The sequence below is a fragment of the Rhinopithecus roxellana genome, chromosome 10 (assembly GCF_007565055.1).
Source record: "Rhinopithecus roxellana isolate Shanxi Qingling chromosome 10, ASM756505v1, whole genome shotgun sequence".
In the NCBI taxonomy this organism is placed as follows: domain Eukaryota; kingdom Metazoa; phylum Chordata; class Mammalia; order Primates; family Cercopithecidae; genus Rhinopithecus; species Rhinopithecus roxellana.
The window spans coordinates 37,221,856-37,366,034 of record NC_044558.1 but is presented as its reverse complement, the minus strand read 5'-3'; positions in this window follow the sequence as shown (position 1 = coordinate 37,366,034).

Below are 144,179 nucleotides of genomic sequence, written 5' to 3'. Positions count from 1 at the left end.
ATGCTGTAAAATAATTATATTTTGGGGCTATTTTTGCATTGAATTGATCATTTCTTGATAACATGATGGCAACTATTTGTTAACAGCTTTACTGAGATATAATTTATATATAATAAAATACATTTCACACATATAAGAGATAGGATGAACGGATTATTATATGTATCAAATTTATAATTGTGCCACTGTCATCGCAATTTATTTAGAAGTAGTTTTCAAAAATATACAAATGTGGGGGGGCGGAGCAAGATGGCCGAATAGGAACAGCTCCAGTCTCCAACTCCCGGCGCGAGCGACACAGAAGACTGGTGATTTCCGCATTTTCAACTGAGGTACTGGGGTCATCTCACTGGGGAGTGCCGGACAATCAGACAATTGGTGCTGGTCAGCTGCTGCAGCCCGACCAGTGAGAGCTGAAGCAGGGCAAGGCATTGCCTCACCTGGGAAGTGCAAGGGGGAAGGGAATCCCTTTTCCTAGCCAGGCGAACTGAGACACACAACACCTGGAAAATCGGGTAATTCCCACCCCAATACTGCGCTTTAAACAAACGGGCACACCAGGAGATTATACCCACACCTGGCCGGGAGGGTCCCACAGCCACAGAGCCTCCCTCATTGCTAGCACAGCAGTCTGCAATCTAACCGCAAGGCAGCAGCCAGACTGGGGGAGAGGCGCCCGCCATTGCTGAGGCTTAAGTAGGTAAACAAAGCTGCTGGGAAGCTTGAACTGGGTGGAGCTCACAGCAGCTCAAGGAAACCTGCCTGTCTCTGTAGACTCCACCTCTGGGGACAGGGCGCAGCTAAAAAAACAACAGGGAAAGCAGCAGAGGCCTGTGCAGACCTGAACAACTCTGTCTGACAGCTTTGAAGAGAGCAGTGGATCTCCCAACACAGAGGTTGAGATCTGAGAACGGACAGACTGCCTGCTCAAGTGGGTCCCTGACCCCTGAGTAGCCTAACTGGTAGACATCCCCGACTAGGGGCAGTCTGACACCCCACACCTCACAGGGTGGAGTACACCCCTGAGAGGAAGCTCCCAAAGTAAGAATCAGACAGGTACACTCGCTGTTCAGCAATATTCTATCTTCTGCAATCTCTGCTGCTGATACCCAGGCAAACAGGGTCAGGAGTGGACCTCAAGCAATCTCCAACAGACCTACAGCTGAGGGTCCTGATTATGAGAAGGAAAACTATCAAACAGGAAGAACACCTATACCAAAACCCCATCAGTACGTCACCATCATCAAAGATCAGAGGCAGATAAAACCACAAAGATGGGGAAGAAGCAGGGCAGAAAAGCTGGAAATTCAAAAAATAAGAGCGCATCTCCCCCTGCAAAGGAGCGCAGCTCATTGATAGCAATGGATCAAACTGGTCAGAGAATGACTCTGATGAGATGAGAGAAGAAGGCTTCAGTCCACCAAACTTCTCAGAGCTAGAGGAGGAATTACGTACCCAGCACAAAGAAACTAAAAATCTTGAAAAAAGAGTGGAAGAATTGATAGCTAGAATAATTAATGCAGAGAAGGTCATAAACGAAATGACAGAGATGAAAACCAAGACACGAGAAATACGTGACCAATCCACAAGCTTCAGTAACCGACTTGATCAACTGGAAGAAAGAGTATCAGCGATTGAGGATCAAATGAATGAAATGAAGCGAGAAGAGAAACCAAAAGAAAAAAGAAGAAAAAGAAATGAGCAAAGCCTGCAAGAAGTATGGGATTATGTAAAAAGACCAAATCTACGTCTGATTGGGGTGCCTGAAAGTGAGGGGGAAAATGGAACCAAGTTGGAAAACACTCTTCAGGATATCATCCAGGAGAACTTCCCCAACCTAGTAGGGCAGGCCAACATTCAAATTCAGGAAATACAGAGAACGCCACAAAGATACTCCTCCAGAAGAGCAACTCCAAGACACATAATTGCCAGATTCACCAAAGTTGAAATGAAGGAAAAAATCTTAAGGGCAGCCAGAGAGAAAGGTCGGGTTACCCACAAAGGGAAGCCCATCAGACTAATGACAGACCTCTCGGCAGAAACTCTACAAGCCAGAAGAGAGTGGGGGCCAATATTCAACATTCTTAAAGAAAAGAATTTTCAACCCAGAATTTTATATCCAGCCAAACTTAGTTTCATCAGTGAAGGAGAAATAAAATCCTTTACAGATAAGCAAATGTTTAGAGATTTTGTCACCACCAGGCCTGCCTTACAAGAGACCCTGAAGGAAGCCCTAAACATGGAAAGGAACAACCGGTACCAGCCATTGCAAAAACATGCCAAAATGTAAAGACCATCGAGGCTAGGAAGAAACTGCATCAACTAACGAGCAAAAAAACCAGTTAATATCATAATGGCAGGATCAAGTTCACACATAACAATATTATCCTTAAATGTTAATGGACTAAATGCTCCAATTAAAAGACACAGACTGGCAAACTGGATAAAGGGTCAAGACCCATCAGTCTGCTGTATTCAGGAGACCCATCTCACATGCAGAGACATACATAGGCTCAAAAAAAGGGATGGAGGAAGATCTACAAGCAAATGGAGAACAAAAAAAAGCAGAGGTTGCAATCCTAGTCTCTGATAAAATAGACTTTAAACCATCAAAGATCAAAAGAGACAAAGAAGGCCATTACATAATGGTAAAGGGATCAATTCAACAGGAAGAGCTAACTATCCTAAATATATATGCACCCAATACAGGAGCACCCAGATTCATAGAGCAAGTCCTTAGAGACTTACAAAGAGACTGAGACTCCCATACAATAATAATGGGAGACTTCAACACTCCACTGTCAACATTAGACAGATCAACGAGACAGAAAGTTAACAAGGATATCCAGGAATTGAACTCATCTCTGCACCAAGCGGACCTAATAGACATCTATAGAACTCTCCACCCCAAATCAACAGAATATACATTCTTCTCAGCACCACATCGCACTTATTCCAAAATTGACCACATAGTTGGAAGTAAAGCACTCCTTAGCAAATGTAAAAGAACAGAAATTATAACAAACTGTCTCTCAGACTACAGTGCAATCAAACTAGAAATCAGGACTAAGAAACTCAATCAAAACCACTCAACTACATGGAAACTGAACAACCTGCTCCTGAATGACTACTGGGTACATAACGAAATGAAGGCAGCAATAAAGATGTTCTTTGAAACCAATGAGAACAAAGATACAACATACCAGAATCTCTGGGACACATTTAAAGCCGTGTGTAGAGGGAAATTTATAGCACTAAATGCCCACAAGAGAAAGCTGGAAAGATCTAAAATTGACACTCTAACATCACAATTAAAAGAACTGGAGAAGCAAGAGCAAACACATTGAAAAGCTAGCAGAAGGCAAGAAATAACTAAGATCAGAGCAGAACTGAAGGAGATAGAGACACAAAAAACTCTCCAAAAAATCAATGAATCCAGGAGTTGGTTTTTTGAAAAAATCAACAAAATTGACAGACCACTAGCAAGACTAATAAAAAAGAAAAGAGAGAGGAATCAAATAGATGCAATAAAAAATGATAAAGGGGATATCACCACGGACCCCAGAGAAATACAAACTACCATCACAGAATACTATAAACACCTCTACGCAAATCAACTAGAAAATTAGAAGAAATGGATAATTTCCTGGACACTTACACTCTCCCAAGGCTAAACCAGGAAGAAGTTGAATCCCTGAATAGACCAATAGCAGGCTCTGAAATTGAGGCAACGATTAATAGCCTACCCACCAAAAAAAGTCCAGGACCAGATGGATTCACAGCTGAATTCTACCAGAGGTACAAGGAGGAGCTGGTACCATTCCTTCTGAAACTATTCCAATCAATAGAAAAAGAGGGAATCCTCCCTAACTCATTTTATGAGGCCAACATCATCCTGATACCAAAGCCTGGCAGAGACACAACAAAAAAAGAGAATTTTAGACCAATATCCCTGATGAACATTGATGCAAAAATTCTCAATAAAATACTGGCAAACCGGATTCAGCAGCACATCAAAAAGCTTATCCACCATGATCAAGTGGGCTTCATCCCTGGGATGCAAGTCTGGTTCAACATTCGCAAATCAATAAACGTAATCCAGCATATAAACAGAACCAAAGACAAGAACCACATGATTGTCTCAATAGATGCAGAAAAGGCTTTTGACAAAATTCAACAGCCCTTCATGCTAAAAACGCTCAATAAATTCGGTATTGATGGAACGTACCTCAAAATAATAAGAGCTATTTATGACAAACCCACAGCTAATATCATACTGAATGGGCAAAAACTGGAAAAATTCCCTTTGAAAACTGGCACAAGACAGGGATGCCCTCTCTCACCACTCCTATTCAACATAGTGTTGGAAGTTCTGGCTAGGGCAATCAGGCAAGAGAAAGAAATAAAGGGTATCCATTTAGGAAAAGAAGAAGTCACATTGTCCCTGTTTCCAGATGACATGATTGTATATTTAGAAAACCCCGTTGTCTCAGCCCAACATCTCCTTAAGCTGATAAGCAACTTCAGCAAAGTCTCAGGATACAAAATTAATGTGCAAAAATCACAAGCATTCTTATACACCAGTAACAGACAAACAGAGAGCCAAATCAGGAATGAACTTCCATTCACAATTGCTTCAAAGAGAATAAAATACCTAGGAATCCAACTTACAAGGGATGTCAAGGACCTCTTCAAGGAGAACTACAAACCACTGCTCAGTGAAATAAAAGAGGACACTAACAAATGGAAGAACATACCATGCTCATGGATAGGAAGAATCAATATTGTGAAAATGGCCATACTGCCCAAGGTTATTTATAGATTCAATGCCATCCCCATCAAGCTACCAATGAGTTTCTTCACAGAACTGGAAAAAACGGCTTTAAAGTTCATATGGAACCAAAAAAGAGCCTGCATTGCCAAGACAATTCTAAGTCAAAAGGACAAAGCTGGAGGCGTCACGCTACCTGACTTCAAACTATACTACAAGGCCACAGTAACCGAAACAGCATGGTACTGGTACCAAAACAGAGATATAGACCAATTTAACAGAACAGAGTCCTCAGAAATAATACCACATATCTACAGCCATCTGATCTTTGACAAACCTGAGAGAAACAAGAAATGGGGAAAGGACTCCCTATTTAATAAATGGTGCTGGGAAAATTGGCTAGCCATAAGTAGAAAGCTGAAACTGGATCCTTTCCTTACTCCTTATACAAAGATTAATTCAAGATGGATTAGAGACTTAAATGTTAGACCTAATACCATAAAAACTCTAGAAGAAAACCTAGGTAGTACCATTCAGGACATAGGCATGGGCAAGGACTTCATGTCTAAAACACCAAAAGCAACAGCAGCAAAAGCCAAAATTGACAAATGGGATATGATTAAACTAAAGAGCTTCTGCACAGCAAAAGAAACTACCATCAGAGTGAACAGGCAACCTACAGAATGGGAGAAAATTTTTGCAATCTACTCATCTGACAAAGGGCTAATATCCAGAATCTACAAAGAACTCAAACAAATATACAAGAAAAAAAGAAACAACCCCATCAAAAAGTGGGCAAAGGATATGAACACTCATTTCTCATAAGAAGACATTCATACAGCCAACAGACACATGAAAAAATGCTCATCATCACTCGCCATCAGAGAAATGCAAATCAAAACCACAATGAGATACCATCTCACACCAGTTAGAATGGCAATCATTAAAAAGTCAGGCAACAACAGGCGCTGGAGTGGATGTGGAGAAATAGGAACACTTTTACACTGTTGGTGGGATTGTAAACTAGTTCAACCATTATGGAAAACAGTATGGCAATTCCTCAAGGATCTAGAGCTAGATGTACCATATGACCCAGCCATCCCACTACTGGGTATATACCCAAAGGATTATAAATCATGCTGCTATAAAGACACATGCACAGGTATGTTTATTGAGACACTATTCACAATAGCAAAGACTTGGAATCAACCCAAATGTCCATCTGTGACAGACTGGATTAAGAAAATGTGGCACATATACACCATGGAATATTATGCAGCCATAAAAAAGGATGAGTTTGCATCCTTTGTAGGGACATGGATGCAGCTGGAAACCATCATTCTTAGCAAACTATCACAAGAACAGAAAACCAAACACCGCATGTTCTCACTCATAGGTGGGAACTGAACAATGAGATCACTTGGACTCGGGAAGGGGAACATCACACACCGGGGCCTATCATGGGGCGGGGGGAGGGATTGCACTGGGAGTTATACCTGATATAAATGATGAATTGAGGGGTGCTGACGAGTTGATGGGTGCAGCACACCAACATGGCACAAGTATACATATGTAGCAAACCTTCACGTTATGCACATGTACCATAGAACTTAAAGTATAATAAAAATATATATATATATATACAAATGGTAGTTTTAATGTTTTTTGTTATTAACTTTTAACTTATTTGTACTGAGATCAGAGTATGTGTTATGTACAGCAATGCTTATTTGAAATTTGTTGGAAATTTTTTTCATGAATAATTCAAACATACTTGAAGAGATTTTAATTTTTAGGTGCAGTATTCTATTTATGTCTATTAAGTTCAGGTTTATTAATTATGTTGTTCACATCATCTATATTCTTTTTAAAAATATACTGATATAACATTTCTAAAAAAGATGGTAGACATTTTCTAAAATAATAAACTTGTCATTCTGCTTATAATTTCATTAATTTTTACTTTACATCTATTGAAGTCACATTTGTAGGTACACACAGGTTTAGAATTGTTATATTTTCCTGGTCATCTAACCATTTTGCCAATATTTAGTAGCTTTTCAAGGATAGTAAAAAACATTTTTCCTTAAATTTTCTTTTGTTAGATTTTACTTTGGGTTAACAATACATGATATATAGTATTGCAAATATTTACTTTCAATTTTCCTATGTTTTTATTGTTCAAGTGCATATCTTGTAAATAGCTAAATTGTGTTTTTTATTCTGTTTGACAAATGTATTTTAACTAGAAATTTAGTTCATTTACATAATTGTGCCTATTGTATTATTTAGAATCATTTCTTCCAGCTTGTTATACATTTCTCTTTTGTTTTTTACATCTGTTTTTCCTTATGTCTTTCTATTTAAATTTTAATTACACTATATTCACTTAGTGGTTACTTAGAGATTTTTAAATGTTTATATAACTTCAAAAACCATACATTTCATCAATATGTCCTCATTGTAGATAAGGTGACCATACTAATGTTCAAACTTGTATTAGCCCATATTTGAATCTGTCCTATTGATGTTCACTATTTAGTTTCTCATTCTTTTCAGTCATGAACCACACACCATTATCATCATTATTTTTATTTTAAAAAGACAATATTGGTTTAAATGTGCTAAAGTTTACTATTTTCTTTGTTCATCATTTCTTCTGTTTCTTACCACTGGTAAGCAAATTAGATATATGTTAGAGCTTGTTACTTATTCTCCATGATTTTTAAATTATTTTAAATATTTTGTATTGGTTGTAGAGTCTCTTTATTTGGCGTTCTAGGTAATTTCATATCAGATTCATTTTCTGGTTTATTGAAAATGAGTTATGCCTGTCACTTCTGATACATAGCCCCTTCATTAAGATACTAATTATAGTTTTTAAATGTAACCATCTCAATTATAAAGTATAAAACACAAAAAGCAAAATATACAAAACAAAAAGTAAACAACTTAATAATATTGCATAAAGTATAGACATGTGTAATTAAACCCACATGTATTAGGTTCTTCTAAGAGGCAGAACTAAGAGGAGATAGATAGATAGATAGATAGGAGGTGATTTATTATGGAAATTGGCTCATACAATTATAGAGGCTGAGAGATCCCATGACAGGCCTTCTGTAAGCTAGAGGCCCTGGGATATGTGGTACCATGGCTTAGTCCAAGGCCAAAAGCTTCAGGACTGTGGAGGCTGATGGTGTAATTCTCAGTCTGAGGCCAAAGGCCTGAGAATCCCAGGTAGTGGGTGATGTTGGTATAAGTCCTGGAGTTCAAAGGCAGGCAAACCGGGAGTCCTGATGTTCAAAGGAAGAAGAATGTCCTAGCTCCAGGAGGCAAGGACACAGGGGTTGGGGCGGGGGGGTGGTGTCTACGTGTGGGGGTAGTGTTGGGGGGGAAGATTGCCTTTTTCTTGCCTTTTTTGTTCTACTAGAACCCAATTAGAATAAAAAGATTAGATAATGCCTGCCCACATTGAGGATGAATCTTCCTCACTCAGTCCTCTGACTCACATGCCAATCTTCTCTGGAAACACCCTCACAGATGCACCAGAAACAATGCTTTACCAGTTCTCTAGATATTTTTTAATCTAATCAAGTTGACTTCTAAAATGTACCATCATACCATGTTAGAAAAACAACATGCCAGCACCTCAGAATTCCTGTCAATCACAAACCCCTTCATTCACAAACTTAAACAATTTACTAATTTAATGATTTTCACTTGTTTGCTTTTATTAACATTTGAATATTTAAATAATCATCTTTAAAGACACATAATTTTGTCTGATTTTAATCATATATTTGGAATGTATTCTTTTGTATTTGGGTAATTTCATTCAACATTATGTTTTAAAAATTTACTTATACTTTTTAAAAATAGGTAGCTGTAGTTTTTTCCCTTGATACAAGATGATTCATTGTTTGAATATATCACAATTTGCCTATTCTATTATGAAGCAAATGATATTTTTGCATATTGAGGCTAGTATGAATAATTCTGTTATAAAGATTTATGTGCATTTCTCCTGGTGTTCCTGGATACATAGAGTTTGGGTACACATAACTAGCATTAGAATTCCTGGGTCAAATATTTGTTTAACTTATATTTATAACTATATTATTGTTAGGGACTGTAAAGGGTTTGACATTTTACCTTACCTGTGAATGAACAAGCTAGTGTGCCATCATTTCATGGATCTTGGCAGAAAACATCAGACTTTTGGGTCAGAGATAAAAATTTCAACAGCAGTGGCCACAGTACCATCATTGTTTAGCACCAACTTTCTAAGCCTAAATTCCTCAAAGATAACACGAGGAAAGCCAAGTGACACCTACACATTTAGTGGATTATATTACAAGGACAAAAACTGAACTTAGAAAACCTAAGTATTTTATAATGGGTAGTAAAAATGCTCGAATTATGTTTCAGCAGAAAACACTACCCTGTCATGACTTCTAACACTATACATTAATTGTATCTTTTTGTACTTCATATAAGGGGTATATATTTATATGTGTGTGTGTGTCTGTGTGTGTATACAGTCTACTACTTTGAGCTTCATTCACTCAATGTGATTTTTATAAGATTGACTTATAATGTTGCCTCTAGTAAAGAGTGCATTGTATTAAATTTTAAATCAAGTTTTTATTTTTATCAAACTTATCCAGGTACTATGATTTAAAGAGTCAACTGGATTCACACATGTTGCTAGGCACACAGCAGGGCAATGACAATTTTCAACCTACTTTCAAAGGTTTACTTCCATATTTCTAAATAATATTCTTATATCATTTTTCCTAGTTTTTCAGTTTGAGATATTGTCTATTGACTTCTTGCTATGGAAGATTAGAATTTAACCCTCTTTCATGCACTCCCAGACTCCTATTTTATTTACACCTCCCACCATCCCAAAAGTTATATTTTAATTTTGATTATATAGAAATTCACTATTTATAGTTACTTGACTATTTATAGCTAAACCAATAATGTATTATATTTCCTTTGTTTTATTTTCTATGTAGTGTTCACAAAATTAACCCTAAATTTGCTGTCTCACTACATTAGAAAACTTTAGATCGTCCGTCAATGTAATCATCTGAGAACCTTCTCCCAGATTATTCTGATTGAGTTTAGTCTTACCTGGCTATTCTTTAGGCCTGGTGCGTGGACATATTCCTTCACAATTTTCCTAAATATTCTCTGCTTTTTTTCTTAGATAAGATTCTCTGTTACTTGAATCATATATTAACTTATTTGTTATTTTAATCTCTTGTTATTACAAAGCACATACTCTAAGGAAGGTAAAATTATACACCTTGCATGTCTGTAAATATGTTGATTCTACCTGAAATGCTTAGGTGAAAACTCGATGAAATTTTAAGTTGGAAATAATTTTCCTTCAGAATTTAAAAAGTGAAGCTCTACTGTCTTCCAATTTTCAATATTGCTATAAAGAAAATTAGTGCCATTTTGATTTTTTTCGCTGAATAAAACCTTCCTCTTTTTGTCTTTCTCTTTCTGCATAATTACAGAAATATCTCCCTGTTTGGTATTCTGAAATATGAAAATGTGTCTTATTATAGGTCTAGTTTCATACAAGGTGAGATAGTCTCGCTAATTCATTTCAGTCTGAAAACTTCATTTATTTCAAGGATTTTTTTGAATTAGCTTTGAATTAGCTCTTCCGTCTTCTCTCTTTGACTTCTAGTCTTTTCACTTTCTGGGATTTACACTCCTGAAATATATTGTACCTAGGTTGTTGTTTATTTTTAAGTCTATGATTTCTTAATTTCTATTGCTTTCTCTTTGGCTATACTTTCAAGAAAATCTCCTTTATTTTCCAACTCTTAATTAGTTCTGTTATATTTTAAGTTTTTAAACAATTTAATTCATTTTTGTTTCAAGATTACAATATTATATATTATTTTTCTAAGGAAATGAATTACCTTTCATATTCTCTCTCTTTTTTAAATTATTTTTTGACTTTGCATAATTGATATATTATAAATTACTGTTTTATTTTGTTTTTATTACAAATTATTACATTATAATTTTTTCTTAAATGTGTATTTATCCTTGGCAGTATGAGAGCACCTGGCTTTATTAAAATTAAGGTGCTCTGTAAAAGACATTTTGTGAGTTAGCTATTGGAATTATATTGAGCTTTGCATTTCTTAAAAAGATCAGATTTCCAATTATAAATCTGATTAGTCCATCACACACTACTATGAAGAAATACTCATGGCCGGATCATTGATAAAGGAAAGACGTTTAATTGACTCACAGTTCTGCATTCCTGGGGAGGCCTCAGGAAATTTACAATCATTGCAGAAGGCAAAGCACAAGCAGGCACTTTCCTCATAGAGGGGCAGGAGGGGTGAGTGCAAGCAGGGGAAATGCCAGATGCTTATAAAAACATCAGATCCTGTGAGACTCACTCACTATCATGAGAACAGCATGGGAGAAACTGCCCCCATGATCAAATTACCTCCACCTTGTCTCCCCCTTGACACATGGGGATTATGGAGATTATGGGGATGACAATTCAAGATGAGATTTTGGGTGGGGACACAGCCAAACCATATCAGACAGATAGCTATTCTTAATCAAGTCACATATATGGGTCTTATCAAAGCAGTAGTATTAAAGTTAAACAAAAGTGCTTAAAGGAAAATTTGTAGTACAAATTTGTATGTACAAAATAAGTATGTACAAACTATGGTATAATAATACATTTGACAATTGAAATTCAGTTGTAAAAATATTTTGTAAATCAATTTACCAAAAATGACAAAAAGTAAATACAAATTCGGAATAATTTGGTATCTATTAAATAAGTTAGATATCATACAGGGATGCCCTCTCTCGCCACTCCTATTCACCATAGTGTTGGAAGTTCTGGCTAGGGCAATCAGGCAAGAGAAAGAAATCAAGGGTATTCAGTTTGGAAAAGAAAAGTCAAATTGTCCCCGTTTGCAGATGACATGATTGTATATTTAGAAAACCCCATTGTCTCAGCCCAAAATCTCCTTATGCTGATAAGCAACTTCAGCAAAGTCTCAGGATACAAAATTAATGTGAAAAATCACAAGCATTCTTACACACCAGTGACAGACAGACAGAGAGCCAAATCATGAATGAACTCCCATTCACAATAGCTTCAAAGAGAATAAAATACTTAGGAATCCAACTTACAAGGGATGTAAAGGACCTCTTCAAGGAGAACTACAAACCACTGCTCAGTGAAATAAAAGAGGACACTAACAAATGGAAGAACATACCGTGCTCATGGATAGGAAGAATCAATATTTGAAAATGGCTATACTGCCCAAGGTAATTTATAGATTCAATGCCATCCCCATCAAGCTACCAATGAGTTTCTTCACAGAATTGGAAAAAAACTGCTTTAAATTTCATATGGAACCAAAAAAGGCCCCACATTGCCAAGACAATCCTAAGTCATAAGAACAAAGCTGGAGGCATCACGCTACCTGACTTCAAACTATACTACAAGGCTACAGTAACCAAAACAGCATGGTACTGGTACCAAAACAGAGATATAGACCAATGGAACAGAACAGAGTCCTCAGAAATAATACCACACATCTACAGCCATCTGATCTTTGACAAACCTGAGAAAAACAAGAGATGGGGAAAGGATTCCCTATTTCATAAATGGTGCTGGGAAAATTGGCTAGCCATAAGTAGAAAGCTGAAACTGGATCCTTTCCTTACTCCTTATACGAAAATTAATTCAAGATGGATTAGAGACTTAAATGTTACACCTAAAACCATAAAAACCCTAGAAGAAAACCTAGGTAATATCATTCAGGACATAGGCATGGGCAAGGACTTCATGTCTAAAACACCAAAAGCAACGGCAACAAAAGCCAAAATTAATGAATGGGATCTAATTAAACTAAAGAGCTTCTGCACAGCAAAAGAAACTACCATCAGAGTGAACAGGCAACCTACAGAATGGGAGAAAATTTTTGCAATCTACTCATCTGACAAAGGGCTAATACCCAGAACCTATAAAGAACTCAAACAAATTTACAAGAAGAAAAAACAAACAACCCCATCAAAAAGTGGGCAAAGGATATGAACAGACACTTCTCAAAAGAAGACATTCATACAGCCAACAGACACATGAAAAAATGCTCATCATCACTTGCCATCAGAGAAATGCAAATCAAAACCACAATGAGATACCATCTCACACCAGTTAGAATAGCAATCATTAAAAAATTAGGAAAAAAGAGGTGCTGGAGAGGATGTGGAGAAATAGGAACACTTTTACACTGTTGGTGGGACCGTAAACTAGTTCAACCATTGTGGAAAACAGTGTGGTGATTCCTCAAGGATCCAGAACTAGAAATACCATTTGACCCAGTCATCCCACTACTGGGTATATACCCAAAGGATTATAAGTCATGCTGCTATAAAGACACATGCACACATATGCTTATTGCAGCACTATTCACAATAGCAAAGACTTGGAATCAACACAAATGTCCATCAGTGACAGACTGGATTAAGAAAATGTGGCACATATCTGCACTATGGAATACTATGCGGCCATAAAAAAGGATGCATTCATGTCCTTTGTAGCGACATGGATGCAGCTGGAAACATCATTCTCAGCAAACTATCACCAGAACAGAAAACCAAACACCGCATGTTCTCACTCACAGGTGGGAATTGAACAATGAAATCACTTGGACACAGGAAGGGGATCATTACACACTGGGTCTTATTGTGGGGGGATGGGGGAGGGATAGAATTAGGAGATATATCTAATGTAAATGATGAGCTACTGGGTGGAGTACACCAACATGGCACATGTATATATATGTAACAAACCTGCACATCGTGCACATGTACCCTAGAACTTAAAGTATATATATATAAAAAAGAAACTGTAGAAACTTCCCACCTGAAAAGGTAAAACATGCTTGAATGCTCTCATTGCTTGCATTCAACACTATATTGGATGACAATTAAAATGTCATTTAAATCCATCAAAATTAAAAAGAGAAGAGTGGAGCATAGAAAGACCACTCCAGAGATCTTTGGACTTTATCTGTTCAGTACTTATAAGTACAGGCTGATAAAGAAACTGCTTGATAGTGGAGAAAACCATCCAAAAAGACTAAACAGAACCATCTCCAGGGTTATCACAGGGCCAGGTCCCCACCTACCAGACTTGTAATTCAAATAAAGGCCTTACCTTAATAATAAGAAACAATTAGCCCTAGACTGAGAAATAGTTTAGACCTACTATTCTGAACAATACTTTAGACCTCCTTAACAAATCATAAGAAATGACCCAAAAGGATAAATTATTTCCAGATAACTTAACTGGACCTTGGGACAAAGGTTTAAAATTGTCATAGAGAAACAAAAATATCTAGCACTCAACAAGGTAAAGTTTACAATGTCTGGCATCCAATAAGATTAACAAGCATACAGAAAGGCAGAAAAATGCAAAATATAAGGTGAAAAAATAATAAAACAGAATTAACATAAAACTTAAAATTAAGAGAAAAGAACAACAAAAATAGTTATCATAACCATTCCCTATGTTCATTAATATTAGAGAAAGTCAAGACATGTAAAATATATATAAATCAATTGTGTGGACATGAAAACCACAATGTCTGAGATAAAAGATACACTATATAGAATTCAGGGTAGAATAAACATTATGGAAGAAAAGATAAGTAAACTTTAAGGTATAGCAATAAAATTAATCAAAAAAGAAACACAGAAAAAATACGTTTAAAAAAATAAAAATAACATTTTTGAGCCATGGAACAAATCCAGGTTGCTTAATATACTTATAATTTGAGTTCCTTAAGGAGAAGAGTAAGAAGAGGATACAGAAAATCATTTGAAGAAATAATAACCTAAAATTTTCCAATATTGATAAAAATTATGAACCCACAGATTCAAGAAACTTAAGAAAACTCAAAAACAAGAAACTAAAATATAACTATACCAAGGCACATTATAATAGCTTAAAACATATGTACTAGAATATGCATAACACCACTTTTCAAAAGAGCCTCAAACAGAGTTCAATCAGCAGTCAAGTAGATAGAAGATGTCACCACCGTGGTTGACTGGAGTCATGCAGAGCTTATCTCCTCCACAAAGAAGAACCAAAGCAGTGAGTAGATAACTACACATCAAATACTGTGTCTAAGAAAGAATATTGGTATTCAGCAGGGAAATGACATGCCCCTCTCAGTCATGGACACAAAAGATGGCAGTATAGAGGAGGAAGTGAAGCAGGCAGGAAGGCTCCCTACTGTGAGAGTAAGTTAAAGATCCCTACAGTAAATATTCTTACCATACAAACCCGAAATTCAAGCAACTGGACAGCCTCCCAGCCCTCTGATAGTACCTGAGTCTAAAACAACTAGCTGTATAGAATCCATGTAACTACACTGTCGCAAAGAGAGAATTCACACTGGATCTCCACCTCACATCCGTGGAGCCAGGGTGTTGCAATATGACGACATTTTGAGAGTGGACCCAATGCCAGGCTACATCCTGCTCAATAACCCCCGCATCACTGGGGGCCTGACATTTCCCAACATCCACTCAGGGTACTGCAGTGTTGTGGCACCAGCTGGACCTAGTAGTGCAGCCATATCCCCACCTAGGGATGCAACTGAAATAAAAGATACACTAGATACAATTTGGGGTATAATAAACTTATATAAGAAAAGATAAGTAAACTTTAAGATACAGCAATAAAAACAATCCAAAAAGAAGCACACAGCAAAAATAATTTAAAAAAATTAAAAATAGCATCATTGAGCTTGGCTCATGCAGTGCTCTATTCTCTAAGGAACAGATGATCCAGCACATGAGAGAGATTGCTCCCAGGACATAGGGAGTCAAAGCCTTTGCTTCCCAGAGTCTGAGAGCCACCTTTCTCAGGGCCATCAGCACTGCCAGCAATCCTACCTGCTCTAGCAGCAGGGGTGCAGTGCACCTGTGATCACCACCCAGGGACCCAAAATACTGCCTGATTGGACTACAGCTGCTACTGCAGGCACTCATACATGGTGTCAGGGGTCCCAAGGACAGGTCTGCCCAGCCCACCACCAGCACTTCTAGGACCTATATAAGCCACTTAAGGAGCTAAGAGCCTGTCTGTCTGGTACCCTCGGTCCCCACTGAGGGTGCCCATATACACCACTCAGAGGGCTGAGGGCTGGCCCACCTAGTGCCCTAGTCCCCAGCAAAGCCTCACTATAGACACCACAAACAACTGCCACCTAAGCCCTTGAGGAACTTGCAGATATAGCTTGCATTTATTACAGCTGAAGAAATTATGTGATGATTCTACTATGGTAGCCACTCAGAACCAAAGCAAAAATACCCTACCCAAATGGCACTATGGATACATACACAGGAAAAGGTTGTTTTCTACAAAAGCTGTTCCTAAAAGTGGAAGAAGCAACTGTGACACCAGATGCACAAATATCAGCATAAGGATTCAAGAAACATGAAAAAAAAAAAAGGAAACATACCTCTAAATGAACACAATAATTCTCCAGTATCAGACTGCAAAGAAAAAGAAACCTATGAAATGCCTAAGAAAGAATTGAGAAAAAATGATATTAAGGAAACATAGCAACATTCAAGATAACCTAGATAGATGATACAAAGAAATCAGAAAAATAATTCATTATCTGAATGAGAAATTTAATAAAAAGATACATATTATGGAAAGCAACCAAACTGGCCAGGCATGGTGGCACATGCCTGTAATCCCAGTACCTTGAGAGGTTGAGGCAAGTGTTGAGGTCTGGAGTTCAAGACCAGCTTAGACAACATGGCAAAACCTCATCTCTACTAAAAATACAAAAATTATCTGGGTGTAGTGATGTGTACCTGTGGTCCCAGCTACTTAGGTGGCTGAGGCATGAGAACTGCTTGAACCCAGGAGGCAGAGGTTGCAATGATCCAAGATCACACCACTTCACTCCAGCCTGGGTCACTGAACCACAAAGGAAAACACTGGAACTGAATAATTCAATGGATAAAATAAACATAAATACAATCAAATATTTCAACAATAGATCAAGCAGAAGAAAAAAATTCTGAACAGGAACACAGGTTTTCTGAAATAATTCAGTTAGACAAAAAATAATATTTTAATAAATGAAAACCTATGTGACATATGGGACACCATCAAGCGAACAAATATTTGGATTTTCGGAGTTCCAGAAGGAGAAGATATAGGAAAAGATGGACAAACTATTTAATAAGATAATACTTGAGGCCGGGCGCAGTGACTCACGCCTATAACCTCAGCACTTTGGGAGGCCGAGGTGGGTGGATCACGAGGTCAGGAGATTGAGACCATCCTGGTTAACACTGTGAAACACTGTCTCTACTAAAAATACAAAAAAATTAGCCGAATGTGGTAGCGGGCGCCTGTATCCCAGCTGCTCTGGAGGCTGAGGCAGGAAAATGGCCTGAACCCGGGAGGCGGAGCTTGCAGTGAGCCAAGATGGGGCCACTGCACTCCAACCTGGGGGACAGAGCGAGACTCCGCCTCAAAAAATAAAAAATAAAAAATAAAAAAGATAATACTTGAAAACTTCCTAAGTCATAGAAAATATATAAATATCCAGATACAAGAAACTCCAAAATGCTGCAATAAATTCAACCAAAAAGGTTTTCTTTGAAGGCTACTAAAGTTAAATATAACAAGGCAAAGACAAAGGGCAAATTCTAAAAGCAGCAAGAGACAAGTGTCAAATCACATATAAGGAACTCTTCATCAAACTAACAGCAGATTTCACAGTGGAAACATTACAGATTGGAAAAGAATGGAGTGATATATTGGAAGTGCTGAAAGAAAAAAAAAATGCCAGTCAAGAATACCATACCCAGGAAAGATAACCTTCAAAAATAAAGGAGAAAAAAAGTTTTTCTTAGACAAGGACAATCCAAGATAATTTAGTACCACTAGACTGGCCTTACAAGAAATCCTTAAGGGGGTACTACATCTTGAAGTAAAAGAATAGTACATGCCATGATGAAAACGTGCAGAGGTATAAAACTCAGTGGTGGAGCAAATACACAAATGAGGAAGAGAAAGAAATCAAACTTTATCATTACAGAAAACAACAAAACTACACAGAAAGACAATGAGAGAAAAAAGAAGGAAACAAAGGATACACAAAACAATAAGAAATGAGTTAAAATAATGGAAGTTCACACCTATCAATAGCAATCTTGGATGTAAATAATTTAATTTCTCCAATTCAAAAAATATAGAGTGCCTGAAGGAAAAAAACAAACAAACAAACAAACAAACAAACCAAAATCAAAACAAAAGCAAAAAAGCAAGACTATTTGCTGCCTACAAGAGATTTACTTCAAGTGGAAAGATACCCACAAACTAAAGGTGATGGGATGGAAAAGATACTCGATATAAACAGAAAGCAAAAGTGTGCAGGAATAGGAATCATACAAAATGACTTTAAGAAAAAAAAAAAAACATAAAAATAGAAAAAGAAGGTTACTACAGGCCATTATAGAATGATCAATGGATTAATTCAGCAAGAAGATATAGTAGTTATTAATATATATGCACCCAAAGCTAGAGAACCCAGATATGTCAAACAAATGTCACAGGATCTGTAGGATGTTGCTTTTCCAGCCAGAAACCTCTGGGGCTGGTGGCACCTTTGCCCAAGTTTTGCTCAATTCCCTGGGTTTATTCTGCCTATTCAGCCTGGCAGCTTGTGCTCAGCTTACACTACTGGCTCAGATCCTATACTCGTCAAGGGCAAGCCAGGCGCGGAGCAGCAAGGGGTATGTGAGCAACCATGGGGTCCAGCCACTGTGCTAGGCATGCGGGCTGCAGCAGGGTGGGCAGCTCCAGGGGCCAGCATAGGTGCTGGCTTCATTCAAGGCTGCAGCTGAACCTGGCGTACCACAAACAGCTTCCACTCTGGGCACTTGGGAATGTGGTGGTGCCTGGAAGCTTGGGGATGCCAGGAACCACAAAGCCCCCAAGAGGGTTTCACAGTCCTGACTCAGGAAGCCCCTAGGTCTGAGCTTCCCTAAGGGCTGTAGCTCTTCTCTCTTTCTTGTTGCCTACACGTGGCAAGTGGGGAGTGTGTTTCAGCCTTGTTTGCATTACAGCTCTTTCAGTCTCACCATTTGATGGGCCCTAAGTTCTTGTCCCACATCCAGAAAGAATGAGGTACTGAACAACTGGAGAGTGAGCAAGGTGGAGAAGAGCTTCATTGAGCAACAGAACAGCTCTCAGGAGACTCAAATGGATCAGTTCATCCCAACAAGTGTCCAGCTCTCAGCAGAGAGGAGACCCGTGGTGGGCAGCTCCTTTCTACAGGCAGGTCGTCCTGAAGAGTAGAGGAGACCTGAAGTGTGTAGCTCCCTTCTGCAGCTGATAGTTCCGATGTCTGTCTGAGTCTAGCAGAGATCAGGATTTTTACGGGCTCAGAAGGGAGGAAGTGTGTGCTGATTGGTCCATGAACAGTCAAAGGCGGGTCCAAAAAAAAAGCACCCTCAGTTCTCACTCCAGATCGTGGACTCCATCTGGAACTGATAGCCTAGCCTCTGGCCTTTAGGTGAACACTGACTTGAAGGTGGAACTTCACAGGGGACCCACCCCTTTCTGTCCAGGAATCTGACTCCTGCTGCCATTAAAATGTCATCCATGGCACGCAGTCTGTTTGTGCTAAGGGTCACTTGCAGGCTCACACTGAGCTGCACTCAGCACCCCACAGGCCTCCCTCCTACACTTGTCAGTACCCAAGGTCTGGAGGGGACTAGATGAGGGTGGGAGGGTGCTAGCGTGTCAGTGCTGCCCTGAGTGTGTGCACACCTGGCCAGGTTGTGACAGTGCCTGGGCTTGGCAACAACTTTGCTCCAAAATTGGAGCGGTCACCAGGAGCGGAGAGAGGCCAGTGAGAGGAAGCAGGCACTTATGACCCTGTGTGGGCAGAGGGGGTTCCCAGGCCCCCGAGAGCTCAAGGATGCCCAGGTAGGGAGCTGTGGCTGTGTGATTGCTGCTGTGCCTGGGACACCACCTCAGTAGCGGGAGGGGCTCCTGCCTGATCCCAGCTCCTATTGCCCTGTGGAGCCTGCAACACCAGCCGTGCCTCCCCAGCTGCAGCCAGCACCCTCCTGGCAGCTGCTCCCATCACAAATACCATCAGAGATAAAGAGAGAGTTAGACTTCAGTGTAATAATAGTTGGATACTTTACTATCCCACTTTCAGCACTGGCAGATCATCTATTTAAAAAATGAACAAAGAAACATTAGGATTAAACTGCACTGTAGACCAAATGGACCTAACAAACATTTTCAGAACATTTCACCCCACAAATGCAGAATCCACATTCTTCTTATCCATACATGAAACATTATACAGAATATCTTATAGGTTAGTACAAAAACATATTGCAAAAAAAAATTAAAAATCAAAATAATATCAAGTATCTTCTCAGACCACAATACAAGATTGATAACAAGAAAAAAATCTGAAAACAGCACAAACACATGGAAATTAAATAACGTGCACCTGGCTGACCTTTGGATCAATAAAGAAATTAAGAAGGAAATTTAAAAAATCCTGAAATAGAGAAAAATAGAAAAATGACATACAAAATCCATGGAATACAGAAAAAAAAGTACTAAAATGCACATTTAGAGCAATAAATGTCTACATTTTAAAAAGTAGAAAGATTTCAAACAAAAAACCTAGTGATACACTTCAAGAAACTAGAAAGAATAAACAACATCCCAAATTAGAAGAAAAAAAGAAATAATAAAATCAGAGCAGAACTATACAAAATGGAGACAAAAAATACAAAAGGTCAACAAATCAAGAAATGTTTTTTGAAAAGATAAACAAGTTGTTAGCTACACTAAGAAATAAACATAGAACGCCAAAATAAAATCAGAAATGAAAAAGAAGACATTACAACTGATACCACAGAAATGCAAATGATCATTTGAGACAATTATAAGCATCTATGTGCCAATAAATTGGAAAACCCAGAGGAAATGGATACATTTTTAGACACATGTAATCTACCAATATTGAAAAATGAAGAAATAAAAAATTAGAAAAGATCAATAACCAGTAATAAAATTGAATCATTAATAGTCTTCCAACAAAGAACAGCCCAGAACTTGATGGTTTCTGTCAAACTTCTAAAGAAGAACTAACACAAATTCCTCTCAACATATTCCAATAAATTGAAGGGAAAATTCTTCCTAAATCACTCTACAAGGCCAGCATTTCCCTGATACCTAAACAAGACATGGACAAAACAAGAAAAGAAAATGACAGGCCAATATCCCTGATAAATATGGATGCAAAAATCCTCAACAAATTGCGGAAAAACCAAATCCAGCAACACATCAAAAAAGATAATATGTGATGACCAATTGGAATATTTCACAGGAATACAAAGACTTTCAACATCTGCAAATCCATAAATGTAGTACTTCACATCAAAATAATAAAGTACAAATATTATATGATTATTTTCACAAATATAGAAAAAGTATTTGATGAAATTCAGCATCTGTACATGATAAAACCTCCCAAAAAATTAGATTTAGAAGGAACATACCTCCACACAATAAAGGCTGTATGTGAAAAACCCACAGCTAAAATCATACTGAATAGGAAAGAGCTGAAAAATATTATTCTAAGAACTGGAACAAGACAAAGATGGCCACTTTCATCACTTTTATTTTACATAGTACTAAAAGTCTAAGCTGGGGCAATTAGAGAAAAAAAAAAATAAACAAGTCACTCAAAATGGAAAACAGCAGGAAAGTAAATAATCTGATGAAAAACTGGGCATATGATCTGAATAGACATTACTCAAGAGAAGACATACAAACAGTACATGAAACACTGCTCAATATCGCTAATCATCAGGTAAACACAAAACAATACCACAGTGAGATCCCATCTCATCACAGTTAGAATGGCTATTATTAAAAAGAAAAGCAAAACAAAACAAATGCTGGCATAGATGCAGGGAAAGGGAATTCTTATATACTGTTGGTGGGGACATAAATTAGGATAGTTCTTATGGAAAACAGCATGTAGGTTTCTTATTAAACTAAAAATAGAATTACAATATTACCCAAAAATCCCAGTACTGGGGATTTATCCAAGGGAAAGAAAATCAATATATGAAATAGATACCTGTGCCCCATGTTTATTGCAGCTCTACCTACAATAGTTGACATATGGAATCAACAGATGATTAAAGAAAATGCGGTATGTATACACAACACAATATAATGTAGCTACAAAAAAGAATGCAATCTTGTTGTTCATGGCAACATATATGAACTTGGAGGACATTATGTTAAGTTAAATAACTTATGTACGGAAAAATAAATACCACATGTTTCACTGATATGTGGAAGCTAAAAAAAATGAACTCATGGATGCAGAGAGTAGAATTGTGGTTATTAGAGACTGGGGAAGGTAAGGGAAAGGAAAGGATAGAGAGAAGTTGGTTAACAGATACGAAGTTATAGCTAGATTTGAGGTAGAAATACTAGTGTTCTGTAGCACTGTAGAGTGAATAATGTAGTATATATTTTCACAAAGCTAGAAGAGAAAATTTTGAATGTTCGCAACACAAAATAATAACAAATGTTTGAAGTGATGGATATGCTAATTGTCCTGATTTGGTAATTGCATATTGTGTATGTCTATTGAAATATTACTCTGTATCCCATAAATAGGTATAATTATTACATGTCAGCTAAAAATAATAGGGGAAAATACAATCGAACAGAAAATTATGGTCTGTTTACACAATGGAATATTATACTATAATGATTATAAATGAAATACAACTTCAACGATATTTTCAAAAAATCTCATAACCATAATGTTGGGTGAAAGATGTTGGACACAAAACACAGTATCCTGTGCTGTTCCTTTTATTTGAATTTCAAATTAGGCATAGCAATACTTACGTTTAAAACTCAGGATATTAAATTATTCTCAAAGAAAAGTAATGGCTGAAAGGGGGTTGAGAGAGACTTAAGAAATGATGGTTAGACATTATTTATTGATATTATGCAAGAAAAAATAAAACTAGATATTATTCAAAGATTATCATATAAAATTTAAAACATCTATACACATGCTGTTTGAATTAATAACTAAATTGAGCATGATCATTAAATGTAAATGTACTAAAAGTATGTAAGTAAAACAATATGGGATTTCACAAAGGACTAAGAATTGAGCTACCATTCGATCCAGCTATCCCACTATTGGGTATATATCCAAAGAAAAAGAAATAATTAGATTAAAAAAATACCCACATCATACATTTATCACAATACTGTTCACAACAGCAAAGATATGGAATCAACCATATCTATAGATATATGTATATCTACAGATATATAACAAAAGCAGCCAGATTTTACATATGGTAGTCAAAAGACTTGAAAGTCGCTTCAGAAAAGATATTATTTAAGTGACCACTAAACAACTTTCTGGTTCTAGATCCTTGAGGAATACCTATACCTTTGGGTATAGGTATATACCCAAAGGAATATAAATCATTCAAATATAAAGACACGTGCACACGTATGTTCATTGCAGTACTATTCATAACAGCAAAGACTTGAAAGCAACCCAGATGCCTATCAGTGATAGACTGGATAAAGAAAATGTGGCACATATACACCATGGAATACTATGCAGCCATAAAAAAGATGAGTTCATGTCCTTTGCAGGGACATAGATGAAGCTGGAAACCATTATTCTCAGCAAACTAACACAGGAACAGAAAACCCAACACCACATGTTCTTACTCATAAGTGAGAATTGAACAATGAGAACACATGGACCCAGGGAGGGGAACATCTATCAGAGGGTGGTGGGGCCAGGGGAGCAGTAGGAGGGATAGCAGTAGGAGAAATTCCTAATGTTGACAGGTTGATGCGTGCAGCAAACCACCATGTGTATACTTATGTAACAAGCCTGCAGGTTCTGCACATGTATCCCAGAATTTAAAGCATAATTTAAAATATATATATATATTCTAAAAAAAAAAAAAAAAAAGGTACACAACTTTAGTCTATCATTGATGGGCATTTGTGTTGATTCCAAGTCTTTGCTATTGTGAATAGTGCTGCAGTAAACATGTGTGCATATGCCTTTATGATAGAATGATTTATAATTCTTCAAGTATACACTTAGTAATGGGATTGCTTGGTTAAATGGTATTTCTGGTTCTAGATCCTTGAGGAATTGCCACACTATTTTTCCACAACAGGTGAACTAATTTACATTCCCACCAACATTTTAAAAGCATCCCTATGTCTCCACATTCTCTCCAGCATCTGTTGTTTTCTGAATTTTTAATGATCCTCATTCTAACTGGCATGAGAAGGTATCTCATTGTGGTTTTGATTTGCATTTCTCTAATGACCAGTGATTACCAGGAAAGTTAAAAAATAAAATCATGAGCTAACACTGGATATCCACTGTTTTAGTCCCTTCAGACTGCTATAACAAAATACCATAAACAGGTTAGCTTATAATGAATAGACATTTTTAAGTCCAAGATTAAAGTACCAACAGATACGGTATCCTGAGATTTCTGGTTCTTAGTGTAATCATTTGGTGGAAGGGCTGAAGGAGTTCTCTCAAGATTCTTTTATAAGGGTATTAATTCTTTTCATGAAGGCTGGCTTTATAATCTTCTCACCTACCAAGGGCCCCTCCTCCAATACTATTAATATATGGATTTGGGGGGTTTAGATTTCAACATATGAATATGGGGAAGATACAAACTTTCAGACAATAGCACCCAGAAAATGTCTACAGTCAAAAACCAAATGACAATGCGAAGTGCATTCGTCAGTTAATACACTTCTAGAAAAAGAACCAATAAAGTGTGTATGTGTGCGTGCATGTGTGTGTGTGTGTGTGGTGTTGGAGAGAGAGAAAGAGAGATTTGGTTTATGTTACAGTGTGGCCTGGCAATCTAATATTTGGAGAGCAGGCATTCTTGTCCAGGGGACCTCAGTCTTTTTGGTTAAGGCCTTGAACTTAATGGATAATGTGCACCTACACTGTGGAGGGTAATTTGCTTTATTCAAAACCTACTTATTCAAACATTAATCACATCTAAAATATACCTTAACAGCAACAGTTAGACTCGTTTTTGACTGAACAACTAGGTGTCATTACCTAGGAAATTTGACACATAAAGTTAACCGTCACATTAAATTAAATGATATGTTACTGGTAGGAATATAAATGAACTCAGCCTCTTTGGACCTTTGGCAGTATTTACTAAAGCATACTTTATAACTCAGCAGTTACCATCACTCATGTATAACAGAAATATGTACATGAGTGAAACAAAAGATGTATACAAGAGTGATTACAGGAGTATTTGTTGTTCGAGATTGAAAGTGAAATAATCCAGATATCTGTCAAGAGTAAAATGAATAAATACATTATGCAATGAAGTCATGAAATACTGCACAGTAATGGAGAAGATCAAGAGGCTCAATAATGAATAATTATCATAGGCATGAAATGCAATGAAAAAAGATGTATTCAAAAGAGTACATGGTGAAAAAACTTTTAATGTACAGTATCTATTTAAGCAAAGCTAGTTTATGGTGTAAGAATCGAGAACAGTAGTTATCTTTAGGATTGATAACCACTGGAAACTTGCATGGAGGATACTTTGCAATTATGATAAACTATCATATGTTTAATTTGGTAGTGGTTACAATAGGGTGTTCACTATGAATAATTCATTAAATTATATACCTATAATAAGATCTATGGATATTATTGCATATATTCTAAAATTCCATAAAGTTTAAACAATAAGTAAAGTTATATCCTTACCTAATTATCTTTTATTTTAATTTATAACTGGCAATACACTGCAGGTTATAATTTATATATTATCTGATTCTTGCAGTCAAGAACAAATATGGTACATCTTTCTAAAATTTAATGTTGATTTATTTAAAATTACTTTTACATTGAAGATACTTCTATGTTACAAGACTGTGGTAAAAATGTTGCCTTACTCTTGAAGATTAAACATAAGACTTCAAAGACATTTTAATTAAGTCATCAGCTGCTTCAGGCTTTGCCCTCAGATGCCCAGAAGATAACATGCAAAGTCCTTCTGTCAAGTTTCTTTGTTAGGGAGATTTGAGACTCACTCCCCAATATTAAAATGAAGTTCAGTAGATAAGCTCTTTCAATGTTAAAATATAAAACAGAAACATGTAAGTATGAAGAAAAGTTTTACATATATTTTAGTAAAAAGAAAATATCCTATATTTAATACCAGACCAGAAAACATGGAGTAAAAGATCAATTGAGAATGAGAACACATGAACAAATAGAGAAAAACAATACACACTGGGGCTTATTGGAGGGTAGAGGATGGGAGGAGAGAGAGGATCAAGAAAAATAACTAATGGGTATTAGGCCTGATACCTGGGTGATGAAATAATCTGTACAACAAACTACCACGACATAAGCTTACCTATGTAACAAATCTGCACATGTACCCTGAACTTAAAATAGAAGTTGAAAAAAATTTAGTAACATTTAAAAAAGCCAAATATATTTTTTTAATTCTACAGCATTCTTTTATGTAAAATAATTCTTTTGATGGCAAATAAAGAGGGAAAGTTACTTGCAATGTATATATCCTATATTTTAGTTCTCTTAATCTAACAGGGACTCCTTTAAATCAATTTGATAACTAAAATAACATTGTTTAAAATTGAGACACTATGTGTACAGTCCCCAGAATTCAGATTCCAGAGAACAAAATATCTTCATAACTCAATTAGAAGGAATTTTGAAAAAATGCCAGAATTAGCTCTACTTGGAAATTAGAAGAGAACTTCAAATATCTAGGCACTCTGGTAAAGAAAACCTCTCACTTGGAATTCACATGAACAATAGAAAGAGTAAAACACTGGGTACAAAATCTGCATTTTCATATAGTCATCCTCCTCTGTTCCTTTCCTCTAAACTCATAGCTTCATGAACATTCCACTTGAGATCAAGTCTAATCTCATTTTAGCTTTTAGCCCTGGGTTGTAGATTCTTAAAGTAATAATGTGTGTTTGTTTTTCTTATGGATGAGAAGAGTGCCTAGCATGTTGGTGAGCCTCAGAAAGTATTTGTTGAATTGAATTGAACTTGCTAGTCACCACAAGAAATCTAGAACTCACCAGCCATCCTTCAACCTCCAGATTCTAATATTTACATAGGATCTGTACATTTACTTTTCCATTTTATATTGTGGTCCCTTCCTAAAACATACAGATTTTTTGTGTACTCTGCAATCCATTAACAAATGTCTTAATAACCTCACACTCCTTTTTTGGGAAATTCTTTCCTAATTCTTACATTTATTAAAATTGCCTTAGTACTGAGACATGGTACACACTGTTGTCATCTGAAGTAGTGACTATTTTTTTACCCTCTCTCTTCGTATTTCTAGTAACAGAGTAGGAGATGGGTGACTGACCTCTTTTCCGTACATTGTTGCTGCCTCTTCTCTGAAACTGCAGCTTTGACTGTTGTCATTAAACTATATCAATCATCACCTTTCTTGCTGCCATTTACTATTTAAATATTACCTTAATTTGTCTGTTAGAGACTTATAGTCATAGAAATTTTACCTATTTGTGCCCTAATTTTAAAATACATTGATATCCATATTGATGATCCTTCTAATACTTTTTCAATTACTTGATCTCTCTTTTGTTTCTCTGAATATTATGTATTCCTTCAAGTTAAACACTTACTCTCATGGTCATAAAACAGTTAAGTCAATTTATCTCCAAAATTCTCAGTTTTAGCCACTGTGAACAACAACCACTGTATTTTCAGTTCACTCCACTTTTTATACTCCACTGACAACTACCACACATCAATCTTATCAAATTTGTACTGTCCCCATCATTGTCATTTTATCACTTCCCTCTTAATCTAGCTTATTTTTCTTTGTTTTATCATTTTAGTCATTTCTTAGCTTACATACTCAAGCTCTTTGACTCTAATACGTCTTTCACTGAACTTCTCTGTGAAAATAATAACTTTGATTTAATAGATTTCTCTCCCTACCATTTTCTGAAACACCCACAGCCAGATGAACATTATTGAAAACACACACACACACACACACACACACACACACACACACACACACACAGGCATGTACAGGCATACTGATGCTTCTCAATTTATATTAATGATCACAAAAGGGCCCCATGTTTACTTCCAGTTATACTAAATTCCTTTGTTGATTCATAATTTTGCATCCCTAAAAGACAATTTTGTATTTTCTCTCTCCTGACACCTTCAAACCCTCTTCTCCTATCATTAACTTTAATGGTAAAAACAGCAATTACTTTTGCACCAACCTAGTACATGTTTCATTGAAAAGCAATGAGCAAAAAAAAAAAAAAAAAAAAAAAATCTGTTTTCATCAACACATCTATCAACCTTCCTGCCACTATATGTACATATTCTGTTGTCTTTCTCGTCTTCTTGGAAACATGACTTTTACTGCTATGTAAGATGAACACCTGCATTTGTACACTAGATACTAATCCTGCTTTCTTACTCAACAGCCCCTTTAGCTCTCCCCTTTATTTCCAATATCATCAATTCTCCACCTACCTTCCCCAGCTGAATATGCCCATCACAACACTCAAAGACTATGGTCATTTTCATTAAAAATAACGTATTTAAATTTTACATCTTTAGGTCATAATACTTCTTCATTATTCTATTTCTTTCTGTAGAAAATCTTCCTGAAATAGTTATTTATACCCACTATTCTCTTATTCATTTTTTGCCTTTGTCTCTTTGACCTTTCTAGTCAGGTTTTGGTCTTCATTGCTTCAATGAAATTGCTTATCTATGGCACAATGACACTAAATCTATTTGTCAATTCTCAAATTTTATTTTTCTAGACCCCTTGACAACATCTGATCAAGTTGATCACTCTCAGCCATAAAACACTATGTTCACTATTCTTCCATACTGTCACAATTTGTTGGCTGCCCTACTTCACTTTGCTATTTTTTAGTCACATTTAATATTGTTCCAACCTCTAAATGTTAAAGATGTCCGAGGACTCAGTCTTTGCCACTCTTCTTTACTTTATCTGTGCTCATTTCCTCCATGTTTTTGTCTTTGTTACAACTTTATGGTTTTAATTATAATTGATATACGAGAGATCACTAATTACATATTTTAAGCCCAGACTACCTTCCACTAAATTCATACACTTAACTGATTTTATTCCATTTTCATCTGATGTCTCATAGGCATTGGAATGTAACACTTTTAAATCCACATTTTTGTTCCTATACCTATTCTTAGCATCTTTTTCATCTTAAATAAATGGTAACTTTATCTTTCTACTTTCTTGGACCAAATAATTTTGGGGTTATCTTTAATTCCTGTCTCTCTCATTCCTAACATGCTTATCCACTTGTCTACAAACCCCACTGACTTTGCCTTTAATCATATTACAATCTGAACACTTCTCACCACTCTGTTTTATCTTCTTGGATCATGGCACCAGATGCCTCAAATATATGTTCAAATGTCATCTTCTCTGTGAGTCTTCACTGACCATCATATGCAAAACTTTAACAATCATCACATCTGAATATTTCCCTTCCATGCTATATATTTTCTTTTGCATTTAAAAATCACTCGTGTTTGCTGATAAAGACATACCATACCAATCACGGAGTAATTTATAAAGAAAAAAAGATTTAATTGACTCACAATTCCACGTGGCTAGGGAGGCCTTGCAATCATGCTGGAAGGTGAAGAACACATTTTACATGGCTGCAGACAAGGGAGAATGAGAACCAAGTGAAAGAGTTTCCCCTTACAAAACCATCAAGTCCATGAGACTTATTCACTACCACGAGAACAGTATGGGAAAAAGCGCTCCCCATTATTCAACTATCTGCCATTGTTTCCTTCCCAAAACATGTAGGAATTATGGGAACTACAATTCAAAATGAGATTGGGTGGGACACAGCCAAACCATATTATTTTGCCCCTGGCCCCTCCCAAATCTCATGCCCTCACATTTCAAAACCAATCATGCCTTACCAACTGTCCCCCGAAGTCTTAATTCATTTCAGCATTAACTCAAAAGTCCACAGTTCAAAGTCTCATCTGAGACAAGGCAAGTCCATTCCTCCTATAAGCCTGTCAAATCAAAAACAAGTTAGTTAGTTCCTAGATATAATGGGGGTACAGGCATTGGATAAATACACCCATTCCAAATGGGAGAAATTGACCAAAACAAAGTGGCTAAAGGCCCCATGCAAGTCTGATATCCAGTGGGGTAGTCAAATCTTAAAGCTCCACAATGATCTCCTTTGACTCCATGTCTCACATCCAGCTCACGCTGATGAAAGAGGTGGGTTCCCATGGTCTTGAGCAGTTCCACTCCTGTGGCTTTACGGAGTACAGCCTCCCTTCCAGCTTTTTTCACCAGCCAGTATTGAGTGTCTGTGGCTTTTCTAGGTGCACGATGCAAACTGTCAATGGATCTCCCGTTACGAGGTCTGGAGGACTGTGGCCCTATTTTCACAGCTCCAGTGGGCAGTGCCTCAGTAGTGACTCTGTGGCGGCTTCAACCCCACATTTCCCTTCCATGCTGCTCTAGTAGATGTTCTCCATGAGAGTGCTGCCCTGCAGCAAACTTTTGCCTGTATATTCAGGCATTTCCATACATCCTCCAAAATTTAGGCAAAGGTTTCCAAATTTTAATTCTTGACTTCTGTGCACCTGCAGGCTTGACACCACATGGAAGCTGCCAAGGCTTTTGGCTTGCACCGTCTGAAGCCATGGCTCGAGCTGTACCTTGGTTCCTTTTAGCCATGGCTAGAGTGCCTGGGACACAGGACACCAACAAAAGTTGCACACAGCAGGGGGGCCTGGGCCCAGCCCAAGAAACCAATTTTTTTTTCTCCTAGGCCTCCAGGTCTATGATTAGAGGGGTTGACACAAAGGTCTCTGACATGCTCTGGATACATTTTTAAAAATCTTCTTGGCAATTAACATTTGACTCCTTGTTACTTATGCAAATTTCTGCAACCAACTTGAATTTCTCCTCAGCAAAAGGTTTTTATTTTCTATCCGATCATCAAGCTGCAAATTTTCCAAATGTTTATGCTCTGCTTCCCTTTAAAATCTGAATGCCTTTAACAGCACCCAAGTCACATCTTGAATGCTTTGCTGTTTAGAAATTTCTTCTGCCAGATACCTTAAATCGTAGACCACAAGTTCAAAGTTACACAGATTTCTAAGGCAGAGGCAAAATGCTGCCCGTCTCTTTGCTTAAATATAGCAAGAGTCACCTTTACTCTCTTCCTCAAGTTCCTCGTCTCCATCAGAGACCACCTCAGCCTGGATTTCATTGTCCCTATCATTATCAGCATTTTGGTCAAAACCATTCAACAAGTCTCTAGGAAGTTCCAAACTTTCCCACATTTTCCTGTCTTCTTCTGAGCCCTCCAAACTGTTCCAACCTCTGCTTATTCCTCAATTCCAAAGTCGCTTCCACATTTTCATGTATCTTTTCAGCAGTTCCCCAATCCACTGGTACCAGTTTACTGTATTGGTCCATTTTCATGCTGCTGATAAAGACATACCCATGACTGGGTAACTTATTTTTTTTTGTTATTTATTTTTTTATTATACTTTAAGTTCTAGGGTACATGTGCATAACGTGCAGGTTTGTTTCATATGTATACTTGTGCCATGTTGTTGTGCTGCACCCATCAACTCGTTAGCACCCATCAATTCATCCTTTATATCATGCATAACTCTCAATGCAATCCCTCCCCCTTCCCCACTTCCCATGATAGGCCCCAGTGTGTGATGTTCCCCTTCCTGAGTCCAAGTGATCTCATTGTTCAGTTCCCACCTATGAGTGAGAACATGCGGTGTTTGGTTTTCTGTTCTTGTGACAGTTTGCTAAGAATGATGGTTTCCAGCTGCATCCATGTCCCCACAAAGGATGCAAACTCATCCTTTTTTATGGCTGCATAGTATTCCATGGTCTATATGTGCCACATTTTCTTAATCCAGTCTGTCACAGATGGACATTTGGGTTGATTCCAAGTCTTTGCTATTGTGAATAGTGCTGCAATAAACATACGTGTGCATGTGTCTTTGTAGTAGAATAATTTATAATCCTTTGGGTATATACCCAGTAGTGGGATGGCTGGGTTATATGGTACATCTAGTTCTAGATCCTTGAGGAATTGCCATACTGTTTTCCATAATGGTTGAACTAGTTTACAATCCCACCAGCAGTGTAAAAGTGTTCCTATTTCTCCACATCCTCTCCAACACCTGTTGTTTCCTGACTTTTTAATGATTGCCATTCTAACTGGTGTGAGATGGTATCTCATTGTGGTTTTGATTTGCATTTCTCTGATGGCGAGTGATGATGAGCATTTTTTCATGTGTCTGTTGGCTGTATGAATGTCTTCTTTTGAGAAATGTCTGTTCATATCCGTTGCCCAATTTTTGATGGGGTTGTCTGTTTTTTTCTTGTATATTTGTTTCAGTTCTTTGTAGATTCTGGATATCAGCCCTTTGTCAGATGAGTAGATTGCAAAAATTTTCTCCCATTCTGTAGGTTGCCTGTTCACTCTGATGGTAGTTTCTTTTGCTGTGCAGAAGCTCTTTAGTTTAATGAGATCCCATTTTTCAATTTTGGCTTTTGTTGCTGTTGCTTTTGGTGTTTTAGACATGAAGTACTTGCCCATGCCTATGTCCTGAATGGTACTACCTAGATTTTCTTCTAGGGTTTTTATGGTATTAGGTCTAACATTTAAGTCTCTAATCCATCTTGAATTAATCTTTGTATAAGGAGTAAGGAAAGGATCCAGTTTCAGCTTTCTACTTATGGCTAGCCAATTTTCCCAGCACCATTTATTAAATAGGGAATCCTTTCCCCATTTCCTGTTTCGCTCAGGTTTGTCAAAGATCAGATGGCTGTAGATGTGTGGTATTATTTCTGAAGTCTCTTTTCTGTTCCATTGGTCTATATCTCTGTTTTGGTACCAGTACCATGCTGTTTTGGTTACTGTAGCCTTGTAGTATAGTTTGAAGTCAGGTAGCGTGATGCCTCCAGCTTTGTCCTTTTGACTTAGGATTGTCTTGGCAATGCGGGCTCTTTTTTGGTTCTATATGAACTTTAAAGCAGTTTTTTCCAATTCTGTGAAGAAACTCATTGGTAGCTTGATGGGGATGGCATTGAATCTATAAATAACCTTGGGCAGTATGACCATTCTCACGATATTGATTCTTCCTATCCATGAGCATGGTATGTTCTTCCATTTGTTTGTGTCCCTTTGATTTCATTGAGCAGTGGTTTGTAGTTCTCCTTGAAGAGGTCCTTTACATCCCTTGTAAGTTGGATTCCTAGGAATTTTATTCTCTTTGAAGCAATTGTGAATGGAAGTTCATTCATGATTTGGCTCTCTGATTATCTGTTACTGGTGTATAAGAATGCTTGTGATTTTTGCACATTAATTTTGTATCCTGAGACTTTGCTGAAGTTGCTTATCAGCTTGAGATTTTGGGCTGAGACAATGGGGTTTTCTAAATATGCAATCATATCATCTGCAAACAGGGACAATTTGACTTCTTCTTTTCCTAACTGAATACCCTTGATTTTTTTCTCTTGCCTGATTGCCCTAGCCAGAACTTCCAACACTATGTTGAATAGGAGTGGTGAGAGAGGGCATCCCTGTCTTGTGCCAGTTTTCAAAGGGAATTTTTCCAGTTTTTGCCCATTCAGTATGATATTGGCTGTGGGTTTGTCATAAATAGCTCTCATTATTTTGAGGTATGTTCCATCAATACCGAATTTATTGAGCGTTTTTAGCATGAAGGGCTGTTGAATTTTGTCAAAAGCCTTTTCTGCATCTATTGAGATAATGATGTGGTTCTTGTCTTTGGTTCTGTGTATATGCTGGATTATGTTTATTGATTTGCGAATGTTGAACCAGCCTTGCATCCCAGGGATGAAGCCCACTTGATCATGGTGGATAAGCTTTTTGATGTGCTGCTGAATCCGGTTTGCCAGTATTTTATTGAGGATTTTTGCATCGATGTTCATCAGGGATATTGGTCTAAAATTCTCTTTTTTTGTTGTGTCTCTGCCAGGCTTTGGTATCAGGATGATGTTGGCCTCATAAAATGAGTTAGGGAGGATTCCCTCTTTTTCTATTGATTGGAATAGTTTCAGAAGGAATGGTACCAGCTCCTCCTTGTACCTCTGCTAGAATTCAGCTGTGAATCCATCTGGTCCTGGACTTCTTTTGGTTGGTAGGCTATTAATTATTGTCTCAATTTCAGAGCCTGCTATTGGTCTATTCAGGGATTCAACTTCTTCCTGGTTTAGTCTTGGGAGAGTGTAAGTGTCCAGGAAATTATCCATTTCTTCTAGATTTTCTAGTTGATTTGCGTAGAGGTGTTTATAGTATTCTCTGATGGTAGTTTGTGTTTCTGTGGGGTCAGTGGTGATATCCCCTTTATCATTTTTTATTGCGTCTATTTGATTCCTCTCTCTGTTCTTCTTTATTAGTCTTGCTAGCGGTCTGTCAATTTTGTTGATCTTTTCAAAACACCAACTCCTGGATTCATTGATTTTTTGGAGGGTTTTTTGTGTCTCTATCTCCTTCAGTTCTGCTCTGATCTTATTTCTTGCCTTCTGCTAGCTTTTGAATGTGTTTGCTCTTGCTTCTCCAGTTCTTTTAATTGTGATGTTAGAGTGTCAATTTTAGATCTTTCCTGCTTTCTCTTGTGGGCATTTAGTGCTATAAATTTCCCTCTACACACTGCTTTAAATGTGTCCCAGAGATTCTGGTATGTTGTATCTTTGTTCTCATTGGTTTCAAAGAACATCTTTATTTCCGCTTTCATTTCGTTATGTACCCAGTAGTCATTCAGGAGCAGGTTGTTCAGTTTCCATGTAGTTGAGCGGTTTTGATTGAGTTTCTTAGTCCTGAGTTCTAGTTTGATTGCACTGTGGTCTGAGAGACAGTTTGTTATAATTTCTGTTCTTTTACATTTGCTGAGGAGTGCTTTACTTCCAATTATGTGGTCAATTTTGGAATAAGTGCGATGTGGTGCTGAGAAGAATGTATATTCTGTTGATTTGGGGTGGAGAGTTCTATAGATGTCTATTAGGTCTGCTTGGTGCAGAGATGAGTTCAATTCCTGGATATCCTTGTTAACTTTCTGTCTCGTTGATCTGTCTAATGTTGACAGCAGAGTGTTGAAGTCTCCCATTATTATTGTATGGGAGTCCAAGTCTCTTTGTAAGTCTCTAAGGACTTGCTTTATGAATCTGGGTACTCCTGTATTGGGTGCATATATATTTAGGATAGTTAGCTCTTCCTGTTGAATTGATCCCTTTACCATTATGTAATGGCCTTCTTGGTCTCTTTTGATCTTTGATGGTTTAAAGTCTGTTTTATCAGAGACTAGTATTGCCACCCCTGCTTTCTTTTGTTCTCCATTTGCTTGGTAGATCTTCCTCCATCCCTTTATTTTGAGCCTATGTATGTCACTGCATGTGAGATGGGTCTCCTGAATACAGCAGACTGATGGGTCTTGACTCTTTATCCAGTTTGCCAGTCTGTGTCTTTTAATTGGAGCATTTAGTCCATTAGCATTTTTTTTTTTTTTTTTTTTTTTTTTTTGAGACGGAGTCTCGCTCTGTCACCCAGGCTGGAGTGCTGTGGCCGGATCTCAGCTCACTGCAAGCTCCGCCTCCCAGGTTCACGCCATTCTCCTGCCTCAGCCTCCCGAGTAGCTGGGACTACAGGCGCCGCCACCTCGCCCGGCTAGTTCTTTGTAGTTTTTTTTTTAGTAGAGACGGGGTTTCACCATGTTAGCCAGGATGGTCTCGATCTCCTGACCTCGTGATCCGCCCGTCTCGGCCTCCCAAAGTGCTGGGATTACAGGGTTGAGCCACCGCGCCCGGCCTAGTCCATTAGCATTTAAGGTTAATATTGTTATGTGTGAACTTGATCCTGCCATTATGATATTAACTGGTTATTTTGCTCATTAGTTGATGCAGTTTCTTCCTAGCCTCGATGGTCTTTACATTTTGGCATGTTTTTGCAATGGCTGGTACCAGTTGTTCCTTTCCATGTTTAGGGCTTCCTTCAGGGTCTCTTGTAAGGCAGGCCTGGTGGTGACAAAATCTCTAAGCATTTGCTTATCTTTAAAGGATTTTATTTCTCCTTCACTGATGAAACTTAGTTTGGCTGGATATGAAATTCTGGGTTGAAAATTCTTTTCTTTAAGAACGTTGAATATTGGCCCCCACTCTCTTCTGGCTTGTAGAGTTTCTGCCGAGAGATCTGCTGTTAGTCTGATGGGCTTCCCTTTGTGGGTAACCCGACCTTTCTCTCTGGCTGCCCTTAAGATTTTTTCCTTCATTTCAACTTTGGTGAATCTGGCAATTATGTGTCTTGGAGTTGCTCTTCTTGAGGAGTATCTTTGTGGTGTTCTCTGTATTTCCTGAATTTGAATGTTGGCCTGTTCTACTAGGTTGGGAAAGTTCTCCTGGATGATATCCTGAAGAGTGTTTTCCAACTTGGTTCCATTTTCCCCCTCACTTTCAGGCACCCCAATCAGACGTAGATTTGGTCTTTTTACATAATCCCATACTTCTTGCAGGCTTTGTTCATTTCTATTTATTCTTTTTTCTTTTGGTTTCTCTTCTCGCTTCATTTCATTCATTTGATCCTCAATCGCTGATACTCTTTCTTCCAGTTGATCGAGTCGGTTACTGAAGCTTGTGCATTTGTCACGTACTTCTCGTGTCATGGTTTTCATCTTTGTCATTTCGTTTATGACCTTCTCTGCATTAATTAGTCTAGCTGTCAATTCTTCCACTCTTTTTTCAAGATTTTTAGTTTCTTTGCACTGGGTACATAATTCCTCCTTTAGCTCTGAGAAGTTTGATGGACTGAAGCCTTCTTCTCTCATCTCATCAAAGTCATTCTCTGACCAGCTTTGATCCGTTGCTGTCGATGGGCTGCGCTCCTTTGCAGGGGTAGATGGACTCTTATTTTTTGAATTTCCAGCTTTTCTGCCCTGCTTTTTCCCCATCTTTGTGGTTTTATCTGTCTCTGGTCTTTGATGATAGTGAGGTACTGATGGGGTTTTGTTATAGGTGTCCTTCCTGTTTGATAGTTTTCCTTCTGACAGTCAGGACCCTCAGCTGTAGATCTGTTGGAGATTGCTTGAGGTCCACTCCAGACCCTGTTTGCCTGGGTATCAGCAGCAGAGGTTGCAGAAGATAGAATATTGCTGAACAGCGAGTGTACCTGTCTGATTCTTACTTTGGAAGCTTCCTCTCAGGGGTGTACTCCACCCTGTGAGGTGTGGGGTGTCAGACGGCCCCTAGTGGGGAATGTCTCCCAGTTAGGCTACTCAGGGTTCAGGGACTCACTTGAGCGGGCAGTCTGTCCCTTCTCAGATCTCAACCTTCGTGTTGGGAGATCCACTGCTCTCATCAAAGCTGTCAGACAGAGTCGTTTGCATCTCCAGAGGTTCTGCTGTTTTTTTATTGTTTTTTTTTTTATCTGTGCCCTGTCTGCAGAGGTGGAGTCTACAGAGACAGGCAGGTTTCCTTGAGCTGCTGTGAGCTCCACCCAGTTCGAGCTTCCCAGCAGCTTTGTTTACCTACTTAAGCCTCAGCAATGGCGGGCGCCCCTCCCCCAGCCTCACTGCTGCCTTGTGGTTAGATCGCAGACTGCTGTGTTAGCAATGAGGGAGGCTCTGTGGGCGTGGGACCCTCCCAGCCAGGTGTCGGATATATTCTCCTGGTGTGCCCGTTTGCTTAAAGCGCAGTATTTGGGTGGGAGTTACCCGATTTTCCAGGTGTTGTGTGTCTCAGTTCCCCTGGCTAGGAAAAGGGATTCCCTTCCCCCTTGCGCTTCCCAGGGGAGGCGATGCCTCGCCCTGCTTCAGCTCTCGCTGGTCGGGCTGCAGCAGCTGACCAGCACCGATTGTCTGGCCACTCCCTAGTGAGATGACCCCCGTACCTCAGTTGAAAATGCAGAAATCACCGGTCTTCTGTGTCGCTCGTGCTGGGAGTTGGAGACTGGAGCTGTTCCTATTCGGCCATCTTGCTTCGCCCCCTGACTGGGTAATTTATAAAGGGAAAAAGAAAAGCTTTAATGACTCACAGTTCCATGTGACTGGGGAGGCCTCACAATCATGGTGGAAGGCAAAAGGCACATCTTACATCATGGAAGGCAAAGGAAACTGAGAACCATGTGAAAGGGGTTTCCCCTTATAAAACCATCAGCTCTCATGAGACTTACTCACTAGTACGAAAACAGTATGGGGAAAACTGCCTCCATGATTCAATGATCTCCCACCAGTTTCCTCCCACAACACTTTGGAATTATGGGAGCTACAATTCAAGATGATATTTGGGTGGGGACACAGCCAACCCATATCAATTAACATACTTTGTATTTTGTTTATTTTTTTAATTGCTTTTCCCTTTACTACAGTATAAGTTCTATGAGGATAGCGGTTTATGTTGCTTTTGTTTGTGGCTGGATATAGATTACCTGACACCACTAGTCGTACACCAGTGCTAGATGTTTTAGTTGAAGGAATAAAGAAATGAATAAAATGTCTAGAATGTTGTCAATCTTATAAGCAATTCTAACAAATAATCATAACAGTACAAAATAAGATAAGTATAAAGCTTGAACTGAGTCTTATAAACAAATGCTGTAGAAAAAATCAAGCAGTATGTATCAAAAGATTAGAATATGCAATTTCCTAACTTAATAGTTCTACCTCTAGGAATTTACCCTAGATATAAACGTGTTCATTGCAATGATGCATATATATGTACAATAATAAAAGAAATTTAATTAAATAAATTAGCTGATATTATGATAATTATGTAATGTGTATTTATTGAAAATAGGTTGATATTCTCTGTCTCTCAAAAATACTATTAAAAGTATGTATGAACTTATTTTTTACTTTATTTTTGAAAGAAGGTTTAGATTTAGATTCACAGTAAAATTGAGTGGTAAGTACAGAGAGTTCCCATATACTCACCTTCCCACACATGCACAGCCTCACTCTACTATCACTATCCAGAGTGATATATGTGTTACAATACCAGTACATTGAGCCTATATTGACACATCATTATCACCTGAAAATAAACTGTTATAGCTGTAAGATATTTTTTGTAAGCCTTATGGCACCGCAAAGTAAAAAACCTATAATAGATGCCTACAAAAAAAGATCAAGGAGTCAAAACATACAACTACAGAAAAATCATTTAACCACAAGGAAGACAGTGAGAGAGGAAAGTAGGGAGAAAGCATCTACAAAACAACTGGAAAACAATTAACATAATGGCAGCAATTAAGTAATTACCTAGCAATAATTACCTTGAATGTAGATAAATTCAGTTTTTCAGTTAAAGACATAGCCTGGCTAAATAGATTTAAAAAACAAACAAAAAACAAGACCCAACTATATGCTGCCTATAAAAGATTCACTTCAACTGTAAAGACACACATAGAATGAATGCAAAGGGATGGAAAAAATATTTCCTGCAAATAAACAACCTGGATATGTGCAGAAGGAGCTATATTCATATCATACAAAATAGTCTTTTAGTCAAAAACTGCAAAGAGAGACAAAGAAGGTCATTATACAATGATGAAGGGGTCATTACAGAAGAGGATATAACACCCAACATCAGGAACACCCAACATCATAAACACCTAAATGTATAAAGTAAATATCAACAGCTCTAAAAGGAGAGATTGACTACAATACAATAATAGTATGGTACTGCAACACTCCAGTTTTAGCAATAAATGGATTATGCAGACAGAAAATTGACAAGAATACACCAGACATAAGTTATACTCTAGAATAAATAGACTTAATAGGTATATACAGAACATTCCATCCAGCAGCTGCAAAATACACATTCTTCTCAACTGTACATGCAACATTCTTCAGGATAGATCACATACTATGATGGTTAATACTGAATGTCAATTTGATTGGTTTGAAGGCTGCAAAGTATTGATCCTGGCTGTGTCTCTGAGGGTGTTGCCAAAGGAGATTAACATTTAAGTCGGTGGGCTGGGAAACACAGACCCATCCTTAATATGGGTGTACACAATCTAATCAGCTGCCATTGTGGCCAGAGTAAAAAGCAGGCAGAAGAACATGAAAAGACCAGACTGACTTATCTCCCCAGCCTACATCTTTCTCCTATTCTGGATGCTACCTGCTTCAAATATCAGACTCCAAGTTCTTCAGTTTTGAGATTCAGACTGGCTTCTTTGCTCCTCAACTTGCAGATGGCCTATTGTTGTACCTTGTGATCCTGTGACCTAATACTCCTTAATAAACTTGATATCACTATATATATGTATATCCTTTTAGTTTTATTCTTCTAGAGAACCCTGACTGATACAGACTTTGGTACCAGGAGTGGTTCTAGGGGAACAGAATATAAAAGAAAAAGTTATTTGATTGGTTTTGGGGTTTCTGGAGTTGGCTGGTTAATATGATTAGACCCCAAAATGCTAAGGACTCTACCTCTAATAGTATGGAGAATACTGATAGTCCTTAGGGTAAACTGCTAAGAGTCTTATGCAAAATAAATGCATCTGGCACTCCTGATTCACCACTCATAAGAGGCAAGGCGTTTAGTGACTCTCTATATAATATTTTTGACTATATGTAGAGAACCAAGGAACATAATGAAGTTGGATGGCTGCTCTTAAGTTCACTGGACAAAGTGATGAAATAAAATGATAAACTCAGGGATTCTAACTCCAAGCTTCAGAAGCAGACACTGAGCCTCAAATCTGCTAAAATTGCCCTGAGTAAGAGTCTTATCTCCTGTAGAAAAAAAAGCTGAAATTGTGGAAAAACAGATACAAGCACTTATCAGTGAGTAGCTGACCTGCAACAAAAGGTGCCTGTACAGCCTTACCAGGTGTCTACTGTTAAAGTGAGGGCATTGATTGGATCAGGCTGAATTTATTGGTTTGGACCCACTCAATAGGGAATCTGCATTTAATGTTGCAGTTTGGGGAGTTAAAAAAAGGTTCTAATAGTTTATTTGCTTGGTTAGTTAAAACATGGATTAAAAGATGGCCCACTGTCAACTGGAAATACCTGATCTCCCTTGGTTTAATGTAGAGGAAGGAATCCAACAGCTTAGGGAAATTGGGATGCAGGAGTGGATTAGACACTTAGACCTACTCACCTAGCTGGGAGGGTCCAGAAGATATACCCTTAACCAATGCTTTGCTAAATAGATTTGTGAGAGCAGCACCTGCATCTTTGAAGAGCCCTGTAATTGCTCTTCTCTGTATGTCAGATCTAACAGTAGGAACTGCAGTCACTCAACTACAAAATTTAAATGCAGTGGGAATAATTTAATCCCAAGGTGGTAGAGGCCAAGTGGTGGGACTCAACTGTCAAAGGCAAGGAGGGTGTAGCTACTGTAATGGACAGCAAAGGCAAGGCAGCAATCACATAATAGTGTAGGACTCTGGCATTGGCTAATTAATCACAGTATTCCTAGAATGGAAGCCTACTGCATTCCTACTTAATTTATATAAGCAGAATACTTCCAGGTTGAGTGGATGAAATACTATTTTGAATTATAAGAAAAGAGAATCACAGCCCTTCAATCAATTTCCAGACTTGCGTCAGTTTACAGACCCAGAACCTCTTGAATGAAGGGGAGGCCAAGTCCCCTTGAGGAAGGACCCCACTACCCTATGACAATTTATGCTGTTAATCTTTCTCCCGAAGATGGCCGAATAGGAACAGCTCCAGTCTCCAACTCCCAGCGCGAGCGACACAGAAGACCGGTGATTTCTGCATTTTCAACTGAGGTACTGGGGTCATCTCACTAGGGAGTGCCGGATAATCGGTGCTGGTCAGCTGCTGCAGCCTGACCAGCGAGAGCTGAAGCAGGGCGAGGCATCGCCTCACCTGGAAGCGCAAGGGGGAAGGGGATCCGTTTTCCTAGCCAAGGGAACTGAGACACACAACACCTGGAAAATCGGGTAACTCCCACCCCAATACTGCGCTGTAAGCATACAGGCACACCAGGAGAATATATCCCACACCTGGCCGGGAGGGTCCCACGCCCACGAAGCCTCCCTCACTGCTAACACAGCAGTCTGCGGCGATCTATCCGCAAGGCAGCAGCGAGGCTGGGGGAGGGGTGCCCGCCATTGCTGAGGCTTAAGTAGGTAAACAAAGCCGCTGGGAAGCTCGAACTGGGTGGAGCTCACAGCAGCTCAAGGAAGCCTGCCTGTCTCTGTAGTCTCCACCTCTGGGGACAGCGCACAGCTGAAGACCAACAGGGGAAGTAGCGGGAGCCGGTGCAGACGCCAACGACTCTGTCTGACAGCTTTGGGGAGAGCCGTGGATCTCCCAACGTGGAGGTTGAGATCTGAGAACGGACAGACTGCCTGCTCAGGTGGGTCCCTGACCCCTGAGTAGCCTAGCTGGGAGAAATCCCCCACTAGGGGCAGTCTGACACCCCACACCTCACAGGGTGGAGGACACCCCTGAGAAGAAACTTCCAAAGGAAGAATCAGACAGGTACACTCGCTGTTCAGCAATATTCTATCTTCGGCAACCTATGCTGCTGATACCCAGGCAAACAGGGTCTGGAGTGGACCTCAAGCAATCTCCAACAGACCAACAGACAGTCCTTCTGACTGTCAGAAGGAAAACTATCAAACAGGAAGGACAACTATACCAAAACCCCATCAGTACGTCACCACCATCAAAGACCAGAGACAGATAAAACCACAAAGATGGGGAAGAAGCAGGGCAGAAAAGCTGGAAATTCAAAAAATAAGAGCGCATCTCCCCCTGCAAAGGAGCGCAGCCCATCGCCAGCAACGGATCAAAGCTGGTCAGAGAATGACTTGGACGAGAGGAGAGAAGGCTTCAGTCCATCAAACTTATCAGAGCTAAAGGAGGAATTACGTACCCAGCGCAAAGAAACCAAAAATCTTGAAAAAAGAGTGGAAGAATTGACAGCTAGACTAATTAATGCAGAGAAGATCATAAACGAAATGACAGAGATGAAAACCATGACACGAGAAATACGTGACAAATGCACAAGCTTCAGTAACCGACTCGATCAACTGGAAGAAAGAGTATCAGCGATTGAAGATCAAATGAATGAAATGAAGTGAGAAGAGAAACCAAAAGAAAAAAGAAGAAAAAGAAATGAGCAAAGCCTGCAAGAAGTATGGGATTACGTAAAAAGACCAAATCTACGTCTGATTGGGGTGCCTGAAAGTGAGGGGGAAAATGGAACCAAGTTGGAAAACACTCTTCAGGATATCATCCAGGAGAACTTCCCCAACCTAGTAGGGCAGGCCAACATTCAAATTCAGGAAATACAGAGAACGCCACAAAGATACTCCTCCAGAAGAGCAACTCCAAGACACATAATTGCCAGATTCACCAAAGTTGAAATGAAGGAAAAAATCTTAAAGGCAGCCAGAGAGAAAGGTCGGGTTACCCACAAAGGGAAGCCCATCAGACTAACAGCAGATCTCTCGGCAGAAACTCTACAAGCCAGAAGAGAGTGGGGGCCAATATTCAACGTTCTTAAAGAAAAGAATTTTCAACCCAGAATTTCATATCCAGCCAAACTAAGTTTCATAAGTGAAGGAGAAATAAAATCCTTTAGAGATAAGCAAATGCTTAGAGATTTTGTCACCACCAGGCCTGCCTTACAAGAGACCCTGAAGGAAGCCCTAAACATGGAAAGGAACAACCGGTACCAGCCATCGCAAAAACATGCCAAAATGTAAAGACCATCGAGGCTAGGAAGAAACTGCATCAACTAACGAGCAAAATAACCAGTTAATATCATAATGGCAGGATCAAGTTCACACATAACAATATTAACCTTAAATGTTAATGGACTAAATGCTCCAATTAAAAGACACAGACTGGCAAACTGGATAAAGGGTCAAGACCCATCAGTCTGCTGTATTCAGGAGACCCATCACACATGCAGAGACATACATAGGGTCAAAATAAAGGGATGGAGGAAGATCTACCAAGCAAATGGAGAACAAAAAAAAGCAGGGGTTGCAATCCTTGTCTCTGATAAAACAGACTTTAAACCATCAAAGATCAAAAGAGACAAAGAAGGCCATTACATAATGGTAAAGGGATCAATTCAACAGGAAGAGCTAACTCTCCTAAATATATATGCACCCAATACAGGAGCACCCAGATTCATAAAGCAAGTCCTTAGAGACTTACAAAGAGACTTAGACTCCCATACAATAATAATGGGAGACTTCAACACTCCGCTGTCAACATTAGACAGATCAACGAGACAGAAAGTTAACAAGGATATCCAGGAATTGAACTCATCTCTGCACCAAGCAGACCTAATAGACATCTATAGAACTCTCCACCCCAAATCAACAGAATATACATTCTTCTCAGCACCACATCGCACTTATTCCAAAATTGACCACATAATTGGAAGTAAAGCACTCCTCAGCAAATGTAAAAGAACAGAAATTATAACAAACTGTCTCTCAGACCACAGTGCAATCAAACTAGAACTCAGGACTAAGAAACTCAATCAAAACCGCTCAACTACATGGAAACTGAACAACCTGCTCCTGAATGACTACTGGGTACATAACGAAATGAAAGCAGAAATAAAGATGTTCTTTGAAACCAATGAGAACAAAGATACAACATACCAGAATCTCTGGGACACATTTAAAGCAGTGTGTAGAGGGAAATTTATAGCACTAAATGCCCACAAGAGAAAGCAGGAAAGATCTAAAATTGACACTCTAACATCACAATTAAAAGAACTAGAGAGGCAAGAGCAAACACATTCAAAAGCTAGCAGAAGGCAAGAAATAACTAAGATCACAGCCAAACTGAAGGACATAGAGACACAAAAAACCCTCCAAAAAATCAATGAATCCAGGAGTTGGTTTTTTTGAAAAGATCAACAAAGTTGACAGACCGCTAGCAAGGCTAATAAAGAAGAAAAGAGAGAGGAATCAAATAGATGCAATAAAAAATGATAAAGGGGATATCACCACTGACCCCACAGAAATACAAACTACCATCAGAGAATACTATAAACGCCTCTACGCAAATCAACTAGAAAATCTAGAAGAAATGGATAATTTCCTGGACACTTACACTCTCCCAAGGCTAAACCAGGAAGAAGTTGAATCCCTGAATAGACCAATAGCAGGCTCTGAAATTGAGGCAACAATTAATAGCCTACCCACCAAAAAAAGTCCAGGACCAGATGGATTCACAGCTGAATTCTAGCAGAGGTACAAGGAGGAGCTGCTACCATTCCTTCTGAAACTATTCCAATCAATTGAAAAAGAGGGAATCCTCCCTAACTCATTTTATGAGGCCAACATCATCCTGATACCAAAGCCTGGCAGAGACACAACAAAAAAAGAGAATTTTAGACCATTATCCCTGATGAACATTGATGCAAAAATTCTCAATAAAATACTGGCAAACCGGATTCAGCAGCACATCAAAAAGCTTATCCACCATGATCAAGTGGGCTTCATCCCTGGGATGCAAGGCTGGTTCAACATTCGCAAATCAATAAATGTAATCCAGCATATAAACAGAACCAAAGACAAGAACCACATGATTGTCTCAATAGATGCAGAAAAGGCTTTTGACAAAATTCAACAGCCCTTCATGCTAAAAAACGCTCAATAAATTCGGTATTGATGGAACGTATCTCAAAATAATAAGAGCTATTTATGACAAACCCACAGCCAATATCATACTGAATGGGCAAAAACTGGAAAAATTCCCTTTGAAAACTGGCACAAGACAGGGATGCCCTCTCTCACCACTCCTATTCAACATAGTGTTGGAAGTTCTGGCTAGGGCAATCAGGCAAGAGAAAGAAATCAAGGGTATTCAGTTAGGAAAAGAAGAAGTCAAATTGTCCCTGTTTGCAGATGACATGATTGTATATTTAGAAAACCCCATCGTCTCAGCCCAAAATCTCCTTAAGCTGATAAGCAACTTCAGCAAAGTCTCAGGATACAAAATTAATGTGCAAAAATCACAAGCATTCTTATACACCAGTAACAGACAAGCAGAGAGCCAAATCAGGAATGAACTTCCATTCACAATTGCTTCAAAGAGAATAAAATACCTAGGAATCCAGCTTACAAGGGATGTAAAGGACCTCTTCAAGGAGAACTACAAACCGCTGCTCAGTGAAATAAAAGAGGACACAAACAAATGGAAGGACATACCATGCTCATGGATAGGAAGAATCAATATCGTGAAAATGGCCATACTCCCCAAGGTTATTTCTAGATTCAATGCCATCCCCATCAAGCTACCAATGAGTTTCTTCACAGAATTGGAAAAAACTGCTTTAAAGTTCATATGGAACCAAAAAAGAGCCCGCATTGCCAAGACAATCCTAAGTCAAAAGGACAAAGCTGGAGGCGTCACGCTACCTGACTTCAAACTATACTACAAGGCTACAGTAACCAAAACAGCATGGTACTGGTACCAAAACAGAGATATAGACCAATGGAACAGAACAGAGTCCTCAGAAATAATACCGCACATCTACAGCCATCTGATCTTTGACAAACCTGAGCGAAACAAGAAATGGGGAAAGGATTCCCTATTTAATAAATGGTGCTGGGAAAATTGGCTAGCCATAAGTAGAAAGCTGAAACTAGATCCTTTCCTTACCCCTTATACGAAGACTAATTCAAGATGGATTAGAGACTTAAATGTTAGACCTAATACCATAAAAACCCTAGAAGAAAATCTAGGTAGTACCATTCAGGACATAGGCATGGGCAAGGACTTCATGTCTAAAACACCAAAAGCAACGGCAGCAAAAGCCAAAATTGACAAATGGGATCTAATTAAACTAAAGAGCTTTTGCACAGCAAAAGAAACTACCATCAGAGTGAACAGGCAACCTACAGAATGGGAGAAAATTTTTGCAACCTATTCATCTGACAAAGGGCTAATATCCAGAATCTACAAAGAACTCAAACAAATATACGAGAAAAAAACAAACAACCCCATCAAAAAGTGGGGAAAGGATATGAACAGACATTTCTCAAAAGAAGACATTCATACAGCCAACAGACACATGAAAAAATGCTCATCATCACTCGCCATCAGAGAAATGCAAATCAAAACCACAATGAGATACCATCTCACACCAGTTAGAATGGCCATCATTAAGAAGTCAGGAAACAACAGGTGTTGGAGAGGATGTGGAGAAATAGGAACACTTTTACACTGTTGGTGGGATTGTAAACTAGTTCAACCATTATGGAAAACAGTATGGCAATTCCTCAAGGATCTAGAACTAGATGTACCATATGACCCAGCCATCCCACTACTGGGTATATACCCAAAGGATTATAAATTATTCTACTACAAAGACACATGTGACACGTATGTTTATTGCGGCACTATTCACAATAGCAAAGACGTGGAATCAACCCAAATGTCCATCTGTGACAGACTGGATTAAGAAAATGTGGCACATATACACCATGGAATACTATGCAGCCATATAAAAGGATGAGTTTGCGTCCTTTGTAGGGACATGGATGCAGCTGGAAACCATCATTCTTAGCAAACTATCACAAGAACAGAAAACCAAACACCGCATGTTCTCACTCATAGGTGGGAACTGAACAATGAGATCACTTGGACTCGGGAAGGGGAACATCACGCACTGGGGCCTATCATGGGGAGGGTGGAGAGGGGAGGAGGGAGGGATTGCATTGGGGAGTTATACATGATATAAATGATGAATTGATGGGTGCTGACGAGTTGATGGGTGCAGCACACCCACATGGCATAAGTATACATATGTAACAAACCTGCACGTTATGCACATGTACCCTAGAACTTAAAGTATAATAAAAAAATAAAAAATAAAAAAAATAAAAAAATAAAAATCTTTCTCCCATCCTTCCCCAATGGGACCTCCAGCCTTTTACCAGGGTAACTGTGCACTGGGAAAAGGAAAATGATCAGACATTTCAGAGAACACTGGATATGAGCTCTGAGCTGACATTGATTCCTGGGGACCCAAGACATCATTGTGATCCTCCAATTAAAGGAGGGGATTATGGAGGTCAGATAATTAATGGAGTTTTAGGTTCGACTTACAGTGGGTCCAGTGCATCCCCAGACTCATCCTGTGGTCATTTGCCCAGTACCAGAATGTATAATTGGCATAGACATACTTAGCAACAGGCAGAACCCCCAAGTTGGCTTTCTAACTGGTAGGCCAAGGGCTATTATGGTGGGAAAGGCCAATTGAAGGTTATTAGAGCTTCCTCCACCTAGAAAAATAATAAATAAAAAACAATATCACATCCCTGAAGGGACTGTAGAGATTAGTGCCACCATCAAATACTTGAAAGATTCAGGGGTGGTGATCCCCACAACTTCCCATTCAACTCTCCTATTTGGCCTGTGCAGAAGACAGATGGATCTTGGAGAATGACAGTGGGTTATCATACATTTATCCAAGTGATGACTCCAATTGCAGCTGTTGTACCAGATGTCGTTTCATTGCTTGAGCAAATTAACACATCTCCTGATACCTGGTACACAGCCATTGACTTGACAAATGCCTTTCTCTCCATTCCTGTCCATAAGGCCCACCACAAGCAATTTGCCTTCAGCTGGCAAGGCCACCAAAATACCTTTACTGTCCTACCTCAGCGGTATATCAACTCTCTGCTTGTTTCATAATCTTCGAAGAAAACTTAATCTCTTTTCACTTCCACAGGATATCACACTGGTTCACCAAATTGATGACATTATGCTGATTGGATCCAGTGAGCAAGAAACTGGAAACACACTGAACTTTTTGGTGAGAGATTTGCATGCCAGAGGATGGGGAAAAAATCCAACTAAAATTCAGGGACCTTCTACCTCAGTAAAATTTTTAGGTTATCTCATGGTGTGGGGCCTGTTGAGATATTTCTTCTAAGGTGAGGGATAAGTTGCTGTATTTGGCCCCTACTACAACCAAGAAAGAGGCACACACCTAATGGGACTATTTGAATTTTGGAGGCAACACATTCCTCATTTGGGTGTGTTCCTCTGGCTCATTTATTGAGTGACTCTTTCAGGGCTGCCAGTTTTGATGGGGTCCAGAAAAGAAGAAGGTTCTGCAACAGGTCCAGGCTGCTATGCAAGCTGCTCTGCCACTTGGGCCATATGACCCAGAAAATCCAATGGTACTTGAGGTGGCAGTGGCAGATAGGGAAGCTGTTTCGAGCCTTTGGGGCAGGCCCCCATAGGTGAATCACAGTGATTCACCTCTAGGATTTTGGAGCAAGGCCCTGCCATTTTCTGCAGATAACTACTCTCCTTTTGAGAGACAGCTCTTGGCTTGCTACTGGGCTTTGGTAGAAACTGAACATTTGACTAAGGGTCATCAAGTCACCACGTGACCTGAACTGTCTATCGTGAAATGAGTGCTTTCTGACCCATCTAGCCATAAACTGAGTTGTGCACAGCAACATTGCATCATCAAATGGAAGTGGTATATATGAGATCAGGGTTGAGCAGGTCCTGAAGGCACACATAAGTTACATGAGGAAGTGGCTCAAATGTCCATAGTCTCTGCTCCTGCCACTCTGACTTCTCTCCCCTACCCTGTGAAGATGGCTTCATGGGGTGTTCTCTATGATCCATTGACAGAGGAAGAGACAACTAGGGCCTGGCTCACAGATGGTTCTGCACAATATGCAGGCGTTACCCTTGATAATGGACAGATGCAGCACTACAGCCCCTTTCTAGGACATCCCTGAAGAACAGAAGTGATGGGAAATCTCCCAGTGGGCAGTATTTCCTCCTTCTTTTGTTATAAACATGTTTGTGAATGTATACACTTGTACTAAGAAAATATCTTCATTTTATTTCCTTTATCCTTATCATATGACATAAGACTTATTGACTTCATATTAGCATTTAAGTGTTAACTATATAATAGCATTTGGATTGTGGATTGTTGTGTTCCAGTTGTACAAAGGATAGTTGTATTATGTTAATCATAATTAAGATCTTATCATTGTATTTATTTGAAGTGCACTTCAAGAAGTGCACCTAGTTGTGCACTTTGCATGGAAGGAGAAATGGTCAGATGCAAGATTGTATATTGAATCATGAGCACTAGCCAATAGTTTAGCTGATTAGTCACAGACTTGGAAAGAGCAGGATTGGAAAATTGGTAAAAAATAAATAAATAAATAAATTTGGAGAAGAGGTTTGAGGATGGACATCTTTGAGTGATCAAAAACTGTGAAGATTTTTATCCCATGTAAATGTTCACCAAAGGGGGACCTCAGCAGAGACGACTGTAATAATCAAGTGCATAGGAGGACTCATTCTGTGGACACCACTCAGCCTCTCCCCAGCCACCTCTGTCATTGCCCAATGGGCCCATGAACAAAGTGGCCAGAGTGGCAGGAAGGGAGGTTACTCATTGGCTCAGCAACATGGACTTTCATTCAGCAAGACTGACTATGCTACAGCCACGGCTGAGTGCCCAATTTGTCAGCAGCAAAGTCCAACACTGAGCCCTTGATATGGCACCATTCCTTGGGGAGATCAGCCAGCTACTTAGCGGTAGGTTGATTATATTGGATCTGTTCCACCATGGAAAGGACAGAGGTTCATCCTCACTGGAATAGACACTTATTCTGGATATGGGTTTACCTATCCTGCACGCAATGCTTCTGCCAAGACTACAATCCGTGGACTCATGGAATGCCTTATCCACCATCATGGTATTCCACACATCATTGCCTCTGAACAAGGCACTCACTTTATGTCTAAAGAAGTGCAGCAGTGGGCTTATCCTCATGGAATTCCCTGGTCTTACCATGTTCCCCATCATCCTGAAGCATCTGGATTGATAGAATGGTGGAATGGCCTTTTTAAGTCACAATTACAATGCCAACTAGGTGACAATACTTTGCAAGGCTGGGAGAAAGTTCTCCAGAAGTCTGTGTATGCTCTAAATCAATGTACAATATATGGTACTGTTTCTCCCTTAGCCAGCTTTCACGGGTCCAGGAATCAAGGGATAGAAGTGGAAGTGGCACCACTCACCATCACCCCTAGTGATCCACTAGCAGAACTTTTGCTTCCTGTTCCCACAACATTATGTTCTGCTGGTCTAGAGGTTTTAGTTCCAGAGGGAGGAATGCTGTCACCAGGAAACACAACAACAATTCCATTAAACTGGAAGTTAATATTGCCACCTGGACACTTTGGGCTCCTCTTACCTTTAAGTCAACAAGCTAAGAAGGGAGTTACAGCGTTGGCTAAGGTGACTGACCTAGACTATCAAGGTGAAATTAGTCTACTACTTCACAAGGGAGGTAAGAAAGAGTATGCGTAGAATACAGGAGATCCCTTGGGGAGTCTCTTAGTATTACCATTCTGTGATTAAGGTCAATGTGAAATTACAATAGCCTAATCCAGGCAGGACTACAAATAGCCCAAACCCTTCAAGAAATAATGTTTGGGTCACTCCACCAGGAAAAAAGCCAGGACTTGCTGAGGTGCTTGCTGAAAGCAAAGGGAATCAGAATGGGTAGTAGAAGAAGGTAGTCATCAATACCAGTTCCGATTACATAACCAAATGTACAAATGAGGACTGTAATTGTCATAAGTATTTCCTCCTTCTTTTGTTATAAACATGTTTGTGAATGTATACACTTGTACTAAGAAAATATCTTCATTTTATTTCCTTTATCCTTATCATATGACATAAGACTTATTGACTTCATATTAGCATTTAAGTGTTAACTATATAATAGCATTTAGATTGTGGATTGTTGTGTTCCAGTTGTACAAAGGATAGTTGTATTATGTTAATCATAATTAAGATCTTATCATTGTATTTATTTGAAGACTATGTATGATCTCAGGAGATGTGTATGGGTTCAAGTTGACAAGGGGTGGACTTGTGATGATTAACACTGAGTGTCAACTTGACTGGATTGAAGGATGCAAAGTATTAATCCTGGGTGTGTCTGTAGAGTGTTGCCAAAGGAGATTAACATTTGAGTCAGTGGGCTCAGGAAGGTAGACCTACCCTTAACCTGTGTAGGCAAAATCTAATTGGCTTTCAGCATGGCCAGAATAAAAAGCAAGCAGAAGAATGTGAAAATAGCAGACTGGCTTATCTTTGCAGGCTACATCTTTCTCCTTTGCTGGATGCTTCCTCTCCTCGAACATTGAACTCCAAGTTCTTCAGCTTTGGGGCTTGGACTGGCTTCTTTTCTCCTCAGCTTGCAGACAGCCTATTGTGGGACCTTGTGATCGTGTGAGTTAATAAGTCCTTAATGACCCCCCCTTTACATATATATGTATATAACTATCGTATTAGTTCTGTCTCTCTAGAGAACCCTGACTAATACACATGTTAAGGCACCAATCTTAACAAATTTTAGAATATTGAAATTATATCAAATATATTTTCTGATCACTAAGAATTAAAATAATAATAAGAGGACAAACTTAGAAAATCCACAAATACATGAAAATTAAGTAACATGCTTTTGAATAATCAATGGGTCAATAAAGTAATTAAAAAGGTAATTTAGAAATGTTTTGAGATAAATGAAAATTAAAACAGTGAAACCTGTGGGATACAACAGAAGCAATCCTAACTAGAAAGTTTATGCAAATAAATACCTATATCATAAAAAGAAGAAAGATCTCAAATAAACAACCTAACACTGCACTTCAAAGAACTGGAGAAACCATAGCAAACTAAGTCAAAAATTACTACATGGATGGAAATAATATCAGAGTTGAAATAAATGAAATACAGACTAGAAAATTAATAGTTTCATTAAAAAAAAAATTGTAGATTTATTTTATGCCTACATGCCAGTAAATCATGTCTTTTGTAAGCTTCCTTGATTTTTTTGTTGGACACTTGCAGAAAGACAATTTACTGTCATAATGATTTAGAGAGAAATTCTGATGGCTGCAGTGAAAAATGAAAATCCCAAGAAATAATATAAAAAGTATTTATCTCTTGATGTTGGTGTGTGTAGAGTGTAGAATGAATTAAACTTTGATTTTAGCTGGAAAAGCACCATCCTGAATAATTTAAATATATCATCCCTAAGATATGATTTAGTTGCTACATAATTGAAAGGAAGTAGGATGAATTACAATAGGATTCATTTCTTGTGCCTGGATTTGGTAGCCTCTGTATGTTATGCTTTCTATATGACCATACAACTAATATTTTCAGAAATTATTTTTATTGTTTTGTAGTCTGAAGTTATGCTTTTATTGTCCAATTGAAGAAAAAGAGGGATAATTTAACTTTTCTCTCAATAAGAGTAACACTTTAAATTTGAAGGTTAAGTTTACACATCTTTGCATGAATCACTGCTATTTAAAATACCTTTCTCAATGGACTAAATATTAAAGAGAAGGTAAGCATAAACTTTACAGAGCAATTATATTATTCAATTGACATCATAGTTATATAGATATTTTTAAAATTAATGGTTTAACTGTATCTTGCAATATGACATAGAGGAGAGCATATATGTTTGTATACAGAGATCCTTCCAAATATGTAACTGTCCAGAATTATTAGACACAAAAATGTACTCAGTACAAAAACTTAACTCTAGCAGATAATCTAATTTGTGCTGAACTTGTATGTTGATGTTTCACGTTATATTGTGAGATCATTGAGGTCTGGGACTCAGTTTTACTTATTAGTTTATTATTTTATATACCAAGTATTGAATACAATAGTTAGTGCATAAAGGATTGAGTTCTTATTATATTTCAGGCACTTTCTTAGGTGTTAGAAATATGAAAAACAACAAAATTACTACTTCACTCTTGTAGCTTGAAGTTTAGTCAAATAAATATGCAACAATAAACATTCAAACAAATGTAATCTGTGTTTATGAGCAATGTTACACAGTCACAGTCTTTTTTTTTTTTTTTTTTTTTGAGATGGAGTCTAGTTTCGCTCTGTGGCCTAGGCTAGAATGCAGTGGCGCCATCTCGGCTCACTGCAAGCTCCGCCTCCCCCAGGTTCACGCCATTCTCCTGCCTCATCTTCCCGAGTAGCGGGGACTACAGGCACCCGCCACCACGTCCGGCTAATTTTTTGTATTTTTTTAGTAGAGACGGGGTTTCTCCGTGTTAGTGAGGATGGTCTCGATCTCCTGACCTCGTGATTCGCCCCCCTTAGCCTCCCAAAGTGCTGGGATTACAGGCGTGAGCCACCGCACCCGGCCCAGCACAGTCTTCTTTAATAGAGGAGTTTAACCTGATCATTAAGGTAAACAAAACTTTTTCTGTGGCAGTGTTGATTGACCTGTAATCTGAAGGGTAAGAAGGAAAAGAGGTCATCCCAAGCAAGTGAAACAGCTTTTTATTTTCCTCCTGTTGCAGGAAAAACATGCTCAGCACAAAAGACTGAAAAAAGCCAGATTTTATTTGACGGTAGAGATAAAAAAAAAATCTTTACCATGTAACTGGTTAAGTGGCCACTGAGTGTGATTTTGCACATATTACTCTGCACTTTATACTCCTCTAATATATTTTCATTACAGCATTTATGAATTATCATACAAGATCTATTTGCTTATTTACGTACTTTTTAAAAAAATTTTCCACCATCAAAATGCATTCTCCATAAAAGCAGAAACCTTGTGTTTTTTGTTCTTTCTATGCCATAACCCTGATAACTAGGATAATACCTGAATATCATAAATGCAGAATAAAAGTTAGTTCATTAAATTAAAAAATGAAGATTTTCATTGTCTATTACTACAGTGACAAAAGTTATAGGACAGAACATGTGCAAAAGAAAGCTCATCAACCAATCAAGAAGCACTTTTTTTTTTTTTTTTTTTTTTGAGGTAGAGTGAGAGGAAACACAATCCTGGTGACAGAGAATTGGGTTTGCAAGAAAAGTCTTTGCCCACTAAGTTAATACTTTATTCTTTCTCAACTATTCCTTGCTCCTGTCACTCTTTTCCCATTTAAATTCATTTAATGGGATTTGCCACTGGGCTTAATACCTTTGGGCTTCCATGTTGTGAATGGCAAGGTGAGTGTAATGTAATGGGCACATTTTTGTGATGAAAGATTATTTTGAGATAAAATAATCTAGCATAGGCGATGATCTATGGTAGATAATCAACACATAGAATTTATGAAACTATTGATGCTCCTATTGAGGCTACTGCTACAGCTCCTGTTTTGATGGTGGAGGACGAGTTCTTTGAAAAGACAGCTGTACAATGGAGTTTTATGGGTAGAATGACTGTAGGGAGTGCCCTTGGGATCAATGCCGATGAAACAAATTGAAGGAAACAGGATAGGGCAAAGGGAGAAGTAGAGCTCTACGGTAGGTCAATGGTAGTTTTAGGTACCCACACCTGGATCTGCAAACTAAGTTGAACCCTCAATATTTTCCTGAATTTGGCCTAACTGGCCATATCTTTTACCTTTTGTATGTGAGATTCCCAGGGAAAAGTGTAACATTGAGGAAGAGGTTATCCTTGACGGAACTGACAGCTGAGGCAATACATCCTTTGAATGGGGATCTGGGTGCACATCACTACATCTAACACCTTGTTCTTCTTTCAGGAGATAAACTTTTTAGATTCTTGACTTTCCTAAGACTTAAAAGAAGGATCACTGATACAGCTGAGGAGGAATAAAACTCCAACCTCAGTTTCTCCACTCACTGGTAGGGAAAAAATTTATTTTATTAATTTATTTTATTCCATTTATTATTACATTGTTTTGTGGAATGATGTTCTTAATCCGTTTTCTGTTGCTCAGAACATCTGAAACTGGGTAATTTATAAGGAAAAAGAATTTATTTCTTACAGTGATGGAGGCTGAGAAGTCCAAGGTCAAAGGGCTGCATTCAGGGAGTGCCTTCTTGCTGGAGGGGACTCTGCAGATTCTCAAAGCAGCACAAGGCCTCACATGAAGAGGGGGATGATTGTACTAGCTCAGGTCTTTCTTCCTTTTCTTATAAAGCCACCAGTCCTACTCCCATGATAACTAATTAATCAAGTAACCTATTAATCTAGCAATTCAGAAATGAATTAATGTATTCATGAAGGCAGAACTCTCCTGACCCAATTGTCTCTTAAAGACCCCACTTCTCAATGCTGCCCACATTGGGGATTAAATTTTAACATTAGTTTTAGAAGAGACAAATATTTAAACCATAGCAAATGTCCACTATGAGACAATTACTATAATATATATTTACACACACATATCCTTTTCATTCTTACAAAAATACCATTTTTTTGCAAACAAAAAAAATGATGTTCAGAGCAGCTGAAACATTATCCTAGAATAATCAATAAATGGGCAACAAGGCCAAGCCTCAAATTTAATAATTTTGTCTCTAATTTAGGTTTCTTGGACTAATTAATATTGATGGTGATTTTATGCCCCAAACTCCTAGTCTGTTAATAAACTGAAATCTAATGCCACAATAATTATCTATATACATTGCTTTAAAAATACAATCCTAATGTCAGACCAATGCGTTGGTTAGTATCCTAAACAGGAGATGTTTAAAGAATGTTTACATATATGTTAATATAAACTGATTTATTCTGAAGTGCTAAGAGCTTCAAATCCTGTTGAAGAATTTTGCAGTTTTCAGGAATTATTGGCAAAAATATTAAAAATAATGCTAGGAGGGGGCCAAGATGGCTGATTAGAAGCAGCTACGGTGTGTGGCAGTCACAGAGAGGAACAAAAGGGGTGAGTAAATACAGGACCTTCATCTGAAATATTCAGGTACTCAAAATGAGACTGATCAGAGAAACAATGTGATTCACAGAGAACAAAGAAAAGCCGGGCAGGGCGATCACCCACCCAGAAAAGACATGGAGCCAAGAGAACCCCCAACCCCACCCAAGGGAAGCCATGAGTGAATATGTGACCCCAAGAAACTACACTTCTCCCATTGATCTTTGCAACCCTCAGATCAGGACATCCCCTCCTGAGCCCACTCAACCCTGCAGGCTCTAGTCACCTTGGTGACTAGAGGCTTGGGCCTCGGATCCAACACATAGATCTGTGTGGAGTTTTGGCAGAGCAGCTGGTCAGTCACTGACAGGGACCCAGGAGCTTTACATACTCTGGCCTTGGGATAACTGACAAAAGGTGACTGCAATTCAGGCAAGGCAGGAGCTCCATATATACTGATAAGAAGGGGGATGAATCCAGGGGTCTGAGCAGTGTCAGTCTACAGGCCCCACTTCCACAGCACCTCATAAGATAAGACCCACTGGCTTGGAATTCCAGCCCGACACCCACAACAGGACCTGCCTGAGACAGAATGGAGCTCCTGAGGGGAGGAGTGGGCCACCACCTTTGTTGTTTGCATGACTCAGCTATTCCAGCCTGCAGTCTTTGGAGAGTCCAAGTGGTCAAGATGAGGAAGAGATCCCTCCAGTGCAACACAGCTACTTTACCAAAACATGGCCAGAGAGCTTCTATAAGCAGAAGTCTAATTCATTCCTCCTCTGAGCCAGGGTCTCCAGCCATGCCTATCTGTGTTCTACAGATATAATTCATATCTCTGCCTGGGTCAGAGTGCCTTGGGGGAGGAACAGACCACAACATTTGTTGTTTAAATGACATGCCATTCCAACCTGCAGGATTTGGAGAGTCCAAGTTGAATGGGGCAGAGGTGGTTCTCCAGCATGGCACAGCTGTCTTGTTGATGCATGGCCAGACTTAAATGGTACCCTGATCCATTCCTTCTCCCTGGGCATGTGCTCCCAGCTGGGACCTCTGGCCACTCTCACCCATGTTCTATTGCCGATAGAGTTCCAATTTCTCCCTGGGAGGAGGTTCCCAGGGAACTTTCTTTTGCTATTTGGGAATCTCAGTCAGATATGAATTATGTCAGCCAGTCTAGCCAGTGGACCTTGGAGAGGCCAAACTGATCAGGGGCTTAAAGGATCCCCAACACAGCACAGCTGCTCTACAAAAATGCAGCTAGATCACTTCTTTAAGTAGGTACCTGATCTCATTCCTGTTGACTGGGTGAGACCTCCCAATTGGAGTTTCCAGCAACCTCCTGATGGTGCATTTGGCCCAGGAACAGGTAAGTACCTGCCTGGGACAGAGCTCCCAGAGAAAGGGGGGCAGGCTGCCATCTTTGCTATTTCATAGCCTTCACTGGTGATACATTCAGGTGCTGGGAAAAACAAGGTGACTAGAGCCTGCAGCTGACCTCCAGCAAACCACAGCAACCCTATGGAAGAATGGCCAGAGTGTTAAAAGGAAAACAAACAAGCAAACAAAAACAATAGTAACAACAAAAAACACACACAAAAACTCCATCCAGAGGTCAGCAACCTCAAAGATCAAAGGTAGATAAGCCCACAAAGGTGGGAAAGAATCAGTACAAAAATGCTGAAAGCTCCAAAAGCCAGAGTACCTCCTTTCCTCTAAATGACTGGAACACCTCCCTAATAAGGATTGAGAACTGGGCTGAGGCTGACATGGCTGAAATGACAGAAGTAGGCTTCAGAATATGGATAGAAACAAACTTCATGTGCTGAAGGACCACATTGTAACCCAGTGTAAAGAAGCTAATAATCATGATAAAACAATACAGGAGCTGACAGACAAAATAGCCAGTCTAGAGAAGAACTTAATCGACCTGACGGAGTTAAAAAAATTCACTACGAGGATTTCACAATGCAATCACAAGTATTAATAGCAGAATAGACCAAACAGAAGAAAAAATCTCAGAGCTTGAAGACCATCTTTCTGAAATAAGACAGGTAGGCAAAAAATAGAGAAAAAAGAATAAAAAGAAATGAACAAAACCTCTGAGAAATATGAGATTATGTAAAGAGACCAAATCTACAACTGATTGAGTTATTAAAGAGGCAGGCTGAATGAAACTAAGTTGGAAAACATATTTTAGAATATCATCCAAGAGAACTTCCCCAACCTAGCTAGATAGGCTAGATCCAAAATCAGGAAATCCAGAGAACCCCTGTAAGATACATCAGGAGATGGTCTTCCCCAACACCAATAATCATCAGATTCTCCAAGGTTGAAATATGAGAAAAAATTGTTAAGGGCAGCCAGAGAGAAAGGTGGGGTCAACTGGAAAGGGAAGCCCATCAGAGTAACAGTGGACCACTCAACAGAAACTCTACAAGCCAGAAGAAATTGGAGTCCAATATTCAACATTCCTAAAGAAAAGAAATTTCAACCCAGAATTTCATATTTGGCCAAATGAAGCTTCATAAGCAAAGGAGAAATAAGATCCTTTTCAGGCAAGCAAATGCTGAAGGAATTTGTTAGCAACAGACCTTCCTTAAAGAGCGCCTGAAGGAAAAACTAAATATGGAGAGCAAAAACTATTACCAGCCACTACAAAGACACACTGAAGTACACAGACCAGTGACACTATGAAGCAACCACATAAACAGGTCTGCAAAATAATCAACTAACATCATGATGACAGGATCAAATCCACACGTATCAATATTAACCTTAAAAGTAAGTAGGATAAATGCCCCAACTAAAAGACAGAGACTGGCAAGCTGGATAAAGAACTGCGATCCATCAGTATGCTGTCTTCAAGAGACCCACCTCACATGCAAAGACACACATTGTCTCAAAATGTAGGAATGGAGGAAAATTTTCTAAACAAATGGAAAACAGAAAAAACAAGTGTTGCAATCCTAGTTTCTGAAAAGAATAGACTTTAAACCGATAAATATCAAAAAAGACAAAGAGGGGCATTACATAATGGTAAACAATTCAACAAGAGGAGCTAAGTATTCTAAATATATATGCACAGAATAAAGGAGCACCCAGATTCATAAAGACAGTTCTTAGAGATCTTCAAAAATACTTAGACTCTTACATAATAATGAGAGACTTTAACACCCCAATGACAATATTAGACAGAGTGTCAGGACAAAAAATTAACAAAAATATTCAGGATCTGAACTCAGCTCTAGGTCAAGTGGATATCTACAGAATTCTTGCCTCTAAACAACAGAATATACATTCTTCTCATCACCACATGGCACTTGATTGAAAATTGAGCTAAACTAAAACTCTCCTCAGGAAATGCAAAATGACTGAAATAATAACAAATAGTCTCTCAGACCACTACATAATCAAATTAGAGCTCTTGGGAGGGAACACCCTCCCAAGACTGAAACAGGAATAAATTAAAACTCTGAATAGACCAATAATGAGTTCTGAAATTGAGGCAGTAATAGCCTATCAACTAAACAAAAGCCCAGGACCAGATGGATTCACAGCTGAATTGTTCCAGAAGTACAAGGGAAAGCTGGGACCATTTCTACTGAAATTATTCCTAAATAAATGAAAAGGAAGGACTCCTCCCTAACTCTTTCTAAGAGGCTACCATCACACTGATAAACCTGGCAGAGATACATGAAAAAACAAAACAAAACAAAACATACTTCAGGCCAATATCCTTGATAAACATTAATGTGAAAAATCTTTAACAAAATACTAGCAAACCAAATCCAGCAGCACGTCAAAAAACTTAGACACCATGATCAAGTAGGCTTCATCCCTGGGATTCAATGTTTGTTTAATATATGCAAATCTATAAGTGTAATTCATCGCATAAACAGAAATAAGGATGAAAACCACATGATTATCTCAATACATGCAGAAAAGGCATTCAATATAATACAACGTACTTCATGTTAAAAATTCTTAATTAACTAGGTATTAAATGAACATGCATCAAAATAATGAGCCATATATGACAAACCCACAGTCAATATTTTACTGAATGGGCAAGAGCTGGAAGCATTCCTTTTGAAAACCAGAACAAGACAAGATTGCCCTCTCTCACCACCTCTCGTGAACATAGTATTGGAAGTTCTGGCCAGGGCAATCAGTCAAGAGAAAGAAGTAAATGGCATTCAAATAGGAAGAGAGGAAGTCAAACTACTCCTGTTTGTAGATGACATGATCCTATATTTAGAAAACTTCAACATCTCAGCTCAAAATCTTCTTAAGCTAATAAGCAACTTCAGCAAAGTCTCAGGATACAAAAACTATGTGAAAAATGACTACTTTCCCATATGCAAAAAAACAAGTGAGAGGGTCAAATCATGAATGAACACCCATTCACAATTGCTGCAAAAATAATAAAATACCTAGGAATACAGCTAACAAGGAAAGTGAAGGATCTCTTCAAGGAGAAGTACAAACTTCTCAAATAAATCATAGAAGACGCAAACTAATGAAAAACATTCCATGCTCATGGATAGGAAGAATTAATGTTAAAATGGCCATACTGCCCAAAGCACAGATTCAATGCTATTCCCATTAAACTGCCAATGGCATTCTTTATGGAATTAAAAAATAAAAATAAAATTTAAGCAAAAATCAAAAAGAGCCTGAATGGCCAAGGCAATTCTAACCAAAAAGAACAAGGCTGGAGGCATCATACTACTCGACTTCAAATTATACTACGGGACTACAGTAACCAAAACAGCATGGTACTGGTACAAGAACAGACTCGTAGACCAATGGAACAGAATAGAGAACCCAGAAATAAGATCATACACGTACAACTATCTGATCTTCAACAAACCTCACAAAAACAAGCAATGGTGAAGGGATTTCCTGGGAGAAGTGGCTAGCCATATGCAGAAAATTGAAACTGTACCCCTTCCTTACACCACATAAAAAATCACCTAAGATGCATTAAACACTTAAATATAAAACCCAAAACTATAGAAACCCTAGAAGGAAACCTAGGCAATACCATTCATAATATAGCTGGGGACAAAGATTTCATGATGAAGACACCAAAAGCAATTGCAACAAAAGCAAAAATTGACAAATGGTATCTAATTAAACTAAAGAGCTTCTGCAATGCAAAAATAAACTATCAACAGAGTAATCATACAACTTACAGAATGGGAGAAAAATTTTGGAAACTATGCATCTGAAAAAAGGTCTAATATATTGCATCTACATGGGACTTAAATAAATTTACAAGAAAAAAATAAACAACTGCATTAAAAAGTGGGTAACAGACATGAACAGACACTTTTCAAAAGAAGACATACATGTGGTCAACAAACGTGACAAAAAGCTCATCACTGATCATTAGTGAAATGCATATCAAAACCACAATGAGATACCATCTCACACCACTCAGAATGGCTATTATTTAAAAAGACAAAATATAACAGATGCTGGCGAGGCTGTAGAGAAAGAGGAATGCTTGTACACTGTTGGTGGTTTGTAACTTAGTTCAACCATTGTGGAAGACAGTGTGTTGATTCCTCGAAGTCCTAGAGGCAGACATACCATTTGCCCCAGCAATCCTATTACTGGGTATATACCCAAAGGGATATAAATCATTCTGTTATAAAGATACATGAATACTTATGTTCATTACAGCCCTATTCACAATAGCAAAGATGTGAATTCAAGCTAAATACCCATCAATAGTTGACTGAATAAAGAAAATATGGTAAATATATGCTATGGAATACTATATACAGTCATAAAAGGAACAAGATCATGTCCTTGCAGGAACATGGATGGAGCTGGAGGCCATTGTCTTTAGCAAACTAATGCAGAAACAGAAAACCAAATACTACATGTTCTTACTTAATAATGAGAGGTAAATGATGAGAACATATGGACGCATATAAGGGTACAACACACATTGGGGTCTGTGGAGGGCAGTGGATTGGAGGAGGGAGAGGATTAGGAAGAACAGCAGGTGGATGTTAGGCTTACTACCTGGGTGCTGGGATGATCTATGCAGAAAGTCACCATGGCAAATGTTTACCTATGTAACAAACTTGCACATCCTGACATATACCCCTGAACTTAAGATAAAAGTTGGGAATTAAAAAAAATCAAATGATGGCAATGATGTTGTTTCACATACGTACAAAATTGGATGAAAGAAAAGACTATTATAGAATCTGATTAGAAGAATCTTAGTAGAATCTTATTCTACTCATTGAATACAGGAAAAAAGATATATTTTGGCTTATGGTTATATTGATGAAACAAGCTTAAATTTAACTCCATAACTCTTTGTGTCTCTCTCTCTCTCTCTCTCTCTCTCTCTCTCTCTCTCTCTCTCTCTCTCTATATATATATATATATATATATATATATATATATATATATATATAAATTTTACACCTTTAAGCATTCATAGTATTTTCACCTAAAAGCAATGCCTAATGGAATTTGAAAAATTCATTGAATAGGAAAATTGGTCAAAACTGTGTACCTCTTCTGTTAGGGAAATATGCTAGTATGCTAAAGCAGTGGTTCTCAATGTGAGGTCCAAGAGCTGTAACATTAGCATCACTTGTGAATTTGTTAGACATGCAGCTTCTCAGGAAGTACTTCAAATTCTACTAAATCAGAAATTTTGAATGAGGGGCCAAGTAAGCTGAATTTAATCAAGCCCTCCATGCTGATGCTTGTTAAAACATTAGAAAGTTGAAAATTACTAATGTAAATTATTTTTGATTGAAAAGTTTAATGCACATAGGTATAACCTATAAAATTATGAGTGGTCACAGATTATGGCAGAGAGAGAGAAAAACTAACAGAAATTGACTCAAATAAGAAATAGTATAAAAGATAGAGGTTCTTCTCATCTGATAGAGGTTCTTTGCATTTAAATAGAATAATAATGTCAACCTAAAAAATTAAAAAGGTAGGAATCTGGTTTAAAGAGTATATTCTAGCAAAAAGGTTGAGGGTGAGCCATCCAGGAAAGCACAGATCCACAGAATGGAAGTCAGTGCTCTAAAAAAAATAGAAATTTTGGGATCGTTTTGTCAATGAAGAAGTCAAATTCTGTAAGATATTTGAAGAGATTTGTTCTGAGCCAAATATGACAGACCAATAGCCCATAACACAGTCCTTAGGAGATCCTGAGAACATGGGCTTAAGGCGGTCAGGCCAAAACATGGTTTTATGTATTTTAGGAAAACATAAGACATCAATTAATACATGTAGGATGTACATTGGTTTGGTCCAAAAAAGTGAAAAATCTGGAAGTGGGGGCCTTCAGATCTTAAGCAGATTCAAAGATTTTCTGATTGGCAATTGGCTGAAAGAGTTTAAGTTGTATAAATACTTAGGAAAGTCTGAGTTAAGATAAGGGATTATGGAAACCAAGGTTTTATTGTGCAGGCAAAGCCTCCAGGTAGCAGGCTTCAGAAAGAATAAATTGTAAATGTTTCTTTTTAGGCTTAAAGAGTCTGTTCTCTCAGTAACTCCAAAAGGGAAGAAGGTATAATAAGCTATGTCTGATCCCGCTCTTCCCATCGTGGCTAGTTTTTCAGGTTATCTTTGGAATGCTCTTTGCCAAGAGGAAGGGTCCATTCAGATAGTTGAAGGGCTTAGAATTTTATTTTTGATTAACAATTTATATAGGCAAACTTCAAGAAAGTTTAATGGAAGTTTAACAGAATTTCAGTATCTTTTTATGTAAGGCTTAATACATAGTTATCACAATCTGATTAGGTAAAGTCATCTTTCTAATTGATTATTTCAGGAAAAGTATATTTAACATTCTACACTACACCCTGTTTGGGTGACACCTGATCTGAGTTAGGTAGAGGACAATAAAGCAAGCAGTTAATCTATAACAAAGATCAGTGATTGGATATAGGAGTTCTGTCTCTGGTCTTTTCTAGTCATTTACAGAACAAGAACAATGAGGAAGAGAGTTAAGCTATAATCTAAGAAGAAGATGTGCAAACATGTTATGTGACTCAGCTCACAGTCATATCTCTCTCAAGGTTTCAAGTGTTTTGGGGTTCAAACAGTTTTTAAATTTCATTTATTTTCACAGTGATGAAACTGCTTTCTGGAAAAGAGAGAGCCATACGTAGAAAGAAGTGAGAAAGCAAAAACATACAATTTACAGATTCTCCACAGAGCCCAGGTCTACAAACACCTGGAGAATAATAATAAAATATAAGTTTGTAGATTTTACTGGCATTCCCTCTTCCACAGAGTTTATTTCAGAGGACAAACATTTCTTTTAGTGAAAGCTCTTCAGATTGAGAAACAACTTTAGTGTTACAAATCCTGCAGTAAATATGCATAGCCACATGATGCAACAGTGTACCAGTATCCAGTGAGTCATATTCTGGGCCTGGGAGGGAGGGGATTTTTTTTTTTTTTTTAATTTAGGTAACTCTGGGGCTTATTCTTTTCTTTTTTTTTTTTTTTTTTTTTTTTTTTTTTTTTAGAGACAGGGTCTGGATCTGTCACGCAGGCTAGAGTGCAGTGGCATGCAGTATTTATTCTTGCTTGGAGAATAATGCTTACTCTAACATATAAGAAACTTCCAAGTTGATAAAAATGTGAAATTGTAGTAATCCTTCTTTTGGTTTATTTCTCTAAAAATAGTTATTATTGAAACATCTTTGCTTTAGTAGTTGAATAATTCATGAAAAAAACATGATTAACTTATGACAAACTTTACAAACACCAATACCACATTTTTTCCTTGCATGTTGCTATAGCCTTTTCACTGTTCTAAGCTCTGTCAGTTCAGATTTAGTTAGGGTCTTATGTTAAATTTGTCTTTACATTTTCATCTGAATTTACTAGACTCTCTTAAGTCAATTTTGAAAGTAGAGTAAAATTTTCTGTAGCTGCTACCATGTTTGTAGTCAAATACCCACATGTGGATGTGTGTCTCAGTAAAACATCTTTTGGCACAAGCGTGTTGCTTCTTACCATGAATGCTAACTTAGGCATACATATATGCAGCCTGCAACAGGTGTGAATACCATGCAGAGTCACATGATTTTTGGCTAATGTAATTAAACAGCCCAACATTTTCCAAAGCCATGTCTATTTAATTACTTCAGATTGTTAATGATTCCATATGAAGGTGATTTTTTGCTTCATGATCTCATAGATGAAAAAAATAGATTCTTACATGTTTTTGGGGGGTATACAGAGGAAATGGTGGTTTTAGGGAATTAGATGCCCCTAAAATTTTCCCCCTTTTGTGACAACGTAGTCACTGAAAACAAAGACATTCACACTGTTACTTCTGTGTACCAGGGAAAGCTTTGATCAAAGTTTTACCATGTGTCATTATCAGGTAATACATTCTTCACGGTAGGTAATTAGCAGGTGATAATGAGAAGCAAGCCCAGTATTTCACATATGCCCCTAAAAGCTCTATCTTCAGCAGGAGGAAAGAGCTGAGAAATTGATTTACAAAATAGTTTTCCACATATTGCTTCACTAAATAGGAAGGCAAATTCCTTTTAAAATCAGAAGCTGGACAAATGTGAGGAAATCAGAATCTGCAAGCGACCAGATAATGTTATTGATCATTAACTGTGGATTATCTATTACATGCAGTGTAGTTTGGTGGAACTGATTTTTAAAGTTAACAGAGACTATTTTCATAGATAACTGACCCCAAACCAATATCTTGGCTCATTTACAAATATTTTCCTGTGATTGTGAGTTTTTTCTTTTTTTAAATGTAATTGAATATTGACAAATTATAATTGTATATATTTACACATATATGATATATGTATATAATGTGGAATGATTGGATCAAGCTAATTAACATGTCCATCACTTCGAATACTTCAACAAAAGTTAAATTTACTGGAAATTGGGTACCAGCCAGATATACTGGACAATACCCAATGGACTACATGGCATGATTTTGTGTTAGTGACGTATCTGCCTTAGAATCTCTATCATTAGATAGACATGTACAATTTAAATCATTCTTCAGGATTAAAACAGGGTGCAAGCAAAAGATTAAGGTTAAATTTTAAAGCTCTGGAAGCAGAAGTTTCAGGTTTTCATCTTCAGTATTATATGCTCAGACTGGGCAAATTTTGACAAGTTTCTAAAACATTCTGAATCTGTGCTGCTTCCTTTGTAAGACTGATGGGGTGAATAAAAGTGAAAATTTCATGGGAAGATGTGAGAAATATGTGTGAGCATACAAGTGAGGTTTTTAGTTTACTGCTTGGCAATGAAAGCCAAAGCATAATTTTTAGCTATTGTTATTTTTGTTACTATTACTCCTTCTATTATTTATGTTCAACAGAGCCCTGGTAACATTTACTTTGATATCGTCCTGTAAGAGGTGGGATATTAAGCTATACTCATCCACTTATGAACCTGAAATTGTACACAGGATTAAATAGCTTTCACCTAACCTGAGAAAATATTTTGAATAGTGGAATGCAGGGCAGGCTGGTTTTCAAAAAGCGTAGAGATTGAGAATAAACTTCAGTGCATGAGTCAATTCTTTCCCAAAGAAGGCAAGCTTAGGTGTGTCCTAGGAAGCAAGTACCTCATTATTGTATGACTGTAGTGAACTGGTCAGTCACAGAATGCATCAAAGAAAAAGTGCAATTTTTCAATGCAGAGTGGAGAATTTAGAGAATAAATCTTAAATTATGCAGGAGGTAAATTTTAGTCATTAATATATATTTACTGAATGATAGACATGTGTTGGGGACTGTATAGGAGAGGTTACAATGAGCTTTAATATGTCTGTTAAAGATAACAATTCTAATGTAACTTCTAGAGACATATGAAAATGTACTAGCACATATGTAACTGGTTTATATATGTGTTTAAAAATATTGAATTATAATACAATAGTCAAAGATTACATTTGTGCCTAATTTTTGCAGAATTACAGATTATTTCACCACACATTTGCCATTATTTTTCCATTTTAAAAGATTGTTAATAAAACAATCTCCTTCTAGAAAAGTCTTATTACCTGTGCTATAATAGATGACAATAAACAGAAAGGAATTTTTAAATACAATAAAGCAAAGTGACCTTCTATAATGTTCTATAGTAAATCTGTGAATGTTACAGCTCTACATTTCACTCAATTGATCCACTATAATAGTGTTAATAAATAATTACCTTTTTTAGACCTTCTAAGATTGCTCACTATGACTGTACAATTGTTACAGTAACTGGCTACTGAGAAAATGCCAAAGGCATTCAAAGAGTTCATGCAAGGGTTTTCCTTTATTAGTCTTTGCTGTTGAGTAAAATTATGTTTAATGAGAGGGTAAACAGTGCAGGGGAGACAGTGCTGTGTTTTAGATAACTATGGAAACTGTTGCTAAGAAGCACACAACATCTGCAAATTCATTTCCTGAACCCACTTTCCAGCCCCCAACCCTTGCCCCATTTCTGGGAATTATATTGCCATTTACTGTGCAATTGTTGGTCACTGAATATTTTAGAGTACATGGGCTAATGATAAACAGTATCACATCATTTTTGAGTCTGAAAACACACTATCATAGAAGCATCAGAACTGCTAATGAGAGAAGAGATAGATGTTAATTTCTAGTCAGAATTATAGTGAGAATATTGATTCCTTATGTTAACTATTTCTATTGCTTATTATATTCACAGCCATCTGTGACAAGCCATAAAATAAAATTTGTTTGAAAAAGAATACAACATTACTTTGCTCCTGTTCCCATGTGTCCTTTTTTGATTTTGTAACCTACAGGATATAAGTTAAATTTATTTTAAAAATAGTGAAAATCACCTCCCAACAAATCATTACATATTACGTAATGCTTGATGATACTCTTTGTCATGGGTCGTTTTGTGTGTGTGTTCATTTAAAATATACTTTTGCAATAGGAAACACATACTCTGACGATTTTACAGGCCAATAAAGAAATCTGTATTATTAATTACCACTGTCAGAATATGTCTTTGATTACTGGCAGTGGTTCTTGCTGAACAGATTCATAGTAATAAGATCCTTGATTCTCTGGAAAGGTCACCTGACAAATTAACCAACCTGTGATTTATCCAATCAAGACAATTCTCAGGAAGATTTGAGTGTTTCCCGCCCTTTCAATCATAAAAAATGAAACTAGTTAGCCTGATATCAAGATCGATATTTTTTTTCTTCTCTAAATTCTCAGAAGAAGAATCAAGTTCTGCTCATGACTTACATTGAGATATCTCTGTAGACACATGACATTGAAAAAAATTTTGGTTTTGTGAAATTCAAATGACAGATATATACTAGTTAATAGCATCACTCTTACTTAACAGTGGAAATGTTAGCTTAAAAATTACATCAGTTTTCTGTTGCTGCTGTAACAAATTGCAACAGACTTCATGGCTGAAAACAACATAAATTCATTGTCTTACACTTCTGGGGCTCTGAAATCTGGATTGGTCCCACTGGGAGAAAAGAAAGATGTTGGTAGAGTTTGGATCCATGTCCCCACCAAATCTTAAGTCAAATTGTAATTGCCAGTGTTGTATATGGGGTCTTGTAGAATGATCATGAGGGCAGATTCCTCACGAATGGTTTAGAACCACCCTTCTTGGTACTGTCCTTGCAATAGTGAGGTGAGTACTCATGAGATCTGGTTGTTTACAAGTATGTAGCACCTCCCTACACTTCTTGCTCCTGTTCCCACCATCTGAAATGTTTAGTTCCCCCTTTGCCTTCCACCATGATTGTAAGTTTCCCAAGACCTTCACAGAAGCCAAGCAGATGCTAGCTTCATGCTTTCTATAGTGCCTGTAGAATCGTGAGCCAATTAAACCTCTTTTCTTTATAAATTACTCAGGTATTTCCCTGTAGCAATGTGAGAACAGACTAGTACAGATGTTTTCAAGGCTGTATTTCTTGTAGAGGCTGTAGGAAAGAATCTGTTTCCTTGCCTTTTTCCCCTTCTAGGGGCCACTCACATTTCTTGGCTCATAATTATTTTCCATCTTTAAAGTCAGTAATGGCCAGCTGAGTTGTTTTTCACTCTGTCTTACAGTAACATTGACTCTTCTGTCTCCCTATTTTACTTATAAGGATCATTGTGGTTACATTGGGCTCACCCAGATAGATAATTCAAAATAATATGCTCATCTCAAGTTCAGCTAATTAAAACTTGTATTTCTCCCTCAACCTGAATTCTCCTTTGCTGTGTACCATAATATAGTCACAGGATTCAGGGATTAGGACAGGGACATATTTGGGGGAACATTGTTCTACATACATCAGAACATAAACTGACTTTTCAGAATTCATATTGAGAAGGATGTAACTGTATTTATTACTGTAGCCAAATATTTTGTTATTGTAATGTTGGACTCTGCTAATCTATTATTTTATGTTATTATGAATTGTGTCAGTTCAAAAATGTTTACTACTTAAGCAATCTCTACCCAACTCCTAGAATTAGATTTCTGAAAGCCTTGGAAATGAGAGAAACCATATGGGAAAATAAGTTTAGTGGAGCAAATTAATAAATTGTATATGTATATATAAAATAGTCATAATATATATATATATACACTCATTCACTGAAAACAAAATACACAAGAATAAAACAAAAAACAATCACAAAACAAGTGTAATATATTTTACAAATCCTAATATGCAAATTTGTCACATTTTAATATTTAACATTTCAGTTTGGGATTGATCTTTTAATTGCTATTTTTCTGTGGCAGTCATGAAACACCATTTTGTCTGCACATTCCATAAAATCTTGCATAGTAAGTGTAGCTAGTTTGGAAGAAAATTTCAGATAAAATGATGAATACTCTTTTAAGAAATGCTGTAATTCTAAAACTCCTGCTGGCAGAGAAAAATATGTGAAAACACACACACACACCCACACACATAAACGCATGCACACTCTAAGTTGAAGAGTTTCAGAAGAGTTGGACACGGAATGTTGAAGTATTTTAATGACATTTTAACAAACATATTTCACTTATATTTTCCTTTTCATGTAAGTGAAAGCATAACATTATTATGTCTAAAAATCTATTTTAATATAAAATGAAACTACAAGTGGAAGGATAGTGTAACACCTTCATTAGCAGCATCTTTTATTTCTTGGTGTTATATAAATGGTAGTGTTTCCTATCATTGAAGGAATTCTAGCTTCAGTGAAATAGTGTATGAATTTTGTCTTTGTATTGCTCTCGCCTTTGGGAAATCTACTATCCCAATACCATTTTGAAAAGTCACTCATTGTATTCCATCTTTACTACAAGGGTAAATGGTGGCTGATCCAAGTAAGTGAATCAGAATGTTACCAGATCTTTACACTGGGGGATATTAGTCATGGTACAGCCATCCGCAACACAAAGATGAGAAGTGATTCAAGCCAGCCATTTAAAATACTTAAAACTCTTGCCAAAATTAATTTCTTTTTTTTTTTTTTTTTTTTTTTTTTTTTTTTTTTTTTTTTTTTTTTTGAGACGGAGTCTTGCTCTGTGCCCCAGGCTGGAGTGCAGTGGCGCAATCTCGGCTCACTGCAAGCTCCGCACCACCCCCCCACCCACCCGGGTTCACCCCATTCTCCTGCCTCAGCCTCCTGAGTAGCTGGGACTACCGGCGCCCGCCACCACGCCCGGCTAATTTTCTTGTATTTTTAGTAGAGACGCGGTTACACCGTGTTAGCCAGGATGGTCTCGATCTCCTGACCTCGTGATCCGCCCACCTCGGCCTCCCAAAGTGCTGGGATTACAGGCTTCAGCCACCATGCCTGACACCAGAATTAATTTCTAAAAGGGCTGAGGTTTAAATAATGGTCAGAGTGTTCCCTAAGCTATATTAGTCTTAGAAGAGTTTGTTCTGCTAGAATCAGGAGCAATTTGAATAATTTTTACTGAATCCAATTAAGACTATCTTTCTTGAACATGTGAAGGCAGAAAAATAAGACCGAGTGTTAAATAAATGTACACAAGAACAACTACAAGAAATGGAGAGAAATAAAAGTCCATGTGAGATTCACTGAGGTCCTGAATCTAGCCATGCTGAAGGAACAATGACCTTGAATACTTCTGTAAAGTTTACTTTCCATTAACTGTTTAAGGTTTGTTATGATTCTCAAACAGCTGTATGGATAGAAGAAATCTCAAAGTCATAAATTAGTGCCAATGATTGAGGTGATTGAATTTCTTCTCAGTCCTCTTGATAGTTATAAAAATTTGAGACTATACAAATGTGTGTTTTACTCAATGATGGCTTGGGGTGTGTTGATGTGAGAAATTTCTAACATTTTTTTCAGTAGTATTACTGCTTTTGTAATACATGCTACTAATAGAACTAACAATACTAGAATATTGCTTTTCAAGTTTTGCAGCTGTGAAGAGAGAAATTTTATTCTACTTAAACTAAAAAGTTTAGCTGTCTAGCTGATGGGTGATGGGCAAAACAATATATGTGTACCAGTCTAAGGGTAATAACAAAAAGTACTCAACAGAATTTGATTACAATGAAAGTATTTACCAATTGATCAACTTGTGGTTTGTAGTATTCCCCAATTCTAAGCCATGCGACCTTACCCGCACACTTCCCAGGTACAACAACCTACTGTCCTTTGATATCCAAGGTATCTGCTAGGATGGTGCCACTCCTTGTTATTGAAATTTAAGGTTAGGCTTGAAGATTTGATGTATTTTGAATTTATATTGATGTAATGCAAAGTTAAGAATCATGATTTATAATTTGCCCCATGATCAGCACGTTCTCCCATGTCATTTGTTATCTCTTCATCCTACATTGAAATTAACTCCATCATAAATTAAAATCACACTTTTTAGTTTATATCTGAAACCATTCTGCTTGATGGATTTATTATCTTTCTAATTATTTATAGACCAAAAGATTTTGATTAACATAGATTCAAAATATGAATAAATTACCTGGTAAGATTTATCTCCTTGTTTCTCTACACTTCTCATTTTATGATGTTTCTACTGATTTCATATGTTTAATTTTCAAATATTACCTAATATATTTTTGTCAGATTAAAAATCCTTTTAGTAATTGGGTTGAGTTTCTATTCAATTTATAGATAAATTCAAGTAGAACTGACCTTTTATAATATTCAATTATCTTTTTCAAAAATGTAGTATTTTAATTTTCTTCTATTGTTTCCATTTGCTAGCATTGTTTTATTAAGGGACTTTCTTTCTATAAAGGTCTTACCAGGGTTAGATCCAAACTTGGAAATATATCATTAGGTATGAAAGTGGATATACAAGTAGAGTCAACAAAGTAAATCAGAACAAATCTCATGCTCCAAAGGCATGATGCATATGCATCACAAAATTCAGAAGTATAATGTAACATTTTAAAAATTAACTAAATTAACCAATAAAAAATGTAATTAACAAATTTTGATAATAAACTTATCCTAAAATTTTGGCTAAATACCATTTGATTACCTATTTGTATGATGCCAATTTTGCAATATTTTCTTTAGAGTGAAGAATATATTAATCAATCTTTCCTAGTGTGATTAATCTAAAGTAGTCTTTTTTTAATGGTTGATAGTTTTAGCCAGAAATACATATGGCCCAAATGCTTTTCTTACAATTTTACAAGTTTAATGATTGGTAGAAATTTCCATAGCTAGCTATTGGTCCCACACATGTCAAATCTTGTTTCTCCTCAACTAAACCACACTTCCAGGACTAAGTGCCATAAGCAACATTTATATCATGATACAACTTCATATCTGTGCCTTTGTGTCTTAACAATAGATGAAATACCACATTAGTGTAGGGATTTTTCTGGAAGTCATTCTTACACCAGAATGACTAGCAATAACTTAACTACACAGGAAAATAGCTGCAGTTCACATAAGTAGATATAATAAATCTAAACACTATGTGCCTCCAAATTTACTCTCCAGATTCTAAAATGCTCTTTTCCATCCTAATGTATCTGATAGAAGAGGCAGGGTGGTGAAAACCAAGTACAATTTACCATTGAGATACTGTACACAACCAATTGAGTTAACATCTTATTTTCTTAAATTTTTACAAATGTAAATATCCACGTGAATATACTGCTGAAGTCTTTCCTAAAACTTTGAACTGAGCTCATACAAGTGAGGACACTGAAGTTTAACCTCCATTACCTTCACAGTAAACTTGCCTCTAAGTATTATGTTTTGGACTGAATGTTTTTGTCCCCCTAAGATTCACAGGTTGAAATATTAACCCCTAATTTTATGGTATTTGAATGTGGGAACTTTGGGAGGTAATCAGGTTTAGATGAGGTGATAAGGAGGGGACCCTCGTGATGGGATTCATGGTTTTATAAAAAGAGGAGGGAACATGGGCATCTCTTTCTTGCTCTCTCTCTCTCTCTTTGCATGCATGCATCAAAGAAAGTCATGTGAGGACATAACCAGAGAGAGGGCCCTCATCAAGAACATAACTGATGTGGTTTGGCTGTGTCCCTACCCAAATCTCATCTTGAATTGTAACTCCCACAATTCCCATGTGTCATGGGAGGAACCTGGTGGGACGTGATTGAATTGTGGGGGTGGGTCTTGTGATAGTGAATGAGTTTCATGAGATCTGATAATTTCAAAAATGGGAGTTTCCCTGAACAAGCTCTCTTCACCTGCTGCCATTCATGTAAGGTGTGACTTCCCCCTCTGTGCTTTCCGCCATGATTGTGAGGCTTCCCCAGCCACATGGCACCATAAGTCCATGAAACCTGTTTCTTTTGCAAATTGCCCGGTCTTGGGTATGTCTTTATCAGCAGTGTGAAACATGAATTAATACAATAAATTGGTACCAGTAGAGTTGGGCGCTGCTGTAGATACCTGAAAATGTGGAAGCAACTTTGGAACTGGGTAACAGGAAAGGGTTTGAACAGTTTGGAAGGCTCAGAAGAAGACAGGAACATGTGGGAAAGTTTGAAACTTCCTAGAGACTTGTTGAATGGCTTTGCTTAAAATGCTGATAGTGATATGGACAATAACTTCCAGGATGTAGTGGTCTCAGATGGAGATGAGGAACTTGTTGGGAACTGGAGCAAAGGTGACTCTTGTTATGTTTCAGTAAAGAGACCAGTGGCATTTTGTCCCTGCTCTAGAGATTGGTGGGACTTTGAACTTGAGATAGATGATTTAGGGTATCTGATAGAATAAATTTCTAAGCAGCAAAGCATTCAAGAGGTGACTTGGGTGCTGTTAAAGGAATTCAGTTTTAAAAGGGAAGCAGAGCATAAAATCTCAGAAAATTTGCAGCCTGACAATGCAATAATAAAGAAAATTTCATTTTCTGAGGAAAAATTCAAGCTGGCTTCAGAAATTTGCATAAGTAATGAGGAGTCAAGTGTTAATCCCCAAGACTATGAAGAAAATGTCTCCAGGGCATGTCAGAGACCTTAACAGCAGCCACTCCCATCACATGTCTAGAGTCTTAGGAAGAAAAAGTGGTTTCATGGGCCAGGCCCAGGGTCCTCACGCTGTGTGTAGCCTAGGGACTTGGTGCCCTGCATCCCAGCCGCTCTAGCCATGGCTAAAAGGCACCAATGTAGAGCTCAGGCCATGGCTTCAAAGGGTGCAAGCTCCAAGCCTTGGAAGATTTCACTTAGTATTGACCCTGTGAGTGCACAGAAGTGAAGAATCGGGGTTTGGGAACCTCTGCCTGGATTTCAGAGGATGTACAGAAATGCCTGGATATCTAGGAAGAAGTTTGCTGCAGGGGCAGGCCCCTCATGGAGAACGTCTGCTAGGGCAGTGCAGAAGGGAAATGTGGGGTTGGAGACCCCACACACAGCCCTTACTGAGGAACTGCCTAGTGGAGCTATGAGAAGAGGACCATCGTCCTCCAGACCCAAGAATGGTAGATCCACTGACACCTTGCACTGTGCACCTGGAGAAGCCCAGGCACTCAATGCCAGCCCGTGACAGCAGCCAGGAGAAAGGATGTACCCTACAAAGCCATATGGGTGGAGGTATCCAAGACCATGGGCACCCACCTCTTGCATCAGTGGGACCCTGATGTGAGACTTGGAGTGAAAGGAGATCATTTTGGAGCTTTAAGATTTGACTGCCTTGATGGATTTCAGACTCGCATGGGGCCTGTAGCCGCTTTGTTTTGGCCAATTTCTCCCATTTAGAACAGCTGTATTTACTCAATGCCTGCACCCCTATTGTATCTAGGAAGTAGCTAACTTGCTTTTGATTTTCCAGGCTCATAGGTGGAAGAGGCTTGCTGTATCTCAGATGAGACATTGGACTGTGGATTTTTGAGTTAATGTTGAAATGAGTTAAGACTTTGGGAGATGGTTGGGAAGGCATAATTGGTTTTAAAATGTGAGGACATGAGATTTGGGAGGGGCCAGGGGCAGAATCATATGGTTTGGCTGTGTCCCCACCCATATCACATCTTGAATTGTAACCACCCACAATTCTCATGTGTCGTAGGAGGAACCTGGTAGGAGGTGATTGAATCATGAGTTGGGTCTTCCTGCACTGTTCTCATGATAGTGAATGAGTCTCACAAGATGTGATAATTTTAAAACTGGGGGTTTCCCTGCACAAGCTCTTTTGTCTGCTGCCATCCGTATAAGACATGACTTGTACCTCCTTGCCTTTCTCCAAGATTGTGAGGCTTCCCTAGCCACGTGAAACTGTACATCCATTAAACCTCTTAGTTTTGTAAATTGCCCAGTCTTGACTTCGTCTTAATCAGCAGTGTGAAAACAGACTAATACAATGACTACGTTGGAATCTCGATCTCAGATTTTCAGCTTCCAGAGTTGTGAGAAAGAAATTGTTTAAGCCACCCTGTCTATGATACTCTGTTATAGCAGCCTAAACTGCTGGAGACATCTTGCATAATTATTGTAAGCATCTCATCTTTTATTTTAAATCCTGTATATGAATGTTCATATAACTATTTAAATTAATATTGTAAGATACCATCCAACTCCTATATTGTCTATAATAATAAAAGATGTGATAAAATCCTATTCTTTGGATAGTTCTCACTTGGTAGTGGTATGTCTGTTACTATTATAGACAATACAGGAGTGGTATGTTCAGTGGTATGTTCTATCCTTTCATAGTAGTTGTTTCTACCCCTCTTCGCTTCTATGTAGTCATTACGTTTTCAACATATATTTCATAGTACACTGGTTGGAAGGGAAGGACAGTTTCAACTGAGCTTTTGTGGTCTCTACATTTTACCATTTTCTCTTATGTTCTATAAAGTCTCTATTATTGGGGTAATTAACACTATAATTATGATTATTCTGCTTTTTCTTTCTGTTTTTCTCCCAATATCCACAGAGATGAATGCTAAAAAACTAGAATTATCTCTCCCTTCTCTGACAAGTTTGGTTGAATAGTTTCACTTTAGTAAATTTTCCCAGAACTCCCCCAACACTCCAGGATGCCTTTAAAACTGCTAAGTCAGCTTATTTCCAAATTGAGAGTTATATTGAGAACTGTTACTGCCCTGCCTAGACCTCTTCGGATATTTTTGTAGTTCTCTGAATCTACCCTCAGTTTTTTGTGCTTTGCTTCTAATGACTTTGTAAAAAGTATGTTTATTTGTTTTTCTGCAAAACTCACAGAATCATTAGTTATCTCTTTGGAAAGACCAAAAAGCTTCAAACCCTAGACTAAAGCACCCCTCTTTTTTATTGCTAAACCCAAAACCACAGAATGTATTTTTCAAGCTTGCTTATTTTTAGGCTTTTTGAAAATTGATAGTGAAATATTTGCCTTGTCTGACATATTGTTGTTTTTATGTTTGTCTTTGTCTGTGACTAACATAAATGTCAGAAATATATAAAATGTATGTAATAGCCAGGGGCAGAAACAGCTTTGCAGACTTAATTTTATTCTATTATAGTCAGGAAAGTTTTTCTCTTTTCTGTTTTCTGGTGTCCTTACTTAGGGAATATTAATAGATCAGAAGAGTAACTTTGCAGATTCCAGAGGATGGAAATAGTAAAAAGTTTATTTCCTTGAGGCAACTTCATATACAGTGATTGACCTATACAGGAGTATGAATGACCAACTTTATTGACTCACAGGTGGGCAAACTGAGGTATAATTTCCTCAAATTAATTCCTCAAACTGAGGCATAAACTCCAGGATTCTCCTTGTAGGTTAGCCTGGTAATTGAAAGTGGAATAATCTACAGTTACACCCTTGTTTGGCTTTTCCTTCACTGTCCTCCTCCACGCTCTTACTGGTTTATCCTGAGAGCACCTTTTTAATAAAATGCTTGCACATCAATTCCCATCTCATAGTTTGCTTTTAGAGAACTTAAACTAAGATGGTGTATTATTGAAAACTTTAACAGCATTCTAACCTTGATCAACCACAAAATTTACTCTTGTTTTCCATGGCTGCAGCTTTCCAAAAGTTTTGTCCTGGGGTTGTATCCACTTCCTAGTCCGTTGTAATGGACAACACACACACACGCACATTCACATGTATACAAAACAACTACTCTGAAGTCAGGATTTAAAAAGCTGGATATTCAGGCATACATTATGTCTGATTAGTCCTATTCTCAACTTAATTTTGAGTTCAGTGTCCAGAATATTATGTGTGTTTGGAAATTTTAGATAACCAATTAATATAATATTTTTATATTATTAATTTGTGAGAATCCAAATATAGTTACTAAGGGAGAACATTCCCTATTTATTTTTTGATTATATCTATGTACCTGTATCTATCTATCTATCTATCTATCTATCTATCTATCTATCTATCTATCTATCTAGCTGTCTATCTTTCTTTCTATCTACTTGCCATCTATCTATTGCAGAAAGGCAGATAGCTTATATAATGTAGCCATCTCAAGTCATAGAATCAAAGGACCAATTGGCCTATGGACTTTTATTTTTCTCATTCTTTAAAGCTACTAAATGGGAAGTCAGTAATATCACCAATAGCTGACTTGGTTCAGTAGTTTATTTAGCTGAGATTGATAGCTTGGTCAACTATGCTGTTATCAGCCTGAAAAGCCCAAAAGCAATCAGCTATATACCATGTGCAGAACTTTATTCTGTGGCATATATACTTTTAACCTTATTTTAAAAAACAACTCTCATATTTCAATATTTTCTAAAGTGAGTGATAAATGACAAGTGGAAAAAGAAGTTCAAAGAAGATGTGTTTAAGAAAAACATTTGTAGTCAGAACTAGAAAAATCATAGTTTTTTATCCACTAGTCACATAAAAAATATGCTAGGTGATGCAACGTCAGAGAAGGTATAACACAAATGCTGATAATTTATTCTCAGGAGGAACTTGAACTCTGGTTGAATGGTTCCTGATCTTTTTTCCCCTCCTCTCTGATACCTATCTTTAGATGAGTCACATTTAATAAGCAGAGTTACAGTTTGATTCTCTAAGTCATTATTCCTGAAATTACTTAATCCATATAGTTTTAATAAACATGAAAATATTGCTTCCAAACTGTTGATATGCTTTCCCTTTCAATCTGCTCTATAATGTTATAGAAAATAACTGCTCCATTATAGTTTTTCCAGACTTATTTGTCATTTCCACCAAAAACCTTCCATCAAACTAAAAAATGTAAATATTGTTCTATGTGCAGAAAAAAAATCCAATGTTCATTTTACCATAAAGAGGACAATTGGTAGTTCTTGCCAATTTTATATTGAACATATTGAGAATTAAATTAGTAGGGTTGACTATATATTTTCTTGCTTTTGATAGAACAATTTTTATTGTAACAAATTTTGTGAAGTTAATATTGTAAAAATAAATTTAAAATTCTAAATGTGAAGAAAAATCTACTGAGGAATAATAGCATTGCTAACACATTAGCAGTAGTATTCTAGAAAAATAATTGGGCCAATTGTTGTTCAACATCATTACTCATTAAAGAAATACAAAAATTATCAATAATTAAATACTACTATACACCTAATAAATTACCTAATATTTAAAATACTATTATTACCAAATATTGGCAAGAATATGGACAACAAGAGCTTTGTACATTGCTCAAACCTCTGTAAAATGGTAAAACCACTATGGAAACCTGACTGGTAATATCATACAGTGTCAAACATTACCTATTTTTATGACTTAGAAATTTCATTCCTATTTTCACAAGATAGATAAAAATACTTGTTCATAAAAAGTCTTTTCCAATAATGTACTTAGAAGCCTTACTCAAAACAGCTCCAAACTGAAAACAACTTAACAGGAAAATTAGAAACATAGGTAAATAGAAAAAACTACTAATGTTAAGACAATATCCAACAAAACACATAATGAGTGAAAGAAGACAGATAAAAAGCATACACTCTGGATGATTCTATTTGTATGAAATTCTAGAATAACCACAATAATCAGAAAAATGTTGCCTCAAGGATGGTATTGATTTGAAGCAGTCACTGAAAAACCTTCAGGGAGGATGGAAATATCTTGAGCCACATAATATTTACATCTGTCAAAACGTATAAAACTGTACACTTAAAATCTTAGCTTTTAAATGTATGCAAAATACACCTGCATTTAGAAAAACCATAGAAATTTTTAAAAAGAAGACAGAGCTCAACTTTTCCAGTCTTAAGAAAGCAGTAACACCTGGGAATAGGAACAGCTCCAGCCTCTAGCTCCCAGCGTGAGTGACACAGAAGACGGGTGATTTCTGCATTTCCAATTGAGGTACGAGGTTCATCTCACTGGGGTGTGTCGGAGAGTGGGTGCAGGACACTGGGTGCAACCCACCGAGTGAGAGCCAAAGCAGGGCGAGGCATCGCCTCACCCGGGAAGTGTAAGGGGAAAGGAATTCCCTTTCCTGGCCAAGGGAAACCATGAAACACAACACCCAGAAAATTGGGTCACTCCCACCCGAATACTGCACTTTACCAAGGGTCTTAGCAAACGGCAACTGGGAGTTTATATCCTGTGCCCTGGCTCAGAGGGTCCCATGCCCATGGAGCCTCCCTCATTGCTAGCACAGCAGTCCGAGATTTAACTGCAAGGCAGCAGCGAGGCTGTGGGAGAGGCACCCACCATTGTTGAGGCTTGAGTAGATAAACAAAGCTGCTGGGAAGCTCGAACTTGGTGGAGGCACCACAGCTCAAGGAGGCCTGCCTACCTCTGTAGACTCTACCTCTGGGGACGGGGCATAGCCAAACAAAAGGCAGCAGAAACCTCTGCAGATGTAAATGTCCCTGTCTGGCAGCTTTGAAGAGTGTAGTGGTTCTCCCAGCGCAGAGTTTGAGATCTGAGAATGGACAGACTGCCTGCTCAAGTGGGTCCCTGACCCCCGAGTAGCCTAACTGGCAGACTCCCCCCACTAGGGGCAGACTGACACCTTACATCTCACACAGCTGGGTACCCCTATGAGATGAAGCTTACAGAGGAAAGATCAGACAGCAACATTTGCTGTTCAGCAATATTCACTCTTCTGCAGCCTCTGCTGCTGATACCCAGGCAAACAGGGTCTGGAGTGGACCTCCAGCAAACTCCAACAGACCTGCAGCTGAGGGTCCTGACTGTTAGAAGGAAAACTAACAAACAGAAATGACATCCACACCAAAACCCCATCTGTACATCACCATCATCAAAGAACAAAGGTAGATAAAACCACAAAGATGCAGAAAAAGCAGTGCAGAAAAGCTGAAAATTCTAAAAATCAGAGTGTCTCTCCCCCTCAAAAGGAATGCAGCTCCTCACCAGGAATGGAACAAAGTTGGACAGAGAATGACTTTGACGAGTTGAGAGAAGAAGGCTTCAGACGATCAAACTTCTCTGAGCTAAAGGAGGCACTTCAAACCCATTGCAAAGAAGCTAAAAAACCTTTAAAAAAGATTTGACGTATGGCTAACTAGAATAACCAATGTAGAAAAGTTCTTAAATGACCTGATATAGCTGAAAACCATGACAGAAGAACTACATGACAAATACACAAGCTTCAGTAACTGACTCGATCACCTGGAAGAAAGGGTATCAGTGACTGAAGATCAAATGAATGAAATGAAGTGAGAAGTTTAGAGAAAAAAGAGTAAAAATAAATGAACAAAGCCTCCAAGAAATATGGGACAATGTGAAAAGATCAAATCTATGTCTGATTGGTGTACCTGAAAGTGACAGGGAGAATGGAACCAAGCTGGAAAACACTCTGCCGGATATTATCCAGGAGAACTTCCCTAACCTAGCAAAGCAGGCCAACATTCAAATGCAGGTAATACAGAGAATGCCACAAATATACTCCTTGAGAAGAGCAACTCCAAGACACATAATTGTCAGATTCACCAAAGTTGAATGAAAGAAAAAATGTTAAGGGCAGCCAGAGAGAAAGCTCAGGTTACCCACAAAGGGAAGCCCATCAGACTAACAGCGGGTCTCTTGGCAGAAACTCTACAAGCCAGAAGAGAGTGGGGGCCAATATTCAACATTTTTAAAGAAAAGATTTTTCAACCCAGAATTTCATATCCAGCCAAATTATGTTTCATAAGTGAAGGAGAAATAAAATCCTTTACAGACAAGAAAATGCAAAGATAATTTATCACCACCAGGTGTGCCCTACAAGCGATCCTGAAGGAAGCACTAAACATGGAAAGGGACAACCGGTACCAGCCACTGCAAAAACATGCCAAAATATAAAGACCATCTATGCTAGGAAGAAACTGCATCAACTAATGAGCAAAATAATCAGCTAACATCGTAATGACAAGATCAAGTTAACACATACAATGTTAACCTTAAATGTAAATGGGCTACATGCTCCAATTAAAAGACACAGACTGGCAAACTGGATAAAGAGTCAAGACCTTTCAGTTTGCTATATTCAGGAGACCCATCTCATGTGCAGAGACACACACAGACTCAAAATAAAGGGATGGAGGAAGATCTACCAAGCAAATGGAAAACAAAAAAAAAGGCAGGGGTTGCAATCCTAGTCTCTGATAAAACAGACTCTAAATCAACAAAGATCAAAAGAGACAAAGAAGGCCATTACATAATGGCAAAGGGATCAATTCAACAAGGAGAGCTAACTATCCTAAATATATATGCACCCAATCAAGGAGCATCCAGATTCATAAAGCAAGTCCTTGGAGACTTACAAAGAGACTTAGACTCCCACAAAATAATAATGGGAGACTTTAACACCCCACTGTCAACATTAGACAGATCAACGAGACAGAAAGGTAACAAGGATATCCAGGAATTGAACTCAGCTCTGCACTAAGTGGACCTAATAGACATCTACAGAACTTTCCACCCAAAATCAACAGAATAAACATTCTTCTCAGCACCACACCACACTTATTCCAAAATTGACAACATAGTTGGAAGTAAAGCACTCCCCAGCAAATGTAAAAGAACAACAATTATAACAAACTGTCTCCGACCACAGCGCAATCACACTAGAGCTCAGGATTAAGAAACTCACTCAAAAGTGCTCAACTACTTGGAAACTGAACAACCTGCTCCTGAATGACTACTGGGTACATAACGAAATGAAGGCAGAAATAAAGATGTTCTTTGAAACCAATGAGACCAAAGACACAACATACCAGAATCTCTGGGACACATTTAAAGTAGAGTGTAGAGGGAAATTTATAGCACTAAATGCCCACAAGTGGAAGCAGGAAAGATCTAAAATTGACACCCTAACATCAAAATTAAAAGAACTAGGGAAGCAAGAGCAAACACATTCAAAAGCTAGCAGAAGGCAAGAAATAACTAAGATCAGAGCAGAACTGAAGGAGATAGAGACACAAAAAACCCTTCAAAAAAAATCAAAGAATCCAGGAGCTGGTTTTTATGAAAAGATCAACAAAATTGATATACCACAAGCAAGACTAATAAAGAAGAAAAGAGAGAAGAATCAAATAGATGCAATAAAAAATGATTAAGGGGATATTATCAACAATCTCACAGAAATACAAACTACCATAAGAGAATACTATAAATACCTCTACACAAATAAACTAGAAAACTTAGAAGAAATGGATAAATTCCTGGACACATACACTCTCCCAATACTAAACCAGGAAGAAGTTGAATCCCTGAAATTGAGGCAATAATTAATAGCCTACCAACCAAAAATAGTCCAGGACCAGATGGATTCACAGCTGAATTCTACCAGAGGTACAAGGAGGAGCTGGTACCATTCAGAACTATTGGAATAGTTCTGAAACTATTCCAATCAATAGAAAAAGAGGGAATCCTCCCTAACTCATTTTATGAGGCCAACAGCATCCTGATACCAAAGCCTGGCAGAGACACACACACACAAAAAAGAGAGAATTTTAGAGCAATTTACCTGCTGAACATCAATGCAAAAATCCTCAATAAAATACTGGCAAACTGAATCCAGTAGCACATCAAAAAACTTATCCACCATGATCAAATGGCCTTCATCTCTGGGATGCAAGGCTGGTTCAATATATGCAAATCAATAAACATAATCTAGCATATAAACAGAACCAAAGACAAAAAACACATGATTATCTCAGTAGATGCAGAAAAGGCCTTTGACAAAATTCAACCCTACATGCTAAAAACTCTCAATAAATTCGATATTGGAGGAACGTATCTCAAAATAATAAGAGCTACTAATGACAAACCCACAGCCAATATCATACTGAATGGGCAAAAACTGGAAGCATTCCCCTTGAAAACTGGCACAAGACAGGGATGCCCTCTCTCACCACTCCTATTCAACATAGTGTTGGAAGTTCTGGCTAGGGCAATCAGGCAAGAGAAAGAAATAAAGAGTATCCAAATAGGAAGAGAGGAAGTCAAATTGTCCCTATTTGCAGATGACATGATTGTATATACAGAAAACCCAATCATCTCAGCCCCAAATCTCCTTAATCTGATAAGCAACTTCAGCAAAGTCTCAGGATACAAGATCAATGTGCAAAAATCAGAAGCATTCTTATAAACCAATAAGAGACAAACAGAGAGCCAAATCATGTGTGAACTCTCATTCACAATTGCTTCAAAGAGAATAAAATACCTAGGAATCCAACTTACAAGAGATGTGAAGGACCTCTTCAAGGAGAACTACAAACCACTGCTCAATGAAATAAAAGAGGACACAAACAAATGGAAGAACATTCCATGTTCATGGATAGGAAGAATCAATATCATGAAAATGGCCATACTGCCTAAGGTAATTTATAGATTCAATGCCATCCCCATTAAACTACCAATGAGTTTCTTCACAGAATTGGAAAAAAGTACTTTGAAGTTCATATGGAACCAAAAAAGAGCCCATATTGCCAAGACAACCCTAAGTCAAAAGAACAAAGCTGGAGGCATCACGCTACCTGACTTCAAACTATACTACAAGGCTACAGTAACCAAAACAGCATGGCACTGGTACCAAAACAGAGATATAGACCAATGGAATAGAACAGAGCCCTCAGAGATAATACCACACATCTACGACCATTTGATCTTTGACAAACCTGAGAAAAACAAGAAATGGGGAAAGGATTCCCTATTTAGCAAATGGTGCTTGGAAAACTGGCAAGTCATAAGTAGAAAGCTGAAACTGGATCCGTTCCTTACCCCTTATCAAAAATTAATTCAAGATGGATTAGAGACTTAAATGTTAGACCTAAAACCATAAAAACCCTAGAGGAAAACCTAGGCAATACCATTCAGGACATAGGCATGGGCAAGGACTTCATGTCTAAAACACCAAAAGCAATGGCAACAAAAGCTAAAATTGAGAAATTGTATCTAGTTAAAAGAGTTTCTGCACAGCAAAAGAAACTACCATCAGAGTGAGCAGGCAACCTATAGAAAGGGAGAAAATTTTTGCAGTCTACTCATCTGACAAAGGGCTAATATCCAGAACCCACAAAGAACTCAAACAAATTTACAAGGAAAAAACAAACAACCCCATCAAAATGTGGGCAAAGGTTATGAACAGACACTTCTCAAAATAAGACATTTATGCAGCCAACAGACACATGAAAAAATGCTCATCATCACTCGCCATCAGAGCAATGCAAATCAAAACCACAATGAGATACCATCTCACATCAGTTAGAATGGAGATCATTAAAAAGTCAGGAAACAACAAGTACTGGAGAGGATGTGGAGAAACAGAACACTTATACTCTGTTGGTGGGATTGTAAACTAGTTCAACCATTGGGGAAGACAGCATGGCGATTCCTCAAGATCTAGATCTAGAAATACCATTTGACCCAGCCATCTCATTACTGGGTATATACCCAAAGGATTATAAATCATGCTACTATAAAGACCCAGGCACACATATGTTTATCGCAGCACTATTCACAATAGCAAAGACTTGGATCCAACCCAAATGTCCATCAATGATAGACTGGATTAAGAAAATGTGACACATATACACCATGGAATACTATGCAGCCATAAAAAAGGATGAGTTCATGCCCTTTGTAGGGACATGGATACAGCTGGAAACCATCATTCTTAGCAAAGTATCGCAAGATCAGAAAACAAAACACCGCATGTTCTCACTCATAGGTGGGGATTGAACAATAAGAACACCTGGACACAGGAAGGGAAACATCACACACCAGGGACTGTTGTGCGGTGGAGGGAGTGGGAATAGCATTAGGAGATATACCTAATGTAAATGACGAGTTAGCGAGTGCAGCACACCCACATGGCACATGTACACATATGTAACAAACCTGCACGTTGTGCACATGTACCCTAGAACATAAAGTATAAAAAAAAAAAAACAAACACCACATGTTCTCACTCATAGGTGGGAACTGAACAATGAGATCACTTGGACTCGGGAAGGGGAACATCACACACTGGGGCCTATCATGGGAAGGGGGAAAGGGGGAGGGATTGCATTGGGAGTTATACATGATATAAATGATGAATTGATGGGTGCTGACGAGTTGATGGGTGCAACACACCAACATGGCACAAATATACATATGTAACAAACCTGCACGTTATGCACATGTACCCTAGAACTTAAAGTATAATAAAAAAATAAATAAACAACAAAAAATATTTAAAAAAAAACAAAAAAAACAGATATATATTGATGTGTAAACCATAATAAAATAATGATATACATTAAAAAAAAAAAGACAGAAAAGTGAAAGAACTATGTCCAGGAGCTATGCTGGGTACTCTATATGTGTTATCTATTTCATCTTTATAGCAGTGCAGTGAAATATATTTCTTTCTTTTCTTTACTTTTTTTTTTTTTTTTTTTTTTTTTTGAGATGGAGTCTTGCTCTGTCACCCAGGTTGGAGTACAGTAGCAGGATCTCGACTCACTGCAACCTCCAACTCCCGGGTTCAAACGATTCTCCTTCAGTAGCCTTCTTCTGAGTAGCTGGGACTTCAGGCGGGAGCCACCATGCCCGGCTAATTTTTTTGTATTTGTAGTAGAGACAGGGTTTCACCGTGTTAGCCAGGATGGTCTCCATCTCCTGACCTCGTGATCCGCCTGCCTCAGCTACCCAAGGTGCTGGGATTACAGGCATAAGCCACCACACTCAGCCTCTATTTTTCTAATATATAAAGATATCATCAATCAGAGGCATTGATTTATTTGACCAACTTCTATAGAAAAATCATGAGTAATTATTCTATCTGAATTATGATTTTTAAAGCTGTTGCCTTTTCCATTTTAATAGTGGATTAGCTAATTAAGTATTGTATTAATATAAAACTGTGAACAAATTAAAAAGAATATGGAAGACATTGTGAAAGACTTAGAAAATTCTAAATAAACACAAAAATAAGATAAGTCAAAAACTAGTACTGAGAAAATGAAAAATAACTAACAGAAAAATATTATTAAAGGAAGGAAATTTACTGTTTGTTGTAAGAGATTTAAAATATAAAGAATTAAAATTTATAACATTAAATGAAATGGATTATACTAGAGAACACCAGAGAAAAGATACGAAAAGGGGGGAAAAAAAACAACAGAGAAACGTGATCAAGTGTATTGTGCATAACAGTCTCAGTACAAGCTGCAACTCGCTCTCACTATGATTTTTGGTAAGCTGTTTAACCTCTGTCTTATTTTTCCCACATGTAAAAAGTAGAAATTCTAATAATGACTTTCCTTACAATACTATGGGGAAGTTTAATTAGGTAACGTTCTCTAGGAGCTTTGAAGATTAAAAGCCTTAAATAAGTGCTAAGTATAAAATACAAAACCAAAGAGATGCAATCAGAAGTTATACAAGTCAGAGAGATGAAAGCAGAAAGATAAGTCTATAATAGAGTTGGAAAGTAGGGAAAGATATGAAGGAGCACAGGTGATGAGCTGGGGAAAAAATTAACTTCAAGTACTCACATGGAATCAAATATATTTTAAAAGATGCTGACATACATTAACTCATTAAAAATATAAGATTCTGAAAATGTACATCAACGTTATTTGTACTGAAAAAAAAAAAAAAGAACAGTGACTATTTTCTTTGCAAGGTCACAGAATGTGCTGTATTCATTGTATCTATTACTTCCAAAGTTGTCTCCTTTCATTTTTGTCAAATCTACTTTTAGGTGTCACCTGCCTATCCAGTGTGAGACCTGTTTCCAGATTCCACTTATCCTTATCACCTACTCTAAATGTGTGAGATTTACAAAGTCAACCCAAAATAAGATGGATGGTACTCGGTGACCACAAAGGGCTTCAATGAACTGTGAAACAGAGAAACAAACCAGACTCTAGGAAGAAAAGATTGGATGGACTAAGAAACTAAAGCCCGTCAGGGTTGTGAGCTTTACTCTATAATTTCTTTGAATCAAATGAGAATTTAAGAGTTAAAAAAAAGACTGAATCAAAGAGATAATAGTACTTTAAAATGCTTTGCTTTACCATGAATAATTTAATTTAAACAAAAGTTTGGGATATAATTATCATATTTAACAGGAGGTACCACATGAACCACAGGTACCATGTGAGTTCTAAGAAGAAGCAGAATATTTAACAGTGGATACCGCAAGGACACTGACAGGTCAGAACAGGCGATGGTACATGTCCAGGGTATGTTAGCGCTGAGTAGAACCAATGGTAAGCAAAACTGTAAGGTTGCCTTAGTTTAATAATTTCCAGGATCTCCTTCCTTCCTCCACATACCTGGTCTCTGAATTACTATTCTACCATCTTCCTGCTTCCCACTGGTCTTAGATGCAATCATTTTATCATCTTCCTGATCCTAATGCAATGGTCCACACTATCTTTTGGCATCTCAATGGTATCAAAATTTGAATTTTTCCTTGTCTTAAATTACTTTTATGGAAAAATGTGATCTGATAAATTAACACACTAAGGCATCATGAAATTCAGTAACACACTGGTGAGCTGCTCCTCTCATGACCTATCACAACCCATTCAACCTGATAACTCAAATGCAGCTGAAGTACAATGAGATAAGCCAATGGAAATCTCTAAAGGAAAAATAGAAGCCTTTGTATTCTTTTGACAGGTACTTTGGAGTAGCAGATTAAGTTAGAATCCATCAAATCCAATGATTTATTTTATTTTTCTTTTTTTTTTTTTTTTTTTTTTTTTTTTTTTTTTTTTATTATACTTTAAGTTCTAGGGTACATGTGCATAACGTGCAGGTTTGTTACATATGTATACTTATGCCATGTTGGTGTGCTGCACCCATCAACTCGTCAGCACCCATCAATTCATCATTTATATCATGTATAACTCCCCAATGCAATCCCTCCCTCCTCCCCCCTCCCCCCTCCCCATGATAGACCCCAGTATGTGATGTTCCCCTTCCCGAGTCCAAGTGATCTCATTGTTCAGTTCCCACCTATGAGTGAGAACATGCGGTGTTTGGTTTTCTCTTCTTGTGATAGTTTGCTAAGAATGATGGTTTCCAGCTGCATCCATGTCCCTACAAAGGACGCAAACTCATCCTTTTTTATGGCTGCATAGTATTCCATGGTGTATATGTGCCACATTTTCTTAATCCAGTCTGTCACAGATGGACATTTGGGTTGATTCCAAGTCTTTGCTATTGTGAATAGTGCCGCAATAAACATACGTGTACATGTGTCTTTGTAGTAGACTAATTTATAATCCTTTGGGTATATACCCAGTAGTGGGATGGCTGGGTCATATGGTACATCTAGTTCTAGATCCTTGAGGAATTGCCATACTGTTTTCCATAATGGTTGAACTAGTTTACAATCCCACCAACAGTGTAAAAGTGTTCCTATTTCTCCACATCCTCTCCAACACCTGTTGTTTCCTGACTTCTTAATGATTGCCATTCTAACTGGTGTGAGATGGTATCTCATTGTGGTTTTGATTTGCATTTCTCTGATGGCGAGTGATGTTTTGCACAGCAAAAGAAACTACCATCAGAGTGAACAGGCAACCTACAGAATGGGAGAAAATTTTTGCAACCTACTCATCTGACAAAGGGCTAATATCCAGAATCTACAAAGAACTCAAACAAATATACGAGAAAAAAACAAACAACCCCATCAAAAAGTGGGGAAAGGATATGAACAGACATTTCTCAAAAGAAGATATTCATACAGCCAACAGACACATGAAAAAATGCTCATCATCACTCGCCATCAGAGAAATGCAAATATTTTATTTTTCAATATGTCTATTTCTCCTTGAGATGTTCTAACTTGTAAAATAACTCCTATAAAGATAAGCTTATCTGAGTCCAATGCTTAGGCCACTTTTTAAATTATTATTTCTTGAATCCTCTACTTCTCTTGAAATTCACTCTACAGTTACAGTTATATACTTTCTTATCTTGCCTTCTGAATTATGAATGATAATATCATATCTGAGTCATCATTGTATGTCATGGTAATTAATACAGTATGACAGATTAGGTAATTGACCTATATTACAAATATGGCAGTAAGCCCCTAATAAATGTCTTTTACTAATGTTTGAATGATGCAATGAATGAAGGATTGTAGGTGAGGGAAATAGATATTATTCAAGAAGCTATCTCTTGGTGTTGCCAAAATCAAATTAGGATGTCAGTTAAATTGAACTCAAACTTTTTTAAGACTCTGTAATGGATTCTTTAGGCATGTTGATATGCTAAAACTCAAACTTCTCATCTAGGAACTAAGTTTTACAGGGTCTTGGTTCAAGCATACGCTTCATCTTTAGTGATCAGTGTGTACACTTAGGTGCCCAGGACAGGCATGTTAGTCAAAATATATATAGATGTTTTTGCCATTTGTTCAGTATGCCATTACATTTCTCACACTTCACTCTATTTTGAATGCAGTTACCACACGTCCCTCTCACATACCTGTCCAAATTTATGTTTAGTAGTGCACCTGTGAAACATTTTTATTTACCTTTTTTTTTTTTTTTTTTTGAGAGAGAGAGTCTTGCTTTGTCACCCAAGCTGGAGTGCCCTGGTGCAATCTTGGCTCACTGCAAGCTTCGCCTCCCAGGTTCACATCATTCTCCTGCCTCAGCCTCCCGAGTAGCTGGGACTACAGGCGTCCGCCACTATGGCCGGCTAATTTTTTGTATTTTTAATAGAGATGGGGGTTCACTGTATTAGCCAGGATCATCTCTTATCTCCTGCCCTCATGATCCGCCCACCTCGGCCTCCCAAAGTGCTGGGATTACAGGCATGAGCCACTGCACCAGGCCTTATTTACATTTAAATGCATTTGAACATCTATTTCATGTTATTTATGGTTTATATCTCTTGAGGACAAGAATCATGGCATATCCATCTTTGTACACCCTACATCTTTTAGCAGAGTGTCTGTGACGTGGCCTCGCTTGAGGACATCATTGTGGGATCACCCTCAGTAATGTCAGTCATCAGACTTTGAGGAACTAAAGAAACTGAGCCAAGTCCTGCTATGAATGAATGATTTTATACAGAGTCACCCTGAGACTACAGTCTCCCAAAATTACTTCAAAGGCAATAAGTGATATAAAGCTAATAATCCTATAGTAAATTTAGAGAAATATAAATTATTTGTTCACAAATGAGAAAATTATAGGTGTCTTCAAAAGCTGACTAAAATACCTGAAAGAATTATTTAAAAGAGAATTTTTGGAACAAGGTGTAACTGTGCCAAGGGGTTCTGTGTATGATTACAATAAACAGAAACAAACACTCAAATAATATATTTACCTAAGCAGCTAATTTCCTCCTAGAAGGAAAAGGATACTTAATTAATTTGGCTGAACAAGATTTCTAACTGTGAATTCTCAGCTATGCTGCTAATGAGGTCACCTAAAAGATCAGCTAGAAAAGCAGAAATTGTTAAAGGGAAGAATTGGAAAAAAAAAAAATTATGTATACCAAGGACTTTCTAATTAGTAGCAATTACTTGATAAAGTTATTGTCCTGTTTTAAATACATTAAATGCATTATTAGAATTATCTACCTAGAGGAGAACTGGTAGAAAGGGAATTGGATTAAATGTAAGAAGTTCGTTCAGGTTCAATTGGTCTGAAAGGAACCTGCTAACTTTTGGTTGTCTCTGGCACCATCCCACATTCCTCTGCTGGCAGGTAGAAAGTGGCTCACCATTGAATCTTATTCTTTCTCTCTTATGTAAAATGAGGATAGTTGGACTGATAAAAACATATGAAAGGAAAGAAAAACTGCTACCCATGTCCAGGAGCTATTGAAATAATTTTGCTGAACGTACCATTTTAGAAAACTTCAGAAGAATATTTTCAGCAATGATAGCAAATGCCTTGTTTTGATGTTAGTCCAGAGATATCCAACTTTACTGGTCAATGTCATAGAGTGTCTGAATCAAATTCAAATTATTAAAGTGAACAAAATACAAATGCAAGTGAATTCCATTGACAATTTGGCATTGAGATCTACATTTTAAGACTTTTCTACTACAAAAATTAGGAATTAGGTCAATTATGTCTGTAAATTAAATGTATGTTTGGATAGATTTTGGAACTACGTAAATAATTATAGAGTGACAAGGTAACTTTTCAAAACCATCAGTTATTTTCTTTTTGACATTGTTTTAGAGCTATGTCAGATAAACATATTTGTGCAGCATGTAATAAGAAATTTATGGCACTTATGGAGAATCAGATGTGTGGTAGTGTGAGAGTCAAAGGGCTATTTGTATAGTAAAGTAAGTTTGCTTAAAGGGAAGCTCTAGGGGTATAGAAATATCCATTATCAAACAAAAAAATCCATTGCAAATTCTGCAACTCTCATTTGAGGCAATAAATAATAATTGCACTCATCTATTACATTGCTAAGTGTTGTTGCTTTATGTTCCCCTTTCACTGAGGCAACTTAAAGACTTAAGATGCTTGTAGAAATAACCAAGAGAAAAGTAAAGCTCTAGAGAGTATAACAAGGTTCAAAATTGAAGAAAAAAGTTGGAAGAGAGATTTTTGTTTGTTTGTTTTAGGAGAATAGAAGAGCTAAGTCACCACTTCAATTAGAGTTTATTCAGTACTTGGAAATTCTAACAATTTAAACAAGATGTGACATAATGCTTACCTAAGGCTACTTTCTTCCTACCATGCTTAGCTCTAAATAATCAATCAGGGAAAATCTGATCTGAATTTAGAGAGGGTTCTTGTATTCCTTACACACACACAGTTGTGATAGAGGTACGGAATAACAACCATAATTTAGCAGGTACCGGTATTTGCTATGTGCAGCTACGGTGCGATTCTTGAAATCATCTATAACCCACATAATCATGGGATCCAATTGACTACAAAAATAGATATACTTTGTGAAATATTATTCATGAGCTATTAACCACAAACACACATATGTTGTAATTAATATTTATCAGCTATGGAAAAATCAGTAGGCAGTATTTTGGTTCAAATTTAAATAAATTCTTTCTAAATGCAACTAAGTCATGCTTGGAAGAGCAAAATGTTCTATGTGGAGTGCTAACTCTGTGTCTGACACTGTTCTATGATGATAATCTATTGTGAACATTTTTTCATAGGAGTAAGTACAATTTTAAACAAAATCATTATGTTTTTCCTGCTATTAAATTGTATAGATGTAATTTATGCCATTTAACAATTTTTCTCTCTTGGAAAGTTAGGTAGGTGGTTTCTAATTTTATCATATTGTAATGATGTTCTTTTGAGTATTCTCAGGAGGACAAACAAGTTTCTTCTATACTTGGATGGAAAGGTATGGAACAGTTCCTAGGAGTGAATTTGTTATAACAAAGATTGTAGCATTAACAAAATTTATAGACATTAGAAAATTTTCCTTAAAAATACTTTTATCCCTTTTCTAGCCACATGATTGATGATATTACATCCTACTCATGTCTAAGGAAGCGTCTCTCTGAAAAGGATTTAAGCATAAATTTCCCAATTTACACTCACCAGACCTAGTAGAATTGTTTGCTCAAAACCAATCTGCTGAGTTAGGATTTTAAATAAATTCCTTATAACTTGAATTATAGTGTGGTGACTTTACACTCTGTTCTTCCTTTCCTTCCTACCACCTCGTATATCAACCTTATTTTCTATATATGTGCCTGTGTTCTCTACCAGAAAATAAAATCCTGCTTTTTATCCAGAGTGTTTTATTCACCTTATTTTCCCTTCAGCTCCTAGCACAATGATTTAAAAATTCTAACTACTCAGCAAATGTTTGCTGAATAAAAATTAGCCATGGAAAATACATTTATACACTGTATGTATATATTTATATATATCCATATCCAACATATTAAGGTGGATATATATGTGTGTTAATTTAAATGTCAACATATAAACTGATATAAGTTTATAAATTCATATGCATATTCATATATAATTTGATACTAGAGTGATATTTCCTTTCTCAGTCACATGCCAAATATTTTAAGCAGATACTGAGTTTCAAATCTAAGAATGCTAAACAGAAATGACATCTTTGTTTTAGGGGATCTTTTTCTGAATTTCTAAAGACAATGTCACCTTAGATGTTTCTATCTCTAGAGGAGGTAAATTTATATAAAAAGAAAAAGAAAACCTTAGAGTGTTTCATTCAATGAAATAAGTTTGATGGTAATAAATTCACTGGAAGTATAATGCAGACAATTTCATGCTAAACACCCAATACAGATTTTGCCTTCATGTAAATTTTGCTGGCTCTGCATACCTGGATAGAAACTGATAGTAACTTCCTAGCATCATCTTCTGGGCTTGCTTGGAGAACAGCTGTAATTTTTCTACTATTACAGCTGATGGTTGACAGCTAATCCTAATGGGAAAGCAATGCCATATTTGCTAATCCTAACAGAGAAGCAAAACCACTTTCACTTTCAATCTGAAAATCCAGAATCAGATGTTTTTTTTTAAACGAGACGCCACTCTCAATTTTATCCCAGTAAATATAATATTGTGTATGTTTATCTGTGAACATAAATATTTCAAGTCACTTGCATGTTTAAGAACGTATTTGAAGTTATTTTCCCCCATATTATTTAAATGGCAGCCATTTTCACAAGTTTATTTAAAAGTCCCACAAAATGTATCACAAACTATTAAAAAAGTAACAGCTATTTCTAAACTACCAATTTATTTTTTTCTTAAAATTTTAGATTACATTATGATGCTTAAAATTCAAATTAATAAATATAAATTCATACATTGTTTTCAAAATTGGGTTTACAAGAAGAAGGCAGTATTAGGAACTAAATAGCTAATTTATAGAATTATTGATAAAAAGTCATTGGCAACTAAGATTTGACAATGTGTTACATGTTAGGAAACATTTTGTCATATATATCATGGAGAAATCCACAAATGAGTTCTGTTTTTATTACAATATACATTTTGGCATTGCAGATGATGTCACCTGCATTATGAACGGATTGAGTCAGATGCGTAGTAGAACTGACTCACACTGGCCTAACACTAGAGCTGATTATTAAACTTTCAAGTATTTTACCATACAGTTGGTAGCTTACAATGGACCACATTGGGAGTATTTACACCATGGAAGTTGGCGAACAATACAATTACACTCCACTCAACCAATACCATTGTAAACATTTATCAGGACACTACTGGGTTGGACTTTGTTCTATAATCCTTGCTATTAACAAAATTCTAGAATTTATTTTCTTCTGATTTCTTCAGATTTACAATAGTTACTATCCCAGAGCTAGTGGAATTGAGATTTAAATACAAACTTACCTATTAAAAAGTAGTTACTTCTACTACACCTTTATTTCTTTACATTTTTCTGTTCTTTCTTTCTGATTTTACACTTTTTTTCAACTTTCATATTAGATTCAGGAGATACATGTGTAGGATTTTTACTTGGGCATATTGTGTTACTAATGCTGAGGGTATGAATGATCCTATCAGCCCAATACCGAGCATAGTACCCAATAGGGCAGTTTTTCAAACCTTGCCCACTCCCTACAGCCCCCATCTAGTAGTCCCCAGTTTCTAGTGCTTGTCTCTATGTCAATGAGTACCCACTGTTTAGATCCCACTTATAAGTGAAAACACGTGGCATTTGGTTTTCTGTTTCTGTGTTAGGGTAATGGGCTCCAGTTTCATTTGTGTTGCTGCAAAGGAAATAACCTCACTCTTACAGATGTGTAGTATTCCATAGTGTATATAGACCACATTTTCTTTCTGTAATTCACCATTGATGGGCACCTAGGTTGATTCTATTCCTTTGCTATTGTGAAAGGTGCTGCGATGAAAATGTGACTGCATGTGTCTTTGTGGTGAAAAGGATTGTTTTCTTTTTGGTATATACCCAGTAATGAGTTTGCTGGGTTTAATAGTAATTCTGTTTTCAGTTCTTCGAGAAACCTCCAAACTACCTTCCACAGTGGCTGAAGCAATTTACATTCATACTAACAGTGTATAAGCATTTCTTTTTCTCCACAGCCCTGCCAATGTCTGTTGTCGTTGCTGTTTTTGACTTTTTTTTTTTTTTTTTTTTTTTTTTTTTAGATGGAGTCTCTCTCTGTTGCCCAGGCTGGAGTGCAGTGGTGCAATCTTGGCTCACTGCAAGCTCTGCCTCCTGGGTTCATGCCATTCTCCTGCCTCAGCCTCCCGAGTAGCTGGGACTACAGGCACCGGCCACAACGCTTGCCTAATTTTTTGTATTTTTAGTAGAGACCGGGTTTCACCGAGTTAGCCAAGATGGTCTCTATCTCCTGACCTCGTGATCCACCCACCTCGGCCTCCCAAATTGCTTTCATTTTAGAGTGTGTACAAACTTTAGAATGATCACATTTGGATACAAACCAAAAATTACTTGGTTAAGTACTTGATTTTGTAAAATTGATAGATGAATATAATCTCTTTCTAAAGTGTACTTTAATGCTTTTAAAAATATAAACCTTTAATGGGAGAGTAAAATAATTGTCCAGAACTGTTTTTTCACTCAGTCAGAGTACATATACTTTTGAAAAGTATGTTAAGTCTACTTCAAGGTTTCAATAGAGTTCTTTTCAATTATTTCAAATTTAATCACCACATTAAATAAAACTAACCTTACATAAAATATAGAAATTATGACAGATTTAAATAAAAAATAGCTCCTAGATATAAAATCTAATTCTGCCTCCCTGAGTTCCTCCCTCAAAGATGACTTAAATAGGTGGCCCACTTTGAGTTGAATATATTGCCCACTCCTGCCAATCCCCAGAACATGTACCTTAAAAATCAAATCACTGCTGAATTTGAGATTCTGACCAGCCTAATTTTTTCTTTTCTTCAATTAAAGAATTTGTATTTTTACCATTTTTACATATTTCTTTTTCTTTTTCTTTCTTTTTTTTTTTAGATAGAGTCTAGCCCTATCACCCAGACTGGAGTGCAGTGGTGTGAACACAGCTCACTGCAGCCTCAGTCTCCTGCGCTCAAGCTATCCTCCTGCCTCAACCTCCTAAGTAGCTGGGATCATAGGCGCACACCACCACAGCCAGCTGCTTTTTTTGTACAGGCAAGATCTTGCCATGTTGCCCAGGCTGGCCTTGAACTCCTGACCTCAAGCAGTTTTCCCACCTTGGCCTCCCCAAGTGCTGGGATTCTAAGTGTCAGCAACTGTGCCTAGCTATCTATTAATTTTTAAACTTAAATTTAGCTCCTTTCTTTACCTCCTGTCCTTATTTTATTGTTTATTAATTGATGTGACATTACTGTTCCTCCTGCTGTTTTCAAAGAAGAAAGGGAAGCTATTAACATATTCTAGTTTCCATAGAAACAAGTTTTGTCCACTGTTGACGGTTGAGCACATATTTGCTTATGAGGTAACTTTTATCTATATCCTTATAAAGTTAGCTTAGAATACTTGCTTCTCTTTAGAAGAAACTTTTTTTAGTACTTTTAGTTTTCACATCTTGTAATAATATGAAATTGCTAAAAAATTAATAAAGCCTTCAAGATTCAGATGCTACCATTCCCATAGATCAAATTTATCAGTATAGTTACTATATGAGATTAATATGCACTCATATTTAAATTAGGTGGCCATTTGGATATAAATTTCAGATAATTTTGTTATAATATGGGAATAATATGCACTGATATTTAAATAAGGTGGTTATTTGGATATAAATTCCAGCTAAAATGTGTTAAGTGCTTTACTTAGTTTGGTAGAGATGAGAACTATCTTAACAGTCTAATAATTTTTACAAAATGATTTGTGGGATGAACGTAGCAATTAAACTAGAATAGAGGATACAGAACTGATCTAAGATATATGATTAGTCCATTAAATATATAATATAGCTACCATATGTTATTTTCACTGAGGAAATGAACTGAATGACATTTTAATATTTAATTGTAGTATAATATAGTCTTATTTATAAAAAGTTATATTTTGATTTCAAGTAATATTTGATTTAATAAGTGAGTTAACTGTGCAGGTTAATATACATATTGCACAAGGGCATGCTAATGCAGTTAAAAATTAGCTAAGGCAAAAATTATTATTAAATATTTATAGAAAGCTAAAAGCAAAGATTATTTTTGTATTTACTACGCCTAATATCAGTTTTTCAAAGATATGTTTCATATCCATGTTCTTTTACAACTTAACTCTTTCCTGGTATAAAGTATTATTTGAATTCAAAGATAATTCTGCATTTAACAAAAAGGCTCATAAATTAACATTTACCAAGACCATTGAGGTGAACTTTCATATCATTATTTAAAGCTTAATGAAAGCCTTTTTATTTATTTTTTCTTTTGAGACAGGAACTCAGAAAATAAGAAGAAATTAAGCTTTTCTGAAAGACTCATTTGTAAGTATGTCACATCTCTTGCCATTAATTTATTAACAAGATTATTCTTTTTAATAAGGAAGGGCTACACAGATTTTCTCTCTCTCTCCCCACCTCTGTGCATACTTCCTTGTCAAATGTTTCAAAAGTGTTCATTGTTTTTTCCAAATATTTATTTTTTAAATAAGTATAATATTTTTAATTCTACAAACTATGGCAAGTTAGAATTGAAAGTGATTTTGTTGAGTTTACTTCTGAGGAAATAGATGTAGGATCTAAGATGACTGACTAGTTGCAGCCATGTGGAAGAGCTCCCACTGAGGGACTAAGATTACTGGCATGTGTTTGGACGAAGGGAGGCAGGATGGCGCACTTCCGGGTTCTTCATCACCAACTTTTCCTGCGCCCGAAAATGCAGCCGTGCCTGGGAAGGTGCAGACCAACCGGGCATGCGCCAGGTGACGTCAATCTGAGGAGACCAAGATTTACCTGGTCGCACCTACCGAACGCCCCCCTACACGCCTGTGTCCCGCCTATTGCCCTCCCACTCCTAGAAAAGCCACTCCCGGCCAGCGCGCCGCGTGGACTTCCCAGCTCCTCCACTCCTGTCCGGACTGTAGGAACTCCGTCAGAGAGCTCCAGGGGCGACTCTGTTGGCCTCCTTTGCCTGAGGCCAACAGACCTCTCCCTACCCACCTTCTTCCTTGAAGCTAGGTGATCAAAAATAAACTTGCAGTTTTGCTCCTACCTTTGCCTACTCGCTGGTTCTTTTGTGCCCGCTCTGGTGGTCTTTAGAAAAAAACAAATCAGCATGGTTTTAACAGATCTTTTGAGGGAAGGCACTGAGAATAGACAGAGGCAAGACACAGAAGCTGAGCTGAAGCAGGGAAAAGCTGGGAACCCAGTACAGGGCTACCACACCCCACAACTCATTTTTGGACCTCAGCCACTCCAGAGAAACAGGTGAGTTGAACTGGAGAAACCCACTGTCACCATGGGCCTCTGGAACCCCAGCAGGAGAAGACTCCTTGACCACCATGGACACTCGAGTTGGCAGGGAGAGCTGCTTAGAGAAGTGGTAAGGGCAGCAATCCAACTGATGTGGAGCCCGTAGGGTTGATGTGGGAGCATCTGTAGCAGAACACAGCCAGGGACAGCTATCTCCCTAGATTTGACTTGCTCCCATAGGAGGCCTTAGCCCTAAGGGAACAGTTAGACCTCGTCTCTGTAGGGTGGTCTTGTCCATTAGATAGGGCTGAGCTGAGCATCCTTTGGTCTATTAGTCAACTTATGGGACCCCAGCCTGGCTGTGCCTGCTTGCAGGGAAGTCTTAGGTGCCCTGGGGCCTACAACATAGCTTCTGCACTGGAAGACCATGCTGACCAGTAGAGAGGCCAATGAGATAGCTCCTATGGCCACAGAAAAGTCTGCTCCTTCACTCCCCATACTGCAGCTTCCCCTGGGCCCATGGCAACTCCCCATATCACTTTGCTGGTACATGTCTGCCTGGGCAGGTTTTTGTTTCCTTGCCCCACCAGCATGCAGGAGTAACTTTTATCCTGCCTCCTGCCCCCTGCCACCACCAAACACCATTGGAGATGAAACCTTGGTGGGCACAGAGCCGGCAAACTCTGTTCTGCCAGTGCCCTGCCCTTGTGCTAACACTGCACAGGGAACAGTGGATCTTCCCAGACATTGAATGATCATGCGTGCTTGTGGTGCACAGAGAAGCCACCCAGAACTGTGTCCAGCACACCACATCCCCAAACCTACACCATCTCCAGTGCAACCGACCATGTACAAAGTATCTGGCAGTAGCCCCTAGTGCTCCTGCAACTGTTACTTCTGCCATTGTGGTGAACACCCACAGAAAAACAGGCACCCCACCACTTATTAGCCCTTTGCCACAGCTGCTGCATCTCAAACCCCTCTCCAGTGTAGTAGTGGATTCCAAATCTCTAGGAGCCAGAGAACAAAATTGGGGCCCAATACAATACAGAGTTAAAGCACACAGTCCAGGTGTTGGTAGCTGAGTTTTGGGCCCCTAAAATCTCTCAGAAATGAAGCTAGTCAGCTGAATCCATCTTTTTTTGTGTGATTTGTGATTTGCCACAATCAAACCCTCAGAGTCATCAAAAAGGAAAAAAGAAAAAAAAAATCTAAGGGTTAGCAACCTCAAAGATTGAAGCTATTAATAGATGAACCCACAAAGATGAGAAAAAATTAGCACAAGAACCCTGAAAACTCAGAAAGCCAGAGTGCCTTCTTTCTTCCAAATGACCATATCACCTCTTCAACAAGGGTTCTGAACTGGGCTGAGAGGGCTGAAATGACAGAAATAGAATTCAGAACATGAATAGGAAGGAAGATCATTCAGCTACAGGAGTACATTGAAACCCAGTACGGGGAAGCCAAAAATCATGAAAAAACATTGCAAGAGCTGAAAGACAAAATAGCCAATATAAAGAAGAACATAACTAACCTGAGAGAGTAGAAAAACATACCACAAGAATTTCATAATGCAATTACAAGTATTAATAGAATAGATAAAGTGAAGAAAGGAATCTCAGAGTGTGAAGACTGCCTTTCTGAATAAGAGAGTAAGACAATAATAGAGACAAAATAATGAAAAGGCATGAATGAAAACGCAAAAAAAATGGGATTATGTAAAAAGATAGAATCTATGACTCATTGGTGTCCCTGAAAGAGATAGGGAGATTGGAACCAATTTGGAAAACACATTATCCATAAGAACTTCTCCAACCTAGCTAGAGAGGCCAACATTCAAATTCAGGAAATGCAGAGAACCCCAGTAAGATACTTTATAAGAATATCATCCTGGCCGGGCGCGGTGACTCAAGCCTGTAATCCCAGCACTTTGGGAGGCCGAGGCGGGCGGATCACAAGGTCAGGAGATCGAGACCATCCTGGCTAACACAGTGAAACCCCGTCTCCACTTAAAAAATACAAAAAATTAGCCGGGCGAGATGGCGGGCGCCTGTAGTCCCAGCTACTCGGGTGGCTGAGGCAGGAGAATGGCGTGGACCCGGGAGGCGGAGCTTGCAGTGAGCTGAGATCCGGCCACGGCACTCCAGCCTGGGCGACAGAGCGAGACTCCGTCTCAAAAAAAAAAAAAAAAAAAAAAAAGAATATCATCCTTAAGACAAATAATCACCAGATTCTCCAAGGTTGAAATGAAAGAAAAAATGTTAAAGGTAGCTAGCAAGAAAGGTAAGGTCACCTACAAAGGGAAGCCCTTCAGACTAACAGCAGACCTCTCAGCAGAAACACTGCAAACCAGAAGAGACTGAAGCCCAATATTGAACTTTTTTCCTTGAAACAGGATCTCACTTTGTCATCCAAGCTGTAGTGCAGTGACATGATCTTAGCTCACTGTAGTATTTACCACTTGGGTTCAAGCAATCCTTTTGCCTCAGCCCCTCAAGTAGCTGGGACTACAGTTGTGTGTGACCGTGCCTGGCTATTTTTTTTCTTTTGTATTTTTTGTAGAGATGGAGTTTTGCCATGTTGCCCAGGCTGTGCTCAAACTCCTGAGCTCAAGTGATCCACCACACCTCAGCCTCCCAAAGTGCTAGGAATACAGGCATGAGCCACCGTACCATGCCCGATATTGGACATTCTTAAAGAAAATAAATTTCAACCCAGAATCTCATATTAGGGCAAACTAAGCTTCATCAGTGAAAGGCAAATGAGTCTTTTCAAATAGGCAAATCCTGAGGAAATTTGTTGCCACTAGACCTGCCTTACAAGGGCTCCTGAAAAAAAGGACTAAATATGGGAAGAAAAGACCATTAACAGCCACTACAAAAACACACTAAAATATACAGACCAGTGACACTATGAAGCAACCACATAAACAAGTCTGCAAAATAATCAGCTAACATAATGATGACAGGATAAAATCCATACATATCAATAGTAACCTTAAATTTAAATGGGCTAAATGTCTCAATTAAAAGACAAAGAGTGGTGAGCTGGATAAACAACCAAGACCCATTGGTATGCTGTCTTCAAGGGACCCATCTCACATGCAAAGACACATATAGGCTCAAAATAAAGGGATGGGGAAAAATATCCCAAGCAAATGGAAAATAGAAAAAAGCAGAGGTTGCAATCCTAGTTACTGACAAAACAGACTTTAAACCAACAAATATCAAAAAGACAAAGAAGGTCATTACATAATAATAAAAGGTTCAATTCAACAAGTATTTCTAACTATTAAATCTGTATGCATCCAACACAGGAGAACCCAGATTCACAAAGCTCTTAGGGACCTTCAAAAAGACTTAGACTCCCCCACAATAATAGTCAAAGACTTTAACACCCCACTGACAATATTAGAGAGATCATCAAGACAGTAAATTAACAAAGATATTCAGGAACTGAACTCAGCACTGGATCAAATAGACCTGACAGATACCTATACAAATTGCCATCCCAAAACAACAGAATATATATTCATCTCATTGCCACATGGCAGATACTATAAAATCAACCATAAAAGCAAAAGTAAAACATTCCTTAGCAAATGCAAAATCGTTGAAATCATAATAAACACTCTTTGATCACAGTGCAATCAAATTAGTTATCAAGATTAAGAAATTCACTCAAAACCATACAACCATATGGAAATTAAATAACCTGTTGCTGAATGACTGTGGGTAAATAAGGAAATTAAGGAGATATCAAGAAGTTATTTGATACTAGTGAGAACAAAGATACAACATACCAGAATGTCTGGGACACAGGTAAGGCAATATTAAGAGGGTAATTTATAGTACTAAATGCTCACATCAGAAACCTAGAAAGATCTCAGTTAGCTAGACTAACAAAGAAGAAAAGGGAGAAGATTCAAATAAAGTCAGTCAGAAACGACAGGGGAATATTCCCACTGACTGCACAGAAATGCAAACAACCATCAGATAATATTATGAATACCTCTATGCACATAAACTGAAAAATCAAGAAGAAATGGATAAATTCCTGGATATATACACTCGGCCAAGACTGAATCAGGAAGAAATTAAATCCCTGAACAGACCAATAATGAGCTCACAAATAAAGTCAAGAATAAATAGCCTACCAACCAGAAAAAGCTCAAAATCAGATGGATTCACAGCTAAATTATACCACCTCTACAAAGAAGAGCCGATACCATTCCTGCTGGAACTACTCCAGAATATTGAGGGAAGGAAGGAACTTGCTAACTCATTCTACAAGGCCATCATCATCCTGATATCAAAACTTGGCAGAGATGTAACAGAAAAAGAAAACTTCAGACCAATAATTTTTATAAACATCAATGCAAAAATTCTCAATATTGGCAAACCAAATCCAGCAGCACATCAAAAAGCTTATTTACTATAAACAAGTAGCCTTTATCCCTGAGTTTGGTTCAACATATATAAGTTAATAAATGTGATTCATCACATAAACAGAACTAAAAACAAAAACCATGTGATTAAATCAATAGTGCAGAAAAGATTTCTAATAACATTTAACATCCATTCATGTTAAAAATTTTTAATTAACTTGGTATTAAAGGAACATACCTCAAAATAATAAGAGCCATCTATGATGAACCCACAGCCAACAACATACTGAATGGGCCAGAGCTGGAAGCATTCCCCTTTAAAAACCAGCACAAGATAAGAATGCCCTTTCTCATCACTCCTATTCAACATATGACTGGAAATCCTGGCCAAGACAATCAGGCAAGAAAAAGAAAGGGCATCTAAACAGGAAGAGAGGAAGTCAAAATATCCTGCTTACAGATGACATAATCCTATATCTAGAAAGGCCCGCTGTCTCAGCCCAAAAGCTTTTTAAGCTAATGAACAACTTCAGCAAAGTCTCAGGATACAAAAGTCACTAATGTTCTTTTTTTTTTTTTTTTAATACTTTAAGTTCTAGGGTACATGTGCACAATGTGCAGGTTTGTTACATATGTATACTTGTGCCATGGTGGTGTGCTGCACCCATCAACTCGTCAGCACCCATCAACTCATCATTTATGTAAATGACGAATGTTCTTAAACACCAAAAACAATCAAGTTGAGAGTCAGATCAGAAAGGCAGTCTCATTCAAAATTGCCACAAATAGAATAAAATACCCAGGATACAGCTAGCAAGGGAGTTGAAAGGTCTCTACAAGGAGAACTAAAAACACTGCTCAAAGAAATCAGAGATGTTACAAACAAATGGAAAAACATTCCATGCTGATGGACAGGAAGAATTGATACTGTAAAATAACCATACTGCTTAAAGCAATTTATAGATTCAATGTTATCCATATTAAACTACCATTGGTATTCTTCACAGAACAAAAAAAAAATATTCAAAAATTCATATGAAACCAAAATAGACCCAGAACGGTCAAGGCAATCCTAAATCAAAAGAACAAAGCTGGACGCATCACCTTACTTCAAACTATACTACAGGACTGCAGTAGCCCAAACATATTTGGTACAAAAAAATACACATAGACCAATGAAACAAAATAGAGAACCCAGAAATAAGGCCTCACACCTACAACTATCTGATCTTTGAAAAACCTGACAAAAACCAGCAAAGGGGAAACGATTCCCTATTTAATAAATAGTGCTGAGATAACTGGCTAGCCACATGCAGAAGATTGAAACTGGACCCCTCCCTTATACTATATACAAAAATTAACTTAAGATGGATTAAATACTTAAATATCAAACCCCAAACTATGAAAACCCTAGAAGACAACCTAAACAATACCATTCAGTACACAGGAATGGGCAAAAATTTAATGATGAAGATGTCAAAAGCAATTTCAACAAAAGCAAAACTTAACAAATGCGATCTAGCTGAAGTAGAGATTCTGCACAGCAAAGGGAACTAGCAACAGAGTAAACAGACAACCTACAGAATGGGAGAAAAGTTTTGCAAACTATGCATCTGGCAAAGGTCAAAGAACATGAACAGATACTTCTCAAAAGAAGGCATGAATGTGACCAAAAATCATATGAAAAAAGAAATCTATCAAAACCACAATGAAATACCATCTCATACCAGTCAGAATATCTATTATTAAAAGAACAAAATAACAGATGCTCGTGAAGTTGCAGAGCAAAAGGAATGTTTATATACCATTGGTGGGACTGTAAATTAGTTCAACCATTGTGAAAGACAGTGTGGCGATTCCTCAAAGACCTATAAAGAGATATACCATTCAACCAGGCAATCCCAGTACTGGGTTATATCCAAAGGAATATGAATCATTCTATTATAAAGACACATGCAGGTGTGTGTTCATTGTAGCACAATTCATTATAACAAAGATGTGGAATCAACCTAAATGCCCATAAATGGTAGACTGGACAAAAATGTGAGATATATATATATATATATCGTAGAATACTATGCAGTCAAAAAATGAAGGAATCATGTCCTTTGCAGGAACATGGATGGAGCAGGAGGCCATTCATTATTCTTAGCAAACTAATGCAGGGACAGAAAACCAAATACCACATGTTCTCACTTATAAGTGGGAGCTAAATGATGAAAACATATGGACATATAGAAGGGAACAACACACACTGGGCCCTATCAGAAGGTGAAGGATGGGAGGAGAGAGAGGATCAGGAAAAATAACTAATGGGTACTAGACTTAATACCTGTGTGACAAAATAATCTCTACAACAAACCCTCATGACACAAGTTTACATATTGTTTTACACATGTTATATATGCTATATATACCATATATTATATATAACTATATAATACACCTGCACATGTACACTGCCTTAAAAGTTAGAAAAAAGAAAATAGATACAGTCATACAGTTATTTGACAGCCTGTAGATTAATAGTCATATGCCTGTGTGAATAAGAGATATTTTAAAATAACTGTTATTTCTGTTTTCAGTCTCAGTATCTGCTCAGTATCTGCTTGTCACTGACAGTGTTTTTGCCATGTAAAGAAAAATAAAACAGACATGTGGCTTATATTTAATATTCTTATTTTTAATAAAAAAGAAAGTTGTTTCAAAGCTTTAATGTGCATAACAATCAACTGGGGTGTTTGTTTTTTAACAAAAGTTTTCACAGTCCACCAGTAGTGATCTGACTTATTAGGTATTAGGAGGGGAGACCCAAGATTTGATTTACCCAGCCCTTAAAGTGGCTCTGATGAAGATGGTTTCTAGAGCACATGTGACAAAACAAGATTCAAACAATAAAACAGTTTTTAGAACCAAAAAGCAACCAGAAAACCTATTTTTGTTTTCTGATATTGTATTCTCACTACAGGATTTTAGTCAAAAATCAGCTAGGATACCCCCATTGTCCTTGTGGCAGATCAAGTCTCACTAACAACTGTTTCAGTACTGAGTGGTTAAGTTAAATATTAAAAGCCATTATCCTTATACAAAGGCTGTTCTGTAACAAAAGCCCATCAAGAGTTTTGCCTGGGCCTTTCCTGGGCCTTAAAGCATGACAAAACAAGGAAGGAATTCTTAACAGGACCCATTTAGAATTAAACAGGTTTTATTGTGGGCCTGAAGAAACTCCCCCAGGCCTCCACAAATATGTTTATTGGGGGTCTAAAGAAACTCCTCAAACCTCCATGATTTAGCAGGAGACAAGATAAGGGTAATCACCCCATTACCTGGACCCATTTAGATTAAATAAATTTACTGAGGCTCCAGAGGAAGGTCTTCAGGACTCACACCTTAGTTATAGACTAAAAGAAGTTAATCACTTATGTCTTTAGATAAATGCACACTTACACATAGACATATAGCTTAGAATGTATATAAGCTCCAGAAATCTTTGTAATTTTGAGTTGGCCTGCCAATAATTTCCAGGCCTTCTCTCTGTAACCAATCACAGAAATGACAACTCTCTTCTTCTCCAGTTTATCTGCTTCTCATTAATGGGCCACAAAAAATAGTAGTTCAACCCTCAGTTTGGTCCAGGAACATTCTTGCGGATCTTCAGTGCTCCTTCTTGCCTCCCCATTTTATCTACTTTTGATGATGTTGTTGTCTTCAGAGAGGGAATTAATTACATTGGGCAGCCATAATCACACCTTTAAGTTTCTCGTCCTTGTCTCCTACAATTCAGGAGTGGTTGCCAAATGAAACAATAGGTTCAAATGGAAGGATAGTACCCTAAATCTGTTTTTTTTTTTTTTTTTTTTTTTTTTTCTTTTTAGTCTAGGCTGACCATGTCTAACCAGGAAAGGCTTTGAGTGACAATCTTATCTTCTGCTGTTTAAAATACAGAAAGATTGGCTTTTCCATGTCTCTGAGTCTCTGGTTCTCAGTATCATAAATTACAGGCCACAGGTAGAGAGAACCTTGATTCCACCTAGCTTGCAAACTGGCAGTTTCTTGCTTGGGCTTCTCTCTTTCTTATAGAATTTTACTAAAATTAGCGAGAAATGGAGCTCTCTTTTTCTAGCCTCTTCTCATACAGCTACAAGTTCAAAAACACTTGGTATGACTCCCAATTATCACTGCTTATAGTTCAAGTGTTTTTCCACATGGTAAGTGTCACTGGCATATCGGCATATGGTATACCCTTTCTCTGCCTGCTGTCACAACACCAAGACAATGTCAGATATTTTAAACTTTTATTGCTGCAAAACCCCACTTCTAGGTACTAATTTCTGAATTAGTGTTTTAGTGTCCAAGCTATACTGCTGAAATTTTACACTAACCAGTATAAAAGTGAATTGTTCAGGGTTGGTGAAAATGATCTGACCCATAAAAACATTTAGGAATCCAGGTTCTTTTCTCTTTATTATCTCCAAATGTGTTCTTGATCATATCATTAATGCTGACTTGCATCCATATCCACCTTCCAGACCAGAAAAAGGTAAAGAAGAAAATTCATGATCCAGATCTTGCTCATATATTCTTGCATATACCATTGGCCCAAAGTGAGTATATGGACACATCTACACTAAAGAAAGACTAAGAAATATATCTTGCTAGGTTATCATCTTGTAACTAAAACTTAGAGATTCTATTACTAAAGGGGAAAAAAAGAATATAAATGTAAGAGAACTAGTACTTAAAGCCAAAAATGGTAGTTGTGAAGAATAATGAGAATATTGAATTAAAAATTGATATTTGCTATGCAAATGCTCTGATTTTTTCTTAAAATATGATATTTATTATAGCTGAAATACTCTTTTCCTGATCTATTTTCTTTCTTTTTTTTTTTTCCTGATCTATTTTCATTGTACAATGTTCCTCCTAAGGAAACTACAGTGGTTTTGTTTTAGTATTTCCTAATTCGACAAATATAAGGCCTTATGAGTAGCATTCTAGTTCCCCAATAACTACTTCTCCACTTGTCTATCCTCATCTATGAAACAATTTTACTGAGCTCCAAGGAACATGCATGTATTCCAACCTTTGTGTTTTTAAGTAAAGACTTTTCTCCTAGTATCTCCACTCATTCATCTTTATCATTGTCAAAACCTGATTTAAAATTTGTCTTCACAAAGTACAAGATTAACCCTACATAATTTGCCAATTCTCACATAATCACTTTTTACTAAGCTAATATGCATGTACATTGAATAATTTAAAAACATTTCAAATTTGCGTGTTATCTACCAACTAGATGATAAGCTCTTCAAGGACAGCAATAAAGTGCTCCTTCAGAACACACCATTAATATACACAACAATGCAAATACCCCTTGTTAAAAAACTGTCCCTCCCATGAGAGTTACATTAAATTTGTGCAGAATATCACAGTGTTCGGATATGAGAGTAAGTACTCTTCCTAGATCTGCCATTTAACTTATAGTGTGAGATCTTGAACAAATAACCTGATATTTTCTGTGGCAATTGCTGTTATTCTAATGATAAAGTCTAAAGTTCTGCCAGCAGAGAAATTCCTTAAGGCTAAGTTTGGTGGCAGTGGCATACAGGTTATTCAGTTTTAACATTTAGAATGCTAACCCTTTCCTGTTTCTGTGAAAAGTTTATATTATTTATAAGTATTTAACATACATTTTGTCATTGTCTTAGAAAGCATTGGCATGAATATCAACTAACTCCTAGTGATAGTACTCAACTGCTTTCTCCATGGGTCTCTAGAGCCATATAAAAAAGATAATTCACATAATAGGCCTATTAAATATATTTTTAAAAATTATCTTACTAATTTAATTATTTGATTAAATAAATATATCATGAGCCATGACCTAAGGCCCAACAATCTTAGAATCTGTAAAACCAAAAGTGAATCATTGCCATACACAGCTCTTACTGACTCAGCACTTTCATGCAGAGTAGTTCATATAAAATAATATGTTAAGTTTATCTGACCTCTAATGTCCCCTTCAGCTATAACATTCAGTGATTCATACTACAGAAAGTAAATATTTCTTAACATTTCTAAATATCAGTGCTATTTATTCACATTATAATTTTTCTAGATTAACTCAAACATATCACATAAAAAAACATGAATTATTTGAATTCAATGTATCTTATGTTTCAAATAAATCTTTTAAAATATACCTTAGTCATAAAATTTTGGATCTTAGTGAGTCATCTAGAAATACCAAAAATAACTAGCTATCCTGGAAATAAATTTGGGTGTTTCTGTTGGCTTCAGATAACAGATATTTCATTTTCTGTTTTTGTGTCTGGAATGTAAAATAGTTTTTTGTAAACAATGACATTTGTATTATGAGATAATACTAGGAAATATTAATATTTGGGCTTTTACCTTGTACTTATTTATGAGAAACATTTTTTGGTCAGAAGCCAAATTTACATGGCTTTCCTTATGTTCTTAGAGGTTCTACTGAACTTGTTGGTAAATTATCCCAAGTAATAAAATTGGGCTTTTTAAAAAAATCTGAGAAATTGCTATCTAATAAAAAATTAAAAAGTTAGAAAAATAAGAAATTGTATTTTAATAGACTCATGACAAGAAACTTGAATCCGATTGTTAATTAATTTATCCACCCAGCACTAACCTATTTCATGAGATGTTGCCTATCATTTGTTATAAACCTGTTCTTTCATCTGTTCCTTAATTCTGCAAGAAATTACATGTTTCTTACTAGGTTAATTAGAATTCGGTTCTATACACCTGCAATGAAATAACCCAAACAAATCCAAGAATTTGTTTGTTTTTTACTTTTAAACAGAGGGATAAGAGGTAGAAGGAGAAGCCCTGAAGTAAATAGTTGGCAAACCCAAGGAAGATAAAGATTTATTAAAGCTCCTACCAAGATGTGATTTATTTCAGTTCTAGATTGAATTCAAGAAATAAACTATCACCTGGGGATAGGATGAGGAAATATTCTCTTAGAGAAGAAATTATTTTAAGACTATATTTTTAATTTTAATACAGGTGACTAGCACTGCATAGAGCCAGGGATATATGACCATATCAGAATATAAATAGACTCTAAGTGAATACTCATAAGAAAGTTATCAGACTCAGTTCTTTAAAATAACTATGACTAATATACTTAAAAATCTAGAAAAAATAATGGAGAAAGATGAAAAATTGAGAATGTCACTAGAAAATGTGAATCTCAAAATTAACCAAATGAAAGTTTCAGACCTCAACAACATAATAAATATAATTACTAAAATTACTAAAAGCAAACTATATTTAAGAGAAACTGAAGTGGTGTAATAGAAGACACACTAATATAAGTTATAAATCTGAAAATCTAGGAAGAATACAAATGTATAAAATAGATTAAGAGGAATTTTGAAAATAGTGAAAATATGTATCCTTTTTTCTCATAGTAAAAGGCAATCCTAGAAAAAAGGGAGAGAGCAAATGGGATAGAATATTAAATGTCTAAAAATTGTCCAAAACTGTTGAGAGACATGAACTCAGAGATTCATGAAGAACTGTAGATCATGTGCTGCATGAAAAAAAAAAAAAAAAAAGAAATGAAAAACCACATTAAGACACAACATAATAATATTGCCAAAAGAAAAAAAAAGAGAGTAAACTTTGCAGGCAGCCAGAAGAAAAAAGAGACTTCCTTTCATGGGAGAAAAAAATAACAATGACAAATAATTTGTCAAAATAAATGATGAAGGAAGATGGGGGATTACATTGCTGAATTAAATCCTACTTTCAGTGAAAATAATCTTTAAAATGAAGATAAGTATTATTTTTATAGTTAGGATGTAGACATAAAAATGGCAAGTTACCATCAATTGCACCCTAACACAGAATAAAATCTGTAAAAGATATAACATTATAGTTTTATTGAATATATCAGAAAGCCAAAGAGAAGAAATCCAAATTAACTAAAATGCAGAATATGCAACCCTCTTCTAAAAATAACAATTGTTGGTGTCCTTGGTGAAGCAGCAACAGGAAGAAAAATTGCCATAGAATGGGGTAGCAAGAAATCAGTTAAAAATTTTAACTTCTTTTAGTTGAGTGTGGTTCAAGCATTAAAATCCCAAGGACCTCTAGCCACAGAGCAAGATTGCATTAACTGCTATTTAATATATTCAGGACTTCACCAAGTACTTGGAAATAACATGCTGAATGAGCAGGCACAGGGAGAGGGAACAAGTTAAGAGAACTGAGAGAAAGTCACTCTAAGGAATTCTGGGAACTCATCAAATGCAAGGTAGTTGGTGGCACGGTAGTAATGCTGAGACATGACATTGAACGCCAGGTTTTTCCTCTGTAGAATTTTCTTTATTGTGTTATTTCATTTTAAAGTATGTGTGTGAATTACATTGATAAAAATTACCATTCTTTTAGAAAAAGTTGTCTAACACTGTCATGAACTTAAATATGTGCTATGTCTTTCTGCAATGCAGATTAACACCATAGGCCATCCTAACTTCCATCTGAACTTGGTATACAAACAAAAGTATTTCAGTACGTTGATTTTTAGATATAATTAGATTTCATTAGGTCAGTTTTTTTTTCTAATTAAGTTTCCTTTTTACATTTTGAAAATTATATACAAAGTTATAAGGAATGTTAAGAAATAGCTCTATTGGGGGCTGGCTAAAACATCTATTTCTTTTCATTCCACTCACAGTATAATAAAGCTTTAAATTTTAATTTGATTATTCAATCATTATCAATTTTGTCATTCCCAAGTCTGTTTAACACAAAATGTTGAACAGTGTTAAAAGAAAAACTTTGGACAAATGTAACATAGATTAATTTTTTAAAAAATTGAAATTTGCACAGTCCCTAGAACCAGAATAGATTCAGAGTGATTCTAGGGTTACCACATGGTCAAATAAAATTTATGGACAAAAAAAATGAAAGGTATGTGCAGAAAATGGAAACAAGGTACAGAAATATCTGGATTGGTTAGTGCTGGGTATTTGCCTTCTTTGAACATGATTTGAACAGTCGGCTGCCTGTGATTGGCCAAAACTCAGCGCTGTGATTGGCTGAGACTTGGCTACTTATTACAGGAGTACATTACAGTTTGTTTGCATATTCAGTTAGGTCACTGTTCACTGTGTATGGAGAAACCTTTCGGTCAAACTTAAAGTATGTAATGAGGCAGTTTTAGGTTAAACGTAATTTAACAACACATACAGCTTTGGCATATGAATATTATTCAATCTCCACAATATCTGTTATGAGATACATATTACCTCTATTTTCTAGTTGAGTAAACTTAATCTCATGGTTAAATAACTAGCTCGGTATCACATAGAAATCCTAGTTTCTCTGACAGTAAAGCCTATAGCCTTTCAGTTACATTGTGCCTCTGCCTTTCCTGCTCTGAAGTAACTTATTTCAACCAAGCCTGTTGGGTTTATTTTTAGTAACATTAAATGAGCTTGCTTACCAAGGTAATGTAATACTTGTATCAAAAATCAAGAAGAATTTATAGTAAAAATGGACCGTGCATGCCAGCCAGAGAGAGGCACTTACTACATATGTCTGTAGATGCATTGCTTAAAGTGAAAATATGCCTTATTCTGACATCAGTGTGTATAATAATGATAGGGCTAAAAATGAGAGTTGTCAGAGCTCTCCTGGATTGACAGAGAATTAATTCATTTTACATACTGAAATAAAAAATGCTCATTTCTCTTAATGATGACATTTGAGAATTCATTAAACAAGTCCATATTGATTGACAGACAGTGTTGACCCCTGAACACAGTACTTTGTGCTACCCTTTCATTTGTTCCCTGTTCTCATATCCTTGCCACTGTGAAAGTCTATTTCAATATGTCCGTATTTTGAAGAGGAAAAAGATTTTTATGACATATATTATTTTTCTACTTTAAAAACAGCTTAGGACAGAAACACTATCAATATTGTCAATATTTTATTTTATTTTTTCCCCTTTTGATCATAGGTTCAGCATTTAGACCATATGAGAGTAGAGTGATGAACTGACTGTGGCATTGCTGGTCCACAAATGTCAGTAAGGATGTGTTGGGGGATACATTTAGCCATGATAACTGATAATACTTCAAGAGTAGGGAAAAATAGATCAACTTAGCTATAACTCTAATAGACAAAACCTCAGTTCTTTCAACACTGGGATAAGACTCATTAATTTTAATAAAATCTCTTTTATTCATCTCATGAAATGTTTCTAGTTTCTGCCATATTTTGAATGCAGTCAGATTTGTGATCTTAGGTTTCTTACCTCTGATAATTCGTAAAAGTACATTTCTTCTACTAGTATCTTTGTTTCATCATTAATGAATAACATCAAATCTGAGAAACATGCATTTACTGTGTGTTCAAACATCTATTTGAAAACCTCATCTTTTAAAGCCAAAGGTGGAATATTTTTGCACATCCTAGTCCTCAGGAGGCTCTGTCCTGTCTCTAGTATGCTGACAAGGTAGCATTCTGCCAAGCAAACTTAATTTCCGTTCCTCCAAAGTAACTGTAAGTGTTTGTATTACTCTTTTCACATTTTCATATCCAGTCACTCCAGAGAAAAGGGATAATGGGTTAAGGCTATTGCTCAATATTATGTCTTATTGTAAAAATTTTGCTATAATTTTTATACCCTTGAAATTATTGTAATATAACTGCATTTAGAGTAGCACAATGGTCATAATTCATACTGCCTGCATTTGAATCTTAGCTTTGTCACTTAGAGCTATGTGTCTTTGGGCAAGTAAATGAATCCTTCTGTGTCTCACTTCCCTCATGCATAATGCAGATATTAATTGTATTTATCTCTGTTGTGGGGATGAAATGTGTTAGTAGATATACAGAGGTACAGGGCTTAGAACATTCTCTGGCACATATTTAGAGTTCAAAAAATGGAAGTTATTTTTATTATTGTTGCTGTTGCTGCTGCTGCTCTCATTATTATTCAGGCACTCAGTATCCATGTGCCCTATATTAATAAGAGGAAGTTCTTAAAACTGTAGAAAACCATTTGAGTCATCTAGAAAAATATCCATCTTATTGTAGAGATGAAGCACAAGTTTGCAGATAAGTTCTTTTTTCACTGCAGTGTACATTTGACAGTGGTAATATAACTCTTTTCTTCTCCCTACATTTTTCTTTATGCAACGTAAATATGCACAAAGAACTATTAAAGCCTCTTAAGTGTATACGATTTTAATATGTGCATTTCAGCAATCCCAGGCATATTTGGGGAAATTTATAAAGTTATATTTTAGCAAATAATATGATCCTCAGTTCAACAAGGACTTGAGGGTCTTGCAGAAGGAAGATTTTCACCTAGTGACAGAGTATCACTTTTTTTCTTAACAAGATTGTAGACTATATATATTATATACACACACACACGTCTTTCATATCAATGTCTATAATTCTCATTGTTTTCTAGTTTCAAATATTTATGATATTTAGTCACACCAAAAAGCCTTGGATGGAATTTAAGTGACTTTCTTCAGAGTATTCAGTTGCAATGCCGGAAAAGAAGATGCAGTGTTTAATATAGCTAACTGGGGGGAGAGTGAGAGCAATTGATAGACATTTCAATATTGTTCCTCTGAGAGTAGAATAGGTTATAAAGTGACATAATCTAAGTATCCGAGTTTTTCACACCTTTGCTAGAGGTGTACAGAGTAAGTAAAGGATAGAATCATACAACTTCTAAGTTTTCTCTCCCTTTCTATATTGAAATATTGCACCCAAATATTTAGAAATTTACTTGAATATATTTTGTTTATTCCATCAAAACATTTTGTGATAACATTTACAATAACAAGATAATCTTGGTGTTACTTAATCATTGTTGAAAAGCACTGGGCTATGAAGATTTAGCTAAAAGAAAGAAAACTCAAGTTCTTATTTTTAAAATCCCCAAGTCAAGAACACCTCTCCTTTTTTTTTTTTTTTTTTTCTTTTTTCTTTTTTTGTAAGGAACAACTTTGAGAATCTAGCTGGCTGTCGAGTCATTCCTAAAAATGACCCAGATATACTCTTTTTGTCTTGCTGTTTTGAACTTTCAAAAAGATACTATCTTCTGGCTCAGAGTTTCGTTATCACACAGCAGTAAGAGAAAATATCAGCAGACTCAGGATACAAGACAAAGAGAAGGAGAGATTGCTAGCTTTAGATCATACAAATATTTAGTAGGGTTTTTAAAAAATATGTAACTGCTATAATTCCTATTATAATAGAGGTTCTACCACTTTTGAAATTGTTAGATTAGATAGTGGTCTAGTTTGCATTTTCCAGAAGCAGACCTTGAAATGAAGATTAGAGGGAGAATAGCTTATTTGAGAGATCCAAGAAACACTTGGAGGAAAGTGGTAAGGCAAAGAAGGGAAGGAAACAGAAGTCAACAACTCTTATGGGTGACTGGAGCTCAAATCTGCAGAAAACTTTGGGAAATTATATAACATACAAGTCTCAGAGTTATTTCACAAAAGAGACAAATAAACTGGGGTCTTTAACCTCTAAATCCTGTTAGTCATTGATTGAGGGCTATTTCTGGAGGAATGAGGGAGTGTTGTTAATTTTCTGGTATTTTTGGCTTGATAGGCACTGGCCACAATGGTTTTCCTCCCCTTGTAGGTTTTCCAGTCAAAGGATTCAGACACCATTAGTTGCAAGTCGGACAACAGTCATTCAGGTGGCAAGGTTAAAGAAATGTAAGTAGGGTACTAACTGCATTTGTTGTAAATGGTCTACACTATGTTTTTCAAATTAAAGCTACCTAGTGTTCTTCTTATGTGCTTGCAATCACACTTTTTCATTAAGTATCTCATCGCATAGGGATTGCTTATTTATGTATATACTTTATTTTTGTTTACTTATGAAACTCCAGTGTATTTCCCAGTAGTTGCTTATTTATTAAGTAGTTGCTTAATAAATTAAGTAGTTGCTTATTTATTATTTCATTTCTTAAATAAATGAAAAAGAATGTCCTCAGAATCAAGTATGTCATTTTACAATCTTCCATTATTAATTTTTTTTTCTACTAACAATGGTAGTCTAGACCATTTCAATACATCTTATTTACTGGTAAGCTTTTTATAGTACCTACTGGCACACTTTATAACCTTCTGTACCTAGGAGTACTTTTTCAGTCACTCTACTGTCCCACCTCATTTCCGTTTAATTAGAAGTTAGATGTTCTCACTCATAAGTGGGAGTCGAACAATGAAAACACATGGACACAGGGAGAGGAACATCACACACCGGGGCCTGTTTAGGGGTGGGGGTCTTCGAATGGGAGGGAGAGCAGTAGGACAAATACCTAATGCACACAGGGCTTAAAACCTAGATGACTGGTTAATAGTTTCAGCAAACCAGCATGGCACATGTATACCTATGTAAAAAACCTGCACGTTCTGCACATGCATCCCAGAATTTATAGTAAAATAAAAAAATAAGTTAGCGTGAAGGAAATAAAATGCCATCCCATGCCTTGACATACCCAGATATAGAGGATGAGTATATTAAAGACCAAAAGTGAAATGATCCAATCACATAAGTAAATATGAATTCCCAGGTAAGTGCACTTTACAGAGATACAATGCAATTCAAAAGGTTGGCTCCACAGATAAAAGAGAACAATAGATTGTCAGTAGGATTTTCAGTGAACAACAGTTCCTGCCAGTTTAAGAGTGATCTAGGATATAATTACAGAAGTGCTGCCCACATAGACAAGTTTCCAAGGAAGAGTAAGAGAGTCTTTCATCAACTTAATGCTTCTTGTCAGCGCTTACATTTTCACACATATAATAAAATATTTTAAACATACTTGAATTTTGAATGATATTTTCAGTAGTCTGATTTCTTTGGTTCTTGTTATTCTTAAAGTTTATGCTCTCTGTTTTGCTATGGCTTTCATTTTAAAATATAACTTATTATTATACCAATCTAACATCTGCCATCAAAATACACAGTGCTGAAGATTTTAACTGACTTCTGAATCAGAGTGCATTCTAAGATATTCAACAGTGCTCATTTTGCTTGTAGCAAATACATTTAACCTCATAGAGAAGTTGGTGTGTGTGTGCATGTGTATATGTGCACTTGTGTGCATGAACAAAAGTCTATTTACCTACCTACCTACCTATCTATGTGTTTATACAGAGATGAAGAAGATGAAAAAGTATTTGAGAAGAGATGCTTTAGTCCTGGCTAAGAAGTGATGATCTCTTTATAGCTTTGTCTTTTCCCATGTTCTGTAAGGTAAGCCATGCCTCTCACTCATAATACTTAAAATTTGCAAAGTTTGCAAATAGGTGAGAGGGATATACTATTTGTTAAATACATGTGCAAAGATTTTATGACTTTAGGATGGTAGATCTTTGAGGTTGAAGTGCTGTGTAAAGAAGGAAAGCTAAAAATTATTAGTTTAAATAATTTCCGAGCCTGTCATTTCAAATTTTAGATTTAGCAAGCAAGAGTAAACTGGGATTAATAATGGCTAACACTTTCTGTTATCATTATTTAATAAATCCTGTCCTAAGCATTCTGCATAAATTTTCTCACCAAATCATAATAGTAACCCTAGTAATAGACACTATTATACTTCACATCTTGAGTGTAGGGTTAAAAACTTAAGTAACCGAGTCAGGCAGATCACGAGGTCAGGAGATCGAGACCATCCTGGCTAACATGGTGAAACCCATTTGTACTAAAAATACAAAAAATTAGCTGGGCGTGGTGGCGGGCGTCTGTAGTCCCAGCTACTCGGGAGACTGAGGCAGGAGAGTGGCGTGAACTTGGGAGGCGGAGCTTTCAGTGAGCTGAAATCATGCCACTGAACTCCAGCCTGGGTGACAGAGCGAGACTCCACCTCAAACAAAAACAAAAACAAAAACAAACAAACAGAAAACCTTAAAAAACTTGCCTATGGTCACATAACTCGTAAGTGTTGATTCAGGATTCAAACTCAGGAGGTCAGACTTTAGTGGTCATATCCTTAGTAAAATTCTGTATATAATTTAAAGAAGAGAGAAAGTTAGGAGTTACCTTGAGATAAATTATAGAGATCCCAGGCATCACATGCCTTAAAAGTGTAATTAAGGGCTACAGTAGATCTGACTGCAATATCTAACTTAGGGGATATGGAGCAGTCATCACTAGGAGACAAGAGATTTTTTTTTTTGCATGAAGGTTGTTGAATGTTTATATAATTATAGCAGTCACTTTAGTAACTTCTCAATACATGGCCAGATAAAAGGGGACAGAAAAGACTGAGATAGGTCATGCTTAACTTCCTAAGTAAAGACATGTTTTATCAGCGTGTAAATATAGCAGGATGTTTTTGGAGTTCAGCTTACCTGCTAATAGTTTGGTCTTTATTGGTGAAAAAGTGACAGAGGAATGGCACACAAAATGTGGAATGAAGCCATATAAACACCACATCTTGTAAAGCTCTCCAAGAGATTGACATTAGACAGTTGCCATTTAGTTCTATGTCCTTGAGAACAAGAATGTTTTTTGACTTCAGAAGAGTAATGACAATTTCTATCTGAGCATTGAGGGAGACTGGTATATAGGTATTATAAAGTAAAAACTGAGGACCTCAAATGGAGATGATGTGAGAGTCTTGCTTACGTTTCAGATACATGTCTGACTTTTAAGGGGTCACAACAATGAGTTTTGACGCTCAAGTCACACTTATCAGGCAAAACTTTTTTTCCATCTCAGACTATGTAAATCAGAAGATGGATCTCATGTGTCAGAGAAGGCCAACATTCTTAGATAAAAAGTTACTTCGGACAGTGGTTCTCAATGGGGTTCTATTTTGCCCTTGAGAGGCATTTGACAATGTCTGGAGATATTTTTGGTGTCAGAGCTAAGGCAGATGCTACTGGCAATTAGTGGAGAGAGACCAGAGATGCTGCAAACATCCTACAATACACAGGACAGCTCCCAAAAATAAAGAATTATCTGGCCTTAAATAAATTTCAAAGGGTAAACACCTCTGGCTTAAAAATAGAGTCTTATTTGGAACATTTTCATCCATGAATCCTTGAATCCTGGAAGTAATAATCTATTGAGAATGGTAGCAACTGTTGGAATTGTGAAGGTTAGTGCTTCTGAATTTTTATGATTGCACAAAGCTATTTATCTCTAAGAAGGTTCAATAGGGAGTTTTGGATCATTGGGTATTCTGGCTACATTAATTAAACATTGGATTTTTTTATGAGAGCTGAGTACCAAGAACATTCAGAATTCCAAATCTTCATATCAATCACTGGTGAAAATAAAAGAGTAAGTATATAGACATGTTGTGTAAATTATTCCAAATTTTATAATGGAACAATGTCTATGTGGTTCTCTAAAAAATATTATCTTCAATACTAACGAAGTATGAGGTAAATGAAAGAGAGAATGAAGCAGGGAATTTTAAGTATTATTTATCCTCTTGTTTTATGACAAAATTTAAATTTAAAAATTTCAATGAATTGCATATTTGCAAAATTGTCATGCTTCCAGCTCAAAAAGCCACAATAGAATATAACAATAATGTTCTCCCAAAAGTTCTAGAAAAAAATCACAATTTCCCCAAAATAAAAAAATTTTAACCTAAATGCACCTTCCTTTAAAAAAATAAAAAAATAAAAATAAAATTTTATAGAATGAACCCCGTGTTTGTTTTTAAATTAAGTGATAATCACAACAAAATTCCAATTCTGATTCATGTAGTTGATTTTTAGTCAAATGACAAACTTCCTTTTTTCTGAGGTTTAATAAATGTATGACAATTAGTACTGTTTTTAGTGAAATATATTTGAATGTGAAAAGGCTCTAGATTAGGTATTCTGTATCTGGCGTTTGAGAATGAGATCATAGGATCTCTGACTTCTCTAAAATTAAACTAAATATATGTTTGAATGGATTTCCCCATCGCCTCCACAAATCGAGCTCCATATGGAAACGCTGCATAGTTTTCAGAGGGTCGTAACAGGGTTCATGGACTATTGAACTACTACCCCAGACAAAGATTGGAAAGCTCTTCATTCAGGCAGAAAAACTTGGTTGTCTTACTTTTCCACCTGGACATATAAGATTAAAAATTTCATACTCCCTACTGAAGCAGAGAACAACGTAGGTGAAAATATCTTGTCAAGGTAAGCTCATCAGAAATATTCACATTTCAAAAAACTCAAATTTTCACAATGTTCTGGATTCATCTTAAACTCGAATCAACAAAAACTGTAATTTTTTTTTTTTTTTCTTTGAGACGGAGTCTCACTCTGTCGCCCAGGCTGGAGTGCAGTGGCGCGATCTCGGCTCACGGCAAGCTCCGCCTCCCGGGTTCACGCCGTTCTCCTGCCTCAGCCTCCCCGGTAGCTGGGACTACAGGCGCCCGCCACCGCGCCAGGCTAATTTTTTGTATTTTAAGTAGAGATGGGGTTTCACCGTGGTCTCCATCTCCTGACCTCGTGATCCGCCCGCCTCGGCCTCCTAAAGTACTGGGATTACAGGTGTGAGCCACTGTGCCCGGCCAAAACTAAAATCTTAAAACATTTCTAGTTACTGCCTCCAAAGAATTGAGAATACACACATACATATATGCACAAATACTCAATTTTAAAAATTCTACCTGCAAATGAAAGAAATTGGACCTTTATCTTACACCATACACAAACATCAATTCAAAATAGATTGACTTAATCATAAAACCTGAAACCATAAAACCCCTAAAAGAAAATATGATAAAATGTTCATAAAATTGGTCATAGCTGTAATTTCATGGATATGAGACAAAAAGCACAGGCAACAAATGCAGAAAAAGACAAATGAGACTACATCAAACTAAAAAGCTTCTACACATCAAAAGAAACAATCAATAGAAAGAAAAGGCAATCTATGCAATGGGAGATAATATTTGTAAACCATGTATCTGATAAGCAGCTAATTTCCAAAATATGTAAAGAACTTGTACAACTCAATAGCAAAAACAAAACAAAAACAAAACTGATTTTTAAAAGGGTAAAGGACTTGGATAGACATTTCTCCAAAGAACACATACGAATGGCCTACTGGTATAAGAAAAGTTGCTCAACATCACTAATCTTCAGGGAAATGAAAATTATAACCACAATGAGATATCATGTAACACCTGTTAGAATAACTATTATTTTTAAAAAGCAAAACACAAAGATAACAAGTGTTGATAAAATTGTGGAGAAATTGGAACACTTGTACACTGTTGGTGGAAATGTTAAGTGGTTTAGAACCAGTATGGAAGCTCCTTGAAAACTTAAAAATAGAACTACCATATGATCTATCATTTCCAATTCTGGGTATATATATACCCATAAGTTAGGGTTTTAAAGAGTTTGTGCACTCATGTTCATTGCAGCATTATTCACAGTAACCAAGAGACACGGAAACAACCTAAATGTTCACTGAAAGAATGGATAAATAAAATTATATATATGTAATGGAAGGAATATTATTCAGCCTTAAAACCATAAGAAAATCCTACCAATTGCAACAACATGAAACGGCCTGGAAGACATTATGTTAAGTGAAATAAGTTGGTCACAGAAGGACAAACATTGCATGATTCCACTAATATGAAGAATCTAAAATAATCAAACTTACAAAAGCAGAAAATAGTTCTTTTAGTGGGGACAGGAGGAGGAGAAATGGGAATTTGTTGTTCAATAGGTGTAAAATTACAGTTAAACAAGAAATAATTTCTAGAGATCTGTTGTACTACAGAGAGTACCTAGAAATAAATATACAGTATTGGACATTTTTTAGGAAAGTTGATCTTTTGTTAAACATTCTTACCACCACACATACACACGTGCACACACACACATACACAAAGACCACAAAGAGACACAAGGAAACTTTTGGAGATGATGAATATTACTTTGGAAACTTTTGGAGATGATGAATATTATTACTTTGATTGTGGTGATGTTGTCACAGGTGTATGCATTATGTACAAACTTAACTTGTATACATTAAATATATGCAGTTATTTATCAATTACACCTCAGTAAAGTGATACAATTTTTCAATTTTGAAACCAAGATACTATAAAATATTCCTTGTAGTTACAAACCATGGCAATCCAAACACTGCAGTCGTATTCACTTACAACTACCTATTGTAGTCTCTATCTCTGTAGCATACTGGCTACCAGTTAATAATGATATATTGATGTTATGATTCTTGTTTGATTTTTATTTTTAAATGTTCAGTTTGCCCATGCCTGTGTCCTGAGTGGTATTGCCTAGGTTTTCTTCTAGAGTTTGTATGGTTTTAGGTCAAATGTTTAAATCTTTTATCCATCTTGAGTTAATTTTTATATAAGGTGTAAGGAAGGGGTCCAGTTTCAGTTTTCAGCGTATGGCTAGTCAGTTTTTCCAACACCATTTATTAAATAGGGAATCCTTTCCCCATTGCCTGTATTTGTCAGGTTTGTTAAAGATCAGATGGTTGTAGATGTGTGGTGTTATTTCTGAGGCCTCTGTTCTGTTCCATTGGTCTAAATATCTGTTTTGGTACCAGTACCAGGCTGTTTTGATTACTGTAGCCTTTTAGTGTAGTTTGAAGTCAGGTAGTGTGATGCCTCCAGCTTTGTTCTTTTTCCTTCAGATTGTCTTGGCTATGTGGGCTCTTTTTTGGTTCCACATGAAATTTAAAGTAGTTATTTTCTAATTCTGTGAAGAAAGCCAGTGGTAACTTGATGGTTACTTTCCTTTTTTTTTTTTTTTTTTTTGAGACAGAGTCTTGCTCTGTCGCCCAGGCTGGAGTGAAGTGGCGCAATCTTGGCTCACTGCAAGCTCCGCCTCCCGGGTTCATGCCAGTATGGCCATTTTCACAATATTGATACTTCCTATCCATGACCATCGAATGTGTTTCCATTTGTTTGTGTCCTCTCTTATTTCCTCAAGTATTCATTTGCAATTTTCCTTGAAGAGGTCTTTTACATCCCTTGTAAGTTGTATTCCTAGGTATTTTAGTCTCTTTGTAACCATTGTGAGTGGGAGTTCACTCATGATTTGACTCTCTGTTTGTCTATTATTGGTGTATAGGAATGCCTGTGATTTTTGCACATTGATTTTGTATACCGAGACTTTGCCAAAGTTTCTTTTATCAGCTTAAGGAGTTTTTGAGCTGAGACGATGGAGCTTTGTAAATATACAATCATGTCATCTGCAAACAGAAACAATTTCACTTCCTCTCTTCCTATTTGAATACTCTTTATTTCTTTCCCTTGCCTGATTGCCATGGCCAGAACTTCTAATACTATGTTGAATAGGAGTGGTGAGAGAGGACATCCTTGTCTTGCACTGGTTTTCAAAGGGAATGTGGCCAGCATTTGCCCATTCAGTATGATATTGGCTGTGAGTCTGTCATAAATAGCTCTTATTATTTTGAGATATGTTAATCAATACCTAGTTTATTGAGTGTTTTTAGCATGAAGGGGTTTTGAATTTTGTCGAAGGCCTTTTCTACACCTATTAAGGCAATCATGGCTTTTTGTCGTTGGTTCTGCTTATGTGATGGATTATGTTTATTGATTTGCACATGTTGAACCAGCCTTGCATTGCAGAGATGAAGCCTACTTGATCGTGGTCAATAAGCCTTTTAATGTGCTGCAGGATTCAGTTTGCTAGTATTTTATTGAGGATTTTTGTATCGATGTTCATCAGGGATATTGGTATCATGATGATGCTAGCCTCATAAAATGAGTTAGGGAGGATATCCTCTTTTTCTGTTGTGTGGAATAGTTTCAGAAGAAATGGTACCAGCTCCTCTTTGTAGCTCTGGTAGAATTCGGCTGTGAATCCATCTGGTCCTGGTCTTTTTCTGGTTGGTAGGCTATTAATTACTGCCTCAATTTGAGAACTTGCTATTGGTCTATTCAGGGATTGACTTCTTCCTGGTTTAGTCCTGGGAGGGTGTTTGTGTACAGAAATTTATTTATTTCTTCTAGATTTTCCAGTTTGTTTGCATACAGATGTTTATGGTATTCTCTAATGGTAGTTTGTATTTCTGTGGGATCAGTGGTGATCTCTTTATCATTTTTTATTGTGCCTATTTGACTCTTCTCTTTTTTCTTCCTTATTAGTCTGGCTAGTGATCTATTTTGTTCATCTTTTTCAAAAAACCAGCTTCTGGACTCGTTGATTTTCTGAAGAGTTTTTCGTGTCTCTATCTCCTTCAGTTCTGCTCTGATCTTAGTTATTTCTTGTCTATTGCTAGCTTTTCAATTTGTTTGCTCTTGCTTCTTTACTTCTTTTAATTGTGAAGTTAAGGTGTTGATTTTAGATGTTTCCCACTTTCTCCTGTGGGCATATAGTGTTATAAATTTCCCTCTACACACTGCAGTGTCCCAGAGATTCTGGTACATTTGGTGTTTGTTCTCATTGGTTTCAAAGAACTAATTTATTTCTGCCTTAATTTTGTTATTTAACCAGTAGTCATTCTGAAGTAGATTGCTCAGTTTCCATGTAGTTGTGTGGTTTTGAGTGAGTTTCTTAATCCTGAGTTCTAATTTGATTGCACTGTGATCTGAGACTTTTTTTTTTTTTTAATGATTTCTGTCCTTTTGCATTTGCTGAGGAGTGTTTTACTTTCAATTATGTGGTTCATTTTAGAATAAGTGCTGTGTAGTGGAGAGAAGAATGTATGTTCTGTTGATTTGAGGTGGAGAGTTCTTCAGATGTCTGTTAGGTACTCTTGGTCCAGAGCTGAATTCAAGTCCTGAATATCCTTGTTAATTTTCTGTCTTATTGACTTCATGACCAAAACATCAAAAGCAATTGCAACAAAAGCCAAAATTAACAAATGGGGTCTAGTTAAACTAAAGACCTTCTGCACAGCAAAAGAAACTATCATCAGAGTGAACCCGCAACCTAGAGAATAGTAGAAATTTTTGCAATCTATCCATCTGACAAAGGGCTAATATCCAGAATCTACAGGAAACTTAAACAAAATTACAAGAAAAAAATCAAATAATCTCATTAGAAAGTGAGCAAAGGATATGAACAGACACTTATCAAAATATGACACTTATGCAGCCAACAAACATATGAAAAATAGCTAATTATCACTGGTCATTAGAGAAATACAAATCAAAACCAAATGAGATACCACATCACTCTAGTTAGAATGGCAATCATTAAAAAGTCAGGAAACAACAGATGCTGGAGAGGATGTGAAGAAATAGGAACACTTTTACACTGTTGGTAGGGGTGTAAATTAGTTCAACCATTGTGGAAGACAGTGTGGAGATTCCTCAAGGATCTAGAACCAGAAATATCATTTGACCCAGCAATCCCATTACTGGGTGTACACCCAGAAGATTATAAGTCATTCTACTATAAACACACATGCACATGTATGTTTATTGTGGCACTGTTCACAATAGCAAAGAATGGGAACCAACACAAATGCCCATCTATGATACACTGGATAAAGAAAATGTGGCACATATACGCTATGAAATACTATGCAGCCATAAAAAAGAATGAGTTCATATCCTTTGTAGGGACATGGATGAAGCTGGAAACCATCATTCTCAGCAAACTAATACAGGGACAGAAAACCAAACACTACATATTCTTACTCATAAGTGGGAGTTGAACAATGAGGACACACGGCACAGGGAGGGGAACATGACACACTGGGGCCTGTTGGGGTGTGGGAGCACGGGGAGGCATAGCATCAGGAAAAATACCCAATGTAGACGACGGGTTGATGGGTGCAGCAAACCACCATGGCACATGCATAACAAACCTCCCTTACTGCACATGTATTCCAGAACTTAAAGTATAATTTTAAAAAGTTCAATTTTTTAAAGCATCTCCACAGCCCTCTGTTTGTATTTATGTTGTGTTAATCACATTGTTCCGTGTTACATTATGATTAGTTGAATTGTCTCTCTTTATTTCATATGAGTTTAGCCACCTGAATTCAGGCATGTTTCATAATTATTTTTTTCTTCTCCATGAGAGTATGTTTCAACATGAAAGTGATAAAAAAAAAAAAAAAGAACAGTTCAGTTTACATACTAGCACTTTAAATTTGAGCTAAATGGTTCTTTGAGAAACATAACAGAACAAAAAATATAATTTGTTAGATATTAAAAAGAGTTTACTCTGTTCAAGGGGCAAATTTATAATACAACTTGCAAAAATAAGGCAAATCTTCAAATATGTGGCATATAAATGCACAGAAAGAAGAGACAGAGTTTCAAAGTAGGGGCTCCTTTTGTTAGGTTAATTAGAGAGTTCAGCTCAAACATAAAGATACATGTGGGAAAAGGAGACATTGTGACAAGTACCAGATTTATAATCACATAAATGCCTTTGCTACTTAGAAAACTTACTTCCTCGGACCCAGACTGACTATATTTGGAAAAGTGATCAATTCTATTATATTTCTATTGTTTTTCCTGCCTCAGCTCCTCTCTTTGCACCGTGATAATTGTGGGCTGCAAATACAAGAGTCAAAGTATGCAAATATTGCAGGCCAATGAATAAATTCAGGACATGCTTATTTCAACAATTTTGCTTTCGCATGACATGCATTTCGCCATACATGTAATTTGCAAGGTTGAAATTTTGCAAAACTTAAAGCCAAATCTCAGTGTAAATTTCTTTTCCCATGTGTAAATATTTATTACTGGCCTAAAACAAAGACTCACCATTCAAAATGTCACTGAGCCAACTGCAGATTTACAGAACATCCTAAACTTAACTAAGGAGAACTAAATTAAGATCAATTTATATAATTTTTGATACCTATTCTAGAGCCTTCCCAGGTGCTATAGCTTATTAACAGGTGTTACATTACCCCAGCCAGCTGTCAATACCCGCTATCACTACTGTACATAAAAAATGTACACAGAAATACAGCAAATATATTTCCCTAATATCATTCACCTTTGAGGTTAGATAATGTCAAATTTGCTTATCTATCCTCTCCATTCTGATTCATTATTCAAAGGGAAGATACTCAAGATTCATATTTTTTAAAAGTTAATTTTTCCAATCATTGTCATTGTCGATAAAAACTGGCAACATGCACTTTAAAATAGTTAGAAATATGTTCATTGCTATGCAAACATAAACTCTTAATGAATTTTTCTACAAGTTATAGGAGAAAGTACCATGAAATTACATTTATTTTCAGTGTGACTGTCCCTTTCTAGTTATACACTTTTTTAAAATCCCTGTGTTATTTACAAGAACATAAGTCAACTCTCCTCACTTTTCTCTTTTGTGAGTTCTCTACACAGAATATCTTTTGAATAGATATACTAAGAAATAATTAAATTTAGAATTCTGATAAATTATTTGCCCCTCTAGCAAGTGAAAGTGTAAAGAACCATTTAAGATCTTGAACTTTTAGAGTTTATTTGTTTGAAATTGACTCACATATTGTCAAAGCTGCTGAATTTCCTCAAGCTATTTTCATTTCCCATCAATTTCCCATGAGGTGTTTCTCAAGTTCCCTTTCAGCCGGCACATGTATATTTTCCAAATTCCTTGCTTGACAGTAAAAGCAAATGTTATGTTTATTTCTACTCTACTGATCAAATTTCTCCCAAACATATTTTTAAATTTATGTTTCCCACCTGAATAGACTTGAAAGCGATATTCCTGGAAGTGGTGACTTCATATCAAAGTCAATTTCTTTATACGAATCCTGGCTCATGAGAATCAAGTCCTGTGTGACTGCGCACTCACTGAGCACAGAGGTTCAGCCATGACACCTGAACAGAATACATTCTAGGTAAGAGTGTTAACAAATTATCTAGTCTGCCTCCGAGGTCGAGTCTTTTTCAGAGTCAGACCTTTCCTCTGAGGGTCTTTATTATATCAGACAGTTTCCAATGGGAATAAAACTAGTCTTTTAAAATTGTTGAGGTTTATCTCATTCTCCTCCATCTGATAATCAGATATGAAAGATTTATGGAATCACGTGTCTAAAAAGGATTTGAAGCTAATTTTTTTCTTTTTCTTATTTTTATTTTTTTCCACAGGTGCTTGAAAAATAAGTAGTTTTTCAAATGACAACTCATGTCTTTCTAGGTTAAAAAAAAAGAAAATAGTAATGTATTCATATCTTTCCCCATACAAAGGAGCTTCACGTTTAAAGATACAGTGTTTGAAATGAGAGAAAGTTTTTAAATCCCCTTCTTCCATTTTAGTCAGATAAAAAATGCCAACTTATATTAAATGATGGATTTGATTTGTTTTCTAGGCTTAACTGCATGGATTTAACTTTAAATTTTTCTCAACAAAATAGCAAGGAATAATTTAATAATCTCTTATTTTATTTTATTTCCTTTTTTCCAGAAGGGGTCTCACTCTGTTGCCCAGGCTGGAGTGCAGTGGCCCAATCTCAGCTCACTTCAACCTTCACATCCCAGGTTCAAGTGATTCTCCTGCCTCAGCCTCCTGAGTAGCTGGGATTACCCAGCTAATTTTAATAATCTCTTATATGCTGACAATTTTTTTAAAAAGTTTTACTTCTATTTTTTAAAAAAAGTTAGGTAAATATTATTAAGCACATATTTCTTGACCTTGAGAACTGGATATTTAAATAACTTGTTGAGGTCTCAAACTGTAAACACAAAAAACTAAAATCAGTGTTGCAATTAGGCTTTTAAATAAAGTCTAATTGCAAATAAAGTCCAGACTTGTGTAACAGATATCTGTAGCCTGGACTAGCATAGAGAGAGTACAGGATAAAACTAATTTAACACTCTTACTCTCAGGCACTAGCTTGAAGAAATTGATGGGTTTTGATGTTCTGAGTCATAGAAGAAATGAGATACAAAAAATAACGTTAAATATATTAGTTCTATTAGAAGCACCAAATCTAAGGATCATACTGGTACCATAGAGACACTAAATCACATTATATATACCTAGATAAAATTTTGTATATCCTACGCAAATAAGACTGTTCATGTCATGACATAGCATGTCCAATATCTTTGTTTTGATTTTTTTTATTATATGTCAAGTTCTGGGATACATGTGCAGAACACGCAGGTTTGTTACATAGGTATACACATGCCATGGTGATTTGCTGCACCCATCAACCCGTCATCTACATTAAGTATTTCTCCTAATGCTATCCCTACTCTAGCCCCTCAACCCCCAACAGGCCCCGGTATGTGATGTTTCCCTCCCTGTGCCATGTGTCCTTATTGTTCAGCTCCCACTTATGGGTAAGAATATGCAGTGTTTGATTTTCTGTCCCTGTGTTAGTTTGCTGAGAATGATGGTTTCCAGCTTCATCCATGTCCCTAAAAAGGACATGAACTCATTCTTTTTTATGGCTGCACAGTATTCCATGGCATATATGTGCCACATTTTCTTTATCCAGTGTATCATAGATGGGCATTTGTGTTGGTTCCCATTCTTTGCTATTGTGAACAGTGCCGCAATAAACATACATGTGCATGTGTGTTTACAGTAGAATGATTTATAATCCTTTGGGTATATACCCAGTAATGAGATTTCTGGGTCAAATGGTATTTGTTGTTCTAGATCCTTGAGTAGTCGCCACATTGTCTTGCACAATGGTTTAACCAATTTACACTCTCATTAACAATGTAAAAGTGTTCCTATTTCTTCACATCCTCTCCAGCATCTGTTAATTCCTGACTTTTTAATGATCTCCATTCTAACTGGCATGATATGGTATCTCATTGTGATTTTGATTTGCATTTCTCTAATGACCAGTGATGATGAGGTTTTTTTCATATATTTATTGGCTGCATAAATCTCATCTTTTGAGAAAAGTCTGTTCATATCCTTTGCCCACTTTTTGATGGGTTATTTTTTTCTTGTAAATTTGTTTACATTCCTTGTTTCTGGATATTAGCCCTTTGTCAGATGGATGTAGCACAAAAATTTACTCCCATTCTGTAGGTTTCCTGTTCACTCTGATGATGGTTTCTTTTCCTGTGCAGAAGCACAGTTTAATTAAATCTCATTTGTCAATTTTGGCTTTTGTTGCCATTGGTTTTGGTGTTTTAGTAATAAAGAATTTGCCCATGCCTATGTCCTGAATGGTATTGCCTAGGTTTTCTTCTAGTGTTTGTGTGGTTTTAGGTCTTACATTTAGGTCTTTAATTAATATTGAATTAATTTTTGTATAAGGTATAAGGAAGGGATCCAGTTTCAATTTTCTGCATATGGCTAGCCAGTTTTCCCAGCACCATTTGTTAAACAGGGAATCCTTTCCCCATTGCTTCTTTTTGTCAGGTTTGTCAAAGATGAGATGGTTGTAGATGTGTGGTGTTATTACTGAGTTCTCTGTTCTCTTCCTTTGGTCTATATATCTATTTGGTACCAGTACCGTGCTTTTTTGGTTACTGTAGCCTTGTAGTAGAGTTTGAAGTCAGGTAGCATGATGCCTCCAGCTTTATTCTTTTTGCTTAGAATTGTCTTGGCTATGCGGGCTCTTTTTTGGTTCCATGTGAAATTTAAAGTAGATTCTTCTAATTCTGTGAAGAAAGTCAATGGTAGCTTGATAGGGATAGCATTGATTGTATAAATTACTTTTGGCAGTATGGTCATTTTCACGATATTGATTCTTCCTATCCATGAGAACGAAATGTTTTTCCATTTGTTTGTGTCCTCTCTTATTTCCTTGAGCAGTGGTTTGTAGTTCTCCTTGAAAAGGTCCTTCACATCCCTTGTAAGTTGTATTCCTAGGTATTTTATTCTCTTTGTAACAATTGTGAATGGGAGTTCACTCATGATTTGGCTGTTTATCTATTATTGGTGTATAGGAATGCCTGTGATTTTTGCACATTGATTTTGTATCCTGAGACTTTGCTGAAATTGCTTATCAGCTTAAGGAGATTTGGGGCTGAGATGATGGAGTTTTCTAAATATACAATAATGTCATCTGCAAACAGACACAATTTCACTTCCTCTCTTCGTATTTGGATACTCTTTATTTCTTTCTCTTGCCTGATTGCCCTGGCCAGAACTTCCATAACTATGTTGAATAGGAGTGGTGAGAGAGGGTATCCTTGTCTTGTGCTGGTTTTCAAAGAGAATGCTGCCAGTTTTTGCCCATTCAATGTGATATTGGCTGTGGGTTTGTCATACATAGCTCTTATTATGTTGAGATACTTCCCATCAATACATAGCTGATTGAGAGATTGTAGCATGAAGGGTTGCTGAATTTTGTCGAAGTCCTTTTCCATAGCTGTTGAGATAATCATGTGGTTTTTGTCTTTGGTTCTATTTATATGATGGATTGTGTTTATTGATTTGCATATGTTGAACCAGCCTTGCATTCCAGGGATGAAGCCAATTTGATCATGGTGGATAAGCTTTTTGATGTGTTGCTGGATTCGGTTTGCCAGTATTTTATTGAGGATTTTAGCATCGATGTTCATCAGGGATAATGGCCTGAATTTTTCTTTTTTTATTGTGTCTCTGTCAGACTTTGGTATCATGATGATGCTGGTCTCATATTATGAGTGAGGGAGGATTCCCTCTTTTTCTATTGTTTGGAATAGTTTCAGAATTTTACATCTGGTAAAATTCGGCTGTGAATCCGTCTGGTCTTGGGCTTTTTTTTTGTTTGGTAGGCTATTAATTACTGCCTCAATTTCAGAACTTGTTATTGGTCTTTTCAGGGATTCAACTCCTTCCTGGTTTAGACTTGGGAGGGTGTATGTTTTCAGGAATTTATTATTTTCTTCTAGATTCCCTAGTTTATTTGCATAGTGGCCTTTTTAGTGTTCTCTGATATTAGTTTGTATTTCTGTGAGATCTCTGGTGATCTCCCTTTTATCACTTGTATTGTGTCTATTTGATTCTTCTCTCTTATTAGTCTGGCTAGCGATCTAGGTATTTTGTTAATCCTTTCAAAAAACCAGCTCCTGAATTCCTTGATTTTTTGAAGGCATTTTCATGTCTCTATCTCCTTCAGTTCTGCTCTGATCTCAGTTATTTCTTGTCTTCTGCTAGCTTTTGAATTTGTTTGCTCTTGCCTCTTTATTTCTTTTCATTGTGATGTTAGGGTGTCAATTTTAGATCTTTCCTGCTTCCTCTTGTGGGCATTTAGTGGTATAAATTTCCCTCTAAACACTGCTTTAGCTGTGTCCCATAGATTCTGGTACATTGTGTCTTTATTCTCACTGTTTTCAAGGAACTTATTTATTTCTGCCTTAATTTTGTTATTTACCCAGCAGTCATTCATGAGCAGATTGTTCAATTTCCATATAGTCGTGCAGTTTTCAATGAGTTTGTTAATCCTGAGTTCTAATTTGATCACACTGTTGTCTGAGAGACTGTTTGTTATGATTTCCTTTCTTATGCATTTGCTGAGGAGTGTTTTACTTTCAATTATGTGGTCAATTTTCGAACAAGTGTGATGTGGTGCTGAAAAGAATGTATATTCTGTTCATTTGGGTGGAGAGTTCTGTAGATGTCTATTAGGTCTGCTTTGTTCAGAGTTGAGTTCAAGTCCCGAATATTCTTGTTAATTTCATGTCTTATTGTTCTAATATTGACACTAGGGTGTTCAAGTTTCCCACTATTATTGTGTGGGAGTTGAAGTCTTTTTTAGGTCTCTAAGAACTTGCTTTATGAATCTGGGTGCTCCTGTATTGGATTCATACATATTTAGGATAGTTAGCTCTTCTTGTTGCATTGATCCCTTTACCATTTACGTGGTATTAGAAGGCATTACGCCCTTCTTTGTTTCTTTTGATCTTTTTTGGTTTAAAATCTGTTTTATCAGAGACTAGGATTGCAACTCCTGTTTTTTTTTTTTTTTTCTATTTGCTTGGTAAATATTCCTCTGTCCCTTTATTTTGAGCCTATGTGTGACTTTGGATGTGAGATGGGTCTTCTGAATACAGCACAGCAATGAATTTTGACTCTTTTCCAATTTGCCAGTCTGTGTCTTTTAATTGGGGCATTTAGCTGATTTACATTTAAGTTTAATATTGTTAACCTTCAGGAGCTCTTGTAAGGCAGGCCTGGTGGTGACAAAATCTCTTAGCATTTGTTTGTCTGTAAAGGATTTTATTTCTTCTTTGCTTATGAAGCTTAGTTTGGCTGGATATGAAATTCTGGGTTGAAAATTCTTTATTTTAAGAATGTTGGATATGGGACCCAACTCTCTTCTGGCTTGTAGGATTCCTGCAGAGAGATCTGCTGTTCTTCTGATGGGTTTCCCTTTGTGGGTAACCTGACCTTTCTCTCTGGCTGCTCTTAACATTTTTTCCTCATTTCAAACTTGTTGAATCTGATGCCCTTCTCGAGGAGTATCTTTGTGGTGTTCTCTGTTTTTCCTGAATTTGAATGCTGGCCTGTCTTTCTAAGTTGGGGAAGTTCTCCTGGATAATATCTTGAAGGGTGTTTTCCAATTTGGCTGAAGGGTGTTTTCCAACTTGGTTCCATTCTCCCCTTCACTTTTAGGTATACCAATCAAACACAGGTTTGGTTATTTCACATAGTCTCATATTTCTTGAAGTCTTTGTTCATTCCTTTTCATTCTTTTTTTCCTCTAAGTTTGTCTTAACACTTTATTTCATTAAGGTGATCTGCAATCTCTGATATCCTTTCTTCCACTTGATCCATTCAGCTACCGATTCTTGTTTATGCTTCATGAAGTTCTCACACTCTGTTTTTCCGCTCCATCTGGTCACTTATGTTTTTCTCTAAACCAGTTAGTCTAGTTAGCAATTTGTCTAACCTTCTTTTAAGGTTCTTAGCTTCCTTGCATTGGGTTAGAACATGTTCCTTTAGCTCGGAGGAGTTTGTTATTACCCATCTTCTGAAGTCTACTTCTGTCAATTCGTCAAACTCATTCTAAATCCAGTTTTGTTCCCTTGCTGGCGAGGAGAGGATTGTGCTCCCTTGGAGAGAAAGAGATGCTCTGGTTTTGCAAGTTAAAAGGCTGTCTAATATCTTTAGCTCATTAAGTGCAAGATACTTTTGAAACTATTCAACACTACTTTTTTTTTGTAAAAGAAATTGGGTCGTAAATCTTACAGTATACTCCAGTTAAAGCAGCACTTGACTTAACTTGATGCTTTTTAAGAATTAACAGAAAAATGACTTTTTTGGGGGGTGGGGTCTTTGTTCAGAAGATGACAATTGGTTTCTTTTCAACACATAATTTCCACTTCCAGTTTTCCTCTGATTTGAGGTCAGATGAATGTAATTTCTTGTTCTGGAGAAATATGTCACCATTATTTTGTAATACATGTAACTATTTTACCTCAAGTAATATGCCTTTGCATTATTTAGTCTGCTAAAATATTACACACGCTCATGTATGCTCACAGAACTCAGGTATGTGGATATTCAATGATACCTAAATGTTATTAGGTATTATTTTGTTTATAATTTCTATTTGATGCAGTAGTACCCAGCTAAGGAATGATATCCTCTGCATCTTTATATTTTTTCTACATTTGTATTGGGTTTTAGTAAGAATTCCTTTAAAAAACTTTATCAGACATTCTGATTATTACAATATGAGGTGGTTGAGTTATCCCTTCAGCAGAAAACAAATACAAAACTAAAAAAAAAAATCATAATTTTGAATATCAGAAAATAATTACAAACAATAAATTGAGAAACAACTAATTTTTCAAAACTCCAATATTATTAGGTTAGAATGGTGGCAAATCTGCAGCCTTCTTGTTTGCCATCCTACTCACCAGCTTAATTAGAGAAAACTACAGCTTTCACTGTTTGTGGTTGATGACTAAACCTAGTGACTTTGAAATAAGAGATGAAAGGCACAATGGAAAGCTTCGGGGTAGTAGGATGTAGCAAAATCCCATGGCTTTTCCGGTTAAGTGTACGACTAGCTTTGTATCTACTCGAAAAAATCTTACAGTTTTTCAATCCTGAGGTTACAGGACAAGTGTGCGTTGAGAGAAAGAACAGCCAGAATTTCACAGGAAGATCTATAAGTGAGATAAAAAATAGAAATACTGATATAAAAGCTGCAAATATTTGTGGCTGATTTCTCAGTTGTGCACATATAGAGAAATCTAGGAGTTCTCTGCAAAAAATAGAAGCTAAGGAAAATTTGAGAACTGGCTTTGACTTTGAAGAAGTTTCTTAAGCCACACAGCTTGGTTTGCTAAAGTTAGAAGCATTATAGACTTGAGGTTTGTAAACATAACATCCACCTGTGTCATTGGCTGACCACCAAACTATGAAGCCATAACTATGAATTCTCCTGGACCCCCCCAAAAAAAGTAAAAAAGAAAAAAGCTGATCAGATATAGTCACAATTGCTCGCCATAACACAATCTCGTGTTAGTATACCTCTTCATCAAATCTTTGCCCTCAAGTCACCATAATAACTGAGACAGATAAAACTGAATAACTATGAGAAGAAAATGAGATCAAAAGTTAAAATTTAGATATTAATTGCTATGAATTAAATTAATTGATTTTAACTAATGGTTCTGAAAAACCCTACAGGCAGGCAGGAGGGTGCATCTAAGTTGGTTGTTGAAATATTTATTGGATTTAAAAATGCAGAGTTGATGTGGAATAAACATTTTTGAAGGCGGAATCAACATAGGTAAATGCACATAGGCTCTAAACATCACATCATGGTGCTTTGAAAGCATCAAAAATAATATGGATGCTTCTCTACTAAAGTAAAACCCTAAGATTTTCTTTTAGAAACAATCTTATAAAGAAGTATATATTAGCAACCTTTTTCTTAAAACAAATGAGCAATATATTATTACATTAAAGTTACAATGTCAAAATTGAATTACTCTGATTTTTTTAAATTGTCTTTGGGTTTTAAATATGTTTTTTTGTTGTTGTTGTTTTTGGGTTTTTGTTTGTTTGTTTGTTTTCTGTTTCTGAGACAAAGTCTCATTCTGTCACCTATGCTCGAGTGCCATCATGCAATCTCACGACCTTGGCTCACTGCAACCTTCACTTCCTGTGTTCAACCTATTCTCCTGCCTTGGCCTCCCAAAGTGCTGGGATTACAGGCATGAGCCACTGAGCTCAACCTTAAATATATTTTCAAATCTCCCAACCTAGCACCTGTAAATACAGTTTTAGACAACATGTACTTTTTCTTTAAGAACTCATAATCTGGGTGACCTTTGCAATATAAAATTATGATCATGTAAGAGAAAACCAAAGAAATATAGTAAAATCAGACAAAATTATTAGTCTGTGTAACCCTTTTTAAGGAAATCAAGTGCATACCAATACAGATGTTAAAAAACAAACTAGAAAACATCTATTCATGTAGTAATATTCTTTTAAAATTATAATAAGATTTACCTGAAGTATTACATTCAACATTGGTTTACCAATACACAATTAAAATAAATTTATCTAATGTACAAAGTAATGTTTATTTGTACTTACGTAATCTTAGGAATGATTAAAGCTGGCTAGAGCAATCCAGATGGTAGAGTAACTGTTTAAGAAATTACCTAATAGAGTGCCTACTTGAGCCAAGTGTCTACATTTCTAGCTTGTTTATGTTTCACTCCATCATCCAGTTTCTCGGTGTTTCACTTTGAAAGTCATTCTGAGGTTAAGTTCTGATCAGACATTTTTCAGGTGACCTGCAAGTAGCAATTCAGGTCCAATATTTTGTAAGTGTTGATTTTTACAAAATAATTTATCTTTTTATAAGCATAATCAGTTTTTTTTATCAAAATCAACATTGTCAGATAAATGAACAAGATATGTTAAGGAGATAAATTTTGAGACCAAGAATTTACTAGACTGATTGCACAGATTCACAATTTAAAAGTAAGTATATATTTATTTTATATTCAGCTTCTTAACACAATGTAAACTTATATATGCTTCTGCTTCAGAAGACCCTGAAGTTTATAGAAACCTAAAATAAAACTTAAGGTGCTCATTTGTAAGTTATACCAAATCTTTTAGAATATATATTATTGTGCTAAACAGGACTGGATTGGATTGGCTAAAATAAACAGAATAAATTAGAGGTTAAGAGTCTTATAAAGTTTCGGAGACTTTTGCTGCATAGCTTTTGGTAGCAATCCAGAAATAAAGAGGGGGTTGTAAATCAAAAGTCATTTCAAACCATATTTTCATGGTGACAAATAAGAATATGATAATAATATTTTAACTTTTATGAATCACATAAAGTTCTAACTAATTTTAGCTGTATATTCTCTCAGATTTTGATTTTTACCCTTTTGCCAAGAATATCAATTTACACTAAATAAACTCCACCATTTACATACTATTGGCACTATATTTTCCTTGTTATCATTGTTAAATGCTTAGGAAAAAGTACTAAAATCTTAAGTGGTAATATAAAAATATTTGACATTCATTTTTTAAATGAAAAGGCAATATTAGGTTTTAAAATGGGGTAATCATTTTGGAGAGTTAAAATCAGGCAAGTATCGAGATAGAGTATATAAACTAGCATGTCTCAAGGGATATTTATATAACATATAAACAAAATATCCTGAAATATAGGAGATAGAAAATAAATTATTTTAAGTAATCTATCTATATATATATACACTAAATGTTACAACACAGTAGGAGTTTTTCATTAAACTATGTCTCCTTTTAGCACCATCCTAATGTCAAACAATTTTTTTCTACATGTATCGAGTTTCAGATATAATAATAAATTAGAAACATTTACAGTATTTCTAATAAACAGATACTCATTATGCAAGCTTATTTAAAAATAATTGTCATATGAAATTTACTGTATATATTTCTTTATGGAGACCCATATTTTAAATATGAAATAATGGATAAATTATTCAAGCATTCATCTCATAGTTCTTTATTTACTTTATTATGATATACCCTGACATAGGCTATCAGTGAAGTGTTCCAATGTACAATGCATAACTCTCTTCACTTTGTGATGAAAAAAAGTAAAGTGCTTTTAAGGAACTATCATCCTTATGAGAAGAAACACAACAGAGCCTGCTCCTTCTCTCTGCTCTCCACCATTTGAGAACACAACTAGAAGAATACCACCAGAAGATGGCCACCTGCAAACCAGGAAGAAGGTCTTCACCATTGACTTCACCATGCTGGCACTATAATCTAGGACTTTAAGCCTCTAGAGCTGTGAGAAATGGGTATCTGTTGTTTAAGCAATCAAATAGCATTGTTAGATGAAAACCTTTGCTATGGATCAAATGATACTCAACACTCAACATCTCCCCATCCGTCCCAAAAAAGTCAAAGTGGCCGGGCGTGGTGGCTCACACTTGTAATCCCAGCACTTTGGGAGGCCGAAGTGGACGGATCAGGAGGTCAGGAAATCGAGACCATCCTGGCTAACATGCTGAAACCCCGTCTCTACAAAAAATAAATAAAAATAAAAATAAAAATAATTAGCTGGGCGTGGTGGCGGGTGCCTGTAGTCACAGCTACTCCTCGGGAGGCTGAGGCAGGAGAATGACGTGAACCCAGGAGGCGGAGCTTGCAGTGAGCCGAGATCGCGCCACTGCACTCCAGCCTGGGCGACAGAGCGACATCCGTCTCAAAAAAATAATAATAATAATAAAAATAATAAATAAATAAATGAAAAAAAAAAGTCAAAGCTTGGAGGGAAAAACTTTGCTGAATTGTTGTCAATCTGTGTCAGATATCAGCCCATAATTTCTAACTCAGTGTTAAAAAGTTTTCACTGTATAGGTAAAACCTTGCAACCTGATAAAGATACACTTACTTCTGCCCAAAGAGAACAGAATTCAATATATTGCTAACATTTCATTATCTATGTCAATAAAGGGAAACAGAGAATGAGATAATATGGATCCATAATTAATTCAAAATATATCATGTTTTTTCAGTGTAATAGAATACTTCTTTTTCCACCTTATTAAGCATGATTTACTAAGGTGATTTATGAAATTGATTTACAGTATTTTAGCACACACTTTCTGAGGTGTATCAGAATGACCTAGGTGACAAGTAGAAAATTTCTTAGATCAAACAACGATTCCCATTAATTTTTAAATAAGACATTTTTTATTTGTGTATTAACAATGACAATACTGGTTCTGTGGCATCTGACATTTATACAATTTTAGAGGTCCTTCTTAAGTAAAAAAAAAAAAAAATACAAATATAAAATTATACTACAAAAGTCAGTCTTAAGTGAAAATGGTCATATTGATTGTAATCAAATACTAAAATATTACAAATTTTACAAAACTGTATGAACATATTTCTAGAGTCCTTGGAAGATATTAATTCAAATGAGGAGTTCTCAAACTCAAGTCTATATTAAGATGTCCTTAGCTTCACTGTAAATCTTTCATGACTCTGTAGGCAATTTTAAATTCACTTCCAGGCCTGAAGGTAATATGGAGATGAAAATTTTGATGTTATCCAGTCAGAAGTCAGCAAGGAAGTCATAAGATTGGAAGGGATGACAGGAAGAAGGAGAAGTTGTTCACAACTGAATGAAGTCTCTAACAGGGAACAGAAGAATTAGCTAGTAAAGAGTTATTCAGCTAGTGGAGTTGACAAATATAGGAATGAGAGTATAGGTAATAAAGCAGCAGAAAGGAATTTGTTGTGGTAATTTTTAAATAACATGAATGAAAGAGAAAAGAGGTTGGACCAATCCAATCCCAAAGTTCTAAGAAAAAAGTCCTTCTATTTATTGATTTGATGCTGAAAATATTTCTTGATGGCAGAGACCAATAGTTTGAAAGCCAACCTATGCAGATCAAGGGAGAATGCCTCTTTAGTTTTAATGTATACTACTCTCAAACCTTAGCAACAGGGGTTAATGTGCAATGCCTTAGTTTCCAGAGGATTTTTACCATGATAATGTTGAGGTACATAGACCAATGGTTGCAAAAACATAGCAGTCAATAAATAATCTTTTAATCTCTTGCTCTCAAAGTTATCAGCTAATTTCTGGGATTTAACTGACTCCTCTCCCTATCTCAGTCTCAAGCACATTTCATCTTCACTATTACAAAGCAAACATCCCTGAGGAAGATACTCCTTGTGCCATGTAAAATCACCATTTCTCATGCATAATTGTCCATCTAGCCACTTTACCAACACACAAATCCATCTGAAACATTCAAAAAGAGAAAGGTAGTATAGAGCTTGTTTCGGAGATCCTTTCCTATTACTCTTGGCTGTCTCTATTAAATCAGTCTAGGGAAATTCTATTCCTTGATTACTCATGCACTCTTTCAAAAAATTATTTCATGTAAGCTTTGCAAAATTGGATGAAATATTCCTACAAGCTACCATTGACTTTCTTCACAGAACTAGAAAAAATTACTTTAAATTTCATATGGAACCAAAAAAGAGCCCACATAGATAAGACAACCCTAAGCAGAAAGAACAAAGCTGGAGGCATCATGCTACCTGACTTCAAACTATACTAAAAAGCTACAGTAATCAAAAAAGTGTGTTACTGGTACCAAAACATATATAGACCAATGGAACAGAACAGAGAACTCAGAAATAACACCACACATCTACAACCATCTCATCTTTGACAAACCTGACAAAAACAAGCAATGGGGGAAGGATTCCCTATTCAACAAATTGTGCTGGGAAAACTGGCTAGCCATATGCAGAAAACAGAAACTGGAACCGTTCCTTACACCTTACACAAAAATTAACTCAAGATGGGTTAAAGACTTAAACATAAACTTTAAACCATAAAAACTCTAGAACAAAACCTAGGCAATAACATTCAGGACATAGACATGGGCAAAGATTTCATGACTAAAACACCAAAAGCAATGGCAACAAAAACTGAAATTGACAAATGGATTCTAATTAAACTAAAGAGTTTCTGCTCAGCAAAATAAACTATTATCATAGTGAACAGGAAGTGTACAGAATGAGAGAAAATTTGTGCAATCTATCCATCTGACAGAGGTCTAATATCCAGAATCTACAAGGAACTTAAACAAATTTACAAGAAAAAAACAACCCCATCAAAAAATGGGCAAAGGATATGAACAGACATTTCTCAAAAGAAGACATTTATGTGGCCAAGAAACATACGAAAAAAATCTCATCATCACTGATCATTAGAGAAATGCAGATCAAAGCCACAATGAGAAACCTACTCACGCCAGTTAGAATGGTGATTATTAAAAAGTCTGGAAGCAACAGATGCTGATGAGGATGTGAAGGAATAGAAATACTTTTACACTGTTGGTGGCAGTGTAAATTAGTTCAACCATTGTAGAAGACAGTATGGTGATTCCTCAAAGACCTAGAACCAGAAATATCATTTGACCCAGTAATCCTATTACTGGGTATATATCCAAAGGATTATAAATCATTCTACCATAAAGACACATGCACACATATGTTTATTGCAGCACTACTTACAATAGCAAAGACTTGGAACCAACCCAAATGCCCGTCAATGATAGACTGGATAAATAAAATGTGCATATATATGCCATGGAATACTATACAGCTATAAAAAACAATGAGTTCATATCCTTCGTTGGGACATAGATGAAGCTGGAAACCATCATTCTCAGCATACTAACACAGGAACAGAAAACCTAATACCTCATGTTTTCACTCAACAGTGGGAGTTGAACAATGAGAACACATGGACAAAGGAAGGGGAACATCACACACTGGGGCCTGTCGGGGTATGGGGGGCAAAGGGAGGGACAGCATTAGGACAAATACCTAATTCACACGGAGCTTAAAACGAGATGACAAGTTGATAGGTGCAGCAAACCACCATGGCACATGTATACCTATGTAACAAACCTGCACGTTCAGCACGTGTATCCCAGAACTTAAAGTAAAAAAAAAAAAAAAAAAAAGAATAAAAATACTGGGCTGGGCAGGATGGCTTATGCCTGTAATCCCAACAATGTGTGAGGCTGAGGCAGGAGGATCACTTGGGCTCAGGAGTTCAAGACCAGCCTTGGTAATATGGTGAGAACCCATCTCCACAACATTAAAAAAAAAAAAAAAAAAACAAAATCATCCCAGTATGGTAGCATGCACCTATAGTTCCAGCTACTTGGGAGGCTGAAGCAGAGGATCCTTTGAGCTCAGGAGGTTGAGGATGCAGTGAGTCATGATTGTGCCACTGCCTTCCAGTGTGGGTGACAGAGTGAGATGTGTCTCAAAACAAAAACAAAACAAAACAAAAAGAATAAAATAGTAATATCAAAATAGATTTAATTCATCACTTATGTGCTAACTACTTAACACGCAGTATTTCACTGAATAAAATTTTGTAAGATAACTGCTATTATTTACCCCATTTTAACAAAGAAAACATTACATCGTTATGAGATTGAGTAACTTACTTGTTACTCAAAATACGAAATTTTCAACACATATCATGCTCATTATATGCTAGAAGTTGATCTAAGTTACTTATATACTAATAAATTTAATCTTTATAATAATCCTATGAAGTAAATAATAAGTAATAATACTATTTCTGTTTGCTAGATTAAGAAACCGAAACACAGGGTCATTAAATAATTTGGCCAAGGTCATATAACAACTATGAGACAGACTCAGTATTTATGCAGAGATGGTTAGGCCATGGAGTTCATCCTGTTACTAGCTATATTTAAAATTTGTTTACTGAGAGAATATTAATTAATATTAATTGATTTCAAAATATTCTAGAATTAGCCATTCTAAGAAAACCAGCAGGTAAAAACAAATATAATAATAAAATTGAAGTTCTTTCCTCAATACGGACAAAATTGCAA